The following is a 136,056-nucleotide window of genomic DNA, read 5'->3' as shown; positions in this document are numbered from 1 at the left end:
GTTAGGTAGCTTATTGTTGATATGCTCAATGTAGTGGAGTATACTATCATTGTCATGTGCAGATATGATATGCCAGTCATTTACTGTCATATAGCTAATCTTGTTACATAATGTAGCTGTTCAGTTTAAGGTCATGCTCAGTTTATGCAAACCAGTTAACTGGTACATATAGCTACCATTAAGTGCCTTGAAAATATTTTCCTGAATTAGAATGCATGTATGGTGATATTATACTTTGAGTTATAGTGAGGGAAGATCTGTTGTTGTACAGCTGTGTATGTTTTGTTTTTCTGTTCTAAATATAGTCACTGTACATGTATAGTGCTAACTACTGTAGTGAGAGTAATTGGATATCAATTAACATGCATGAAGCAAGGCACCCAGTATGTCAATATTATAGTGTTGTAATGTACAATTTTAGTAAAAAAAAAATTGCTATGCTTTGCATATTTGCTTAGTATGCAATTAAAAAACACATGGCTAAATTATAACAGGATTTATAAACAATACAAAAACAAACACAAAAAGGTAATTAAAAATTACATAGAGAATTGAGGTAAAAGTTCTTTACAGAGAATACAAAGGAATTACCATGGACTGGTATTTTTGATCAATACAGGTTGATGCAGAAGAATGGAAATACATTTTGCACGAATGGTAATTCAGTGAATTGGCAACACGTGCACCTTAACAACCTTGTGTTATAACCATGTTGGGCTCCAAACACAAAGGGAGGATCAACGTTGCTTATCATAATGTCATATAGTGGTGATACATAGCACAAACACATGATCTGGTTATTTTTAATCATATTTTCTCAAGAACATTGTTATATCAATAGCTAAAAGAGGCAGTCTCCATACAAGCAATGCATATACTGGGAAACCATAATCAAAGGCTCAGTTCAGAACTTCAAACAACTGCTATAGACTCACAGTGAACACTACACAGTGTTTCTGTCATACTATATGTTTCTACTTTAAGTAGATTGCAGAATTGAATTAGAGAAATGTCACCTGATGCTTTCTTTAGGTTTCTGAACATTTAATCTCATTTTATTACATGTCTGCAACCTGCAAATCAGAGTATTGAATTTTTGTCTAACATGATTTTCACCCCTGAACATACAGTACCACTGCTGCATCATCTGTAAATTGCAATGGTTATACTCAAATAGTAAATCATGTAGCTAACAAACTACCAGACAGCAAAATTAACAGTATTTATTGTACTAGCTACATACAAAACTTTATAATGATCTAGTTAACAATTAGCACATAACATATACTCAGTTTCGTGTACATGCTTGTGAAGTTCTGCATACAATACATGATGGTCCAATAAAGAATTTGCTCAGTGGATCTTCTGGTAGGCTCTCTGATTAGCTGCAGTGACTGTTTAAAGTATATACTAAGTTGAGATGCAACTAATTTCTCCAATATAGTAGCAATTCCAGCAGCTCTAGATATAAAGGGCTAAGCTATAGATCCAGACTTATGAACTGCTGTGACATTGCTCTGCTTACAGTCACTATAGGAATGGATCCAGATTGATTACATAACTTTGTTAGAGGTTTGGCACTCTCATAAAAAAAATGTACAAAATAGACCACCTGATCCAGTAGGTCATCAAGATAATATGAACCACAGAAGATATGTATAGATGAAGATGATGCTACAAGCTGTTCATTTGACCAGTGATCATCAGTGACTGCTAGCAACATTACAGAAAAATATAACCCAGAGAAATACTATAACACTTATTCCAGTTAGACCTTCCATTGGTATAACACTTCTCCATAATTGACTGCTTAAATTTACACTTGGACTGTTCCACCAGTTAAAGTACTTCATTGATAGATGTCTATTACTGCACGCATCCATCATCCTGTGTTAAAGTGCTGTATTTGTACCAGCTTTTACAAATATTAACCATTCTAATAGAACACTCACCACTTCAATACAATAATCAGTCAGTTAACTGAAAGTTCAGATAATTGATGTTTGGATAACTGAGACTCCACTGTATATGTAATTATCAAGATGACCAGTCTTATAATGACATTACTTTAAACCAGTACATTTGTATGATCATAAGCATCTTAGGAGCCGATGATTACACTCCAGCAGTGGTGATGTCTGTGTCGCCACACCTGGCAACATTACGCATTTTTCACGATCACAGCTAATTCTGTTAAACAGATGCATTGTTGTGATCATAATATCATGTAGAGTTTGTCATATAGCCAGGAATGGTACCTATAAAGCTGTATCATTAAAATAATTTACAGTAGTAGCTACAAGTGTACATACAGCATATATATAGCTAGTCCACACTAGCAGTATAGCTAAGGTATGCATATAAGTTTCAGTGCTATATAGTGTAGATCAATGCACCTTCCTAGTTCCTACCAGCTATTTTGTTTGCTAGTTCCTACTAGCAAACAAAACAAGTACAATGATTAATAAGTAACAATGTGAAGCAACCTGTGAATTCCTTAGAAAGCCACCAGATGAGGTAATTTCATGTTTGCAAGCAAGAAGGGGCCTGAAGGGTTACTAAACATCCCAGGCTACTGTGTGCAGATGGCAGCTATATAATTATGTGAACTAAATAGTAAGTATGTGTCATTCCATACCAAATCAGCAAAAAAAAAATCCGGACCCCTTTTGATTTTCATGAAATTTAGCACAAACATGGACTCTATCAAGAAACTTTCTCACATGAAAATTTGGCTCATTTCATTGGTCTCCCTTTAAGCTATGACCACTCAAAGTTTCTATTGAAAAATTTATTTTGCTTACATGTCTTCAATTAAATGGCTATAACTTATATATGATTGATGTAGCCACTTCTGGTTTAGATTTGTTGAAATGCTTATTACATTCTCTTTCAGGTGATATATAATGTTTTATAATTGCTCAAAGGAAAAGGTTAAACCACAAAAATGTAGACTTTTTTTTTGATATATTCTTTAATTAATTTTATTTTTGGTTTACATGTTGCTCTAATACCCATCATTCACCACTGCCGTGAGTTTAAAGTTGGGACCAATAGTAGATCATGAGTTATAAGTGTTAATGTGTAGCCTTGTAATCACTGCTGTTTGTATGGTTCAAGTATGCAAAGATGCAATACCAATTGCTAGTAACTATATTTAATACTATGTCACAATCATTTTGTACATTGTTAGTTTGTAAGTAATGTTAATTTGTTTATGTTTTGTAAGAAAATCCAGTAAAAGATTATACTTAAATACATATACTCAAGTAATTTACCCCTTATCAAGCTTGTATATATTGTTTCTGATTATGACACCAAGTCTATTATATAGTATTGAAATATTGAACTTGATGACATTTTCAATAGCTACAGTAACTGCTACTGTTAGCATTTAATGCTGATTGTTGATATGCAAGTACATAATTATTTTGATAGCTATAGTGGACACTGTCTAAGCCAGTCAGGGCCAAATTTTTTTGGCCTTAATATGCAGGTGGCTATTTATACAGTTCAATGTGTATAAATGTCTTACTAGAACAATTTAAAGTTGGCCCTTATTATATTAAAGGTGGCCTTTCGTTACAGGTGGCCGCTAAGACAAGTTCCATTGTAATTTGAAACACTTACAAATAAAACATGATGTTATGTAGCTGCATTCTTTGTTCTTAACACAGGCGTGAATTTTTCAAATATTGTAATCTACTAGAGCTTTTCTAACAAGTAGTAAAGAATGACTGATGTAGTAGAATGGCTCTAAAGTCTTTTCACATTCAAAGATTCAATTGTGTACTGATATCAATGCATCAGATTTCGTTGCATGTCAAAGTTACATGTGAATGATTACAGAGACCATCATGCAATATGCACCACTTTCAGTCTCAACTTTTACTACAGCACTCTTTATTATGTGAGGATCATTCCATGTCAAATCACCGAGAAATTGTAGGGTCACCTCTTGGATTTCAACAAAAGTTGGTGTGTTTGTAGTACCTATGGTGCTCATCATCCATACCAATTTGTAGCCTCATACACCACATAGTTTCTGATTTATGACCACAAATATTTTGAATATTTCATGAAAAATTAGTTTGTCTTGAGTTACAAAATCAACTGTAGCTCGATCACCACTGTGCTAATATTTTAAAATAAAATTTCAGCGATCAAAGACTGTTAATTGATCTTTCAAGTAATCCATAAACTATGGGATATCAATTTAATTAAGGTTCAAAAAGGCTCCATTAAAATTTTAATCCTTAATATTTCAAAAAGTGCTGCTTCAAATTCTTTGAATTTTTTTGTAAATAATAATTGGGTTATGGTTTATTGTTGGTAAAATTTTTGTGGTGGGGCCACAATGGGTTCAAGAGATATAATTAAATATGTTGTGGTACATAGTGGAATTTTGTAGTCTATTATTACTATATGGGAGTGTACACCTCTAATAACCACTGCTGATAAGGCCATGCCAACTTTGTCTCTCACAATGAAGGTGTCTAAGTACAGTGCAACCTGTATTAGTGACCACCTGTATTGAAAGACCACCTTTGTGCTGCAATTTATATAGTTGTATAGTTTTCAAATGCAGCCAGCTTATATAGCTTGCAACTGAGCATACAGCAACATACCTGCTGCTCACTTTGGGTATTGTAACAATGAAGATTGTTCAAGACAACAGGGACGTTGCTTTCAACTCTCACATATCTGTGGTACAAGAAAACTGCACTCTTTTGTGCCAATCTCAGATAGCAGAGTGGAAATAAAATTTTACTCATAATCTGATGTTTTCAGGAAAGAGAGAGTTGCTCTAGCAAAGAATGAAGCTTCATCAGAATTGATTGCTGGATTTGTCACTTGTTTACATGAAGAGAATCAGTGGTTAGCTTGTGTGCTTGAAGTTTGCGGTGACACTAAGGAAGTGAAGCTGACATTTCTGTATCCACACTCATTCAAGTACCCAGAGCCCCAGAATATCCACACTATACCAATGGATGACATTCTAACTTTCGTAGACCCAAGGACAAGTGGTTGTGTGTACTCTGGCAAAAAAGAAACGACTTTTGCTACCAACAGCATCACACTGTATAACCACAGTAACAAACTTGTATTACATGCCTTTGTTACAATTTGTTTATACATGCATACATTTAACTTGCAGTTGGATCAAAGAGTCTTGTGTGTCTGCAAACCTAAATCAGCAGAATGGGCTTCAAGATGTGCAATACTACATGGGATATCTACTATAATACCGCAAGCACTGTTAGCTACCTAACTCAGAATCCCATAGAGACCCCAAGCTGAAACTTTTGCAACTAATAGGTGAATGTTTGACAAATGTTCACACAAATTCTAATCAGCACTTTTTGATAAAGCAAAGGTCAAAAGGTTATGATGCTTTGAATGGTCACAAGTACAGCAATAATAGAATACTAAATAAACCATTTCTGGGAAGCCATACTAGCAATGGGTGAAGGGACACATGACCACTTTGGATACCCACACACCAAATTTCGTCCAATTCTGAGGGGGCCATGTGCAAAACTTTGTTGAACTGATATGGAATTACCAATACAGTAAATCGGACTAAATAAATTGCAGTGGTCTTTCAATACAGGTGGTCACTAATACAGGTTGCACTGTACTTGGACACCTTCATTGTGAGAGACAAAGTTGGCATGCATGGCCTTATCAGCAGTGGTTATTAGAGGTGTACACTCCCATATAGCAATAATAGACTATATACAAAATTCCACTATGTACCACAACATATTCAATTATATCTCTTGAACCCATTGTGGTCTCACCACAAAAATTATTTTATCAACTATAGACCATAAACTAATTATTATTTATTAAAAAATTCAAAGAATTTGAAGCAGCACTTTTTGAAGTATTAAGGATTAAAATGTTTAATGGAGCCTTTTTGAACCTTAATTAAATTGATATCCCATAGTTTATGGATTACTTGAAAGATCAATTAGCAGTCTTTAATCGCTGAAAATTTTATTTTAAAATATTAACACAGTGATGAGCTACAATTGATTTTGTAACTCAAGACGAACCAATTTTTCATGAAATATTCAAAATATTTGTAATCATAAATCAGAAACTATGTGGTGTATGAGGCTAAAAATTGGTATGGATGATGAGCACCATAGGTACTACAAACACACCAAGTTTCGTCAAAATCCGATAGGCGACCCTACAATTTCTTGGTGATTTGACATGGAATGACCCACCCATGATTTAACTTGCCTTGACCCTTTTATGGATTATTGATGTAGCTCACTTAAAGTTATAGATATGTATCAGTGTGCAATTACTGTAATGAATCTTTGTACAATGTTACACAATTTCTATGGAACATTTCTATGATTCTACAATTCTCAATTATAGAATCAAATTATGATCTCATTGCTATATCTAAGTAGTTTCATCATGATACAGTTGATGTATGGAGTTTAAGCTAGTTACCTTAGGGCCAAAATTTCTGGGCCATAATGTGCAGGTAGCTGCTACAGTTGCATAAGTGTATAGGCAGTTGCAATTTAAAATTGGCCCTTATGGAGTGGTGGCCTTTCTATACAGGTGGCCACTAAGATAGGTCATGTGTTCCACTCTATTCCATCAAATTTTTGACAAGTAAGACAATGCGTAGTGGTTTTAGAAGTGTACATTTTATAGGTACAAACATAAAAAGATGGCCTTTAAGTGGTCAGTAGTAGGCATGCCCTTTCAAAGTATATGATCCAAAAAGTGATATACAGTGGAACAAACATATCTTAGCGGCCGCCTTAAGGGCCACCTCTTTATAAAGGCCAACTTTAAATAGGACATTTCTACTCTAATGCAACTATATGAAGCACCACCTAGGTATTAAGACCAAGAAGTTTTGGATACCACTAAGAGACTAAGACATGGCATTTTGATTCAACAATTCCACATTACATGTACATACATATGAATAACTGCATTGTTTGTATCCTGCAGTTACTATAATTTATTATACACACATATAAGATTGGAAACTATCATCATAATCTGTGGCAGCGTATTATTATTATTATACAGTAAGATTGAAAGAATAGATTGGAATATCATTAGTTTTACAGTAAATCCCCTATAAATATAGCTACCTTTATAATAAGACCACCTTGTTATAGTGGCCACCTCTATTATATAGGACGCTGAACTTACAGCAAAAATATAATCAGTGATTCCTTTATCAGGCAGCCTTACTATTGCACCAACTTTCTTAGCTTTAAAAACGGCTTTGTTAGTATGGCTTCACTGTAGTGAGCCTTTGTCAATACAAACCCTAACTATTTCAATGCATAAAATGATTTGCTATATACACATAATTATTTATACCATACAAACAGCAGTGATTACAAGGCTACACATTAACACTTGTAATTCATGATCTACTATAGGTCCCAACTTTAAACTCACAGTGGTAAATGATGAGCCAAATGACTGAGTGAGTGTGAAACTCACAGTGGTAAATGATATCCACCAACGTTGAAACCGGGTCACTACCGCTGACCCGGATGACCCACTGACCCGGATTTGACCCGGATTAATTAGAGCCGAGACGTGTTTCGGCTAGTCTCGAGCGAGCGAACGAGTCTAAATTTTGAGCGTTCGATTCGTGTTGAGTAAATATTGCAACTTCAGGCTAGCTGTAGGTTGAAGACCAAAAAAAAAAAAAAAAAGGCCTTCACCTACTGACAATAGCCAGGGGCGGATCTAGGATTTATAAAAGGGGGGGGGGCTAACTCAAGGTACTAATCTCTTGGGTAGAGGTGTGCAAAGCACATTTCCCAGCATGCTTTGCATGCTGGAACTAGGGGGGTCTGGGGGCATGCCCCCCCAGGAAAATTTTGAAAAATAGATACTAAAATACTGCAATTTTGAGACATTTCCACATAAAATTCATAGGCCTGTAGATATTTTATATACTGCCTTTAGATTATAGGTATGGCTCTCTGAAGCATTTTGCTAATGGAAACGTTTGGGTAGGTACAGACAACCAAGTACATGATGCACCCCTCTCACAATTGCACAACACTGAATAGGTGCATGTTAGAATAATAATGTTGAAAGTGGAAAATTTTGAAATTTGAACAATACAAGATTGAATCTGAGAGCATTTTCAATGGAAATTGTGAACCTGAATTAAGTATTGCCATACATATTAACTACACAAGTAGATGAATGAAGCCCTTTAAACAGACCAATTCACTTCATTGCATGTATAGGTGCAGGCAGATTTGGAAAAATTCCATAACAGAACCAACTACATGTTTCCAGTGAATGTTCTATTAGAGTAGTTAGCTGACTGCTCTATTAGAGTATCTCGATCTTGTAAACCTCCAATGCTGATCCGGATCCTTGTTGCATAAATTTTAGCATAAATCCACTGATAATACCTTGGAAATACGTTTATAAGGTGGTTTTATGAGTATTTGTATTTAGTGATCATATAATTATGCTAAGACAAAATTTCATTATAATACTCAGCATATTGATCAAGTAAAGCCTAAATATGAAGGGGGGGCTTCAGCCCCCAAAGCCCCCCCCCCCCCCTGGATCCGCCCCTGATAGCTACCCCTTATGGGGTGCCATTTGTCTCAAAAACCCAAAAATTGAGATCTAAACCAAATATCGTCGATATTTACTAAACATCGACGACATTTAGCTAAATATCGACGACATTTGCTAAACATCGACGACATTTACTAAACATCGACAACATTAATTTTGCTAAACATCGACGACATTTGCTAAACATCGATGACATTTACTACACATCGACGACATTTAGCTAAATATCGACGACATTTACTAAACATCGACGACATTTGCTAAACATTGATGACATTTGCTAAACATCGACGATATTCAGCAACTCAGCTGCTTTCGCGTTTTAATTTTCTGCGGATCCTTTCATTATAGGCGCGTACAATACTAATAATTGCTGATTAGCTGCTTGCGACTGTAGATGAATCATCTGTGGTACTACGTGACTCATTAGGCATTCGGACCTCCTTTAATGCTGCGCATCTGTTAAGGTTAATGTTGCTGTGTTGGCGACGAGTTGGACTGAGAGGAAGGAACTCATCTGTGAGGATAAGAGGTATGGGGTTAGCCTCTAAAGCTGTAAATGTGACAGCATGTGCACTGCACGTTTTTCGCTTTTCAATGTTCCAGTGACAGAACTCAGTCTGGCAGAGACAGACTCTCACGTGAACGAGGGTCTAGAGACTCTATAGCATACAGGATTTGTGCACAATGACAGCTGTATACTTTAATTTGTACATGCGTGGTGTATGTTGGGTTGCCTTGTGTGGCCAGACCAATTCGGTAGGGAGAAGAAGGGATTTAGTACAGTTCAAATCTTGGTTTATACTGGTCTTGACACTACCCATTTACATGTAGTGTTATTACATGGCAATTAAATTAGTTGTTTCATGGGCTTGACTGACCCAAGTGAATAACCACCTAACATATATTCAAAACCTAGCTCCAAAATGCACTATATGTATATGGCTGTAAATGAGTTGCTGTCTCATTGATACCATACCCCATTCTTGTATTTTGTTTTTACACTTCTATATGTCAACTTTAAAATGTGTATGCATCACTTCGTGTACTTTACCTACACTGCTGTACCATACGCAAGGAAATTTTGATGCAAGAAAAATTTGACGAATTCACATTTCAGCAGATTTGATGAATAAAATGTTGTCGAAATCAAAAAATTATAGACAAAACCTGTATTTTTAAAGACATTTGACGAACTTGAGTTTGATGAATTTAATTGATTCGTCAATTTTGTTAAATTTTTCTATGTCAAAATTTCCTTGCGTACGGTATGCAAGATGACTAATGTACTGTGAATGCTAGCTAGCTATTGGCCTTCTTATTCCAAAGATACCTATCTGTACATGTCTTAATACGTTACAACAGACAATCATCTGCAAATTAGGTGACAAGTAGATTTAATACAGCTGGGAAAGTCATTTATAAAAACAAGAACAGTAAGGGGCCCAATACAGAGCACTGAGGTACTCCACTGGTAACGTTGACAGCTTCTGAAATAGAACCATCACAAAAAACTTACTATTTATGGTTGGCTAAAAAAGACCAAATACAGTTAATTGTCTCTCTGGTAATTCCATAGTACCTTAACTTTAACAGTAAGAGTTTGTGGGAAACCTTCTCAAATGCCTTGCTGAAATCCAGCAGTATGCAATCAGTTTGTGCTTTGTCATTTAAACTGGATGTTAAGTCATGGACAGTTAATAGTAGTTGAAGATCAGCAGAATGTTTTTGGTGGAAACCAAACTGATTGGTTGAGAGGATATTGTTACATTCTAAATGCCTTATCACATGCAATTAAATAATGTGCTTGAGAGCTGACTGTTTTATTAGAATTGTGACTGCTGTATTAGAGTAAGCGACTGCTCTATTAGGGTATATCAAATCAGCCAAAAACTGTAAAAATAAGAGTACTGTGCATTTGATATCAAATGCAGCATTATGCATAGTGTGTTCATGTTTTGCTGCACGTATTTCTTACATTTACATTGCTTTAAAATCTTGTATTATTTGCTGGCATAATACTTGATGCTTTTGCTAGCCTGTTAATATACAATCATGCCAGCATAATTGGCACAAGCACATTAATTTTTAAAAGATATTAGCGTTTATAAAATACAAGTGCACCTGTAGCTTATAGCAGTACCTTCCTATTGTAGTTACTACACAGTAAAAAGAAAGTGTTCGAGCACCCCTACATCTATTCTTAGATGGCCTTTTGTAATAAAGCACATCTTATCTGTGCTTGGAAACTACTGACTTACACATGTGTACAGTACTTATGTATTTTGTACTGATATTAAACATTAACATGTTTAATCTTTTATTAATTAAAATAGTATGAAGTATGCAACCATTGAAATCACTACAGCAGATCTTTGGTGACAATCAATTTCACCATTGCCAAAGTTTCTCAAGTAGTGGAACAAAGAATTAAGCATATTACTAAATGGTGCAGTGTCAGTGTAAGATTCTACTCCACTGTATTTGCTTCATATGTAGGTCTACCTAGTATGCAGTTGCTTATCAACTCGCTATGGATGATCCACAATCAGAGCTCAGAAATGTACTGTTTTGGGTTTCTTTTGTGATTTGTCAGAATGTCCACATCAAGTTTGTGAGTGTATACCAGGAGACAACTAAAAAGGAAAGAAAACAAAAAAACATAATATAGTGAGGCTAGACTTTAGTGCACATGTGTGTGTTTTCAGTTTGCTGTACAGATGTAAAAAAATGCACTATAGCTGTTTGAAATTACAGCTGTTGATTTACACACAATATGTCTCATGTTTGAAAATTGTTTACTCTTAAAACTGGGAAAAAACTGTGATGATTTATTGCCATTGACTTTGAAAATTGTAGCAGCCTGCTGCTGAGTACTGACAGGGTAGCAAAAGGTAGAAGCAGTACTTTCCAAGTATTAATTAAAAATTCTCATTCACTTTAAACTTTTCACACTGATACAGTAGATAGGCGTTCATTGACACAAACTGGAATCATTTTGCACTTTGTAATTCAACTGTACAGCCTCTGACTCAACACATTGCTCTACAGGACTAAGGGACCTGTGAAATAACTTTGAAATCTCCCTTATCTGGACCTCTTTTATCCAGGCCCAGACAGTCCAAATTAGTCACAAGCATGTGGCCTGTAGTCTATTGACAATAAGATGTTTACATGTTAGGTGGCTTGTTGATTCTAACTACCACTTGGTTGCTAGGTGATAAAAAAATTTACAACCCAGAGGAGTGACCACGAATGCTCTGTAGTGACTTCCCCTTCTGCCCACTAAAATGTATAGTAGCAATAGTAACATTGCAGAACAGTTAGCTTTACTATATTAGCTAGTTACGGATATTTCTGAGACAAGGACAGTATAGCAGAAAACCTGGATAAGAGAAGTTCCACTGTACCTGCTATAAAATAAATTACATGGATGACTCTATAGCAAATAAAATTCTTCAATTATCCCTGTTGCCTATTTATAATGTTGATGATTCTATCAGAGTAATTTAATATTGACTGCTCTACTAGAGTATCTTGATCTAAGTTACCAATATTAAAATTCCTTGAGGGTGAATTAAAAGCATGTAACCAATAATTCCAAACTGACAATCAAGCTTAACGAGTTGCTCTACCTTTGAGTTGGGAGACCAGGCAGCAAATTTCTAGAACTACCCTTGTGTGTAGCTAGTTGACAAGTTGAAATGATCTCAGAATTTCATCTTTGCAGGCAAGTCCATATTATATCGTTTGGTTGGGAAATTTGACTAAATAAAAAGTACCAGTCTGGCAAGAGTACTCAAATTGTGGCCTGCTGAGATTCATATGAATATTACAACAAGCTATTTTATTAGTTTAATTTTGTGTATTGATCTGTTATGCATCTATCAATGTAATCCCGACTACCACTAATACGGGCTGAGGTGGGGGAAGGTGGGGATTTGCATCACTGAAAATTACAATTCCCCACCTATTGGGGACGAACTGGCAATGCAAACCACGACCAAGTCTCGACTTGTAACCCCCGGGAATACTGGGCCTAGGAGGGGATTTGTACGGTTGTGTGGCGTTAGTCTAGAAATGAGTTAGTTCGAGTGGATTCTAGTACGAACGTAGTAGCTAGCACCCGAGACACTCCTTCCTAATTAAACTGAAAGCACACACCTTTGCTGTCTGAGTGAATTTCTTTAGTGAAGACAGATCCCCACTATGTCGGAGAAATTTAGCGATCAATTCCCCCACCATCCCCTACCCTCAGCCCATATCAGTGGTAGTTGGGCATTACATTGATAGGTGCATTACAGTAGTCTTGCGTGGCCAGACCGCTTTTTTATCTTTGTCATCGGGTAGGGAGAAAAAAAGAGTCTGGAACAGTTCGAATCCCACAATTGTCTTGACACGTCACAAGGCTACGTCACAGGAATGCAACCCATGCACTTAAACTCCATTGTAACAAGAATGCCACAGCATAACAATAAACAAAGACTTAGCTTACCTAAACAACTAACAATCAATTCAATATATTATCGCCTCAAAGACAGCTTTAGATGCTGATAGGTTTATAAATACGCGCTTGTAATTGATTGACGCAAGCGGCTACTATTTGAAAACGCATCACGTTTCTTTGGTTAACACCCCCAAATTAACCGGGGAGTGCCAAGATGAGTGTGAGATTCGAACTGTTCCAGACCCTTTTTTCCCCCTACCCAATGACAAAGAGAAAAGAGCGGTCTGACCACGCGAGACTAGCATTACAGTCCTGTAAAGTATTAATAAACAACTAAATAAAACAAAACTTGATTCATGCAACTAAATAATTATACTCAGCCGAATTATACTCCCAGTGACAGCGGACAGCATTATATTCAATAATATATGCTGTCACTGAGAGTATTGGCACCCAGGGATGAAAAGTGAAACACGTGCAGTTTACAAGTTGTCACATTTAGAACTGAAAAGCTAACTCCATACCTCACATCCTTAATTACAGATGAGATCAGTTCCTCTCGTCGCCGATGACAGCAACATTGATCTTAATAAACGCGCAGCAATTATTTCCATTAAAGGTCATGGACTCATCCGAATGAAAACAAGCCTAGTGAGTCACGCATAGCACCACAGATGGTTCATCTACCCGTTCATCTACCCGTTCATCTACCCGCTCATCTACAGTCACAAGCAGCCAATCAGCAATTAGTATTTACAAGTATAAGCGCCTATAATATTATTATACTGAAGGATTCGCAGAAAATTAAAACGCAAAAGCAGGTGAATTGTTAAATATCGTCGATGTTTAGCAGATGTCATCAATGTTTAGTAAATACCGTCGATGTTTAGTAAATATCATCGATGTTTAGCAAATGTCGTCGATGTTTAGCTAAATGTCGTCGATATTTAGTAAATATCGACGATATTTAGTTTAGATCTCAATTTTTGGGGTTTTGAGACAAATGGCACCCCATAACCCCTCACCATAGATACCCTCAGTTTCGTGCTACATACTACACTTACTAACAAATAGGCGTGGCTGAGCGTATGTTGGTAATGCGATAAGTGGGCGTGGCTCAAGAAAGAGCTACGCGATAGCGTTTATAAGTTTCCATGTCGTCAAACGAACAATTTTGTTTTTCACGTGATCCAATCCGGGTCAGACCCGGATAAATTGTAAACCGGGTCAGACCCGGAGAAAATGTGACCCGGATGACCCGACCCGGTTACAACGCTGATATCCACACTCACTCTTTGCCTGTTTATCGTATTCCAGCCAAAGTTGGTACCGAGATGCGCCTTTATACCCCCCCTTCTGTGTGCCAAATTTCAAGGCAATCGGATATGGCGTTCGCGTTTTATAGCAGTCTTTGTAAGTGTGCGACAAGAGGAAGAAACTAAGCCAATTTTTGAAGTCGCATATCTCGGGAACGCTTGAAGCGATTTCGCTCAAATTTGGAATGTGGAGTACTGAATTTGGAGGGCATGTCCACAGCAAAAATCGTCTTGTTTCATCAAGGCAGCACAGAGCTACGGAGGTGCGAAAATTGCGTTTTCTTTCTCAGTTCCTGTCAATATACTCACGGGTGTTGCGCGGCGGCTTCTTGGGCCGCACGACACACTACCGTGTGTCTTGATCTGTTATTGTACACATCCATTATCCTGTGGTAAAGTACTGTATGTTGATACAAACATTTGTACCAGCTTTTACAAATATTAACTATCCATTCTAATAGAACACTCACTACTTTAATACAATAATCAGTCAAATTCAGATAATTGGTGGCTGGATAACCGAGGCTCCATGTATCAAGATGACCGGTTGTATGCTATAATGACAGTGCTTTAAGCCAGTACACTTGTGCAATCATAACGTCTTAGTAGCTGATGATGACATTCCAGCAGTGGTGATGTCTGTGTTGCCATGGCAACATTACATATTTCATAATCACAACTGATTCTGCTAAAACAGATGCAATTTTGTGATCTGCATGTAGAATTTGTCATATGCTGTATCATTCAAATAAATTATAGTAATAGCTATACAGCATTAAAAAGCTAGTCCACATGTAGCAGTATAGCTAATGTAAGCATAAGTTTCAGTGCTATATAGTGTAGATCAATGGACCTTCCTACCAGGTGAAGCAGTAATAGCAAACAAAAAAGTACAATGATATTAAACCACATACATGTTTTATAAACTTTGTTGTATCATATACCAATGTATTGTCCCCAGCTTTAATCTCTATTTGCATGCTTCAGGTATTTTAGCTTGCTAAAAGCAATTAATACATTGTCTATATATGTTAAGTAACAATGTGAATCAACCTGTACCAGATGAGGTCATTTCATGTTTACAAGCAAGAAGGGCTACCAGGCTGTGTGTAGATGGCAGCTACATGAGAGGGGAATACTAACTTAATAGCGTTATTATAATTGTATTTATTGTCATTGTTCAGATATTGAATTGACTGCCAACTATGATGATGCCAAAATGTATGAGAGCTCCTCTTTTTCAATCAATGATATATCTTGGGAATTGAAGTTGGAAGTTGTGGAAGATTATGACAATGAAGGAGGAATTGTAGGCAGCAGTCTATTTTATCACCTACAGCCAGCTGTTTGCTGACAAGTATACGAAGCACACTCAAGTTGCTGCAGGCCCCATATATGAAGCTACCTCTACCTGACAATCATTTTGTTCAAGTGGACAGACAGTAATCCAGAGTCTCCTGATATTGAGCTGAATTTAGCTAGTTGAAGAGTGCAACAAGCTTCTTTCATCACGTACCATCAACCTTAGGTTGATCAAGTCACGATGGGTTGGCTTTTTTTCACCCCTTCTAGGTATTTGTCCCGTTTCACTTTAGGATATTTAGCTCAAAGATTTTCGCTTAGGCTCCTAGGCTATGGGTAAACACCTCGAACAGGCTCTGCCTTCTGTGTACACCCTCCAGTGCCTAACTAGTAAAGTAGATAATAACAATAATAACAATCATATCATTTGATATTAGCTAACTAGTTTGGTAATTTGTCAAACTGATTTCTTTGCGCCTTGATACAAATTAATGTTACTCAGTATTAGTGTTCTGCGATACAGTACATTTTGTGTATCGTGTATCACCATCAATAAACTGTTCGATACGATACTGTATCACGATACTATAATGAAGTGGTCATGACTAGTTATGACTGGCATGTTAGCTAATAGTTGTAACAATATCCAATTTATCTGAGCCAACACTGATTCTATACATTCACTGTGTATACAAATTTCTTAGTTTATTCAGTGAGTGATGATAAACTACAGTATAGCTAGTATAGCTATGTGTTTAGTATGAAAGCACATCTCTACCAGAAATACCTGCCTCTATTACACCACTCAGACAATTAACTACCACAAACATTTTAATGCATGCTCCCACAAAGGCTTGTCCGGATTACTCCGTATTTTGATGAGTTATCAAGATGGCTAGTATCAGCGGATTGTTTACTGCTTAGTGGTGCAGTTCTTTATACTTGAAGTGCAACCATTTAAAAGACCTGGGTAAGAACATTTTAGTCATAACAGGCATTAACAACAGCACGAATACACGCGCATTCGTATGGCTTCTGGTAACGTTGCATTTTAAAGCACAGGTAAATAGAGAGGATTTCTGTTTGAGTACCTAGATCACTGCTACAGTAATAGAGCAATCACTGACTGTTTCTACTAGAAAACTTCGATATATCGATATTTTCTAAGTACAATATCGTATCGTAATACATATCTAATCAAAAACAGCCAAGCTGTAAAAAAAGGTGCGGCCCCCAAAAAGGCCATGGTGAAAAAAGATGTGAAATCCAAGGTGGCGGCCAAGAAATGGCTGTGATGGTAGGTTAATGGTTACATTTTAATAACGACAATTCAGGTGAATTTTGTGCCGCTTGGTCTTGGCACAAAATTCACCTGAATTGTCGTTATTAAAATGTAACCATTAACCTACCATCACAGCCATTTCTTGGCCGCCACCTTGGATTTCACATCTTTTTTCACCATGGCCTTTTGGGGGGCCGCACCTTTTTTTACAGCTTGGCTGTTTTTGATTAGATATCACTTCTTTTTGTATTTGCATACTGCAAAGCTGGCCTATGGCTGGCTTTGGGGCTTTTTTTAACCCATGTGTTTTTTTCTTTACCACATGAAGAAGAAAAGAACTTAAAGAAGATTTGTAATACTTCAATTATTTTTGATTTTATTAGTAATTATACAAATTATATACATATATTTATTACATGCCCATTATTCCCCACAGGATATTTTTTTACAGCTGATCTCTCTACTGGGTGACTTGAAATGTAGCTGAACTATATACAGGATGGTTTCTTTGTAGCTGAACTCTCTACAAGGTGACCTCTTCTAGCTGGTCTCTCTACAGGGTGATTTGTTTGCATCTAAACTGTGGTTTCTTTGTAGCTGAACTCTCTACATGATGGTTTCTTTATAGCTGAACTCTCTATAAGGTGACTTCGTCTAGTTGAACTCTCTACAGGGTGATTTGTTTGCAGCTGAACTCTCTACATGATGGTTTCTTTGTAGCTGAACTCTCTACAAGGTAACTTCTTCTCTACAGGGTGATTTGTTGTAGTTGAATTCTCTACAAGGTGGTTTGTTTGAGGCTGAACTCTCTACATGGCGGTTTCTTTGTAGCTGAACTCTCTACAGAGTGATTTGTTTGCAGCTGAACTTTCTACATGATGGTTTCTTTGTAGCTCAACACTCTACAAGGTGACTTGTTCTAGCTGATCATTCTACAGGGTGGATTGTTTGTAGCTGAACTATCTACAAGGTAACTTCTTCTAGCTGATCTCTCTACAGGGTGATTTGTTTGTAACTGAACTCTCTACATGGTGGTTTCTTTGTTGCTGAACTCTCTACAAGGTGAATTCTTCTACCTGATCTCTCTACAGGGTGGTTTGTTTGTAACTGAACTCTCTACATGATGGTTTCTTTGTAGCTGAACTCTCTACAAGGTGACTTCTTCTAGCTGATCCCTCTACAGGGGGATTTATTTGTAGCTGAACTCTCTACAAGTGATGTATTTGCAGCTGAACTCTTTATGTGGTGGTTTCTTTGTAGCTGAACTCTCTACAAGGTGACCTCTTCTAGCTGATCTCTCTACAGGGTGATTTGTTTCTAGCTGAACTCTCTACAGGTGATTTTTTGCAGCTAAACACTCTACACGGTGGTTTCTTTGTAGCTGAACTCTGTACATGATGGTTTCTTTGTAGCTGAACCCTTTACAAGGTGACTTCTTCTAGCTGATCTTTCTACTGGGTGATTTGTTTGCAGCTGAACTCTCTACATGGTGGTTTCTTTGTTGCTGAACTCTCTACAAGGTGAATTCTTCTACCTGATCTCTCTACAGGGTAATTTGTTTGTAACTGAACTCTGTACAAGGTGCGTTTTTGTGAGTGATCTCACTGCAGGTTGATTTGTTTGTAGCTGAACTCACTAAAGGGTGATTTGCTTGTAGCTGAACTCCTTGCATTGTGTCTAGTTTCTAGCTGATCTCTCTACAGGGTGATTTGTTTGTAGCTGATCTCTCTACAAGTTGATTTGTGTGTAGCTGATCTCTCTGCAGGTTGATTAATTTGTAGCCGATCTCTCTACAGTGTAATTTGTTTGTAGCTGAACTGTCTATAAGGTGATTTGTTTGTAGCTGATCTCTCTGCAGGTTGATTTGTTTTAGCTGAACTCTCTACAGGGTGATTTACTTGTAGCTGAACTCCTTACATTGTGTCTAGTTCTAGCTGATCTCTCTACAGGTTGATTTGTTTGTAGCTGATCTCTCTACAAGTTGATTTCTGTGTAGCTGATCTTTCTACAGGTTGATTTGTTTGTAGCTGATCTCTCTACAGGGTAATTTGTTTGTAGCTGAACTCTGTACAAGGTGCTTTTTTGTAGGTGATCTCACTGCAGGTTGATTTGTTTGTAGCTGAACTCACTAAAGGGTGATTTGCTTGTAGCTGAACTGCTTACATTGTGTCTAGTTTCTAGCTGATCTCTCTACAGGGTGATTTGTTTGTAGCTAATCTCTCTACAAGTTGATTTGAGTGTAGCTGATCTCTCTGCAGGTTGATTAATTTGTAGCCGATCTCTCTACAGGGTAATTTGTTTGTATGTGAACTGTCTATAAGGTGATTTGTTTGTAGCTGATCTCTCTGCAGGTTGATTTGTTTTAGCTGAACTCTCTACAGGCTGATTTACTTGTAGCTGAACTCCTTACATTGTGTCTAGTTTCTAGCTGATCTCTCTACAGGTTGATTTGTTTGTAGCCGATCTCTCTACAGGGTAATTTGTTTGTAGCTGAACTCTCTATAAGGTGATTTGTTTGTAGCTGAACTCTCTACATGGTGGTTTCTTTGTTGCTGAACTCTCTACAGGGTGTTTTGCTTGTAACTGAACTCTCTGCAGGGTGATTTGTTTCTAGCTTATCTCTCTACAGGTTGATTTGTGTGTAACTGGTCTCTCTACAAGCTGATTTGTTTGTAGCTGATCTCTCTGCAGGTTGATTTGTTTGTAGCTGGCTGATCTCTCTACAAGTTGATTTGTTTGTTGCTGATCACGCTAAAAGTTGATTTGTTTGTAGCTGAACTCTCTGCAAAGTGTTTTGTTTGTAGTTGACCTCTCTTCAGGGTGATTTGTTTCTCTCTACAGGGTGATTTTTTGTAGCTGACCTCTCTTCAGGGTGATTTGTTTCAAGCTGATTGCTCTACAGGTTGATTTGTTTGTAGATGAACTCTCTACAAGGTAATTTGCTTGTAGCTGAACTCCTTACATTGTGTCTAGTTTGTAGCTGATCTCTCTACAGGGTGATTTGTTTGTAGCTGATCTCTATACAAGTTGATTTGTGTGTAGCTGATCTCTCTGCAGGGTAATTTGTTTGTAGCCGATCTCTCTACAAGGTAATTTGTTTGTAGCTGAACTATCTATAAGGTGATTTGTTTGTAGCTGATCTCTCTGCAGATTGATTTGTTTTTGCTGAACTCTCTACAGGGTGATTTGTTTCTAGCTTATCTCTCTACAGGTGATTTGTGTGTAACTGATCTCTCTACAAGCTGATTTGTTTGTAGCTGATCTCTCTGCAGGTTGATTTGTTTCTAGATGATCTCTCTACAGATTGATTTGTTTGTTGCCGATCGCTCTAAAGGTTGATTTGTTTGTAGCTGAACTCCTTACATTGTGTCTAGTTTCTAGCTGATCTCTCTACAGGGTAATTTGTTTGTAGCTGAACTCTCTATAAGGTGATTTGTTTGTAGCTGATCTCTCTGCAGGTTGATTTGTTTTAGCTGAACTCTCTACATGGTGATTGCTTGTAGCTGAACTCCTTACATTGTGTCTAGTTTCTAGTTGATGTCTCTACAGGTGATTTTTTTGTAGCTGAACTCTCTACAGGGTGATTTGTTTCTAGTTTATCTCTCTACAGGTAGATTTGTGTTGATTTGTTCATTGCTGATCGCTCTAAAGGTTGATTTGTTGTAGCTGAACAATCTGCAAAGTGTTTTATTTGTAGCTGATCTCTCTACAGGGTAATTTGTTTGTAGCTGAACTCTCTCCACAGTGACTTGTGTGTAGCTGAATTCTGTGTAGCTGAATTCTCTAGAGAGTGACTTAATTGTAGCTGAATTCTCTACAGGGTGCATGACTTGTTTATAGCTGAACTTTCTTCAGTGTGACTTGTAATGTTCTGAATCTCTATAGTGATATATTTGCTTACACTGCTTGAAGTTTCTTAGTTTACTAGAGTGGTATATCCCCAGTATATGGAACAGTTAATTGTTTGGAAATTTAGTAGCTTTTCAGTAAACCTGCATTCACTGATGTTTACTGAGAGTTTAAAACTTAGTAAAACAATTATGTTCCATATACTTAAAGTTACTGACATTTTACTATCAGTATAACTGGGCACAACTACAGTAAAGCAGCTTAACAAATTAGTAAACTAAGAACCTTCAAGCAGTGTTAACTCTCCACATGGTGACTTGCTTCTTGCTGAACTGTCTATAAGATTAACTGTTTGCAGCTGAACTCCCTACAGAATAACTTGTGATGTAATAAAATTCTATAATGGAGTAAATAAATTAGCTGAATGCTCTATTAGGGTGACTGTTCTATTAGAGTATCTCGATCTCGCATTTGCTACACGGAGTTGGCTTTAGAATCATAACTCAGTGGTTTGTAATCCGATTCTTCTGTACTACTGCAAGGACTTTCTATGAAGATTATTCCAACTATACACCGATTTTCAGCTCATTGCTCTAAGCGGTTTGCCTAGTAGGCGTGAAAACGAATACTTTTTTTATTCATAAAAATCGATAGCGTAATTGTGACACAGGTTGGATTTTGTGTCATATCTCCATGGTCTTTATCTCGATTCCTTTTAAACCACCAAAAGGCACGCCTACGATGGTTACTCCATCTACATAGCAATTTTGAACTCATTCCATGAAACGGTTTACCCTGTAGGCGTGACAACAAATCGATATTGTTTTACGCGAATAATCGGTCATAACTCCTGAACCATTCATCGGATTTGTACCAGATTTGATGCTAAGATTCGCCGTTGGACTCCCTTTCGGTGTGCCAAATTTCATGGCGATCGGAGTACGCGTTTGCTTGTTATAGCAATTTTTGCAAGTGTGCGAAAAGACGAAGAAGAAGAAAAAAAAAACGAAACTTTGGAAGCTCGTATCTCGGAAATGGCTGGAGCGATTTCCTTCAAATTTGGCATGTAGACTCCCCTGGCTGGCGGGCAACCGTGTAGCAAATTTGGTTCCAATCGGATAAGTGATCACTGAGATACAAAGGTGTGAAAATGACGTTTTCGTTCTTCCTGTCAATATACTCACGGGTGTGGCGCGCCGGCTTCTTGGGCCGCACGACCGTGTGTCTTGATTTGCTGTATCGATATATTTCCGTATCGATATGTATTGCAGATCCCTACTCAGTATCATAATCATCTGTTACACTTTTACATAGATCGTGATTGTGAGACAACTTATATACATGAATTCTATCACTGTGGTTGGGCCATCATGGGAAATCTTCATGGTTACTTGAGATGAAAGGTAGGGTACATCACTTTATCTCAGTTTGCAATTAATTATTTGATAAGGGAAGATAATACATAAAGTATATAGCTACAAATAATATAATCTACTCTAATAGAACAATCAGTTAGTTGCAAAGGGATCACCTTAGGATACATCCATGACCAGCCTGTAGAAACTTCATTTTAAAATCCTGGCTACACTATTAATCTTGATGACCATGTAAGTACTTCTTGTTCAGGCACACAGTTTGTTCATCCCCAATGTGCAACCCCCCTTAAGGTGCATATGGGAGTAGTTGATTAACGCAGTCATGTCAAGGGGAACATTACAGTGCATTTTATACATTCTAGATTGGACAAACAATTGGTGAATTATGAGTCTTTTTGTTTTGTTGTTACGCCCACTATAGTGAAACCACTTATACGTTAGTAATCTAACAAGGGGTCCTTAATCTATCAAGGGGTCCTTGTTAAAACCAAATGATCAAAAGTTTTGAATGTGAAATACATACAATTGAGGCACTCTATTGGACCAGTCACTGCAATGAAACATTCAACAAACAAAATAAAATATTTTACAGGATTAAAAAGGATTAGGTCTGTTGTATTTGCAGAACAAATGACAAGCTTTAAATTGAGGTGTAGGTGATCTTTGGAACTTGCATGTACCAACAGCACAAGTACTAAAATTGACCAAAATAACTAAGTGTACAGCATTGATTGTATGCATTATATTATGAAATAAACTCTTTTCATTATAGTTATACAAAATAGTTGACCCCAACCAGTTATATAGTCGGTGTACAGTGTTGCTAAACTAAACTGCAACTGACTGACAAAATCAGTGTGGTATGTTCTCCAGAGCCTACTCCATCTCTATAAACAGCTATCAGTTCACTGAGGAAAGCTATAATACAAGTTACTAAGGTGACTTACACCATTCCAACAATAAACGTAATCATTTTTAATAAAACACTTTTATCAATAAAATATCAGCTTGTGCAGATAATAGTTAGTTGTAAAATAGTATATAAACTGTTTATACAACACAGGGTCACTAACACGAAACACGCAGCTCTTTTTTTATTCCTTGAGTTCTTCGCTTTGTGTTGATATCTTGTACTATTGATCTAATCCTGTCCTCAATTGCTGGAGGGTAACTGGGAACATCTATTGATCGTATTGTATTGTTGCATGTCAGGGCTTGTAGTATACTCAGTATGGCTTCACCACTAATGGGGTTGCTATGCATCACCAGCGTTTTTAGTGACTTGGTGCTAGTCAGTGCCATGGTGATATCATCAGTCACATCATCAGTAATATTATTGCTGTTGATGATGAGGTGCTCCAACTTGTTATTACCCTTAATTGCAGTGAATAGTGTTCTTGCTGCAATGGCGGATAATGAGGTACTGTGCATGCCCAGAACTCTTAACATAGAGAAGGGATGGGTCAACATGGTGTAGAGCTCTTTATTCTCCCCAATTGTATGGTTACCACCAATATACAACACTTCCACTTTACAGCTGAGGACGACGTTACTGATGAGGGAGGAGGAGATTCTGGTGAGGCCATTTTTACTCAACCACAACTTGGTAATAGTGATGTTACTATGATTAAGATAATTGTGAATAATGTGCAAACCATGATCTTGGATGTAGGAAGCGCAAAAATTGAGGTTCACCCAGTGCTTGTGGGAAGAAGAGGTGAGGAAGAGTGACACACACCCAAGATTAGTAGCAGATAGAGTTGTGTCACGAAGTTTGATTTCTTTCTTACTGAAGATTGCTGCATCTTCAATCGATTTACACATTTTATAATCTTCTGCCTCCTTGAAGCAGTGATACAGATGGAAACACTTCAACTGATTACAAAGGAATTCATTGGAAATGGCAATCTTATCATCTCCACCAGACAGGAATTTCTTAAAGGCAGATCGTTGTCCCTTGGTAAGAGTAACATAAATGGTAAACATGTTGGCATGAAGATCACTCCAGAATTGGTCACGAAGGAGATGTAGTTCTTCATCTTGTTGGAAGTCAGTAATGATATAGTGAGCTGCTAGGTACTCTTGAATAGTTAGATGTAGAAAATTGAAAGTCATTGTTTTCCCTGTAAGGCCAAAATTCTGTACAGCTTGTAGTAAGCCAAAACCATTAATAGCCTCAGGAGAGGCTAAAATGTCTGGGCAAGCTGCTTCAATGTCTTCAGAAGTAAATACCAGTTTGTTATCATTAAGGGCCTCAAGTGATAGCCTGGCTAGTTGCTTAACTATCTTCTTGTAGGGCTCTGGCAGAGTTTTGAGATCAGCAATGGCATTGTTAAGTGGATGACCACACTTGGCAAGATGTCGACAAATAGTTTGACAAATAAAGTGATGATGTAATTCAGTAGAATTATTAGGAAGGGGAATTCCCAGTTGGTAGAGGAATAAGAGGATGGTAATATTTAATGGAGCAAAACAAATATTACTGATAGTTGGGTGATGGTGAAGATACTGGGTGAGCTCTTTGATTTGGTGGGGGTTTCCCTTAACTGACTGTTCAATGTAGCGTTGTCGTTCCTGTTCAGTAAAGCCTACAATGTCTATCCTGACAGATGCTTTTTTGCGAAGATGCACTGATGCATGGGGACGAGATGACACCACTAGTCCACAATGAGGAAGAACTCTTCTGTTTAAAATTTTAGCTATGAAACTACTCTTTCTGAGGTCTTCTGGAAATTCATCATAGCCATCAAAAAGGAAGATTGTTTCTTTGCCACCATTTGCAAGAAGGTAATCACTGCAAGCTGTTGAAATTTCTTTAGCCTTTGCACCTCCTTCACAGAAAAGTTGAAGAAGATCGCCAATTGATGTAATGTACCTCATGTTGGGATCACGCAGACAAACAAGCAATACTATTTTAAACTTTGGTAACAATACTTTTTGTCCCCATTGGAATGCAATGTGTTTCAGTAAAACAGATTTGCCTATGCCAGGTGCCCCTTCAATCAGTACGAATTTTAGGCCATCACTTCTCTCCAAAGGAGTTAAGATTTCTGCAACTTCCTTAGTCACAGTGCTGGTATTGAGGACATGTTGTATAGCCTTGTGACTCTCTTGCTTTTGACGTTTGCAAAGCAACTCACCAGTAGCTATTAAGTCAATGTCACCTGTTTGGATCAATTTGGCCATTTCATTATCTTGTTCTTTAGTACGCTGCTCTTGATGTTGGATGAGAAGTAGTGGTGTATATTCCTTCGGTTGATCTGGTGGCCATGTGTCTTCATCAACAGTGTCTTGTACATGCACATTCATCATGGCCATTCTACTGGATAATATGGAGACTGCTTCAACACCTACATGATAACAGCAAGAAATAGTAGCTAGTCTGAAATATACTAATATAGTCACCTTTCTCAGTAGTTTGATCACTGGACACAGCAGGTGACTGTATAACACTTAGTAGTTTATTCCAAGTGGCAGAGGGGTCCACTTCAAGCCACTCTTCCAACATTGCATCACAGCAAGGCCTGGCTTTATCATTATCATATTTTATGATGTCAAGTGTTCCACTGGATAGACCCAACAATGCTCCTATCACCCTCCAACGAGCGGCATAGTGTGGAGTGATGTGATTGTGGAGGTCCTTCAGTTGTGGAGTACTCGTAGCTGTAGGGAATATATAGCAGTAACAAGGAGGTGTAATGTAGATATGTACTGTACGTAGTTCTGCGACCAGTCCTAACCAGCTGAAATTTTGCTGTGACCCTTGACTAAAATTAAGAGCCTTTTTCAATTTCGGCCTGTGGCTTAGCAACGATATTTCAGTACCTTTCAATTGTGGGTAGGAATATTTTACCCTTGACTTGGCATGAATTGGGTGGCCTTGACCTTTGACTTAAGAGTTTGACCACGGTCACAGATCTACCTACTAAGTCACCCCCTTGAGGTAATGCACTTATGAATTTTATCTCCCACCTCCCAGAAAACAGTGGGAAAAAGGAGGGGATTTGATTTTTTTCAAAATTCAAATTCCCGACCTGTGGGGACACGATGAGCATCAAATCCCCACCCAGTGTACCTTGGGAAACAAGTTATTCTTGCAGGAGGTGCATAGCCTATAAATTTGGGTGGTCAAATTCCCCATTACTGGGGAAATTTAAAGGTCAATTCCCCCATGTACGTCCCTAGCCGGTGGGGTTTAATATTGATACAAGGGGATGTCACATCGGCTCATGCTGTAGCGACCACAGTCAAAGTCTTGACCGGGAAAATTTTCACCTTGACGCTTGACTTGCAACGTCTATCGTCTTTGACCTGTGACTTCAGTGTTTCTTGTCAAAATTTTGACCTCCACTTATTTCTCTATTTTCCAATACACACCTGCGGTTGTAACCTAGTATAATATTTTCTTAGTGCGTGCTACCAGCAGCTGGGAGAGAAAAATCATTATAGTTACAGCGAAATGCCTGCTGGAGCTTTAAAACATCTTCTTGGAGATCCTTACTTCTTGTGAGTCGCGTATAATTCCGTAAACTTGATAATAGCTACGTATAGTTTTCGATTGTGTGTTTCGAACCTTCTGTATCGTCTTGACCCTTGACCCACTGTAAGAGCTATTTTGTGGCCTTGACCATTGACTTAGAGTTTGACTGCGGTCAAAGATCGACCTACAGAAAGAGCCTGAGTGACACCCCCTTGTGATAGGTGCATAACCAACAACAAACTGATTGCCGCCCATTATTACCAATCCAACAAAGGAATGCTCGAAGTGAATTGTTTACTACACATACCATATTCTGTCGTTCTGAACTGTTCTAGGTTTATACTCTTGTCCATGTTTCAAAGATGTACACTGAGCAGGAGCAACCGCGACGCTGTAATCGCCCGGCTCACACAGAAAGCAGGTACTGAATGGAGCACATGTGTACATAAAAGATCATACTACACGTCAGATTATCTTACTCACCAGTATAGTAGGCGGATCACCAGAGGGATCACCTCACTATGGATTGTGGCGCGTGACTTTTGTGCCCCAGGAAGATTTAGAAATCTTGACCACATTTCCTTCAAAAATTTCAAGATTTCTAATTACCAAGGTTATATAGCCAGTCTGGCGTAGCTGACCCGCGCGCGGGTCGGCTACGCCAGACTAATATATAGCTGGGCCATAGGCGGTGGAGACGGGGGGCCAGGGGGCCATGGCCCCCCCCCCCCCCCCACTTTTTGGGACACTGTTTGCAAGATAAGATCGAGATACTCTAATAGAACAGTCAGGATCTGGATACTCTAATAGAGCAGTCACAGTATTCAGAGCAGTGTAGCAAATTCCTTAGCTATGTATGTGTAGTTATAAATAAGGAGATGGAGAGCAGCTATTGTCAGCAGGCTGTGACCTTTTTTTTTTTTGGTCTTCAACTTACAGCTGGCCTGGCCCCCTCACTCTTTGGCCTGCTCCACCGCCCCTGAGCTGGGCCTAGCCGGATTCAGCTATGACTTTCTCCTGTTATACTGGACTGAAAGGTGACCCAGGTGGTTACAAGCAAAATGATAGTTGTTATTGGTGGTGACCTTTTAGTTGAGTCAGAGCAGCTAATTCAAGGTGCCCTGCCATACAGCCTGTACAAACACACTGAGTAAAATTAGACTTTTGTAAGTTTTGATCCAATTAATACATGTACTGGTGGAAGGCAAGTGTTGATATGTGTTGAGATGGTGAAACCTTTGTACAAACCAAGGTGTTGATATTCTATCTTACTCAGTGGATTTGCTGGAATGTACTCCTGTTGGACACTCACTTTTACTACTTTATATTATGAACTCTTGCTAAAAGAAAGTAATAATAGCTGGAGCTCTGGCAAGACAAAATAAATAAAGAGGTACTGACTTTGCTAATAATAGTCCCGTGCCTAAGCCACAAAACTGTTCACTTTTTGATTAAAGCACCATGTTTCTTATAGGGTTTGTAGCACGTGTACTAAATGATTTTAGAAGGGGAGGCATGTAAAAAGTCCTTTGGAACACTACTTTTTGGACCTTGACAATGAAACTATTTGTATACATGGAAAACAATCAAGTTTAAAGGCTGGATCTATCAGACCAGTACAAAGCTGTGACATGATGAAATTGTTTTCTCAGCCTGGCAGTAAACAAAATGACTGAAAATGCTATTTTCAAGGGGTTTTGTTAATATTTTGCATTTCCAATGCACACAGTTCTGTAGTATCATATGCAAGGATCATCCTGATGTGTATCATTTCTTTATCTAAGGTGTATAACAAAAGTTATCGAATGATGAAATTTTAATTGGTTACAGGTGGACATAAAATTATTGAAATCCCTCTGTATATGCATAAATCAATCAATTATCCTTGCAATGTTGATCAAGTCTAATTAGTATTGTTGTTTGGTATATACTTTGATATTCCAATGATTTTATGTCCACCTGTAACCAATTAAAACTTCATCATTCGATAACTTTTGTTATACACCTTCGATAAAGAAATGATACACATCAGGATGATCCTTGTACATAATACTACAGAACTGTGTGCATTGGAAATGCAAACAATAATAAAACCCCTTGAAAATAGCGTTTCAGTCATTTTGTTTATGCTAGGCTGAGAGATCATGTGGAATTTTAATGGGCCATCATGTCACAGCTGCAGGCTTTGTACTGGTCTGATAGATCCAGCCTTTAAACTTGATTGTTTTCCATGTAACCAAATAGTTTCATTGTCAAGGTCCAAAAAGTAGTGTTCCAAAGGACTTTTTACATGCCTCCCCTTCTAAAATCATTTAGTGTACACATGCTACAAACCCCATAAGAAATTTGGTGCTTTTATCAAAAAGTGAACAATTATCTCAATTATAGGGTCTTAGGCGCTACACTATAAATAGCTAGCTAGCTACACTGTACATCCCACGATTCTGAAGCCCTTGAGTTGAATATCCTGTGCGAACAGAAGATGGCAACATGAGCTGCCTACTGAAGTATGCAATGTCTCTTCGGTAGATGGCACATATTGCTAAGTTTTTTAACGGTTACTGCATGACATGAATTGGCCTAGACAACTAACTTCAATTGTCACAAGATCAATTGAAAATCCAGCATCTTTCATATTAAGATTTCTGTCTACTATAGGGTAAGTAGCAAGATTTCATTTTTACAAGTACAAGTATAAGAAAAAATTAGGGATTTTAAATTAGAGTAGGGACAGTGTATAGTGCTGCAATAAAAAGCACTGAAACAAGCTGGATTGGAGTAGTACGTAATGTCCAAATACTGTAAAACAATAAGAAGTGAATATCCCTACTGTGCTACACTCAATGCACAGTAGGGATATTCACTTCTTATTGTTTTACAGTATTTGGACATTATGTACTACTCTGATCCAGCTTGTTTCAGTACTTTTTATTGCAGCACTATACACTGTCCCTACTCTAATTTAAAATTCCTAATTTATCTTATACTTGTTTGTGAAGTTTTTTGCAAGCTCATGACCACAACATTTCTGCAAAAGAATTAGGGCTGTAGCTGTAGCCAGTTTTCCACTACACTTGATTGAAGGCATCTGGGGGATGGGTAGGGGGAGCGGGGGTAGGGGGAGCGGGGGGCGGGCGGGAGGGCGGGCAGTAGAAAATTCCATTGACTAAATTAAAATAAAAAAAATCTGTAGCAACTTGACGGAAACGTTTTGGGTCGACCTGAAGACACTTTGTGCTTGGTTTTACCCAACCAATACTGTTATGTCGTTGTGAGGACAAACCACGGCAGGTTTTTGGGTTATATTATATCACGGATCGCCCCCACACCTTCGATGTCCCTACTGTACAGTACTGTATGATAAGGACTTTTAAGTTCAATTAGGGATCATAGAAAAAAGTAGGGATCGAAACAAGGGAGGTTACCTACATCTGCAGATATACTAGCGGACATTTAATCCCTATCAGGGGCGGATCTAGGATTTTTTGAAAGGGGGGGCTAAGCCAGACAGGGACATAGGTGACTAGGCAGACATAAGATGATACCAAGCCTTCTCACACGTCCCTAGAGGATAGTACTTTTAAATATAAGGGGTGTTTTAATGCAGAGATCAAGAGATAAAATTCATCTAGTATCCATATTTGAAATAAAGACTACATTAGGCATGCCAACCTAGGGGGTCTGGGGGCATGCCCCCCAGGAAATTTTTGAAAATTAGACTATATGCGAATCTAAGAGTGTTTTCAGCTGTTTCAGTGGAAAATAATAGTATTTTATATCATTTACTTTTCCATTGTATCAAGATTGATTGCAAATATGCACTGAGTATAATGCATAGCTAATAATAATGATCTTCATTTGTAACTACCAAAGCATTTAGCTAATGCTAAATACCTAATGGATCAGCTCCTCTTAACCATGTTCTAATCAGCTAAATCTGTGATATGGAAACAAGTATAGCTAAGTAGCAGTAGTGTTGAGCATAATGACACATTTAAAGATCACAATTAGTATGCATGCTCCTTAGCTTAGTGACACTTTGTTAGCCTTAAGCACCAAATAAAGTGTAAAAGCAGAAGAAGGCAGTCAGTGTGGCAGTCAGTGTGATAGTAGCTATTAGTCCACTATAGTAACCCTGTGCATGCAGCTTTACTTGAATTAATGATGATGAACTTTCTGAATAAATTTGCTATTGTGATAGTCACTGAACTTATTTCCAGGTTATGAAGATTGATCTAGCTAGTTACAAATGCCAGCACCACAATCCACAGCATGGCATATCAGAAGGTAACCAATGCAGATTTAACATTTGTAGACAAAAGTGGGTGAATATGCTATAGCTAGCCGCCTTATCAGACTCTCAATTACAAAGACTACAGTTTTGCTAAATGGCTGAGTTGCCGTAGCTATATACTGACTGTAACCAGTTAAACAAATTATTTACCAGTTAAACCAACTAACACTTTGAATTAAACCACACTTTGATTAAGGATCACCTCTTGTAGCCATAGTGGAAAACAATGGATAAAACAAAACCCACAATTACAACATTTGTAACTATGGAGATGCAACCCACAATCAAAACCTTTTCTTGAAGAACTCTTGAGGGAAAAAGAGCTATACTCTCCTGGTCAGAGTTGATCAATAGGTATAGTTATACAGACATCATTTGTGTTAATAGTGATGTATAGTTCCTGAAATAAGTCTGCTTTTGATGCACATAGAGGATTTAAAGTATTATTGGCCAAGTACTAACTTAAAAAGGAAAGAGGGGGCTACAGCCCAGTGGCGGATCCAGGATGGGGCATTTGGGGCAAATGCCCCCCCCCCCCCCCCCCCCCTTCAAGAAATTGCATACAAGATCGATATACTCTAATAGAGCAGTCAATTACTCTAATAAAGCAGTCACAATGTTCATGAGGCAGTGTAGCTTACCTATGAAGCTACAAATAGGATTTTATTTTACATAACAGACGTGATATAGTAGGTAAGGATAACTAGCTATTGTTGTGACCTTTTTTTTTTTTTTTTTTTTGGTCTTCAACTGGTTTTCAGCAAGTTTTTTTGGTCTTCAACTGTTTTTCAGAAAGGTGCCCCCCCCTCTTTCGAAACTCTGGATCCGCCCCTGCAGCCCCCCCAGCCCCCTCCCTAAATCCGCCCCTGCCTATATAGTTTACATGTCAGAATTAAATGTCAGTCTGCAGGTATAAGTGACCTCACTTGTTTTTCTACTTTTTCTCTATCAAACTTATTTTTCCTTATACTTGTTTGTTTACTTTTTGTAACATTATTATAACTGGTGCACCAGCATAAAGAGTGGAACCAGAGTTAATGTTTTCATTAGGACAAGTGCCCAACTATTACTGACTCAAAAGTGAAGTGGCCAATACTCTTCTCTTTCAGCTATGTTCAACCATCGTACCCTATCATGAATTGACACCAGCAAAAAGAAAAATGATGAAACACAGTAAAGGACAAATGTACTGCAGTATGCCAAAACTAACTGTCAGGCTGAAGCAACATTGAACAGTAAAAAATCAGGCCCATAGCCTTAGTCGTTATCAAGCTATGCTTGTCTGAAGGCATTGTTAGGCAGTCACTCAAGGTTGTATTCAATCACTGGACTGGACTAGTGGACTGTACTGGTGGACTGGACTACTGGACTAACAGTGTTGGGAGTAATGCGTTACTTATGTAATGCGTTACGTAATATTATTACTTTTGTGGTACCTAAGTAATATAACGAAATATGTTATAAACACAGGTAATATAACTCAAGTTACTTTACTTACAAATGTAACGCGTTACCTAAGTAATATAGTTACTGTAACGAGTCTAATATTACGTAATATGATTACTACAAGTAACGAAGTTACCAATCTCGTTAGTAATATCCACTGAGTAACGCCTAGCCACAATGAGGTATTGAAGCCTACTGAATGAAGCTTATTCACCAGCTTCTTACTTATAACCAAGATTTGCACATTGCCCAACAACGAAATCATGTCATGTGATAAGGTGGTAGTTTCACACGTGACAGCTTAAGGCTGTGGACACAAAGTAAGGTAATATTATTATAGTTACTTTATTTTATGGATAATATGTAACTGTAACTAAATAGTTCAGTTGCAAGTAATATGTAATATGTAACTAGTTACTTTTAAAAAGTAACTTGCCCAACACTGTGGACTAAGGTATTTTCCCTTTTTTACCAAATATTTGGGCAACTGGTTATAAGTATGCTAGTCTCATGTAGTTTGACCACTCCCCCACACATAAAGAAACCCACACACAAACAAAAGAAAGATGTGATCATGCCAGACTTGTCAACATTGCCCAGCTTCAGCTATGTACAGAGGTTCTAATAGTTCTTGCATGTCAGCAAATCTAAAACAGAAGTCACATGTGGTAATTGTAGTTTAAAGTTCAAAATAAATCAATTTGATTGGTTGAAATCTTGTGCACATAATTTTGCTTGTTATTGCTGTCATGCAAAAACTATAGAACCTTTGTATCACTATGGAATAACAAGACAGTTAACTGTCACCACTTAATTTAGCTGACTCCATGACTATAACTTGTAGGATAGATAGTTACTACAACACTTCATACACATGTACTGTATGTAGGATGCGGTGATTATACCGGCATAATTTCGGGCATAATAGGTATGTGTGGGAATCAGGAATTATGCTAGCATTTTGAGGTGATCGTAAAGCTTTAACAGTAGGAAAATCTGCAGATTACACAATTCCATTAAAAAAGATCGAGATACTCTAATAGAGCAGTCAGAAATTCTAATAGAGCAGTCATTGAATATTACTCTAATAAAGCGATAAAATACTCTAATACAGCAACCAGCTAAAGAATTCAAGGAGCTTAAACATCAATGAAAATGGCCTGATACAGCAATGGACTGGAATTATTAGCCAATCATGGTGGCATAATTTTGGGAATAATGGGTAATTCTCAAAAGCATAATAGGTGATTTTTTGAGCACTGCTCAAAAGCGTAATGCTCAATTTGTGGAGCATAATAGCCTCATGCCTAACTGTATGGTTTGTACTTCATGATGAGACAAATGGTAGTCATACAATAGAGATTATGCCAAGAGAGAGACTTCCATATAATGCTAAGAGAACAGACAGTGCCAAGTAGACAGGTTCACCTGCATATCTTATATTCAGTGTAACAATAGCTACAACCAGTTGCCTAAATATGTGCTAAAATGGAAAAAAAAAAACTGAGTCTAGTAGTCCAGTCCAGTGATTGCATACAACCGTCAGTCAATCAGAATAAATTCCATCAAACAATTTTTTAGCAACCTATTTGGATTGCACTGAAGGCACTTTTGGGCTCATCACCAATACTGCCAAGGCACTATGGAGGTATTGTGAGGCTAGTTTTGGGGTGATGTTTTTGGCCAGAAATCTTCATGACCTCTAATAAACACTGCATGGTACTATCATACAGTGTGATTATGAACTCTTGATAGTAGCCATGCTATCAAGTTCACTTAATTATAAACATATCCCATAGGGCATGAGGAAAGGTCTGGAAAATGGAATCGTAAATGGGTTGGCTGATACAAGCCAAGAACAAAAATAATTCACAGTATAGCATCCCAAAGTACAACAAATGTCTTGCACAAGCCTTTGAACATGATTATGAAGAGTGCTTAATCTGACATTAAGCACTGTGCTTAATCTGACATTAAGCACTGTGCTTAATCTGACATCAAGCACTGTGCTAGTCTTTGAGTAATGTGAGTGATAAGCCAACTATTCACTGTTATAGTGCTGTAAACAAGGCTATTATCGTAACATGAATTGTATTGTAGCAGTCAGCCTTAAACTTCGCCAGCAGATAAACTATAACATGGTATGAACCTTGCAGCCATACATCACCTGTTAAACTGATCATGAGAAGCAGATGAAACTAATTGTGGCAGTTAACCTGAATACTAACCATATAATGTCTCTACAACAAGTCTTGCATCTTACAATTGTAATACAAAGACTTTGCTTTTACAAAAATAATTAAGTTCAAGACCAGTTGCAGTGTTAGCACAGACCTTAGTAAGCAAGCTTCGAGACAATGTTCAGAGATTTATTCACTGTCAATATTATTTCTAAGAAACATAAGGAATTTACGTAAGTTTCTTCTAGCCTGTTCACGAGTCCATTTTCCAGTCCATTCTGCATTTTATCAGTCACATTCTCTCCCTAGAACCTAATTCGTGGACTGGGCTGGAAAAAGCTTGTTTGTTAGTATTAATCCAAATAGCTCTGGAGACACCATTATCGAGCTACAACTGCTGATGCTGCTCTTCATTATAAGCCACAAAGATCACTCGTGTAGCTACTAGTAGTGGTATAGATTTATTCCTTTGTTTCTCCAAAGCAATGCAGTGATCTGTTGTATGTGTCATCGTGTTTCTACATTAATTCTTTGGCCCACAAATGGTTATGGGTAGATTATAATTTGATTTCTTAAGCACATGTGACTCAATAACAAGTCTCAGAGTTTTGCCAATCTCCTGACTGAATCAACAAAAATAGTGACAGAATTTCTTTAAATAACAAGGCAGCATATAGGTAAGTGGCTAGAGCACCAGCCTGTTAATCAAGAAGTTCCAGCGGTTATGCCAAGCTGTAACATCAATGGATACTTTGTATTAACTGGGAAGCAATTGGCCAACTGTCCTTGTCTCACTTAGTGATGTTGGAAGTTGTAGTGAAGCTTCAGGTTCTCTGACCTCTCTCCATGAGATATTGACAGTTCTGCTGTGGGTTACTAGTCCTCCCGTAGGAGGATTTACCTGCACAAGACAGTGGTGCACAGGCATCCCAGTGCTGGTTAATTGTGCAACAATTAACCTAGAATAATACAGCTCTCAGTATTAAGTTCAATTTAATGGAATATTAATTGAGTGCCAATATAAATTCCAAACATGACCTCACAATTACATCCAATGGTGTAGTCCCCCCCTCCCAAATTAGCAAAATAATGTACTTTACATTGAAAGCATGAAACATAATAGTACCTCTCGTGACATGTATTTTTTCGATATATAGTGCCCATCGCTGATGTGACCTTTATGGCCAATTTTGGTGCAGAAAATTGATCATTTCTGTCTTTAACTCCCTAAGGCATTAATTAACTGGTTTAAAATGTAGTACCAAAATAAAGGTCTTTTTTGAAAGAAGCAACTTGGGTTTTAATAGGTGATTTCATTCCATAAACTATATGGTCACTTTTATTAGCTGCAAAATTCTTTGAGTTTATCTGCCCTTGGAATGCAAATTACCCATATGTAGTAGAGTGGCATAGTACAGAAGTTGCATCATTTGTGAGAAAAGCATGAAACTTATCGTATCAATTGTACTCCTAATGACATTCATTTTATTGATATAGTGCTTTGACCCATGTGCGGCCTTTAATTTACAGCAATTATTGTACTGAAATTTTGTCATCTCCCTGAGGCATTATTTCACACTGTTAAAACATGGTCCAAATTAAAGATATTAATCTAAGACACAACTTGATGTTTGTTATTTTATTATTCCCAACATTCTTTGAATTTATCCAAAAATGGCCTTGGTGCATCAATTATATATTACCAATGGGTAGGTAACTTTATAGAATTTCATGGCTAATATAAATGATCATAACTTTGGAATGAAGTTACCTATTGAATTCAAATAAAATCCAAGTTGTTTCTATCAACAACACCTTTAATTTGAAACCATGGTTAAATAATGCCTCAAACAAAATAATGAATTTTCAATGTAAAAATAACCATAAGGTCACATATGCGATGGCACTATATCCAAAAATAAATGTCATTGGAAACACAGTCTACTTGCCAGGTTTGATACTTTTCTCACAAGATGCACAAAATTACTATGCCGCTATATGCTTTGGTACCATGTTTTAGCATGTAATTTAGTGCCTCGGGAGTTAAAGAAAGGAACGATCAATTTTCTGTTTAAAAATTGCCATAAAGGTCACCAAAGATCAAAATAATTATTTACTTGGAAAGTTTCATGGATTTGTGAAAATGTCGACAATTTTAGTTGTGCCACTATACTATAATGTTCTTTAACTTATGGGTCCTGCCAATAATACAAGCCAAAAAATAATGTATTTGTACTTTCCCACAGTGTGCTAATAGACATAATGATGTGTACCTCATGTCACACACACTTGTAAACAAGAGACAACCAGAGGCATAGGCGGCGGAAAGGGGGGGGCTAGGGGGCTAAAGCCCCCCCTCGGTCTGCTGAGGGGGGGCTTAGCCCCCCCTCAGAATGCCGTGATAAAGATCGAGATACTCTAATAGAGCAGTCACTCTAATAAAGTAGTCAGTGTGTAACGAGCTATGAAAGGATTTTTATGTAGTTTATCAGCTAGAAATGGTAGCTGGTGAGGTGGAAAGCTCTTGTCAGTTGGTTGTGACCTTTTTTTTTTTTTTGTTTGTTTTTTTTTTTTGTTTTTTTTTTTTTGGTCTCACCTTACCAAACTATAGAAAATAAGTCTGGGTCAGCTCAGCGGAGCCCCCCCTCATATCAACTACTTCCTCCGCCGCTGACCAGAGGGAACATGTAGCAGGATATTGCAGCAAAAGATAAAGTTAACATTTATCATACCTTGTATTCATACATGAGCTTATCTGAACTTTCAGTTACCTGGATGCCAAAAGTAGTTGTCCTATTAGAGAGCATACAGTTCATGAAACCTGTTAATCAGGACACTGGAGAATATACACCTGCATAATCTGGACACTTAGTAATGGTCCCAAAGTATTCCTCAGCATGTAAACTGACCTTGATAATCTGGACACTTTTGGTAGGTCCCACTGTAATATTGTTTACAAAATATACAATCCACAAGTAAACAGCCAAGCTGTGAACAAAGGTGTAGCCTTAGATGACTATCCTATGTATGCACCAAATTTATCATTATTTCCATAAGCGGTTTAGCCTGTAGCCATGACAAAAGTTTGATCTTATTTGCGTGAATAAACACTGATAGCACCATGAATACTTATCAAATTCCCTACAAACTTAGTGCGTGAATTCACCTTTATACACTCAAACTATACATTTGCATTTTTGCAAAGAATATATTCTTGGCCTCTGTAGAGACTCCCTATAACACAAAGGAAAAAAATATATATCAAAACTTTGGCAGCCCATATCTCATGAATGAATGAAGCAAATTTAATCAAATTTGCTGTGTCGCCTACCCTACCTGGCAGACAGCTATAATGCAAACTGTTGTGCTTTGGAGAAGGGACCATGGAGTTATGCACTGTGTTTTCTTACTTTGTGTCAATATACACACAGTGTGTGTGTGATATGCTAGCTTTCTTGGCCACATAACACACTACCATGTGTCCTGATGTTTTAAGGTGATCTCACACAACTTCAGAGCTTTGTTATCTGAACACCAGGCGGTCCCCAAGGTTTGGGTAACTGTGAGGTTTCATTGTAAGTTATTAAATGACATTTGCAGTGGGAGATCATATATGTCAGTTAGGCCAAGACCAAACACTTAACTAAAATACTTGAAACACTTCCTCGATACAATTTGCACAGGTCACTCAGCTTGCTGTGCCTGATTGCAGAGGCGCTTCTCCTACTGTTCTTCATTTGTAGCTATGGGCTGAAACATAGCTGAAGGTGAAGCTTAATGGTCACTTTACTTTTGAGTCAGTAATTTTGATAGTGGGGTGTACGTTCAGTTGAAAATATTACCTCTGGCGCCATCCTTTCTTTTTATGCGGTATGTGTGGCTTCACCAGTCATAATAATGTTACAATAAATTAGTTAGGTTGCTTAAAGCCAAATTTAAAACTAATGTGGACACAAGTGACAAAAGCACCAAACTTTCTCCACATATGTAGCACAACCTTAACTTTAATTTTTTGATAGGATCCATCTTATTCTAAAAAGGGCCTTTCCATAAAAGCATTTTTAGTTATGTAACTATAGAATTTTCAAAATTGGCAAGCCATATAAGTGCTTGTTTTGCTCTATTTCATGCAAGAGCAGGGTTGAACATTAAACCAAACAGTAATATTACCCTCAGAAGCTTTATTTAATGCTGACAAGTAATTTTTTCATTCATACTGACTGTGACTGGATTTGCAAAAAGGTACTTTTCCACACACAAAATTTGACCCATTTTTTGAACTTTGAAGCTTCATAACTTTTTGATCATGGCATATAATAGCCTGAAATTTCCATGGGTGTAACTACAGTATCTGGCTGCATTCTGATACTAAGAGCAAGTTAATCAGTATAAGGAATCAAGTGTTACGTCATTTTGTTTTCTGGTATGTAGAATGTGTGGAAAAGGCACCTATAGTTTACAGTGTACACAGCTTGTATGATCCACAAACTGTATAGAGAAATTTCTCTATAGTTGATCACTGTGGAAATGAATATACACTGAAATATTTGCAGTAATTAGTTTGTGACAATATCATATAAATCTCTTACCTAATACCTTTTATTTTATTTTATTTTATTTATTTACAGCACAAGTGCTGAAGGTCTGTAGGACACCTGTTCCTACAGCCTGTTCAAGCGCTAATCAGATGGCTGCAGGTTTGAGGCTGCCCAGGTCCAGTCATGGATTTTTTCTCCTTTCTTCACCTTTTCAAACACACTTTATGTAACAACTTTAAACAGGCTGTAGCCTGTAGGACCAGGTGTCCTACAGAGCTTCAGCACTTGTGCTGTAAAGCCTAAATAAATAAATACTGTAGTCATTCAAATGTCACATCTTATACAAAATTCATTTTGTGCTTGTTTGCGAAGTAGGTATAGCTTGATAACTTACCAACGTATACTACACCAGCTCTTGTTATTTAGTATGTTATTGCTACATGCTTGATTTTGTGTTTATGCTGAAATCACATGCATGACCACAACAATAAGGCTCTTCATACCATTAATCCAGCAGTACAGCTGTAGATAAAATTCCTTTACTCAAGTCTCAAGCTGAATTAATGCTAAAAATGTGTATTTGTAGTAGTGGATATAATGTATAGGGTTTCACAGGGTTTGTGAGAGCAAAGTGTGGTTTAAGTACAGTATAACCATGGGATGCAGTCACCATGGATTTTTTCATGAATTCCAAACAGCTTTCATTAAGCAATGGTAGGGTATAAACGACTAACTACGTACACGTAAATATAATTGCCTTGCTACCAGATCTTGACTGGACATGCAGGTACGTATATATCAAATGCTACAGTTTTAAAGATGTTTCAGACATATGATGCAATCTGATGAAGTATTGCAACTTTAAAATCAAATTGTAGCAGTGAAAAATATCTTTTAGTATTGCATGTTTACATTCACCATTACTGTGAAACTTAGCAGCCAAAGACTACACATAGTTAGCTTTGACATGCTAGGTTAGGATGTAAAGAACACAGAATTGCAATATTTCATCGATCAGTTAATCAACAGTGTAGAATTTCAACTATGACATGTTTGGCACAATTGTATGCATACCATATTGGGTAAGATAGCTGTGCTGAAATCACAAGCAAAGAAGAGTTCAACTAGCACAGTGGTCATGGTAATTTTATTACTGTGTAGCAGAACTTTATAGATGACTGTTCTAGCAGTATTATTCTTTCGAATTCCCACATTCAATAAATCAGTCCTGCAAATATAATTTTGACCATGCAGCACTGATTAGTTTTCAGAAGAGCTCAGTTCTTTTCCTTGCTGTTTTTATCTTTCTGTTATGGTGCACTTGTTGTATCATAAGCAAACAATTGATGAAATGTACTCTACTAGCTTTTCCTATAAGCAAGTACATGGTTGAATTTCTGAGGGGGTAAACACTCTAGATCTGGGCCCCTAGGCTGGAAATTGTACACTTCAAAGCATGCCAAGCTAATCCAAAGATTCCATCTATCAAAATACTTATATTCATACTTGAGGAGAGTGCCTATGCACTGCACAACACAGCCTAGGTATACTTGTGGTGGAGGTATGCTTTAAGTGATTGTGGTCAGGGCCGGAGCCCACGGTCCAGCCGGTACGGCATTGGCCGGACCACTTTTCAGCTACAGAGCTACTTGAATCTGTAAAAAGATCGAGATACTCTAATAGAGCAGTCATCATAACATACTATAATATACTCTAATAGAACAGTCATCGCAATACTGTAATAGAGCATTCGGTATAGAATATAGCCACTGTTCTTCTTAGTCTAAGCCATTACATCTATGCTATTATTGTCCTCAAATCACTGAAAAGCTCCAGTGAGCTATCTGCATGGCACTGCATTGGCTAATTGATCATGCATGCCATACATGCATTTGCCACAATCCCAGTACACTGTATCTCAAAGAACTAAGCTTTCACTGAAATTTTGAAAATAAAAAAATTGAATTAATTGGTACTGTAGTACAAAATTGCCAGAATATATCCTTGATGTTAACAATTAAGGAGAAAGAGGCTTTGCATGTTAAATAGCTTCCAGATGTCACTTCAGAGCATCTATTTCAAAAATTTCCCTGGGGGAGCATGACCCCAGACCCCCCTAGCTTGGCATGCTATGTTTGCTTAGCACATGCAGTTGAGTATCACATGAAAGCAGATAATCTAAAAATTACATCAAATCAATAAAAAGTAGTGTGCATGACTATGACCTAGTCCATGGATGGCCGGACCACTCATCAAAATCTCTGGGCTCCTGCCCTGATTGTGGTACAAGTGAATGTAAAACACAGAGTGGATATGTGCTTATCTTTGTGCTACAGGACTGCCCGACTGCTCTAATAGAGTAATTGTGAATAAAACACAAAACATAGACATGTGTTGATAAATATTTAAATTTAATGACATAATTTATACTTTAATGACATACTTTATAATTTAATGTCACTTGAAATACTCTAAGTTATTCTAAAGTCTCAAATTACTATTTAAAAGACCAAAATTGCAAACAGGCATATTTCCGAGCCTTGGATGGCTTCCCAGCATGCATGCCTGAGGTGGATCCTATCAAAAATTTTAATCTTATGTGGTAAGGAACTCACAGAAAAAAAATGGTACTTTTGTCAGTTAGTTGTGTCCACATTTTTTTGCTACACCACCTAACTAAATAAAATCAAATCAAAGGCATAAGGAAAAATTAAGAATTTTAAGTTTGATTAGGGAAAAGTAGGGAACAATGGAGGTTGCCTACACCTGCAGATATATTAGTGGCAATTGCTAATTCAATCATGGGGAATAGACTGAATTAGGGATTAAATGTCCACTAGTATATCTGCAGGTGTAAGTGGCCTCCATTGTTTCCCTATGATCCCTAATCAAACTTAATATTTCCTTATACTCATAAAAATAATTTTTCATAGAACTTGTTGGAAGGGTTTGGAGTCGCTCTGAAGACATTTATGGGCTTGGTTTTATGCCTACCAATACTGCCAAGCTGTTATGAAGGAAAAGTGAGGCTGGCTTTTGTTGGGCAAGAAAACCCAAAATCACCATGATCCCTATTATACAGTACTACTGTATACTTCAGGTCATTTGGCTTGTTAACAGCAATAATAAACACACTGTCTATATAAATGTGTTGTAGTATAAGTTGGGTACAGCCATATGTATTAGTTAATAGGATTTGTCAGTGAATATTTAAAGTACTTGGCTGTGAGTAGCAGGGTGTATGGAACAAGTTACTACAACATGAAACAACCTGTGTATTCCTTACAGTCACCCGACAAGGTCATTTCATGTTTGCAAGCAAGGAGGGTTACTAAACATTCCAGCTGATGGAGCTACTGTGTGCAGATGGCAGCTATATGAGAGGTGAATGCTAACTTAATAGTGTTATTATAATTGTATTTATTGTCATTCTTCAGATATTGAATTGACTGCTGACTATGATGATGCCATATTATATGAGAGCTCCTCTTTTCAATCAATAATATTTCTTGGTAATTGAATTGGAAGTTGTGGAGGATTATGACGATGAAGGAGGCATTGTAGGCCATAGTCTATTTTATCAGCTACAACTGTTCACTGACAAATATGCGAAGCACTCTCAAGTTACAACCAGGTTTGTAGCTATTGCAGGCCCCATAAGTGAAGCTAATGCAGATATCCATAATCATTTGTTCAAGTTACAGCACAAGTTGCTGTCAGACCATCAGTGCTGGTCACTGTAAAGTGTTACTAATAATAGTAATAAAGTGGACAGATAGAGATTCTGAGTCTCCTGAATATGAACTGTATTAAATGCTGAAGAGTGCAATAAGCTTCTCTCATCACGTACCATTGATCATATTATTTGACATTAGCTAACTAGTTTGGTAATTAGTGAAGCTGATTTCTTTTCATTTCAAATCCAAGATTGTTGCTTGATTTTATCTCCTCCTTTACATATTCATTGTATGGTTGCCTTGCATAAAAATGTCAATGAAGTGATATGACTGCTATCATAGCAACACAGTGGTACTGTATATTAAAGATCACGTTTCTCAGAAAAAAAGTTAACACAAGTCTCAAATTACCCTAATGGTGTCTTGGTGATGTTGGTTAGTCTTCAGAGTAGCCAAAAACATTTCCTATAAGTGTTGCTATGGAATTTTAATATTTATGTAGTGGAATTTTCTGCTGATGATGCATTCAGGCAAGCGTAACTTGATAATGGTTATGGCTACAGGCATGATTTTTCACTGCTTCAGCCTAACAAAGTTCACATGCCTAATCGAACTTAAAACTTCCATTTTCCCATAATTCACATTCCATTTGCAGGTGGAATAAGGCAACTTTGATAAAAGTGACATCCATAGCTGCACTGAAGTTCTGCACTCTTGGACAGGTACCAATGTTACAGTAAATACAAATTCATGTCTTTTCTTGTCAGTGTAAATGGTGTTACATGTATAGCCTACCATGTACATCATTTGTACTTGTGTGGTAAACATATGATATATATATATTTAGGTATAGTTTTCTAATCTATTAGCATTATCACTAGATGAGTATAATAATGTCTAAACTAGGCTTGTAATTGATTTCTGATATTAGGATGGTTTGTTTGGTACGTAGATTTGTTGTTGTAGTGGTTTTTAACTTAAAACTGTTTTGTATGGTGTGGTTCATTTAAAGTTTTGTAATCATTTTGAATTTTCTCACTGTGATCAGTGTATGCATGCACACGCGTGTGTGTATGTGTGTACGTGTGTGTGTGTGTGTGGTAGTCATTTTGTTGTAATGAAAGTATATACTAAGTATTTACAAAGAATAATAAGGACATTTCACAACTTAACTTCTAGGCTTGTTGGATCATGTTTTCCAGTTTGGGTTTTGCAATCGACTGTAGAAACCATTCCCTAATGAAATGTGAAATTTTACATAGATGATTACATTATAATTATAATGCAGTGAAGGGTCACCATGGCCATAGCCAGCACTGAGCTGCCCCTTGTTTTCAGTAATATATTATATTCTGTGAATGCTATTCCACTAAGGACCTGTGAGAAGGCTAAAGCCTGTCAATACAGGGAGTCATAAACATGTAACTGAAATGTTGAAGAATGCAGAAAAAATCCCAGACCCAGTGGTGACTTGATCCCCAGCAACATGCAGTCTAGATATGTGCCAGAGGAGCCGGGACCTGAGATTTTCTCTGCATTCAAGCACTACTTAAACATTGACTTCTTGCCATCAAAGAGTTTTTTTTAAATCATACAGTACAAAAGGTATGGGCATGGCCACTCTTAATGGTAGATAGACTCTTTAGACTAAAGTGGTAGACTAAAGTTCAACTCTTAATGGTAGACTCCCCAGCAATGTGCTGTTAAATCTAGGCCTTTAGAAATGAAACTTAAGTCTTCAATAGTTGCTGTAATAGCTTTAGAAGATAAAGATATTTAGAGGCACCTATCACAGTATCACAGACAGCTAGCAGTTTTCAAGTAATATTTGAAGTATTACTCTTGGTATTACCGCTGTAAACAAAGGTAAAAGTAAGTGTACTTAGTGTCCTTGAAAATAACACACTATATATTATGGTAATGCATTACTGATGATAGTACAATCACACTGACATGCATGTTGTAACAAGTTTCATCCTGGTATGTGGTTGTTTCAGTTTCAAAATGCTGACTAATACTATACTGACACCTCAGATGCTGTCCAATAAACAAGTGTAGGCCAGTCAATACTGTTATCTACATACAAACATGAATCATTATTACTGTTAAGTTCATCTAGCTAACTGAGTGATTGTTCTATTAGAGTAGTATGTACTCTCTGACTGCATTCCAGTTTTGACCGCATTCCAGTTTTGACCACTTCATGATTGTCCCTCAATTCACAGTGTAACAGGCAAGTAGCTGTCCTGAAACATGAGTATCCAGTATCCTCAATGGTAGATTAGTTATTTGGACCATTACAAAGTGTAGCTGTGTAGCTACTGTACATGTGTTAAAGCTGCAGGACTCCTTGTCCTTTATGTCCACGCATTAATGTGTAATTAGGTGGGAGAGTTGTTATACCAGTCCACCACCAGTAGGATAATAAGTTGTGTTGTGTTGACTATTATCCACACAGCTGTTTGTGTGTGTGTATGTGTGTGTGCGTGTGTGTGTGTGTGTGTGTGTATGTCCGTGTGTGTGTGTGTATGTCCGTGTGCGTGCTGCATTAGTCCAAGTGTGGAATAAGAGGAATGTGTTTGCAATTTAAATGCGCTGAGTGCCAACTAACTGGGCTTGAAATATCTGATTTGTGCTGAGTTGGTGTGTAATCAGCATTTTAAGACTATAAAAGGAATGGATAGTAGCAAGAGTAAATAATAGAAGAGAGAGTATCCAACTGCCATATACTGCATCAAAAATGAGCAGGTCAAGTAGAGAAGTCATCCTGTAGTGCTATCAAAGTAAGTGTTGAATGAAGTAATAAACACCTTCTAGCTCAGACTGTTTGACTTCAAATCATGCCTGGGCACTTCAAACAGTCTGAGCTAGAAGGTGTTTATTACTTCATTCAATGCTTTCTTTGAAAGCACTACAGGATGGCTTCTCTACTTGATGTGCTCATTTTTGATGCAGTATATGGCAGTTGGATACTCTCTCTTCCATTATTTACTCTTGATAGTAGCCAGTTCTTCATTTGGTAACTGTATAAGGCTGAAGAAGCTGTACAGAGAAGGTTTGCTAATAACCAAAGTTATGGCTACAAGGAAGTGTTCTGAGCATGCAGGTATGTTTGCATTGCATCTGACAGTTCTATAGTTGATGTTCAGCTAGAAAACTTGTAGAGGAATTCATATATGCAGAGGCTAAATTGACCATGGAACAAGAGGATACCAATAGGTTGATAGGGGCAATATCCAGTACCTCACAGGTGGGTCAGTTCTGTTAACAAAAAAAGGGATCTATACACTTCAAATTTTTAGTTTGATGATCCAGATGTGTTAACCTGCAGTGGAAGTTTGTTTAGAGATGCTGATATGTGTGATCGTTTTCAGACATATTACAAGGTATGCATTTTCTGAACTTTTAGAATTTTGATCATAATAATAATAATCATTCTTTTTTAGGAAAAGTGCAGCCAGCAAGAATTAAACTCTCCACACAGTTTAGGTGTAGTGGATGCTATGATGGATCAAGTATGTGAACACAAGTCATGGTACATCATTTATGCATTACCTGTCATTGTAGGGCAGTAGCCAGATGTCTCCCCCTCAAAAGAAGATTAGATGTAAGTAGCATACCTTTATAGTATTTATACCTCACCTTTCAAATCATGGCTTTCTATGCAATAACTCACTTTGGTCTCAGATAAGTAATGTAATGAAGTTAAAGTATGTTACATGTGTGTGCCTGCATGGTAGGGCAGGTACCACATAATTTGCATTCTGTTTTGATAACTTTGCAGTAGTGCAGAATGAAATATGGCCACCTACTTTAATATGTGACATCATCATGTATGTTACATGTGTAGCTTTAATAAATCTACAAAAAAGTTTCTGAGATCACTCTGTTGAGCAAATAAAAGTCCCATTTTTAAAATCATGCTTCTATACCTGTTGTATGGACAGAAGGGTCTGGCAATGGAAGACTTGCTACTCCATTATTACACTTAATGCATTACGTTACAATATGTATGTGTGGATTAGGATGAACTGCAGGAGGTCAGAGAGATTAGCTAAGAAGAGTACTACTCATGAGAAATCTATGTTAGTTATTTTTGTCTTTACCGATATGTTTGTATAGTCACTATCACACCTGCTGTTTGAACTTGGCTCATTTGAAATTGGCCCTATATGGACACTTTATTTTCACTAAATATTGGCTTATACGTACTCCTTGCAAAGGACCATATGAAGGTAGTTCTTGGCCTTTTAGCTTCTTGCCAATATAATTTATTTGTGAATAATGTTATTGTTTTGTGTTTATGTTTCCAGGCTATTTGATGACAACTTACCAGTTAATACAATCATCGAACGATCCTCATATTCTACATTACTGGGCGGTTTGATGTATTACATTAGTATCATTCCCTCCTTCCAGGCATCACCTTTAATACTGTTTACCAATAGCTTCTGTGAAGTTAAAAGTGTAATGTCAGAACATAGATAAATTTGTTTAACTGGTCCCAAAGGATGCGGAAAATCATTTATTAGTTCAGTTATTATTCATTGTGATGAATAGGGAAAAACCGTGCCTCTTTCTAAGTCCAACATCGTTAGAATGCCATAACTACTTTTTGTACTTTATTGAGCAGCACAAATCATTCTTGGACAAAGAATATGACAAATTTGTACAACTGTTATCGAATTCTAAGACACTTGAAGAATTTACACATCAGCTTTTGGATTTGATCAGATTTTTTTTGAAAAAGGGTGCATTATACTTGTTTATTGATTTTGGTCCTATTTACTACTATAAAAAAGAAACAGTATCATTTATTTTTGTTAAATTGTGCAGATCTAAGCATAGTACCAAATGCTGTATTGATAATATCAGTTTCCAGTGGTGCTAACACAATCCTGAATAGACCAGATCTTTCACACGATCTCTGGAGCTGTGCCAAAAGACTTACCTCAATGTTAGCAGTGAATTGGATTACCTACACAGTCACAGGCTTTACTGATGAAGAAACACATACATATCTAAATCACATATTTAAAGATAAGAAAGGTGTCTCATTTGATGCAATAAAGGAACTTGTTGGAACCAATCCGTTGCTGCTGTCCTTGGTTCAACCTGGCCAAGATCATCTCCAGTTAGCTCACCAAGTGAATATTGAGATGGAAAGCTTTTTGAAATGTAATTTGCTTTTTGAAGATAGTGTGGAGTCTGTTTCACTTTCTCTGGCACGTGAATGCTGCAGCCTAGATTTGAAAGATTTCCTTAAAATGGTATACTCAAATGGAGAACTGTCCGATACAGAATATGATGAATATACCGAAACATGGTTGTATAGTAATCAGTTGATGATTGAAATTAAACCACATCAGATACTGGAATGATGAAATTGAGATTCAATTTTCCAGGTCTAGGAGAACTTCTAGGAAAAATATTCAGAAATTACGAGTGTCGCACTTTTACGCTAAAGTGAGTGTATTTATAGAAGCATTAATTATGAATAACTGAGAGTGGAATAATAGATTTACAATCATAAACATTTTTTTGAGGCATCCATGGTATACACATATTAATCCTACCATTTTATCACAGTGTACTTGAAGTCCTTTACACTTATGCTGTAACTATAGTGTATGTTATCATAAATAATTTGATTTGATTTATTGCTTTAGCTCTATACTATCAGCAAAGTTGTTCTTGCTTGCAGTAGTGGTAACACATACAATCACAAAACAAGACACACATCCAAAAAACAGAAAAGTACTTTGGTGAAGTATATATAGCTGGTCTTAACACATTCGTATGTGCATATGTATGTCATTGGTGTACTTTGTTACAAAATTTACTGAGTTACATCGGCTGGTTGCACAATAACAACTAATGGCTATATGTCTTCTGGGATGTGTTTGGTATCGATCATTTTACAACAGAGACTTGAGCAATCTGACTCATGCACTGGTATAATTATGTGAAGTATTATCTTGTTGTGTTGATTAAAGGAATTGTGTTTACTGGTCTGGTAGCTGGAGCATGAATCTCTCAGTGTATTTGTTCACAAATGCAGACCAGACATACATACAGTATATACACTAATTAGCTGTATGCTTAGCTAGTATCTAAACAGTATTGTACAAAAACACATATAAAAGTTGTAGCACATAGCTAGCTTTTCCATGATGCATCACATGATATAGCTAGCCCATATATGTTATTACCAGATCTGGTTGATCTTGCTTTACATGTGTGTATGATTTATGCATAACATGAAATTCTCTAAAGTCACAGCCATCACTATATGCCTGAATTGTGTTTATTTTTCCCATCAATCCTTCTGAAACTCAAAACATTGTTAACTGCAGCATGTACGAGCTATTGCGATCTAGTTAGTGTCAATACACCAACATGTTGTCTTCGAAATATGCACATTTTCAGAAATTGATAATTTACATGCCTTGTATTCATTGTGGTCTTCAAATCAGTATAATTCTTACAAAAAAAATTTTTTTCCAAGATTCTTCCAGCACTTTAGAGTAAGGCTATGATGTCTTAGTGCCTTGTACAGAAATTTGTTGTGAGTAAAGCCAGATTCTACAGTTGAAGAATCAAGAATTATTTTAGTCTTCCTAAAATGTAATACAAAGCATGTTTGATTGCTGAGTAAACAATTTTTGAAATGAAGCTTGCTTAATTCAGAATAGCCACATGTGTACAGGCTAAAAAATTACCCTGAATTCAGCTTAGGGAGAAAATAGTTTGCAGAGTTGGAGGTAACTAGTTACTTTGTAACTAAGTTACGTAACTAGTTACTTTAAAAAGTACAGTGAAACCTCATTAATAGGGTCTCCTATGGGACCCATGATAAGTGGCCCTATTACTGAGGTAGCCCTATTATCAAAAAGCTCATGAATGTGGCCATAAACAAAATGGCCTTATCAGGGCCGCTCAGAGAAATTAAGGGGCCCAGGGCAAAGAGTTAAAGTGGGGCCCAGAGGCAAGGAGGTTTTCATTCTGAATCACAACTTCACCCAAACTGTAAGTTGAAGACCAAAAAAAAAAAAAAAGTCATGACCTGCTCACAATGACAATAGCTACCCCTCACCAACCATATCTCCTTACCTATAAGCTTGCTACACTGCTTCTCTGAAGAATACTGTGACTGCTCTATTAGAGTATTTAGATTGGACTGCTCTATTAGAGTATATCAATCTTTTAAACAGGTATTCATGGGGCCCTTCATGGGGCCTCCTGGGGTCCATTCAGGCTGGGGCCCAGGGCAAAATTCCCCAGTTCCCCCCTCCCCCTGTGGGCGGCCCTGGGCCTAGGTTTTCAACAAACCAGCAACTGCCTAGTTGCTGTAACTGCAATACATTTACTATTGATCTAAACACACTATGTAGAGTTTATCACAGAGAAAGGTAGAAACATACAATGCACCAATTATTCCAACATTACTTGAGACATAATGGTTGGAAAAGCATGAAGTATACTGCCAGAAAAATGGGTACTGCTTTCAGTAGTTAAAATATACACTTTAAAAGCAGCAACTTTTGAAGTGATGCTATTATTCAACATACAGTGACAACTGCTAAAAATCACAATAGTCACCTGAACTCCCGCCAAATAAATGTAGTAGTAGGTAACTGCTCTATTAAAGTACGATGCTCTAAAAATTCCAGAATACAATGCTATTAGCCTGTGGGGTATATATGGCCAATCATATGATCAGGTCATGCATAGCTGAGTAATGGTCAGGGAATTATTTCCTGCAGCATCAGTGCACCCCAGACTACTCAGTTACAAGCCTTCAACACAGTGCTAACCAACCATGTATATATTATACCTTCCGGACATACTGCAGGGGTGGATCCAGGGTTTGGCAAGGGGCACCAGGTTAGTAGGTGTTTGGAGCAGAGGGTCTGGGGGCTGTGCCCCCCAGAAGCTAAAACTATTTCATATGTTTCAGGACTAGAAATTTTGATGTGTAGAGTAGCACATATTAATTATACTGCTTTCTAAGTGGACTACATTGATCAAGAGTTGTATAGGGATAAGTGACAGTGATGAGTAGTTCAGCTAGCTATAGATTATGAATTGATTGATTGATTGATTGATTACCCCAACAATTGGCTATAGCCATTCTTCTTTACAAGAGTTTTTCTTTTTTTTTAAAGTGGCTACAAAAACAACAAGCACTCACACTACACTAAAGCTCACAAAATACAAAAACACACATACGCAAAAAAATACAATGAAATTATCTAAAGAAAATAATAGAAAATACAAATAAGGAACATTACACTTTACCTAACATACACATTATAATAATCATTACAAAACTACTTATATTGGCTATTAACAATGTTGTCATTAAAGTGGGAAGGGAGGTGGTCCCACCATTGTGATGTCTGATAGTGGAAGAAACCAAATGCATGATTGGATTGACAAAGTACTGCATGCTTAACTCTTGTAAAGTAGGTACTTCTTATGGCTATTGCCTTTAGCTAATTGATGGCTCCAGGGGAATACCTTTACAGTGATGGTACTGACAATACATTTTACACATTGAATAAGATGGTAAAGTGGCAACCATTGCAACTGCTTAAAGTACATAGACAAAATAATGGTCTTGACTATAGTACGTTCGCGTTGAGCTGAATCCTCAAAAACAATTAATAACTCATGGATGCAATTACACACGATCTTGAAATTTGGCCCATTTGTAGTACTACTTGACCCGCTAAAAATATTTCAAAATCTTGTTGTTCAAATGTTTGACATAATATTTATGGCCAATCAAATTTTTCACAATACATTTCCTATGGAGAAGCCGCATAAGTACAGTGTCCATTAGAGCCCTTTCCCGAACTTGTAATGGAGCCAAACCATACGTGTCTGTTGTTGACACCTTTGCTGTTATCAATAATCATCTGGTTGGCAGAAATGTTAATTCTGTTGAGAAAAATCCACTTTTAATTTTTAGCTGTTTTTCAGGGTTCAGCTCAACGTGAATATACTATATAAGGAGGTAGATTGACCACATTACTTAAGCAGTTCAGTAATTAGATAAATTGTAATTTTCCTTATTTTTATTTTCTGTAGATATTTTCATTGTATTTTTTGTGTATGTGTGTTTTTGTATTTTGTGAGCTTTAGTGTAGTGTGAGTGTTTGTTGTTTTGTAGCTACTTTTTAAAAACTCCTGTAAGGAAGAACGGCTATAGCCGATTGTTGGAGTTTAAATAATCAATCAATCAATCAATCAGTCAATCAGTCAATCAATCAATCAATCAATCAATCAGTCAATCAACCAATCAATCAATCAATCAATCAATCAATCAATCAATCAGTCAATCAACCAATCAATCAATCAGTCAATCAATCAATCAATCAATCAATCAATCAATCAATTCATAATCTATAGCTAGCTGAACTACTCATGACTGTCACTTATCCCTATACAACTCTTGATCAATGTAGTCCACTTAGAAAGTAGTATGATTAATTTGTGCCACTCTATGCATCAAAATTTTTAGTCCTGAAACATATGAAATAGCTTTAGCTTCTGGGGGGCTGTCCCCCCGACCCCCTGCTCCAAATGGACCTAAAGGATGGCATACACAAGATCATGTGCATTTAGTTTGGCAAAATATTTTTAGTAGGAGAAGTGTGCCCATCAATGGGATAGTGCTTTTTTCATACTCAGCGACTATGCTCAATGGTGTTATATGTGGTGACTGTTCTATTAGGGTATTTGACTGACTGCTCTATTAGAGTATCTCGATCTTGTATAATGTTATACTTGGTATTAGTCTCACCCGATTCCAGGGCCGCCCACAGGGGGGGGGGGCAACTGGGGCATTTTTCCCTGGGCCCCATGAATACCTGTTTAAAAGATCGATATACTCTAATAGAGCAGTCAGATCTAAATACTCTAATAGAGCAGTCACAGTATTCTTCAGAGGAGCAGTGTAGCAAGCTTATAGATAAGGAGATATGGTTGGTGATGGGTAGTTATTGTCATTGCCAGCAGGTTGTGACCTTTTTTTTTTTTTGGTCTTCACCTATACAACTTGGATCAAGGGCCCCACTTTAACTTTTTGCCCTGGGCCCCTTAATTTCTCTGGGCGGCCCTGCCCGATTCCATCACATTATTAGAACTTTCTGTAGTTACTAATACCAAGCGCTACTTTTTAGCTGCTAGCCATAGAAAACAAGATCGCTATGGTCCACTGCTACAAGATCTTAAATTGTACATCTCTTTCCGTTGAGCTTAATTGCAAGCTTAATTGTGATGGTTGAACTTGGCTGCTTAGGCCATTTTACGCCAGCAACAGTAGCAAAATTGTCAGAAGTGTTCCATCAATCAAAATATTCTATTCGTGGCATCTTTCAGCAAGCAGCAAAAGTTGCTATATCTTGTTCGTATAAGATCTTCAATGCCAGATCCTCAACATCATGGGACGTTACTGATCTGTTGGACTAATTGTTGTACTGTACTGTGTCTTGGTGTTGTTGTAATGTGTGTGTGTGTGTGTTTTTATATTTATGCCTTGCCAGGGCCCTTGTTATTTCAACTTGGTACCCCCCGGCTGAATCTGGGTCCCCCGCATTTTCTCTTGGTGGTGTCATCGAGGGGTCCGCCACGATTCGGAATCACGTCGAAGACCTCAGGAATCACTGGAATCAATCAAGGAATCATGGGAATCTGAAGCGGAATCAACTTTGTAATTAGAAATATTTTGAAATAAATGTTATGAAAATTATATCGTAAATTACCGTTTAACACAGTATAACACACTCATAAGCTAAAGACGCTAACTCTCACTTGTTTTGCACCTGGTTTTACACTTTGTGTATACGCCTACGTGTATTACAGTGAGTGTTCCTGTGCGTTTCTATAGTGAGGTTTAAGTCTTCGCGAGTGAATGCGAGCCGTCGCAGAAGCAGCTAACTACAGCCACTATATCTAGCTAATTCATTCTCCGTCGGCTGGCTATTGGATCGAGGTTTTCCGGATTCCAGAACATCCTGTAATCTAACAATTTTCAATAACAGCTCCTACAAGTTCTCAGTGGGGCCCGGATCCGGTGTTCCCAACGAGACTTATACTATAACCCTTAGCTAACTAGCTTGTTAATGAGTTGCAATACATTCTTACTATAATTATTGCAGAACTCATATGGGTGAGTATATTACAATAAAGATGTAAAATCATGAGGCTACAAATATAAGCTATAAAAATAAATTACAATGTAATATGTTTCAGAAGTTCCTTAAAAGTATATTGCACAATTTATATCACTAGGTAGAGTGTTCCACAATCAAATTGAAGCAGGAAAGAAACTGTATCTATAAGAATCAATAGCTGTGTCTGGCTGTATAAATTTAAGTTCACTACTTCTGGTATACCTTGATCTATGAGCTATATAATCAGGAAGTGATACATCCGTAATGCTATGAATAATTTTATGGAACAACTGAAGCCTTAAATGTTTGAAATGAGTTTCAATGGTGCTCGAGTTAAGATGTGATAACATGTTTGATACACTGCTGGTTTGATATTAATCATTCATTACAAAGCGAGCTGCACATCTTTGCACAGACTCAAGTTTGTTTTTTGACCGTCTGCTGTAAGGAGCCCATGCTGCAGCTGCATATTCCATTGTGGGCTTGACATAAGTAAGAAACAGGTCGATTCTTTGATTTTACAGGAGCAGTTTGCAAAATTTCTCCTCACAAAACTTAATACAGACTTTTCCTTTTTGCACACATTGTCCACATGTTGGTTAAAAGATAATTTTGAATCAATTGAGACTCCCAGGTACTTGGCACACTGAACCACAGTAAGTTGTTCTCCATGAAGGTGGTAACTGGAGTATATAGGGTTTCGTTTAAGAGTTATAGATACAACCACGCATTTGTCAACATTGAAAGACATTTTCCACTTTTTCTCCCATAGCTCCAATATCTGTAAATCATCTTGCAAATCTTTAACATCTGTTAAACTATCAATTCTCCTATATAGAATGCAGTCATCAGCGTATAAGCGACAAATAGAACTTAATTCGTTAGTGATATCGATTTGATTGATTGATTGATTTGATTTTTAAATTAGCCTCAAGTCAGTCGGCAATGCTGTTCTTCCCTGACTGAGGAAGAAACACAAAAATAGCATACATATACACATATAAATTACAACTGCACACACACAAAGACTGAACAAAAAATTACAACACACACATAGCACATACAAAACAATTAAGCAAACAATTTACAAACATAAAAATCATCAACAAATTTTACACAAATAAGAAAATAAATCGTCCTGAAAAGTTGGAGATGTTAACGTGTCGTTAGGAACTGCATTCCACCAGTGGGCAGCTTGAGATCTAAAATGCTTTTGAGTAAAAGAAACTTTACATCTTGGTGGCTGTGCAAATAGCTGTGTAGTACGAGTAGCATATTGATATCATTTATGTATGTAAAAAATAGCAGAGGCCCTAGTACAGAACCTTGTGGGACACCACTCAAAACATCACAGGGGTGGAAGTGCAACCACCACACACAACACTCTGTGTACATCCAGTCAGGAAAGATGTTATTATTTTATTATTTATCTAATTTGCCAAAATGACAGGGTGGCACCAAAAGGCATAGCCTGTACAAGGGTGCTTCCCTAAACACATACATTACAAAAATAACACTACAAGGACAAAGAATAACAACACAAGTACACTACAAAGAAAAGAAACAATAGTTACAATAAGCAAAACACACACAGAGACTTAAAAAGCTACATACAATAAAGATGATAAATGGAGCGATGAAAATAATTTACAGATTTAATAATGAGTGTATCAAATGATACAGTGTTCCACAAAAATACAGTATTCACAAAAAAAAGAATAACGGTGACTGTTGATAGAAGATAGTAAAGGTACAATAGACAGTTCATGGGCTCTGGTGTAGGAAGTATTACAGCGATAGTAATCATGAAAGCTAAGAGATGTTCTGTTGTTGAGGATATCATACAGTGTTGACACAGACAGATAGTTACGACGATCAGTGAGACTAGGCCAGCGCAGTGAATTAAGACAATCATCAGATGACTTACTCCATTTCCTGGAAATAGGATCCCATTGGCTCCCACATGCCCACCTAGCAGCACGACATTGTATAGACTCTAGGCCAGATATATCACGAGCAGTATGTGGCCTCCACACTTGACAAGCATACTCAAGCAGTGGTCTAACTAAACATTTGTAAGCTACAGATTTTGCAGCTGTGGTAGCTCCCCATAAACTGTGACGCAGATGGTTTAGTGATCTCCTGGCCTTGGCAGAAACAACTTTACAATGATGAGACCAAGATAAGGTAGATTGAATGTGAACTCCAAGATATTTAACAATAGAATTCCATGAGATGGTGATGCTGTTGATGTTATACATTAGGGTGTGATCCAGTTTAAGGTCTTTCATCAGGGTTAGCTAGTGTTGTGATGGTATCCACTGACACTTTTGCCAGACGCAGAAATATAGAGCTGCCTGCCCAGTAATGATAAATAAAAATAGGCTATTGCCAGCGAATTTCTAGCGGCTCGAGTCCATGCCAGGTGGAACTTAACATGACTTCAATACTCACCAGTAGGTTCAACAGAGGTAGCTAAAGTGATACACTGTGATAGTCACTATTCTGGCTCGCCTATAGTACAGAATCCATTCTAGGGAATCGTGGAATCAACTTGGAATTACAGAATCAGCCTTGGAATCAGCCGGAATTATTAGAATCATATGGAATTATAGGAATCCCTTTTGGAATTAGACGGAATAAAGGAATCGCGAGGAATCGCTGGCAGAATCAGAGGAATCAGAGGAATCAGAGGATTCAACGTTCGGAATCTAGGAATCAACTGGAATTACGCGGTGATTCCGAATCACGTCGATCATAATCCTGAGTGGCGGACCCCTCGGGTGTCATACTTTCATGACGTTATCATCATTGGAAGGGGGTGGGGAATGGGAAGTACCCGTACCCCAATTGGGTCCGCCATTGTATACTATCTACGGGTATCTATGACACACCAGAGCTACATGAAGTTTTATTGATCACGTGGACATCTCAGATAGCGCGCCGCCCGCCTTTAATTGTTCATTTTTCACGAGCTAGGCGAGTACAGGATACTTACTAGGATGAGTGCGAAACGTAAAGCTACCAAAGATGTTAAAGCACCAGTCACGAAGAAACAAAATTCCTCACTGGAGACTAGACTTAACAGCATCCTTTGTTGTGTGGTGTGTCTCGACCTTCCCCCCTCGTCCATTGTACAAGTGAGAACAGTGTATTGGTGGGGTTGTGTCAAAAGGGTAGCGTAAGATCTATCTCGTTCGTTTAATAGTACACATATGTATGCATGTATGAACACGTACTCCTGTCATTAAACGATTATGCAGCACGTGGCATGTAGCAATATGCTCAACTGAAGTTGGCATAGTCAAGTGTGTATGTTATGTACCGTTGGTTTAGAGTACTTTAAGTAGACTCATGTGACCAGACTGCTTTTTCTCCTATGGCATTTATCGATTGGAAATTATAAACAGGGGCGGATTGGGGGGTAAAGGGAGGTCACTAAGATCGAGACACTTTAATAGAGCAGTCACTCTAATAAAGTAGTCACAGTATCAGAACAGTGTGTAGTGAGCTATTTAAGGATTTTTATGTACTTTATCAGTGATAAATGCGTAGTTGGTGGGGTGGGCAGCTATTGTCAGCTGGCTGTGACCTTTTTTGGTCTCACCTTACCAAACCAGAGACAATGTAGTGCCTCAGTTCATTTTGAACCCCCCCTTTCTATAAGTCTAGATCCACCCCTGATTATAAGCGCTGCTTGAAAAAGGGTCTGGTCCAGTTTGCATTAGCAAGTTATTCTTTCAGCCAGTATGGTGGTGTTGGGTGTTGATTTGGCATATTTTTTGTTCAAAGCCTGCTAAACGATATGAGAAACCTGCTTATGCTGACATACTTCACAAGGCCATTATTGACATGTGAGGTGTTGATAAATGTGCTGAGAACAACTTGCTGATGCAAACTGGACCAGACCTTTTTTTGAGCATACAGCAAACAAGACTATTATTAAAGCATCTGTGAATTGTACAAAAGTTCTGTATGCAGTAAGAGAGAAGGATCCATACCAGAATGGTCTGTTAAGAGTCATCAAAACATTTATTTGAAGCTATACCCCACTGTTCAAGCTATTAGTAGATACATTATAGTAGATACATTCCAATGATTGTTGAACAACAATGAAAAAACAAGAAGTCACAATTGTTAAGTATTGGCTGAATGCAGATGGATCCCAGGCTGTGTGGCTCCTCAGGAACTTTCCTAGACTACAAGTTGTCTGTGGATCAAGTCACCACCTGGTCTGGGACTTTTCTGTATTCAGCATAGTTTTCATGTTTCTTACTCCCTGTACCACGGGCTATCTTGTTGCCTCCCTGCAGGTCCCTAGAGGGCTATAGTTGAACAATGACTACTAGGATTATTCAAACATAGTTGCTAATGACACCAACCCAAGCACATCAAACATACTATAGTTTGAAGGTGAGTTTGTAGTATTATAAGTGCCAAAACGCCCTCGCCGCTTATAAGCTCCTGCGGCAAGGAAGGGCCAGAGGGTACAAGCTCTCCACTAACTCACTGCAAACTTACCTTCATACAGACAGTGAAAAGCATCATTATCCTTAACAAGCAAATCTTGGTTAGTACTATTACAGGGGCGGATCCAGGAGCTGGCAAGGGGAGGGGCACAAACAGGGTAAGTTGTATAGGTGGTTAAGGAGAACCAGATTCTCTGCATTTTTGAAGCAGCAAATAATCACCTCTTATTAGTGTCTCACTGTTAATTTTTGCCATTTTGGCCTTTTTCAGATGGTTGTGAAGTCTTAAAAGCTGTTTACAAGGCTTTGAATGTCTTAAACAATAGCAACACGACAATTATTTTTAGAGGCGCTTAGTATGCACGAAGGTGCTGGGTGACTATTTTACAACTAGTTTGACTTCGGTTTCAGGTGAATTTGTAATAAATGCTAGTAAAATGTGCATATTTTCATAAGTTGATAAACTGATCTTGGCCTGACAAATTTTAGGAGCTATATATTTTAATCAGAAGCATGGCTGGCTCCTCCACAGTGGGGGGGGGGGGGGGGGCATTTGCCCTAAATGCCCCATCCTGGATCCGCCATTGTATTAGTCATTTTTAGCTTTGTTTCATTGACTTCCTTCTTTACCAGGCGTGATTCTTTTCTTGAAAAGAAGAGAGGGTGGGTAGCAGCTGAGTGGTAAAGATGCAGTGCTGTTGGTGGTCCTGGGTCAGGAGTGTGCTTTGCTCCATCTTTTCTCTTTTTCATCTACACTTTTGATCAAGTTTTGTTAGGCTGGCTGATTGATCGATCACCTCAGACTTATTCAATACCCAAAGCTGATCGATTGCTGTGCAAAGATGTTTAAAAACTAGATATGAGTTGGTGGGCATGGGAGACTTAACTCATTACTTTAAAGTATTGAGTTCACCAATAAAATTGATTGTCTATATATAGTTTCTATTATTGCTATATATATGGCTTCAATTTGTTTTTGAGTTTGTCATCCCTACTTCTTTCAACTGAATATTCTGTTTTTAAGATTTCTGTCTATTGGGGTCTACTGGGCTCCATGTTTCAGATATTTGAATAAGTAGTAACAATACAAGTTTTAGAAATTTTGAATTTGATTAGGGATCACAGAAAAAAGGTAGGGAAACAAAGGAGTTTGCCTATACCTGCAGATATACTAGTGAACATTTAATCCCTAATTCAGTCTTTACCCAAGACCATGACTGAATTAGTAATTAAATGTTCACTAGTATATCTGCAGGTGTAGGCAACCTCCCTTGTTTCCCTACTTTTTTTCTATGATCCCTAATTGAACTTAAAATTTCTAATTTTTCCTTAAACTTGTTTGTTTACTTTTTTGTTACATTATTATGACTGGTGAGCAAAAGAAAGGGTGGCTAATGTTTTTGTCTGAACGTGTGTCACAGCTATTACAAACTGCTTTGAAAGTGCAGTGGCCATTATGCTTCGCTTTCAGCTATGTTCAGCTCATTACACAGTGCTACAGATGAAAAGTAGTAAAAGAAGTGCCACTGCAACAATCCTGTTACCACAAAATACGACAATTTGCACGCCACCAACCATAAATTACTGCCTTGTAAGTGCAGCGGCTATTACACTTCGCTTTCAGCGTTACACAGCGTTACAAATGAAGAACAGTGTTAGAATCATCTCTGCAATCAATCCAGTCACCACAGAAAATATGGATGATTCCTGTTTACAACCTTACTATAGGGAAGCCATGCATTGTGCGGCTCCCACGAATCGACACCTTTGGCTGTCAACATAAAGAAATGGGACACAAAGGAGGACAAGGTAAGTCCATGATGCATGCATTGTACGTACTGCGGTATGCCAAAAGGCACGTCTCGGGATGAAGCGATGTTGAACAGTGAACAAATCAAGCCTGTAAACTTAGCCCGTTATCGAGTTATACTTGCCTGAAGGTATCAAGCAGGCAGGCAGTTAGCCAGAAAATTCCATTGAATAATTTTTAAAAAATCCATTGCAATTTATTGGAAGCCTTTGGGATCATACTGAAGGCACTTTTGGGCTTGGTTATATCTAACCAATACTGCCAAGGTGCCAGGATGGTATTATGAAGCTGGTTTTTGGGTGAATTGTTGGCTAGGAAAACCTAAATCTCCATGATCTCTAATATACAGTACTACCGTAGTGTATGATAGTGATTTGTAGTGCAATGATGAATCCAGGATGGGGTATTTGTGGCATACTGCAAAATGTAAAAAGGAAGATGGAGATAACCTATTATGGAGAGTAAAATATAATTGGTATACCACTTTAGGGTGATTAATCAGCATGTCAGAGACATCTGAATCACACATCAAAGAGCGTCAGTGTTGGCTTCACAAAGAAGATCATTTAGAAGGTGTCAACGACATAAGAACATATTTTCAAAGACATACTTGTTTACAAACAATTATACAAAACCAAGTATTAGTCGTTAGTTACATGTTTAATTTGCTACACTAGATACACGAAGTAATGGCCATTCAGATAACTAAACTGGATATGCAGAGCAGTTTGAAAGTGTAATTTATAATCTTGCTTACATAGTGAGTGTGCTGGTATGTATAGCTATGAAGATCATAAATTATTATATTCATTAATACAACACAAACAAAGAAAGTTGTAAATTCTTCTACAGCCAATGAAAGTTTGTTTTTATCATACCAGTGAACAAGCAAAACATCTGGCTAATCTTCTCAGCAACAAACTAGGGGAAAATGTATACTTCTATAGTACCAATCATGGACTTGCCAGTAGCATGATAAGCCCAAAGGTTGTGTGCTAAACAACGTGATAATGCAGTGTACAGTGAAACCAAGAGTTCATAATATAGTAATGGGGGAGAGTGTCCTACTGTCAATATAGCCTGTACAAACACACTGGGTTAAGTTTCTCTTTGATTAAATCAATACTTCCACTGGTGATAGAGAACTGTTGATTAGCGTTAATTGGTGCTGATAAGGTCAAGTCTTTATTCTTTGAACAGACTCAGGTGTAATTTAACACAGTGTGTTCCATGGAAGTATTTCCTCCCTCCTCATACCCGAGATACTCACACGAACACATACTGGTGTGCAGCTGCATGGCTACTAGTTCATTTAATTTAACAAACACTTCATACACACTATGTACAAAACTTAAATGTTATAAACACTAACTATACATAACTTAAAACTACCTACTTGTGCCTAACCAGGGTGGGGCCTAACCAGGGTGGGGCCTAACCAGGGTGGGGCCTAACCAGGGTGGGGGCCTACGCAGTGCGCAGTTAATTTAAGACCCAAGTGAGCCTAAGGGAAAAAACCGATAGGGGCATATTTATTTATTTTTTAAAAAGTTTTAGCTACCCCTAACCGGAAAAAACCAAGCATATCCACCCTATTAAAAACAATGCGTGCTGTATGCAGTTAGTCCAATAGTCCAGAGAATTAGCAGCAACCTTTGCCATTATCTAAATCTGTTAAGGATATACACCAGCACAACTGGGAGGTGGGGTGGGCCAGTCAACCCTGTCGCACCTGTCAGCCTAGAATGAACATGTGTTCACACTTTAGTCATATAAATACTCACACATGGATCACATGCACTAACACACATGCGCAATGTATTACGGCGGGAGATTATTTTCTGTCTAATTTGCAAGCTCAACGGACATAAAATACATCTCCCTCCTCATACCCAAGATACTCACACAAACACATACTGGTATGCAGCTGCAGGCATGGCTACTAGTTCATTTAATTTAACAAACACTAAGAGTAACAAAGAAGGCCTAGTGTTGGTTCATACTCTGCAGCTTAGCACCAGATGATACCCTTCCATACACACCACCACAGGTATCCCCTTAATAAAGATACTGTTATATTCCTATACTCCTGGACGCTGTCAAGCGGTTCTCCACAGAGTCCTCAATATAGCCATCTTTAGCTGTCTCTGATCTCCATCTTCCATGCTGGTGGAGCAACCTGTCTGGGACCCCCGCCTAGGCTGCTGCTGAAGCACCCCCTGCCCTGAGACTGTGCAGACCATATCCTGAAACAGGGTAGCCCAATTCCAACATCTTGCTCCTAAACTGCTCTCTCACGGTAGTATAGCTGAGTGGACCTGTACCTCTTAGTCTCTCACCACCACTGGTTCTGGTAATCCCTCTAAACAGGAAAAGCTCACTTGTGGTGTCCAACCCCACCTTAGCCATATGCCGCTCCAACATTCCTACTGGGCAAGTTGGCATTCTTGTCCTGGAAATTAATACCTCACTTCCTTGCTTGAGTTGGTCAGTCTTGCTACGTGGGATCAGAAGTTTGGCCATTCCATCAGCAATTGTGACATCACTAGCCCTAATGTGAGTGACCTCATCAAACCTGAGGAAACCTGCGAAAGCCAGCAGGCTCAGGGTAGTGATCCTCATGTTTGCCAGAGTTGGATGAGAGTTCATGTTCTCAACCATGTCAGCCAGCATCAGAGTAGATTATAACGGTCGACCATCGGACATTTACCGACCAATTAGCTCGAAGACCGCCCAATTACCTACTGAACCGGTCAAGGATTACCGACTGATTTCCGCTAAAAAAGATCGATATACTCTAATAGAACAGTCAGCTACTCTAATAGAGCAGTCAAACAGCTTTTAAAAAGGTGTACCTGAAAGGCTCAAAAAAGCGAGAGAAAAAAATCATCTGACTGGGGGAATTGAACCTGCACCTTTCAATGAAGTGCAATCTGCACCATTCTACCACATGCTCACACACTGTTTTAGTGGTTTCTAAAGAGGTTTTAAATGTTCTGCAGTTAAAACATAGATACATGTCACAAAACATCACATTGGATAATTTTATACAAATCATCATAATGTTATTATTACAGATTTATATGTATGTGGTTTAACAATGTAACAATGCATAGCTGCTGAAGGAGTTTTGGGTATCAAAATACTCACATCCAAGCTTTGAAAATCCTTTTTTTCACGGGGTATGCCGCAACTTGGTATGCTTACGCATGCTGCTAAGCATTGCCATACAATGTTAGATCATGTCGGATCAACTTTGACTTTGATCTGACATAATGTCAGATCAACGAAGACTAGTTATATTCCTCTCTGGCCAGCATGTCTACGGTCACAGGTTTCTTCTTCTGCACAGGCTTGCAACACGATCTTCTTATTCCTTGCAGTGTAGCTTGTACAAATGCTGAATTTGCTGGAGATTCAAGCCCTGCTAGCATGTGAGCCCAGTTGATGGCATTGACAGCTTCTTCTGCAGCTGATTTGGGCTCAAGACGGTTGGCAATACTCTGTAGATACAAGGCAATGTGCTGCTCCTTAGCTGGAAATACTGGCAGGTTATGAGATAAGCCCAATAGCGCCAACGTTGAAAAGCTACCAAGTATTTCTTGGCAGATAAGTCTCCTCTGCTCTTGAGCATTGTGGATGGTAGCTGCAAAGCAAGCGTAGCCAGCTCAGGGTCCTCATACCTTTCAATGTGAGCCAGGTCCCTGTCATCTGGATATCTGTGGTAATAACACAAACATGTGATACATTATCCCACGCATAGGTAACCCAATTGTACTTATCATTCATGCTTACTAAGAGTCTGATAACTGTGTTTCCGTAATTATACAGTATACATTATAACAGTCTATGTACAACTAGCACCTAAGCTGGCACATTAAACATTAAGACACTTGCACCTGGGTCAGTACATTAAACATTAACATGTGATTACTCCAGCACCTAGGCTGGTACATTAAACCTTAAATTACTTGACTACCCCAGCACGTATGCTGGTACATTAAACATTAAAAACACTTGACTACCCCAGCACCTGGGCTGGTACATTAAAACACCTGACTACCTACAAAGACATTTGATTACCCCAGCAACTGGGCTGGTACCGTAAAACAATTGACAACCACAGCACCTAGGCTGGTACATTAAAAACACTTGACTACCCCAGCATGACTACCCCAGCACCTGGGCTGGTACATTAAACACTTGACTACCCCAGCACCTGGGCTGGTGCATTAAAAACACTTGACTACCCCAGCATGACTACCCCAGCACCTGGGCTGGTACATTAAACACTTGACTACCCCAGCACCTGGGCTGGTACATTAAAAACACTTGACTACCCCAGCATGACTACCCCAGCACCTGGGCTGGTACATTAAAAACACTTGACTACCCCAGCATGACTACCCCAGCACCTGGGCTGGTACATTAAACACTTGACTACCCTAGTACCTAGGCTGGTACATTACAACACTTGACTACCCCAGCATGACTACCCCAGCACCTAGGCTGGTACATTAAACACTTGACTACCCCAGCACCTAGGCTGGTACATTAAAACACTTGACTACCCCAGCACTTAGGCTGGTACATTAAAACACTTGACTACCCCAGCACCTGGGCTGGTACATTAAAATACTCAACTACCCCAGCACCTAGGCTGGTACGTTACATTAAAATACTTTACCTCTAAGCTGATTTTATTTTATTTTTTAAATTAATTAATTTTATCTCTCAAATTGATGATAATAACACATACATATGTCCTTACTGCATATATACATTAACAGTCCACAATGGCTGGCTAGCAAATCCTAGCTGTACAGTTACTGACCCACCACTATGGTATGCGCAGTGCCAATAAGTTAGTGTTGGGGTAACCTACAAACAAGCTGGAGCCTCTTCTTCCAGGTGTTATAGTGAAGGTAGATGGTGTCAGGGTACAGGTTTCCGCAATGAAGCTGGCTGGTTTGCTTCCTTCGGGGAATAACATAGGCCAGAATGGCGCTGATGGCCACTCTGGTAATATCAGAGTTGCTGCTGCCTTGCACTTCAAGAGGTGCCTGATAACACGTGGCACCAAGTTTACAGGTGGGCAAAGCCAGTTGTTGTCCATTTGCCAGTCACAAGTGAAAGCATCCACATCCTCTGTGCCTAGGTTCCAAAACCTAGAATTAAAACGCAGCAGCTGTGTATTGTAATAGCTTGCAAAGTGATCCACTGTGTGATGGCCCCACAGTCTGTCCAACTCCATGAAGGAAACATGATCCAGGCTCCAATCATCATAGTCAACAAGCCGACTGAGGTAATCAGCAACCTCGTTATCCCACCTTGGTATCCACTCTGGCTCAATGTGGACGCAGTGCACTAGTGAAGTCGAAAATATAGCAAGTGCTTCATCCTGCAGATCAGGTTTCTTACTCCCTACTGACAGTATGCACACCATATTCTGATTATCGGTGAACCACCTAACCTGCTCATTAGCCAACTTAGCTGGGTGTGTGTGTGTGTGTGTGTGTGTGTGTGTGTGTGTGTGTGTGTGTGTGTGTGCACGTGTGTGTGTGTGCACGTGTGTGTGTGTGCACGTGTGTGTGTGCACGTGTGTGTGTGCACGTGTGTGTGTGCACGTGTGTGTGTGCACGTGTGTGTGTGCACGTGTGTGTGTGCGTGCGTGCGTACGTGCGTGCGTGTAGTGTGTGTGTATGTGTGTGTGTGATGATTAAAAACATATTAATAGCTCTATTTTAATGGATTGTTAAATTTCACAAATTGATGACTTTCATATAACTTTAATATTTTGTACAAGCCAAGAAACCATATACAGTGGAACCTCAGTTATCCTGACCCCACTTATCCAGATTCTTGGTTAACCAAACCACGGAAATGACTGCTCTATTAGAGTAGTGACTGTTCTATTAGAGTAGTTGAAAATACAGATATTTCAAAAATTATCTTCATGCTATTTTATGGTTATTTATACACAGTTTCAGAGATACGGACTTTTCAGACTTATGGACCACCTCTGGTCCCAAGGGGTTCGGATAACTGAGGTTCCACTGTAATTACTATGCTTTATTGTAGTTTTCTTTTAACAGTGTGCTAATGGACATATGATGTGTACCTCCTGTCACACACGCTTGTTGGCTGATGCCAATATGGCTGATAGCAATCCTGAGTGTCCTGTTTGTAAGAAGGTTGTGATTCCTGGAAATTGCACACGAAATCTTGTGGCAGAGGCGACAGTGGCTGAACTTATGACACAGTGTTCAGCTTGTGAACAAGAGACAACCATAGGGAAGTTGGCAGAACATTTAGAAGGACATTGTAGTAAAAGGTAAACATGTAACAATTAAGGTTTTGCATTTCGTACAAGAGATGTGCTTACACTGAAACTTATCACTTTCAGTTAACTGGATGAGTGTGTAGTGGAACCTGTTAATCAGGACACTTGAAAATGAGGATACCTGTATAATACGGACACCTATCCCTTAGTACATAAACTGACCTGGAAAACCGTTGGTCCCAAGGTGTCTATATTACACTGGAACCTGTTAATGTGGATGCTTAAGGACACCAAACACTCAGTTAAGGTTCCAGAGTATCCCCTAACATGAAAAGTGGCCTGGACTCTTTGATAATCAGTAAACGTGGTCTGTCCCACTGTAGTAAAAATTAGTAAAAATTTTCATAGCTTGCAAAAATATTAAATACAATGCTCTTCAAAGACATGGACTTTGAAGTTATCATTAGTCCCCAAGGTTGGAGGTTCCGCTTGTGTGGAGATCATATATGTCACTTAGACTAGACATGGGTAGACACTTACTTACTTAAGAACAAGTGCAGATATGGGTAGTACATAGCAACAAAGTTTTACATTGGGGGGACCAAGAAGGGTAGTAAATAGTCGATACAATTTGCACAGTTTACCAAGTTCACTCAGATGTGAACCTTGAAAAATAGTATTTTAAAAAATTGTCAATCTAAAAAAATGAAGTAGGGATTTATGCAATAAAAAGTAATGAAACAAGAGATGAATGATGGTATTACAGCATAACTCGGTGGGAAAGTCCCTACTTTGGCACATTAGCTGTAACAATTATTTTATTCAGTGCCAAAGTAGGCCGAGTAATATGCTGTAATACCATCATTCATCTCTTGTTTCATTACTTTTTATTGCATAGATCCCTACTTCCTTTTTTTTAAATTAACAATTTTTAAAATACTGGTTTGTTTAGTTTTTTGTTGTAACCCAGGAACTGTTCCATTAGAATATCATAAATGTATGACTGTTGTATTAGAGTGACTGTTGTATTAGAGTGACTGTTGTATTAGAGTGACTGTTGTATTAGAGTGACTGTTGTATTAGAGTGACTGTTGTATTAGAGTGACTGTTGTATTAGAGTACCTCAAGTCAGACAAGGGGTGTACAGCTAACTACACCAACAAGGTCTTGTTCTCTGCTTAGTAAATAGCTAGATTGTGAAGAGGTATGGTTTCTGTACTCTATCACGATTAGTCAACTTAGATGGGTGTAGTTGCAAACCTATCGCAAATTAGTTTGCATGTGCGTATCCCAATAGCGAAGTTGCAGATATCTAGCTAGTGTACCTCTTATAGTAGTGCCGGGACTGAAACGCTTCAAAAATCCAGCTCTGAAATAATTCTGTGGCATGTAATTGTGCTACTGAAAGAAAGTGTTGATACAGAAAATTAACACCTTGATATGGTTTCATTGGATGAAGAAGACAAGCACCTTGATTGAAGATAAAAGGAAAGACAAGGTGCAGAGTACCTACACTCCTAGGAACCCCAAAAGGCACATCCCACTGGTGAGTTTGTTATTGTGGCATAAAATAGTGACTGTGTGCTGCTTTGTTTGGCTTCAAGCCTTGCGGTTGTGATCAGTCAGGCAGTGAGTCTAAAATTCAAGTTTTGGCGATTTTCTAAAAATTGTCTATCCGGCACCTGTTAACGTTTTGTTATGTATTATATATCATATGAACCTAGTACTATTTCGTAAAGGTGATTTTCATTGCGTAAAATGTTTCTAGGGTGCTTTTCAAAGGCAAAATTTTGGGCAGCATGTGAAATTTTCAGCCTGATCCGGTACTATTGTACCATTTGATTAATCTTCTAAAATTAAGTTTGGTAACACATGTTTTGTTTAAGTACGTGACTGCTCTATTAGAGTTGCTGACTGTTTTATTTGGGCTAAGTCCCCTCTAAAACAAAAGTGGAGCCTCCTCATTGCTACGCCTATGCACAAGTTTGGTAACACATGTTTAAGTATGTGACTGCTGTATTAGAGTTGCTGACTGCTTTATTTGGGCTAAGTCCCCTACAAAGCAAAAGTGGAGATTTCTTGTTGCTACACATATGCACAAGTACAATACATTTAAGTCCAATGTTATAAAGACTTGAAAATTTTTTATACATTTGAGCAAAATAACTTTTACAAGTTTACAGGTACATGTAATCCATTAAATAGCTAATACACGAGCTACATTTCACTTTTTGATGTTGCTTCAGCCGATCAGGTGTCTTTTTGGCATACCACAGTATGTACAATGCACACATCATGGACTTACTTTTGTCCTCCTTTGTGTCCCATTTCTTTATGCTGACAGCCCAAGGTGTTTATTCGTGGTAGCACAATGGCTTACCTACATTTGCAAATGAGAATCAGCCGTACTTCCATGGTGACTGGATTGATTGCAAAGGCACTTCTCCTACTATTCGTTGTTTGTAACACTGTAAAATGGGCTGGACATAGCTGAAAGCAAAGCATAATGGCCACTTCACTTTCGAGTCAGTTGATAGTTGGGTGTGTGTTCAGTCAAAAACATTACCTCTGGTGTATCCTTTCTTTTGATGTGACATGTGCTGGTTCACTAGCCATAATACTAAAAAGTAAATAATCAATTATAAGGAAAAATAATTAGGAATTTTAAGTTTGATTAGGGATCATAGAAAAAAAAAGGGAAACAAAGAAGATCACATACATCTACAGTGCTCATTTAATCCCTATTTGTATAAACTGAATCAGGCATTAAGTGTCCACTAGCATATCTGCAGGTGTAGGCAACCTCCTTTGTTTCCTACTCTTTTTCTATGATCCCTAATCAAACTTTAAACTCTTGTTATTTAATAGGATTTGTCAGTGTAAATTTAAGATACTTGGCTGTGAGTGGCAGGGTGTATGGAGCAAGTTACTGCAACATGAAGCAACCTGTGAATTCCTTACAAAGCCACCAGATAAGATAATTTCATGTTTACAAGCCAGAAGGGCTACTAAACATGCCAGGCTGATGGAGCTACTGTGTGCAGATGGCAGCTATATGAGAGGTGAATACTGATTGAATAGCATTTCTGTGTACAATATAATTATTGTCAGCTTTTCAGATATCAAGTTGACTGCTGGCTATGTTAATACCACAGTGTATGAGAGCTTATTTTCAATTAATAGTATATCTTGGAAATTGAAGTTGGAAGTTGTGGAGGATTATAATGATGAAGGAGGCGCTGTAGGCCGTAGTCTATTTTATCAGCTACAACTCACCAACACAAGTACCAAGTACACTCAAGTTGCAGCCAGGTTTGTAGCTATATCAGGCCCCATAAATGAAGGTAATGCAGATATCCACAATCATTTGTTCAAGTGGACAGACACTTATCGAGAGTCTCCTGATTACGAACTGTATTTAGCTAATGCTGAAGAATGCAACAAGCTTCTGTCATCGCGTACCATCAACCTTAGGTTGATCATATCATTTGATGTAAACTAGTTAGCTAGTTAGTTTGGCAATTTGTGAAACTGATTTCAATATTATTTCATAAATTACATTTTTAGATTCACTTGTACTATTGTAGTTGCTGTTATTCTTGAATAAATGAATGTATAGTAGTATAGCTACTTGCAATTGGGAAAAGTTGATTGACTTAAAGCTGCAACTGATTCTTAGAGCATCCTGTTAGGTAGATAGTTCTTGCCCTGAAAATCTAAAAATATGGGGTATTGATTAATTACTAGAAATTGTGGGTTCCATCAGATACATTAATTGGACTGCCCTACCCCTGTAATAGCTCAGTAAGGACACTGGCCCTACAGATTGCTGTATATATCAAAACTTTTCCTTGATTGGATCTGGGTGTAGCTATTGAAAACTGGTTGTGGTTCAAGTTCATTGGTGATTAAGTGATCAGGCAAAAGATCTAGACTGATTTAATGTATCTTCTCATTAATTTTGGAGTGGCACATAGTTTTCACTCAAGGCTTATGTTACAAAACAGCACCAGGCTTGTATGTGAGCTGTTTAACTGTACACGTGTGACTTTCTTTCAGGTATACGTAGACAGATAGAAGCTTATGTCTTAAGTTATAACCTTGTGTCAACATTTGGAGCTAGTAGAAATTATATTGTTGACAGTTCAAGGTAATTGGCCCAAATAAGGGTTTATGGACTCTACCATATGGCTGTATAGAAATTTTTGAAAGACAAAATTTTTCTTGTTTTGTAGTTTTGTTAAATTTATGTTAGAATAATATCAAACCTACAATCAGAAGTCATGTAGAACAGTGGAGATCTTGTGCCAGTACTGTTATTTGGTGACAACGTCTCCAATTAATGGTCACCAGTGAGTGTTCAGCTAACTCTGTCCATATTGTCTGATACTAACATGATTGTGAGACAAGACTTAGCAGTCTGTAAATCCAACTGTAAGTTTTCTTCTGTACAGATTAAGTGATTGAGGACAGATATAGAAGAGTATCATCTTAGACAGAAACGCTATAGGGGGAGGAGTACTACTAACTACCGGTATAAGCAATTCTGTTTCCAGCCAATTTGCAGATTGTCCTGATAACTTAGAACTAATCCTTGTACATGTTGGCCTAAACAATCCAATTCAAATTTGCTTATTATACAACCCTCCAAATTCCCCACTGACTATAGACAAAACCTAATGGCATATCTTGAAGCTTACTGCAGACCCAAGCAATATATTATATTGTAAAGCCAGCAGAAAGAATTTCATTACGTGCTATTGTAGAGTTTAACCATGTTTCAGTTATTTCTAATGAGAAGTTTAAATTAAGTTTTAAAATTTTGAAACTTATTTATGGCTTCTGTAACACAACTATGATCTTTTTAAAGTTAATTTGAATTACTAACAGATCTGTACAATCTCCATCCACAGACACATTCAGTGGACTAGCATATCCACAGGATGAAAGACTGAATACATAACCATGTTTCTTACCACTGTGTTTAATATGAATCCATATGCATCAAAGTGCTCACAGTCTATGCATAGGACAGTTATATCATAGCAGTATTTATAGTCATGTACATCAAAGTCTTTATAGTCTTTTACTCAGATATAAGCCAGTTGTATCACAGCAGTCGTAGAATAGCTTAGTTATTAACACTTGTCCTCAGCTTCACCTTGGACTTATGTCAATAGCTAAGATAATTATTATATAATGTGTTCAACGATATTCTACTCCTGCTGTGATATAACTATAACCATACAAGTGCATTAGTCTATTTAAAATGCCTTCATATCTCAGAGGTAATAAGACTCTGTTGATACAGTGATGTTGTCTTAAATGATATGATTATGCAGCATATTGATATATTGTTGCATTTCTACCAGTGACTTGTCTGCCAGTGTTCAGCTAACTCCATCCATTCTTTCCCATGCTAACATGATTGTGAGACAAGATTTAACAGTCTGTAACTCTGATTATAAATTTCTGCTGCACAGTCTTAGATATATAGAAACACCAGAGGTGGAGAAGCTATAGCTACCAGTAATTCTGTTTCCAGCCAACTTGAAGATTGTCCTGATAACTTAGAATTAGTCCTTGCACATGTTGGCCTAAACAATCCAATTCGAATTTGCTTATTATAACCGAATGCTCCTACTAACTACAGACAAAACCTAATGACATATCTTGAGAAGCTTCCTGCTGACCCGAGCAACATAATATTATTGTTAAAGCCAGCAGAAAGAACAGGGGCGGTTTTAGGGGGGTTTCTTTTTTTCTTTCTGGAGTTTCCAGAAACCCGCTATGAAATAGCGTGTACCCCTACGATTTGTCTGGGTGATAAAAATTACAAAGAGTTATACATAGTGTATTATATTATGGCTTTTCCTATTGGTTAAACTTCATACTTTTGGCCTTTGAAATCACCGCCTTCACAGCATTCAAAACCACGTAGTGACCTTTTTTTTTTGTCTTCAACTTGCAGCTAGGCTGAAGTTGCAATTCCAGAAAACCAGAAAACTCCTCTGAAAATTTCTAGATCTACCCCTGAAGAATTTAATTATTTGCTATTGTAGTATAACCATGTTTCAGTTATTATAATTAGAAGTGCACACAAAGCTTTTAAATTTTAACTACTTGTTTACTAGGCTTCTGTAACACAAATATAGCAGATATTTTTAGTCAATATAGATCTGCGTTCAGTGAACTAGCATCCGCATGATGAAAGACTGAATTAGAAACATAACCATGTTTCTTACTCTCAATGTCCAATCTGATTTTCACAGCAGCTTTGTTGACACAGTGACCATCTTTCTTTAAAGCTTCCTTTTGCTTTTCATCTGGGTTTAATGGAAATTGACTCAGTAAACCCCACAATCACCTTTTAATGTTGGGTGCTGGATGAAATCCCAATAAAAAAGTACCTGCCCTCCTGTGTGAAAAGTCAAGTTTTCATTGGGTGGCCCAATTTGTCCCATTTTTTTGTCCCATTTTTTGTTTCACCTTATTGTAGCTACTGTAGGTTAAGTAGATAAGTGACATTATCGACTAGCTAAGTGACAATATCACTTCCTGTGTATTGGGAAACTAGTATTTTAAAAAAAAATTGTTAATTTAAAAGTGAAGTAGGGATCTATGCAATAAAAAGTAGAGAAGCAAAAGATGAATGATAGTATTACAGCATAGCTTGGTGGGAAAGTCCCTACTTTGGCACATTAGCTATAATTTTGCTCAATAAAGTAGGGACTTTCCCACCGAACTATGCTGTAATACCATTATTTCACTACTTTTTATTGCATAGATCCCTACTTCATTTTTTAAATTAACAATTTTAAAAAATACTAGTTAAGTATGAGAATGCTGTTTTGTGGAGATTGGTTTTATTTTTTATTATTTTTATAAAAAAGTTTTTGTGAAGCATAATTATTAGAAACCGACCAAAATCAAACTTCATCTCAAAATGCTTTCCTTTTTCTAAAGCAGTTGACAAAGTCTTACATCAACGTTTGGTGTGCAAAATTATCTCACTATGGCACAAGAGGACCACTTTATAATTGGATAAGCAACTTTCTACAAGGCAGACAACAACAAGTATTACTGGATATTTAGTGGATAATGAGAATAGCTACACTTGCAGCATCGTCTTAGTGGTACCTCAAGGTTCAGTGCTGTATTCTTTTCTTTTTTTATAAATAACTTACCTAGCAAAGTACCCTCCATAATTAGGGTTTATGCTGATGATGTAATTCTGCGTAGAGGAATTAAGTCAGAAGATATTCTAATTTTACAAAAGGACTTAGCTATGTATTGTTGCTTGCTGGGCACAAGACTGGTTAATGCTTTGTAATAATATATATCAAAGTATGAACACCTTACTATTACTACCAAGAGAACTAAAACTAAGCTTATAATCTGAATGACCAAATGTTGCGTCAAGTAATTAATTAAAACAAAATAATTATACATTGGTCACAAAATTAAACCCACAATCTACATATCCTAGCTGTTACGTATCACAGGGAGAAAGCACAGTTTCATCAATGATTTCTAAGAATTCCTGGAATGCATTAAGAAGAAATGGAGGTAGTAGCTATATGTGACCAAATTTTTGAAAATTGTCAATCTATGTACACACCAGTGAAGTTCACTTTTCACCAGCCATGAATGGATAGCCACACCAATACTCTCTACACATTAACACCACTGCCTCTGGTTTGATCAGACTACTTTTCATGGGTGGATTTCTAGAGACTTGTGCCACCCGGCACTGGGAATGCCAGTAATGCCACTGGCTAGCTGAAACATGAGACTAGAGACATGAATAGCCATGGATACACAGCAAAATTTGGTGCTCTTGAAATAAGAGTATTGTACTCTTTGAAACTACTATAGATGATTTTATGGGGTAAGCACATTTTTCTTGATTATTTTAAGGATTGAGATGCTAATTTTAATAACAAGAGTGAATAATAAGAGAAGCACTAATAAGAGCAATGCTCTGAAAATAAGAGTATCTGGCATAATAAATAATTCTAATTTTTAGTTGAGTATACTTAGGATACTCTTGGATTTGGTTCCTTGTTGTGTGTCCCCATTATGCCCCTGGGTGTCCATATGATCACACTTTGGAATGCATACAACTACAGGAATGTTAAGACATGTAACATTTAACAGTATTTTTGGTATGAGATAATAACTTACAGTACTTGCATCTGTTCTAACTAAACAAATGTAACAGAGATGTATATCAAGCAGTGTTAGGTCTCATTGTGGGTTTCGGTTTATATTAAAGTTTTGCAGTAATGATTCAGTGACATTCGCATTGAATTAAAGTATACTGAGCACGTTACAAACTTAATCATTGACATCCTTAAAAGTTGGCACCCTGTGTGGGTGGTTTGTATCCCATAGGTGGACCCATTGCTGTGTGGACAGTGCCATCCAAAATGATTATTTTTGTCTAAATGCATTTCACAATAGATATTAAAGCTTATTGGAGAGACTGCTACAGAAAATATACTCAGGTCTCTTTTAAAGAGTGGAGAATGGGGGTGCATATAGGATCATGTTGTCTCACAGACTTTTGTGGCATAAGTCACTCTACTACCGTTTAGATGAACTGTTCTAATTTTTTAGAATGTATGAAAAATTAGGAATTTCAAGTTCGATCAGGGATCATAGAAATAAAAAGTAAGGAAACAAGGGAGGTTGCCTATACCTACAGGTATACAAGTGGACATTTACTCCCTAATTCACTCTGTATACCCACGGGATTAAATATCCACTTGTATACCTGCAGGTATAGGCAACCTCCCTTGTTTCCTTACTTTTTATTTTTATGATCCTTGATCAAACTTGAAATTCCTAATTTTTCATTGCACTTGTTTGTTTATTTTTATTGTAACATAATTATTGACTGGTGCACCTGTGCATACCACATCAAAAGAATGAATGGCACCTGACAGTATTAATAACATCTAGACGTGCGCCCCCAACTATCAATTTTGGTTAAGTAATGTAGTGTAGTTGTACTGTAGTTACTATAATTTAGTTAGGATAGCTAGTTGTAACTTCTAATTGTTTTTTTGATTATCTATAGTTTTTTATTCATAAAAAAAACTATCAATTAACGGAAAGTAAAGTAGCTGTTACACTTTCAAGGAAGCTTCTGTTGCATTATGTAAGGCCTTGGCCTCTGTTTCTCATCATCTTTGTGTATCTCTGGTAAGGGATCCTGCAGTCTTGATACCATTTATTGCCTGCAGATTGATTCCTATGGAGAAGTTCCCTGGTGTGTGTGACCCAGTATTTATTCTAGGATTTCTCCTTTGGGGGGTGAATCAGAAATTTGGGGGGTGACCAGGTGAACGTCTATATGGTTGATAACTGACTTACAAGCTCACAACTATGTATGTAAAACAGTTGAATAGTTCCAAACTACTTAGCTGTATCATGAGTGTTGATTTTTGTGATTAGTATCCTATGGTTGGTAGGACTTGATGCATGAGCGTAGAAATGATGATGTAATTTAATGGTGCAATATCTAGGACAACCATGTGAATCTCATGTGAATTATTAATATTAGTACTGTGTATGTTGAATCACAATCATTTTGTATTGGCTATAATTGTAATTGTATGACACCACGATTCTATAGCAAAACAAGGAATTTTTTCAAAATCAGGCTTTGTGAAATTAAATCTGGGGGTATTTTGCTGGCTGTAAACATACCATTTGAAAGTAAACTGACTTAGAAACTTTTGAAATGAGATTGAATTTAAGGACAATTTAGGAGCTAAACATACTATTTACTGTATAGAAAACAACTATAAGGAACTGGGTAAACTAGGGTCTCAGATATGGAATAGTCATAACTTTATGTAGATAGTTGTGTATGTACCTTTATTTAATCCTGAGAGCACGCATTGTAAGTTTCTAACTTGGGGAAAATGTACATATTAAACACTCTGAGATCTGAAGGTAGCTACTTTTGATAGTTTTGTGTTCTATTTTAAAAGAAGTTTAACCTAAGTATAGTGTAGTAGTCACAATTTTTAGGGGGTGAGTCTGAGATTTTAGGGGGGAAAGTCCCCCCTAACGGCCCTAGAATAAACACTGATCCCTTGCCCTTACCTGTTGCATTCAGGTAGCCACCCCAGTTTCTTTTATTTATATGGACAATGCAAGTGACAAGCGTAAAGTGTCCAACTATACTATTTCTCTAATGAGCTGCCTCACCCACTGCTGTCAGTTTTCCATGCAATGTGATGCAAAGTGTTTATTGTGTAATTCGGTTTCCGCACAACAAATGTTTTAAATGGTTGTCCCTTGTCTCTTAAAGTCAGCAGAGATACACTTACCATCATAATAAGGTGCAAATAATTTTCTTTTTAAATGGTTTTAAAGTTGTTTCCCCCTTCTATTGACTGTAGGGAATTTTACTTGAAGTATCCTCTCTTAAAGGTATAAGGTTGTGCTGCAAGGGAGCAAATGGCTAGTTTATTTAAAATATTTACAGTTATCATCCCAATTGGCTAACCGGTCCACCACGTCTACATACAACCTACACATGGCTGGGCTAAATCACTTGACAATCATCTAAGCTCTACACTGTTTTTATTGACTATGTGAGGTCCTTGTTTTGTTCATTCTGTATATCAATGACTTTCCCTCTGTAGTGAAGTCAAATATTAAGATATTCACTGATGATGTCATCCTGTACAGAAAGGTAGCAACACACAAGGACTGTGTATTGTTACAAGAAGATTTAAACTGTGTACCTGATTGGTGTATATAGGCTCTGGCAAATGAGCTTGAACTCACATCTCTAATAGCGATCACCTCCTAAATGCACGATCCATTAAATTGGTGCAATTCTGTTAAACATTTGGGGATTTCCTCAAATTTGTCTTGGTCTATATACAATGTGCAAATAAGGCAACATGAGTTTTGAACTTTCTTCGCCGATCAATGGGATGCAAACATAAAGCTTATCATGAATTGGTACAACTGACCTGGCCTGTATTGGAGAATGCCTATCAAGTATGGAATTATCACACCCAACAAAGTATTAATTAAGTAATTAGAATCTGTTCAACCATACAGATAGGATGGTAAAAAAATTGTGACAAGATATGAGGGAAGGCCAATGTATGTCATGGTAACATTAGGATGAGGATGGTGTCCAATGAAATGAAAGGTAGAACAATTAAATCAAGCACCACGTATATGTCTATGACATTTTGAACTACTATCATTGCTTAGATAAGTTAGATTTACTCTGCCTTCTGCCCTAGAATTATATTTAGCTGATAAAACTACAGAATTGTGGATATATACCCTGTAGCTATAGATCCTTGGTGTATATACGTAGATGCTATTGTGAATCATGTCATGCATGGCCCGTTAGCTACATTATTTTAAACTGGATTGATTGAGGTCTTAGCTGCATGTATGGTTAGTAGCTAAGTAAGTACATAGTTTGCTATGAATGCAGACCCTATACTACATTCATGGTGAAAATGTCAAACTCATAGCTTTTGTCCTTCTTAAGCTATACTGGATTGAAATGTTTAAAACTGTGTATCTCACAATCTATAGATGTGCATAGATCAACGGTTTTCCCAAATTAGGTCACATATCAAAAATATACTCCAGGGTTATTTTATACACTATAATTAATGCACTGATAGCAGTGCTATATGGCATTTATACACCTTCCCTTCCCTTTAAAGAGAAGTGCATAATATTATAACAAAATATAGTCATGCTTTGTAGTAGAATTTAGTTTCATAATAATTGTTCTAGATCCAAACATGCATCATTCATCAGTAAAATGATTTTATAATTCTTCAGCCCATAATCAAATATCACACTATTCAAGGCATTAGTGTGGAGCATATAAAATAATAAATATATAAGAAAACTACAAAACTATAAAATATGGAACAGCAATGTTAATTAATATTAGGGTATTTCTGAAGTAGTTCTTCTTGTAGTATCTCTGCTGGACGTATCATATCCAGTGAACACATTGCTTTATACATATTCTTCCAAGTTGGACTTTTAGAAGCATCAGCTTGATTCCTTTTTAGCCAGATAAGTAGCATTTGACGGCATTTATCTCCACTTGGATTTGTCAATTGCTTGATGGTACTTAAATCATCAGAATGAATTTTAAGATATAGGCCTACAGTTTCCCAAACAGTAGCTATCCTCCTAGTCACATTGGCTTTGAGGTATTCATCACTTAAGATATCCACTTTTTTTTCCACCTCTGTAAAACAAGATAGAAACACAACATAATGCGTAAGCATGGTACTGCAAAATGGTATACAGTAAGTGGTAATCTCAAATGAATACTATAGCTGAACCCAAATAATTTATTACTATTAGATGTGACCCTCATTATGGTCACAATACTAATGGACATTTTTCAGCATGATCTTTTTTTGGTTACACTACTTTCTTATCTTGGTTTTTTACTTTACAAGCACTGGTACCTGCCCTACGTGCAGGGACTACATTATAACAGAGCTCTCAACTTGCGCGAGTATCACGCATTGAAGCAAAATCTTACTCACAGCACCTCTTAACTTATGCATTAATCTCTCTGATTCAGAGTAATATTAATCTCGAACCAAAGCAGCCGTTTCTTAGCATCACGTGATCACTTGTAAGGGTGTGCTTAATTATATTGTAGCTTTACTGTACATGTATGTGATTATGACCAAAAATCATGAATCTTTCATCAAAATTGCATCTGAGGGTATCTTAACCAAACTTTTCCTTTGCCCCAGACTCCCCTAGAGGCAAAATCTTTCACATTTAGGAGTGTGATTCACACACTGCAGGTGAGTCTCCTGCCCCCTACAAAATCTCACTGATTTTTGTATCAATCTCACTCATTTTCACTTATGTTCTCACTCAAAGTGATTTCCACCAGTTGAGAGCTCTGTTATAATGACAACCAAGCATTATACATCAGTGTCATTCATGCCCTGCAGTACATTGAGATATCACTTTTAAAGTGCATGAACCTTATACCACCATCCTGCAAAGTATACCAAAATGATGAGAAGCATGCAAGTAAAATGGAATAGGTGTTTACTTACAGTTTCAGCGGAATTCGAATGAGTTTTGCTCTACACCCTCGCATTTAACACACTGTAAGCAATGAATGACAGCAGTTAAAAGCTTCATTTAAAAATGACATGATCCTTACAAGTGCTCTGTTTGGCACAAGCCTCACGTGCATCGGGTGGCAAAAAAATTGTTGGACATCAAGACGGTCAGACAGTATATAAATATTACATGTTCTATACCAGTGCATGGTATTTGGCAGTCACTTTTTAAAAGTAATAATATATTAATTAGAGCTATTATTCACTATTATAGCATGATGTAGCAGATGATAGTTACATATTACCATATTTCCTTGCATAAAAGCCCGGGCTTTTATTTCCTTCCCAGCATTTTTGACTCGGCCTGTAAACGAATAGGGCCTTTATTTGACACCGGGCGTTTATTTTCAATTGGTCCGACTGATGCTTGGCATGTAATCGAATTTGGGTGGTGGTATAACAGGATTGCTGTAATGGTAAGCATAAAAAACAGTGATACAGTGTGTTGACTATATAAACAAGTGTAGGCAAGTCTGGAAAATATACATGTCTGCATGTATGTGGACTCGCCCGGACTACTCACATGATTACTCGAGTACTTTCATCCCTCAGAAGGCTCTAAACTCAAGTATGAAGAAGCAGCAGCAACAAGGACAACAATTAAGAATTAACAGTAGACTCAAACAATAGCCCGGGCCTCTATTTAAGACCAGGCATTTATTTTCCGAAAGTGCTGGAAACCCCCTCCCCCTGGCTTATAATTGAGACAGACGTTTAATCGAATGCGGCTTTTATTACAAGTTTAACAGCAGGTTAAACAGGGTTAACTGGCAGGTCATCAGCACTAAACATCTATCCTTGCTAAGGTGCTTCCAACACAGCACATTCCCTTATGAGGTGTCTATTTGGTTGCTATGGCAGCATTCAACATTGTGCATTCCTTAAAGCTATTATCCCAGAGAGGGCAGTTTTGTTGGGGTAATTGGAAACAGTGGAAATGGAAAACAGAAATGGTCAAATCATATAAATGTACCCTAGAGTAAAACCCTTGTTTAGCGGCCACCTTTTAAAGACCATCTTCTTATAAAGACCACCTACAAACAAAGACCATATTGTAATTAGATTTCAAAGATGGCTAAGGAATACTGACCTTTTTAAGACTACTTTATGATCACCTTTTATAAAGACCATCTCTTCACATTGTAATAATAGCATTGCAAACATCTATTTCATGACTTTAGCAAAACAGCTTTCAAACAGTCCATGCAAATGAAATTTAGCTAGTACACTACAACCTAACTGTATCAAGGTCTCATAAGGAGATGATGACCTTAAAAGCCTGGGAGGAATTTGCCCCAAATGTCCCATGCTGGGGATCTGCCATTGCTTTATTATAGTTACTATATATGCTAGTATATGCAGGCAAGTGTGTATATACCAAGCAAAGCACTTGTGTCCGTGGTATAACTAATATGTGCCACGTGCCTACACGTTTGGGAAACTCCTGGCATGTTTCACGAGTGTATTTATATTGGGCCGTGTGAATTTCGATAGAACAACATAAGAATGACAAGGCGTTGCTGTGCTAAGAGTTCAAATGTACCTACAACGACACGAGCATACAAAAAGTTTGAGTGTGGGTTTATACAGTGACCAAGTAGACACAAACACGACTTGATAATGATGGTTTAATGCTGTTATAAGTGCTTCTAGGTAATTACTATAATAAATTATAGTCATGAATAAAATTAGTCACGCATGAATAGCTACCACTTGACCCTAATGGCTCATTCTACTTTGCAAACTTTACATAACACCAAGACAGGTGTCTAGAACTTATCAAAACAGTACTATAGAACTCACCTGTATTAAAAACAGCTCCATTTTAGCCAAAGGAACCTCTCAGCATACTTTGAGAATAGGACTAAGAAACTTAATCCACAATCAATCTCAAGATGTGTGAATATATAACAACATGAAGAGATAGCAAAGGACATCAAGGAAATCTGAGGATTTCTTGGAATGGATGAACGTGATACATGCACAACTAATTGTGCAATATCTTGAGTTTATGAGATATACGTGCTGTTTGCAGTGCATATTATCTAGTTACCTTTCCTGAACCAGTGCAATATGTGATACAATGATATTAATATATGCACTGGCTTTCCTTTGATCTGAGGTGTAAAAGTGGTATTACACACTTGATACAAATGATTATGGTTTTCTCATAAAAACATGATAACAAGAATTGAAGATGAGATTGGAGGTACTTGCCATGCATGAGTTTGTTATTAAGAAGCCTATGTTCTTTATATAGTATTACCTATGTTCTTTATATAGTATTACCAAGAAGCCTATGTTCTTTATATAGTACTACCATTGTATGATGCAGAAAACAGGCAACCAAGTATTGCATTATTATTGGTACTGATCGATAAAATTGTTAGGGGTATATGAAAGGAACTTATAGACTTATAGATTCTCTTCTTTCAGTGAAAGTCAGGAATTTCCTACTTAAAAATAGATAAGTATATAGTAAATTCCAATGTGATTTTAAATCCAAAAACAATTCAGTATGCTGGTAAGATGTGTAAATATAGTTATCTAATTGTTACTGGGCCCTTTTCCTATCACCCTTCATATTTTGGTAAGTCAGTATATCAAATTACTTAAGATTCAGCATAGCAGACTACGTATACCAAATCAGTTTGAATGTTATTTATTAGTACACCTCTAACTCGTAATCACAATTTCTGACCAATAAAATTATTTCATTAAGATGTCTGTGTTTAGTTTTGTGGCAGAACCTATTTATCACACTGCTATACATACAATACAGTACATGCAAAAGCACAACGTAATGTAGGTCTAACCTTTACGTAGCTCATCAGCATAAGCAGCATTTTCTGCCTCCTCAATAGCCTCAATTAGTGTATCAGCGCTAGCTTCCTTAGTTTGCTCCTTCCACTTGAGCAACATCTCCTTGCAGCATTCTTCTACACGTGTTGGCTTAATGTTTTTATCAATTTCATTAATCTGCTCCTTAGTAAAATGCAGTTGAGTAGCAATATCATCCCAACAAGATGAAATCTTGGGAACAACAAACTTTTGCAGCTCCAGTAGACTTTTTGGAACTCTTTTCATGATGTTCTCTATTGGTAGGATAAACTACAATGTACAGTGATAGCTGTGGCCTAATATAAATTGGTTACTTGTATGTATGTGTCATAAATTATACACTAAGTACATACTGCATAGCTACCATTCAATGTTATATCATTTCAGCATACAATTGTTCTTGCTATATGTCTGACTACTAAAGTCATGCATAGGATGCCTTGCTGTTAAAGAGATAGCTTATAGTGGATCGTGTATTTGAAAAGTTGCTTATTTAACATCTTAAATTTAAAACAAATTCAATTAACTGATTTATTTAGACAAACTACAGTATGATATATATATATTTTAATACCATACCTGTTTCACTGCCCATACAAAAGTCTCAATAGTAGCAGTGAAATTTATCCCGTATTTCACTGACAGCAGTGAAAAAGTTGTAATTGCAATTTCATTGGCTAGAATTTATGTTAACAATATAGCGCCAATTAGTGTCGACACGTGTTTAGTACATAGTGACAAATTGCGTACATAGCAATGCTAATGCACAGCATGCGTATATGCAGCGAGTATGGTATTAACTGGGAATAGCATGGGTAGCAGTGAAATTTGGGATAAATACCACTCTTGTTGTATTGGAAATGGTAAATTTCACTCGGCTTCGCCTCGTGAAATTTATCCCCATTTCCAATACAACACTCGTGATATTTATCCCAAATTTCACTGCTACCCATGCTATTACTAGTACGAATTTATGTTTTTAGTGCAGGGGTGGCTGCTATTGGAGTAGCTGGGAATAGAGCAAAATAGTAAAGTTTTTAGTTGTTATCAAGGCTTGTAAGAGAATGACAGAGATTTTATTGGCAGAATGGATTATAATGGTTGGCCATCGAACATTTACTGACCAATTAGCTCGAAGATCACCCAATTAACTACTGAACCGGTCAAGGATGGCTGACCGCTTTCTGTTTAAAAAATCTATATACTCTAATAGAACAGTCAGCAACTCTAATAGAGTAGTTGAAGTACTTCTAAAAGGTGTATCTAAAAGGTCCAAAAAAGCGAGAGAGAAAAGGTCTAACTTAGGGAATCGAACTTGCACCTTTCAACGAGGTGCAATCCACACCATTCTACCACATGTTCACACAGCATTCGTGCAGCAACAGTAATAGCATTCATACAGCAGCACCCTTAGTGCAACAGCAGCACATCATGCAGCAGCACCCTCAGTGCCATAGCAGCAGCAATAACATTCACACAGCAGCACTCTCAGGGTATATCATGCAGCAACACATGCATGTTGCGGGGATCAAGTCTTCACTGGATCTGGAATTTTTTCTGCATTCTTCAAATGTTTCAGTTCATGTTTCTGACTCCCTGTATCACAGGCTTTAAGCCTTCTCACATGTCTCTAGTGGGATAACATTTAATAAAAACACTCTTAATGCAATAATGTAATAGCAGCAGCACTCTTAGTGAATCATGAACTAGTATTCTCAGTACATCATGCGCAGCAGCCCTCATGCAATAGCGATGTTAATGTGCCACCAATAGCAGCGGCAATAACCTTCATGCAACAGTATTAAGCAGTAGCAACACACATAGCACATATTGTAAAACACAGTAGCATAACAGACTTGCAACAGCTGTTAATGAATTACATGCACATAAGCAGTGAGCCACCAGCCATCATTTGAGATTAAGCATACAAAGCTATTAGCCGTACATAGAACATGTTAACAGAGAAATCTTGTCCATTAAAAAGCTTGCTCAAATTTTTAGCCAAAATTACTCCAAAATTTGTCATTGATATTCTCTCAGTTACTACCTTACACATTAGCAAATACCCAAGTTGCTTTAGGATCTACCTTGCATTTACCATACACATAAGTGACTACCCCAGTAGCTTTGGCATCTACCAGACATATTAGCAAGTGTGAAGAATTACTAATCAATAGTGGCAAATAAAAAAAGGCAAAGCAGTAATTAAATAAGATACAAGTACTGAGAATGTCATGTCAATATTAGCTGCAGGGGTAGATTTAGGGAGGGGGCTGGGAAGGGGGAGGGGGTTGTAGCCCCCCCTCTTTCCCTTTTAAGTTAATACTTGGCCTAAATCCTCTATGTGTATCAAAAGCAGACTTATTTCAGGAACTGTACATCACTACCAACACAAATGATATCCATGTAACCACTATTGTTCAACTCTGTTCCAGGAGAGTATAGCTTCTTTTTCCTCAAGAGTTCTTCAAGAAAAGGTTTTGATCGTGGGTTGCATCTCCATAGTTACAAAAGTTTTAATTGTGGGTTTTGTTTTATCTAGTGTTTTCCACTATGGCTATAAGAGGTGATCCTTAATCAAAGTGTGGTTTGATTCAAAGTGTGAGTTGGTTACAGTCTATTATATCTATCAACTCAGCCATTTAGCAAAACTGTAGTCTTGGTAATTGACAATCTGATAAGGCAGCTAGCTATAGCATACTCACCCACTTTTGTCAACAAATGTTAAATCTGTATCAGTTACCTTCTGATATGACCCCATGCTGTGGATTATGGTGCTGGAATTTGTAGCTAGCTAGATTAGTCTTCATAACCTGGCAGAAATAGGTTGATTATCACAACAGCAAATTAATTCCGAAAGCTCATCATCATAAATGCAAGTATAGCTGCATGCACCTTGCTAAGGATTACTATAATGGACTAATAGTACTATAGTATGTTCGCGTTGAACTGAATCCTGGGTTGTTAATTAAGAAGCCATATAAGATTAAAGGTTTTAAACATGATGTTCATGACGCATTTATTCGTAAGCTCAGGTTACGGGCACGCACTTAATTGTTGAGAATATTTTTTATACAAATGAATGAATGCAAATACAAAGAGAAAAACAAGTACAAACACTATATGGCAGTCACCATTTAGAAAGCTGGCAATTTAGTCTCAACCTGGATAAGATCAATTGGTGCTGTTCCTAACAAATGACCAAAATGGCCCTTTAAGGATCTAGATCCCCTTAAACATCTGATTGCAGACTTCAGAAGTGAGAAGGACAGGCAGCATCGCACTCATCCCATTACAGCTGCAGAGTCAGCAAGTGCGGAGCGAAACCCTCTTGGAAAGAGGTTAAATAGCCAAATGAAGTATCTACTTATGAAACTATGGGAATACATTAAGCAAGAAGTGAAGAATGTAAATTTTTCGTCAACATCAAGGAGAGAATCTCGAAGACCACCAGTAATACCTTCTTTGCTGGGTTATGGCATAATTACGCCACGCAGGGATTTCAAAGATGTCCATTGTAAGAGTTAGAATGGAGTACTGCAAGAAAGGCGGTTTGTCTACGCCAAGAAAAGGTACAAAAAGCACTTTGCACAAGCCCGTCTGATTGTAATTGTCAGGTACGAACGTTCACAAGTCCATGTTGATACAGACAGCTTCGACTGAGATGCCATCAGATGGAAGATCCATTCATTGTACGGAAGGAAGGAAAATCTATCACTCTCAAAGATTTTGGTAAGTTAAATTTTGAACCCTGGAACTTTGTCACGTATTCCATCTTAAGCCAAGCTTAAGAATGATGGTGTTTTCTCTAGGGGTAGAACATACCTTTAAAGAGTGTTGAGTGATGTGGGATTTAAGTAAAAGACGATTAATAACAAGAGGTTAAAAACTGTTTGTACTTTAATGTCACTATACATATACGTAGGGAATACTATGAGCAACCCTGCATAGTCCATCAAATACGAACAAGGTACAACAGAACTGAAGGAAACACCAGTTGTGTACTTGGATGAGACTTGGGCAATAAAGAACTTCTAGAGCGATTCCTCATCCAAATCAGCAGTGATAGTGAAGATAGTAATGGTGGTGATGGTGGTATTAATGACTCTTCCACTAGCAGCAGCGGGTCCAAGTCTTCTGGGCTTATTTCATCTGATGTAAGATTGTTTGATATTTGCAGCATTGGTGTTACAACTTGCTGTTATTCCCCAGGAGTCATCGGGTAGCTGGGATTAAATTCTGTGAAGTACATGAAAATATAGATGAAGTGTAAATATGTACACTTTAATTATTGCTTTACTATGCTAGCAGAAGTTGAACATACCATCCTTTGTATATTTGATCAGTGCAGGAGTGTTTGGAAGTCACTACAGGTACTATCAGCCCAAATTCATACAAACAGTATTATTTCAGTTGTTGAAACGTTTAGAGTCTTGTGGGAATGTGACTTCAAAAACAAAATGCTGGCTGGAAAAGCTGTGTACATGTGTGGTGAAGTGATGAGAAAAGGATTAAAATGACAAATTGACTAAATGGAAGTAGAACACGATGGGCAGCTGTGTGGTAAATGTGAAGTATAATACATGTTGTTTGGCTCACTTGCAGGTACACCAATGCTGCGTAACAGATTTTGAGCTGTTATTATTTGGGATTTTCCTCTTTTTGAGGCTGGAGAAGTTTTTCCCCTGAACAAAAGTAGGCCACTTATCTTCTAAATACAATGCAAAAGTGGCTCCAGCTTTTCTACTCATACAACTCTATTTTACAGATAAAAAAACTGTTTTATTTTTCTTGCAAAAGTGTATTACAGCCTCTTACATAATGGATGGTGAAATCATGCGTGTTGAGGGCAGGAGTGTGACGTCTGGCTTCGCCACAAACATGTGTCAACATTAACATCAAAGGACCGTGCTTTAGAGGCTTTCCCATTGAAAACGTACGGCAAAACTTTACAGTGTCATAACTGGAGTGTCTTACATTCGAATGAAGCGCTTTTAATATATTTTTAGCGGATTGAGAAGTGCTATGTATCGAGCAATACAGGAGGCCCATGCGATGTAGCAATCGTAAGTTATTAATCGTTTTTGAGGATTCAGTTCAACACGAACGTACTATAGTACACTGAATGCCTTCTTCTGCTTTTACACTTTATTTGGTGCTTAAAGGTTCATGTTAGGAATAAGGCTCCTCCTAGCAAAGTCAAAAAAAAGGTGTTTGCATTTGTTGTACCCTTCGTGACTTCAGCAGCAACCAACCCATCTGTAGAAAGGGCAGCTATAGCAGATATCCTTTCACCATGGCAAAGTAGTTGACAACACCTTGGTCTTTCACCTTTAATTGCATACCCATACTTCTCAAATAGGCACGGTTATCTGAACCTGTTTCATCCAACCATAAAATTGTTCCCTTTTGTATAGCATAGTTGTAGCCATAAATTTGCCCCTTAAGTAAATCATGTTTCTCAATAATCTACAAATCGGAAACCTGTACTCCTGAAGCATCTTGGATTTTCCGACAGAAGTATATACCTTGATGCTCGAGCACATATCCTATCACATACAATTCTAACTGCACATCCATTTGTCTTGTATGAGGCCTTGGTTTGCAAAGTGACTTAGGGTAAACTGCATTTACTTCCTTGAAGAGTTTGTAAATTCTACATACAGTGCTGATGGACACATCTGATCTTTCTGCTACATATTTCCACGAACAACAATCCTTTTGAGAGGCATTGCCACACAATTCGCCAATGAAAATATCTTCACTATAAAGTGCTGTGCGTACACAGTTCACTGAAAGGGACATAGCTTGCTGATACCTATATTCAAATAGCTAATTGTGTTTTTTGACTTCACGTGACCTACAGAAATATTCACAGTACAGAATTAATTTCTCCAGAATTCTGCTATCGACCGTACTTAAAATGGTGCTACTGTACTGTTTGATTACGGTATACCGTACCATTTGATTATAATGAAATATGCTATAAAAACTAGTAATATAACTCAAGTTACCTTACTTACAAATGTAACGCATTACTCAAGTAATGAAGCTACTGTAATGACTCGAATATATTTATTACTACAAGTTACTAATCCACTGAGTAACGCATAGCCACAACAAAGTAACGAAGCCCACCTCAAAGTGTTACTGACTAGTTTCTCTTTCTCTTGAATAAAATTATAACCAAGACCTTATACATTGTCCAACAGCATGATCATGTCATGTGAACAACATGATCATGTCATGTGAACAACATGATCATGTCATGTGAACAACATGATCATGTCATGTGATAAGGTGGTAGTTGTGCACGTGACAGCTCAAGGCTGCACACAAAGTAGTACAATATGTAATATTATTATAGTTACTTTATTTTATGGGTAATATGTAACTGTAACTAAAATTAGTTGCAAGTAATAGTAATAAGTAACAATTTAATTTTACAAAGTAACTAACCCAACACTGTATACGTAACTTCTAGAGACCTACAGCTAACTATTTGGGCAACAAAACATCAGATATCGGTTATGTCTAAAAAGTGAGAATTGGTACAATACTAATTCATGTCCAAAGCCAAGGAGATAATCACCGAAACTGATTAACAACCAGAGGGGCAGTGAAGTGGAGAAGTAGGGGGATACACCAAGCCAGTACCGAAGACCTGAGCAGACACAGATAAGCACAAAGAATCACAGTGAATGACCTGAAACCATGAACTAGCTAGCTAGTACAGGAGTCAGCAGCAGTTGAATGAATTCTGTCTTGGTCTCAAACAGAGACCAAGTTAAGCAGAAGATCCTGATGAGCAACATCATTTTCATGTTGGAATACACACTGATAAGGTCAGGAAAGGAATCACCAATACTCAAAGGTAGCAGGCAACATCCTGACCTGGGATAAAAGGAACATCAGGGTCCCTACTATAAGATATAATTAAGCAAATAGAAATATAATTGTTGGGGAGTTCAAAAAGCTGCTTAGGAAACACTATTGACTTCATGCAAACTCCCATATAACATGATAACATAGTCTGAATTAGAAGACCTAAAAGTGCATGCTAAAACAGGACAGAGTTTGTATATAATCAAAGCTTTAAAGCTGTGGAACAATAGAATTTGGGAAAATAGAATGCATAGAAGATGCCGATTATGTTTACAAACACCCAAGCAACTTCTGAGGAGATGGAGTGCAATTTGATAGTTTCCCAAGGCGGTCCTGAAGAGAAACCACCGTGCCAGCAAATGATCAGAGAATCGTGAAGCCGGGTAATCAAGAAGGCTATATACTCCACCAACTTTGCAAAAAGGAAATAATTATGTGATCGGATCTGCAAGAACCCCCCCCCCACTGATATGTTAGCGCATTTTTCAAATTCCATTTTATTGCATTTTCTTTATCTAGGTAACAAAGGAATGGCCAACCGAAGCTTCAGCTCTAGAAGCCAAGAAATTTCGAAGTTACTACAGTGCTACAAAGTGGCAACAGCAGAAAAATATTGATTTGTACAGTGATGATATGGAAAATGAACTACAGGCACTTAAATAAATGGTAAAAAAAACACAGCTCTCGAATGCACAAGATGCAACTGTCGCCATTGGATTCTCCATTAACAGGCGAATCCATTGCTGGGTAGGTTTTGTCTTCCAGCCAGGCCTGTCCTACAAGCTGGGTGAAGACAAAAACTTGAGAAAAAAATAAAGACGAACCACCCGTACAATGTAACCATGAAACCGGAGACACAATTGTTGTCATCACAGAAATATTGTTTTTAGTATCTCGCGAGATGCAAAATTCATTTTTAAAATTTAGTGCTCCACATAAAGGACCCGATGAAACTTGCTACTTAGCCAGATCATATCCATAGCTGTTGTAGTTAAAAAGCACTCACAGTAATAAGCAAATGATTTGCTGGGTGCCCAGTACTGGGTTGTTTTCTTTGAAGAAACAGACGAAGAAATACGAATTTTCAATTTCAAACTGCCCTTACACCCACGGTAAGAGAAGCCAACTCTTTTTCAATACGGTTGGGTGTATAGTTTGTCTATGCTGTTAGTTTGGAAAAGATCTGAGACTTCTCGCCATCTGGGTGATGAATGTCAAAATTTTCTGCAGCATTAAAGAATTGTGTCACGCTTTCTAGCCATTTCCAGTGCTTCTGCAGCCACAACAATCATTAATATTGACTAAAACTATGGCAAAAGATGTCCCTGGACGTTTGGTGTCAGTGGTTGTCTATTATTATTTCATCCACAGCTTCTACGTCTCACTCTAAGCTATACACAGGGGCGGCGCAACCAGTCCGGTCGGTCCAGTTTTGGCCTTACCAATATTTGACAGAGCGGGTGGCGCAACCAGTCGGACTGTCCAGCTTGGTCTTACCCAAGCAAGAGCAGAACTTTACCACACAGCTGAACTATAATAAATCTGAATCGCTCACACAGCAGCTGTCGACGGTCCTGACTCCAGCCTCACTCGTTCCGAACTTTGGCTCCCACAATCGATTTTGTGTATAGCCAATTGATTGTGGGCTTGACACGTGCTGCCATGGCGATTGTTATTAGTTATTGTATATTAGTTACTGTGTACTTTGTAACATAGACAGCAGAACTCAAGCGGTGTATTGTGCAATATTAATGACGTGAAGTACAATAATGGGTACATTCATGCTATACATTTAAAGCTATATTTCAGTCAGAAATGCCCCAAAATTCAATCTTCAGGCACCTAATTTTCAAAATTTTCCTGGGGGGGCATGCCCCCAGACCCCCCTAGAAGGAGAGCATCATTCGCACACTATAAGTGTTTACCCACAACACCTCCACCTTTTAATCTTCCACCGAATAAATGGCCTGACCAATTATTGATTGCTTGTGCCACTTCTGATACATCACGGGAGACAGCTCAATTGTCCAAATTTGACTTCACCTTTCACGCTCCACAGCAGCTTAAAAAATCTTTACTAGATCCCCCTACATCACCATCAAGTTGCAAAATATCCCGAAACAAAGCAAAAAAGCACAAAATCTTTTTATTTTCAATTCGAGCTGAGTGGAGCTCCTGGTATATTGAAATCATGGAAACACCAACTGCTACTACTACTACTACTACTACCAAACGTTTTGGACCATCATTTATCATAATTCTAAACAAAATTAGGGTGACCGGTGAAGTACTGGAAAGGATTTTGGCACCATTGAGAGAATTCCTTGGAATGCTGATGTACGAAATTTTGACCCTCCTCACCCAGATAGTGAGAAGTCTCAGATTCTTTCCAGACTAACGGCATAGACAGATTATTTATCCAACCTTATCACATCACTATGAGGAAGAGTTGGCTTTTCTTGTCTTGGCTGCTAGGGCAGTTTGAATTCAAAAATTCGTGTTTCGTTTTCTGACTTTTGAAAGAAAGCACCCTGTGCCGGGAACCTAGTGAACCATTTGCTTACTACTGTGCACACTTTTAACTACAATAACTCTAGATAATATCAAGCTAAGTAGCAAGTTTTACCCTGTCCTTTGTGTGGAGCACGAAATTTTAATTTGCATCTCGCAAAATAATAAAATCGATATATCTATGAAGACGACAATCGTGCCTCCGGTTTCATGGTGGATCTAGCAATGGGATACTACAATGAACATCCCACAATGGTAGGGGAATCAATTTGTAAAAGTTGATATTTCGGATTGCGAAGGGGTGGGGTAGGGCTTTGCATTGTTAGGCGCCAAATACAGTGGATACGACCGGCTCTGATACATTCGAGGAGGGGGGAGGTAGGGGCCGGCATAGATACTATAGGAGTCTAGTATAATATTGATAAGTGCATTAATTTTACTTACCAATATATTTATCGTCGATTTTCTTCTGAGTTTGCTTCTTAGCAGCAGCCTCCGCCATTTTGCACGCGATTGGAATATGTACAAACTTGCTCAACCACAAAATTACGTAATAGGCCACCGGAAACAAAAGTAATATCACGTGATGATTGGAATAGTAGTAATGTGCTAGTTAGTCTCGTCCCCAGCCGCCCACGCGCCCGATCACGCGAAGGTCATCGAGCGCGTGGGCGGCTGTGGACGAGATTAGACAAAATAATACTAATGGATTCAGGAGTCATGGAGAGTTTAGTTGAACTTACCATTTCTTCGTGTTATGTGTTGTACTGTGAAGGTTGGCACACGTGGTGCTGATGACTGTTGTTGTTATTCTCTTAGTTATTGTGATTATATTATATTGGAAAAACAGCAATGTTCTGATATACATCCAATAATATAAGTTGACTTATAAATGTTGGTCCAGGAGTTTGTCATAACTAGATGGTGGCAGCTCATTCCATTCTCTAACAGTTCTGTAAAAAAAGCATTCTTGATAATGTTGAGTGTGTGTGTGATGTTGGTAATATAAAATGTAAATTGTTATTAGTGCTTTACAGTGACCAGCACTGGTGAGCTCTTCTACCATAGACAATAAGGAAGGTACAACTAGTCTGTTCTGTGTTCAGTGTCTAACTGGTAATAACAATAGTGCACACCTATATAGACTTTGGCATGAATCACTGGAGCAGTTTAACCATAGATAATGTACCCACCTTTAACCAACTATTTATGCACTTATCAGTGTTCAGTATGTAACAGTTTAACAGGTTGTACCAATAGGATTATAATTTCAAGCTTCTAGTATAGTTCTGTGGCCAGTGATAAACATGAACTGATATGTCACCCATCTGCCAAATGGATGGAGTGGTCAGGGTATAGTGAATGAATTCATTATATTAGAAATTACCTCTATTGAACAATTTAAGAATCAAATTAATCAATAATTGTAATTGCATAAATGTCCCGTGTAAAGTCTACTTGCGAAGTTGACACAGTAATAATAAATAAATATTAGTCACTTTTCATTAAATTAAATTCGGATTAACTATTTTTCCTCTAAGAAGGGCTGTGTATTTTGACTGTATATCAGTGGCCTTGTGAAGGTATCAATCACCTTACAGTGGTGTTGTGTGTGTATCAGGGGCCTTTGTTAAGGCCAATGGTGACATTGGTGGGATCACTACTGGCCTGGTGGGAGATGCTAGTAGTTGATTACAAGGTGGAGTACTTGTGTGCTGTGTCGTAGTCTTGTGCCATTTCCTACATCATCAGAGTGATGCCAATGGTAGAGAGCTGTACCTAATCTCACCAAGGACTGCTTGTAGTAGCCAAGCTGACTTGACAGAGCATTTTAATTGCTGGCACCAGTTTGGTTAATGCTTGCAGATCTTAATGTATATAGAGTGGTTGCATGTGATGTCACAGGCACGTCTTTTGACTGAAAAATGTGGCATTTGTACAGCTAGGTGCTGGGAAAATTCCATGCTTCATTGTCCTGTTATGGTAGAGTGGCTAACAGTGAAACTACGTCGGTGTTAATAATTGTCTGTTATCAGGTACTAACTACTACTAGACTAGAGTAGTGAGAGCATAGCCAGTCTGCTTTGTGGCTACGCGGCAAAAATAGCGTGTGTCCGCCCACGCATTTTCAAAACAGGTCCACCAGTACGTTGATATAGTGAGGCTAAACTGCTTTCTTTCTTCATAACTGTGTCAGAAAAACTCTTGTAACACATTGGTAAATATGAATAGGCATCTGGATTCTTAAGCGTGCTAGCAAAAAGCGGAGAGAAAACCATCAATTATGAAGTGATGAAAGTACATAAATTACAGAAAGTGTGATAGTCCTCAGTCACATGCGACCATATGTATGGTCCTACGGAAGAACCTGCGTGGGCATGGCAAGGGTGTGAATAAAAAAAAAAAAAAAAAGCTATATAAATTAGCTAATACTAGTCACATCCAGCCACTCTTTATTATTCCTAGCCAAAAATATCCTCTCAGAGGCTAGAATACTTTGGTAGGCAGCATCATCTAAACATTTCCTTACAGTAGATTTGGGGATAGTTATGGTAGGGTTGGAAAATTTGATGAAATTCAGGTAGTTTCCAATGGAGGCTGGTTGGTAATGAAATTTCGATAGTTTCATAATAACTGGAGACACTTAATCTGTCAAATTCTGCCAATAATTGTAAATATTCAACTTTCGATTGCTTTCTATTCCGTGCTGATTCCAGATGATGGGAAGAGTCTAGTGGACAGGTCAATTCCAACATAGCAACAGAATGGACTTGTGAATTGTACACAACAATATCAGGGTGATATGGAGTTATCAGAATCGAAGTTGGAATGGTAGCTTGAGGAGCTTCACAGGCTTGGTGGTTATTCAAGTCAGCAAATACTTGAATAGATGGACAGTCAGCAAAAGCATTAGTAAGCATAGTGGCTAGAGCAGAAAGCACCTGGTTATGACGATAGGTGTAACGCTGCTGATTTAAAGCAACAGGGCAACCATTCAAGATATGAGCTGTTGTGGGTCGGGAGGAATCGCATAATAAACACTTTGAATCACATTGTACTGACCAAATTTTATTGTAGATTCAGAAACCAGACCAGCTACGCTCTCGTCCTTCTAGTACATTAATACCTTATAATAATTGAATACAACACTGTAGTGTCTAAGCTATCCATACTTGCGTTGTGGCAGTAGAAAATCAAATACACAATTTTTATGCATTGTGGCAATGGATTCTTGTCACATGTTTTTCTAATGTAATCATTTGTGGAACTGCTCTATACCAGTACGTGGGCATGTACTTAATTATTAGACTAATCAATACATTGAGCATGAAGTCTAGGACAGACAGTAAATCATCCAATGTGGTATTCATTACATAGAGTAGAACTGATTGTTGTTAATGTTGGTTAGTCAATTGTTCCTTTCTTGCAGTAAGGATTGTAGTGAAGGTTCGCCAGGGTGGGTGCTAAGATGTGGAGTTCCATGGATGATACATTGAATGGAGAGAAAAAGCAAGATGATTAGAAGGTAAAACCTGGGGAAGTTGAACCCTTAACTATACGTGGCCATTTAATTAATAGGACCCCAGCCATGTTAATACGTCTCACACATAGTGTAGATTAGTGTTGTACCGATTCCCACTTTTTAGGGAAAACCGCTATCTGATATACTTTTACCCTGTTTTACCAATAGTTAACCAATACCTGATTGTAGGTTGCTCCACTAAAAGTAGAGCTAATAAAGCCATTGCTGTGAGATTGTACACTTAACTCAACTCAAACTTGCTACTGCGGTTTTCCAAGTTCTTGCAATGCAAAGTGTCATGCGCTATACAAGTATGTACGTGTGCAGTTGTTCAGCAGTGGATTTTCAGTGATGACTACTGACTCACGGGACTTCAAGCATGCCTACGCATACAAATCGACAGCCTCAGAACATTACAGGTGTATTTAAAGAACTGCATATACTGACACAATATTAACGCATGATGCTTTGCATTGCAAGAGCTTGGAAAACTGCAGTAGTCAGACAAGTGGGCTAGGGCCTGAACCATCACTGTTTATCTTAGTGGTTACCACAAGACATAAACGAATTACCTAAGTACATGCTAGAGTCTTTGACACCAGTCCTCCAGTGGTACTGTAGCTGCTGAAGCTGAAGCTGAATAGACTAATAATCTGCTGGCCACACCCCATTACAACTGATTACTGCTGCTGATTGGTAAAAACAGCTAATTATTGACACCTACCAATTATGATTATCTGTACACCTCTAATGTAGATGTATTTCATGACCTCATTAATAAGACCACCTCATTATAGCAAACATGTCGAGTAGGTCCCTAACATATAATTATCTGTTCCACACATTTTTTTATTTACAAACTCTTATGCTTACAGTTTTTCAGCACCTGCCTTACATCATAGAGACTCTAATAGCACTTTTGTGGTAGGGTAGGCGAATCACCAACATATTTGTCCATCTGTGTGTTTGTCCAGTGTGTTATTTAAAGTAGGTAAAAGCTTCTTTCACACTTGGTAGAAAATAAACAATTTGCATGATTGGGCAGGTATAACTGTGCATCTTGAAATGATATTACTGGCACCATGCAGATACTGTAGTTTACACTGAGGAACTGTGTGTGTAATTACTCAACTATTTCACTAATCCTGCTTACACAGGGGTGGATCCAGGGTTTGGCAGGGGGGGGTACACCAGGGCAGTAGGGATATGGATCATGCAACAGGGGGGGTCTGGCCCCCAGAAGCTAAAGCTATGTTAATATGTTCCGGGACTGAAAATTAAATGTATAGCGTGGTTTATGCACACAATTATCATACTGCTTTCTAAGTGGACTAAGAGTTGTGGATAAGTGACAGTCATGAGTAGTTCAGCTACCCACCTAACTATATATTAGCCTAAAGAATGGCATACACAAGATCATGTGCATTTCATTTACAAAATATTCTTAGCAGGCTAAACGTTCCCATGCATGGGATAGTGTTGCAGATGCTAGTTTTCATACTCAGCCACTATGGAGGATTCTTAATAGTGTTTTGTGTGGTGACTATTCTATTAGAGTATTTGACTGACTGCTCTATTAGAGTATCACAATATTGCTTTAATTTTTTTGTTGTTGAGGGAGCACGTGCCCCCTCTCCCCCTTGGATCTGCCGCTGTTATATCTTTTCACTCTAAAGGATCATTAAAGGTCATATGGGATATTAAAAAATTAATGATGATGTGTAAACACCTGCATGGGGTTTGCATGGCAAGAGATATATTTGTCTCATTACTACTTATTAAAACATTAAAAGTGCATAGCATAGGGTAAGTTCTGAACCTTCGTTTGCCATGCAGTAACTACAATTGCAAATTGTGTTGACATTAAATTATGATTATGATGTGATTTGGGTTGAGGCTTAGAAGCCTGTACACCCATTCAATTACATACATATACATACATAAATTAGATGCAATAAACAAAAATTAACTATAAATATAATTATTACATTAACATAAATCTAAAGTCATAAAAGTAATTATCTATAGCTGATTTAAAATTATGTAACGAAGAATTCTCCACAATATCACTTGTAAGATTGTTCCAGTCATTAATTACTCTAGTACCAAAGTAGTTGACTCTAGATCACTCCAACTTTTTCACTCTTTCTTACAACACACAAACTAGAGGTCACGCATACAAAGTACTTAAGCCCCCTACCCACCATTCATGTTGAGATTGAAGTAACCAGTTAACAGCTTGAAAAGAAATATTAGGTCACCACATCTGTGCTTATACAAAAGAGATGGTAAATTCATTGATGTCAGTCGATCTATGTAAGACCTGTCTCTCAAAGTCGATACAAGTTTTGTAGCACACTGTTGCACACCCTCAAGTTTACGTTGATCCAATACATAATAGGATCTCCATTTTACATTTCCGTATTCCAATATTGATCAAACCATTGACTTGTACAGTTGCGACAGTACAACTTCGTTCAAATCGATAAAGCATCTGTTCATACAAGCCAATACCCTGTTCACTTTCATAGCTACTTTAGAAGCATGTTGGTGGAACTTTACATTCACATCAAATATAATGCCCAAGTCCTTATGACAATTAATTGAGTCCAATAAGACACCATTAAGATAGTAGCTATGTGTGGCGATCAAAGTGAATCACTTTACATTAAGTAACAGAAATTCAGTTGCCACACATCACACTGTTTAGCTAGATCATCTAAATCAGTTTGAAGTTGTACATGGTCTGCCAATGAAGAAATAGTTCGTATTATCCATAGGTTCATTTCTTTTTGTTGACAATAAGGTAAACGTCATGTAGAGAATGAAACTGTGCTATGTGTACACCACTTGTCATGTAGGTATAATTGCCTTAGCTTGCATGTAGTTTAACCCTGCATGCATGTTCATTTTATTTCACTATATGTACTTAAAAGATGACATAAGGATCATGTACTTTAAACCACTGTCAACATGTATGCTACACAGCAATATAGAACAATATTGTTACCTTACATATACAGGAGGTACCAATGCTTTTGGTTGTTCTTTACAGCACGTTGAAGACACTGGTAGGGAGGTCTTACTGAATAATTGAACTAAATTCCTCGCAGACAAACAACTTTGGTGTTTTGCATCATTAATTTCAGTGTACTTGCAGGATGGCATAAGTTCTTTAAAAGTAACATCACTATGCATGTTACATAGTTACATGAGCGGTGCTGGTGTTTAATGCTTGGTCTCTCTTCCCAGCATTAAAATACGTGGAGATGGTCCTGCATGTAGGGCAGGTATACCAAGGTACCTTTTTTGTTTTATCTGGTCAGTCTTCATCCACAAACTCAGTTTTTCACTAGTCTGCCTTATATCATAGTGACTCTAACAACACTTTTGTGGTAGGGCAGGCAGATTGCCAACATATTTGTCCATGCATCTGTGTGTGTTGGTCTAGTGTGTTGTATTATAGTAGGTAAAAGCTTTGTCATACTTACAGAATATCTACATCTATGTTTTAAGCACATAGGTGTGCACTGACATGCAAAACTGTATGAGGCTTTGTTCAAATTTACCTCATTACTGCTTCAGTAAATAAGCAACTTGCATGATTGGACAGAAACTACTGTGCATATGAAAAATGAATACTGGAACCATCATGCCAATATCGTAGTTATGTGTGTGACCTTGCACAACTGTTTCACTAATGGCCAATTATTTTTAAAACTGGGTTTTTGTATGGCAAGAAGTATATGTGTCACCACAACCGATTAGAACTGAAAGTGCATAGCATAGGACAAGTTCCAAACCTTTGTTTGCCATGCAGTAACTATAATCGCAAAAGTGCATGTGTTTGCTTTAAATTATGCACAAGTTCATTTCTCTTCTTTATTGACATTAAGGTAGAAACTGAAACTGTACCACGTGTATACCACCTGTCATGTAGGTATAATTACCTTAGCTCCCATGCAACTTAACTATAATTAGCCATGCATGTTCATCATTTCACTATATACTTAAAAGATGGCATAAGGATCGTGTACTTTAAAGTACTATCGACATAGCAATATAAGACACTAATGGTTGGTTCCCATTGTATTAATTATTATGTTGCATTAGTTGTCCTGCATGTAAAGCAGGTACTGCTTTTGTTTGTTCTATACAGCATGTTGAAGTCACTGGTAGGGAAGACTCACTGAATAATTGAACTACATTCCTGTCAAAACCACAAACAACTTTGGTGTTTTGCATCATTGATTTCAGCAGGAAACCTCATGCTCTTTAAAAAAAAGTGACATCACCATGTACGCTACATGATGTTTAATGCTTGGTCCCTGTTCCCGGCCTTTAAATGTTTAATGTGGAGATGGTCCTGCACGTAGGGCAGGTACTAGTTCAAGTCAAGCATGCAGCATTCCATATCATGAAGAAAAGTGGTATACATGGTTGATACAATTTGTAGCTACATTGAGTCTATCAGTGGTGACTAAATGTTTTTGGGACTTTTTTGATGTACCTTTATATTCTATCTGTTCCATTCAAATTTTTATCTACAAACTCAGATAGACAACCTTACATATAGGGACTCATACAGTGCTTTCGTGATAGGGCAGGTATTATCATGGAAAGGGCTTGTGTGCAGTAAAAAGAAAATCTGTATACTAGTAGGGTCTGGGGCATACTCAGAAAATTTTGGAATGTTAGTGTGCCAAGATTGAACCCGGAAGCAATTTTAGAGAAATGAAATTGAGGTCTGGAAGTAATTTAAGAAAACAGAGACAAACTTTAAAAATAAGAACTACATGATATATACTTACATACATGCAAATCTTATTTATTGGATTCTATTTATGGAAGAGAATTAAAACTAATTGGATTTTAAGGCAATTTTTAACCAAAGAGTAGTAGACCACGAAAAGGAAATTTTTGAAACTGAAGTCCCTGTAGTAAATTGTGAAGATGTACAACACATAAGTATGCATACATAACTTAGAGTTTATTATACTTTCTGTGGTACAGCTGGTTATTTCATAACTAGCCCAATCATCAAATGTGACCGGGCCTGCGATAATAGGGCATGTGGGCACATGATTTTTGCCTACTTTTTCACACTTTCATCACTCATAACATTTTGTACCATTATGCTATGGCATTGCAATTTTCAGCTCTTAGTAGGCATTTAATTGGCATCATGATGCAAGTTACAGAATGGAAATATACATTTCCAATACTGAGATATGACCTATAGAGTGATGGGGTGTAGTTTGTGCCCACATGCCCTGTTTTCGCAGGCCCGGTCACAAATAGCCACAAGTCATTTACAACTAGTGCAACTATAGCCCCTGGCACTAGCCACTTGGCTATGCAGCCAGCCACACACACACACACACACACACACACACACACACACACACACACACACACACACACACACACACACACACACACACACACACACACACACACACACACACACACACACACACACACACACACACACACACACACACACACACACACACACACACACATGCTACTATCACACGCACACAATGGCTGATTGTACGTAATGACCACAACTGTTAAATACCTGTATATTATAGATACTGGAAATTAAATTGCTGCAATATAAATTTTAACTGATCACTATGCATGCATGATTATGGCTAACAATGTTAACAGTAAAAGCATTGAATGGCTTAACTGCTTCCAGTAGACTCTCAACTTCTTCATCCAAAATGGAAATGACTGCTCTATTACAGTATTTCAAGTACAGATGTATGTTCTATTAGAGTATTTAAACTTTAGTCACTAAACAATTCACAAAAAAAAATGCTTTTTGTGGCAGAGGAGAGTGATTGGTGGTTACATGTAGCTATTTAGCAACTTCATAGTTAGTAACTAGCTAAGGCCACTCCAAGAAAATTCCTTGTTTCCCATTTCATTTACCTCAAAATACATGCGGGCGGGCGGTTCATTATCCATTATTCATTGTAGATACTTATTTTCGAAATTCATAACTAACTTACAGGTAAGAATACAGTAGAAATATTTAAACTAAGAACCTGAACAGTGAAAAGCTAGCTAAATGGGCTTTCTGAATGCTGAACTAGTTCTATACAATCACAGGATAAATAATGAATAAAATGTTCAGTTGACAGCAATAATGAATGACCATGCGGGAAGAGAATGTGCATGCGGGTGGGGAATGGGAAATAATGAATTTTCTTGGAGTGACCTAAAATAGAACTGCATTTAGAGTCATGTGAGCTTAATAAAAACCATCCTCCTGCATTGCTATTTTGAGCATTGGAGAAATCAATAATTAAATTCATGTGGCCTTATGACTGGAATATCTACATAAAGGTGTTAGAGAGAATATAACTGAGTCCAGCAGTGCAACAATATAATTGTACAGTAGAACCTCAGGGCTATCTGAAATTCAGTGTTTGGTTAGCTAACTTTAAATTTAAGTTGGATAACTGCTCATATGAGGCTTAACCATACATCAAGTGATATAGCCACCTTATCTTGGAGTATATTTGTTTTATGTTTTGTTGAGCCACTCTGTACACTGACATCCAAAATCGCAGCACATTTTGTTGGTCTATCATAATAGTAAACTATATGTATCCTACATCACTTTCAGTACATCTGTTGGAAGGCATACCATGACATAGTACATATGCCTTCCAGCAGAGGCACATGTATAGGCATATGTATCCATGACACTTCCTCTCAGAGGTTTCTTAATTAGGGGCACAATAGCTTCATAAGATTTTGTAACCAAATAGGTATAGCTCTATAATTTGTAGCAAAAATGAGCCAAAAGATCTTGTCATTCTTGTGTAGAGTATACCCCAGTTTGTCACAATCTTTAGTAAAACCATACGGGCAATGCCAAAATAGTATAGCGAGATATCATGACAAAATCACATGAAATAACCTAGTTTATGTCTTGACATGTAACCAGTTTATGTCGTGACAGAAATTGCATACAAAGATAATTTCGTTATGGTATCAATGATTACGATTCTGTAAAAATTCAATGCCCAAGATTTTATAAAGGTGACTTATAATATGTACTCTCATAAGAATTAAAACTATTGGTGAATTACGTAAACAAGAGTATTTTACCAGGACAAGTTGTTGTGGTATACAACATAAATACCCATATATGGCAAAAGAATCCTGTGTAGCTATATGATTGTGGACTTGTGGTATCCCCATACTGTAGATGATCACAGAGTACAGTAGTTTACTTGGTAAAACTCATACATTTGTAAAAATCACCACTGTATTTTCATAGACAGAACTCCAAGGTACCACTACCAACTGTTTTGTAGGTGCAGGCCATTTCTCATTGGCAAGCTGGGTGGTGGTCCAAAGTATCTAATGTAGTACAGGGACTTCGCACATAATAATCAAATAATGTCCCTTCCAAAAATCAAGTGGATCCATTGCCCATTTTTTGTACACAGTTTTCAGTTAAAATACAACTAAGCAGCATAACACACGCAACTGTACCAAAGTGAACTAAATCCACTATTAGCTGATTTTAAGGATCGGAGTAATATATAATTAATACACTACACAATATTACACTGTAACTAGTAGACCAGACCATTATAGGTAGCTAGGTAGTTTATACTCGTGTATGCAAAATGAGCAGCTATATATAGTTAGCTATCTGTTTGTTACTGGTTTGACACCATTAATAACATTGGCTAAGTGAGGATCAAGTTCTCTAACACTATCTTCAATAACATCCAAAAGTGATACCATGACAGTGATGGAACAAAAAAAATGAATTAAATCTATACACCTCACTTTGGCATCAGCACTATTGTCCTCTATGGCTTGTATCACATCACTAGTAAAGTTGAATGCTTCACATATAACCCTCCACATATCAGGTCGTTGTTTGGTCACAGACATAGCATTTATGCACCATTGAAACACTCTCGGCATGCACTGGAGAAATTAGGTGTGCATTCAGAAGCCAAGACTACTCCACGATCGGCTGATTCTCCACCGATTATGTGAGAGGTTGAGTAAGACGAAAGGTTGAACGAACGATCAACTGTCTTTGCCCCGGACTTTGCCGTCATTCTTTTAGCTTATCGCACATCCATCCTGTGCCCAACTGAGTGATTTTCTATCACCGCAAAACTAAAACCAAGTTCTGACCATTGATTTACAAACCTCAGTTCCTGGGGTTTATAAAATTAATCTATGTTCTGACCATTTTCGAAGTCATTCGGTCTCGTTCTGTTAGGCTTCCTCCTCTACTTCCTTTTACGTCATGGCAAAGTGTTCCATTTATGGCCAACACTGAGAACAAGGTCTTGTCTTCCGTTCTCGTCTTGATCGCTGCCACAGTATAATTACGTGCGCATGCGTATAGACTATCTTCACAGGGTATTTGTAACTAAGAGGCATTAAATAGAATATTTAAATTTTTTTGAATCACAACTACTATCGTGGTGACACATGGATCCCATATTCGAGGGTCGGTTAAGGAACACACTAGGAATGGTTAGTAATTTTTCTTATAACAGTGTAGTTAGGTCTTGTGATGTAGGGTTTAGAAAAAGTGAGAAATTTGTCACGTTTTCTTTCAGTCTTCCCCGAAGAAGACACCACAAGTTCAAGTATACGGCTCGCCCATTCGTTCACCAGCTTGTATAAAAGAAAATGGAGACAGGTTAGTTTGAACAAAGCTCGGAAAGAACGCAATTATGTGTTCTAATATTTTCGTTTTGTGTTTGCGTCTTTTAGATACATACCAAGCCGCTCGTCTCCTGCCTTCCGTAGACAATTGTTTACTGGAGATGGTAATGATGAAGAGAAAGAACAGTAAGTGCATGTGATGTAGAAGTAAATGTTTAATTGTGCTGTGCTAAATTTTTGTGTAATGTGTAAACAACATGGTGTGTATGTGCTAACATTATCTGAGTAAATTGTTTATCTTGTTTTTCTCCTGGAAATGAGACTCTTACATGTGTAGTGACTAAATGTGATTTGTTTTTATGAATTTCAGTCATTGATTAGTCTGTAAAGATAAAAATAAGTTGCCTCATTTGTAAAATCAATTTTATTAACTGTTTGTGTTATGTATTTGTTATATGTGTTGTCTTTTTTTCTGAATATTAGGAATCCAGAGCCTATCAAAGGTGAGGATGGACTCTTTTATGGCCACACACATGCACACCCACATGTATGCACTCGAATGTTACCAAGTTCTTATTACCAACACCTCTCTGCCACAGCTGAGAGTATGGCCTACCAGTTGGCCCTACAGAATGAGATATTAGGAGAGAGTCATGTTGAGCTACCTGATCCTAACAGTCGTGTACCACTGGCCCAAACCTCCAAGTCCAATCTCCTTCACTATCAGTCACCAAAGAAGATGCTCAGCACAATGGCTCCTTATAGTGTCTCCCCCATCAGCAAAACCACGTGAGTGATTTGTATGGTGGAACCTCTATATGTCAGACATGTACACTTTTGGCCTTTAAAAAGGTTATCCCTTTTCACTATTATAAGAGGTTTTTCATAGGAACTAGACCAAAGTCTTTGTCCTTATATGGGGGCTCTGTATTGTGTCCTAGTTTGTTAAGAGAGGTTTAACTACATATGGGATATATGGTAAAGCTGATGTGGTAGTGATTTTGCTGTCTGGATATTGTAAACGTAGTCTATATGGACAATGATGTCGTCACTTGCTTTAACTACAAGTTATATTGTGTCATGGGCATTGTTATTTAGCTCTATAAGCATTCATGTAACAGTAAGGTATGGTTATTGTGGAAGTTCTGAGGAAAACATGATAGCGCTTGAAATTATCCATAGGCTGGTGGTTTATTGATGTTGCCATTTATCACTGGTGAATCTACAAATTTGACGACAAATTTGGCAACACTTAAAGAATTATGTTTTTTTTAACACTGGCAACATGAGATGAAAAAGTTTATTTTATAATGGTGATTACAAAACAGCAAATCACTTGTTTGTGATGTACAGTAGTTCTACATGTGGAGTTTATGACTGTGAACATGTAATCATTAGTGTCGTTACTAGGGAATATTTGCTGTTGTTTCTATTGTAGGCAAAAGCTCTTGCTGTCACCACGAAGGGTAAGTAACTCAAGTGTAGTGTATTGTTTAAAATTGTAGTAATATGTATTAAAACGTGTCAATCAGTACATCACGTGCACAATCTAAAAATAGCCTAGTGTTACAAATATGGTGTGTGCATGTGCAAGTTCTGTCCAAGTCTATCACTACATCTCCCCTCCTTTAAGGTTCAAAACCGTAGTCGGTCGGGTGGACGTGTAACCGTTCCAGTCATTGATCTGGTAACAGGTCTTGAAGAGTTGCCACTAGGTTGTTGTGTGTCCGGGTTTACTGTGACCACAGGGTTGGTGCTATCAGGCTGTACAGTGTTAGTACTACTACTGTTTGGAACCACACGGAGATGGCAGCGGTTACGTCTGATTGGCCCCTGAGGTGTGTTCACAATATAAGAGCGAGGGGCGTCGGCTTGAGATCTGACTTGGCCTGATGTTGTTGACTGGCCAGTTGTTATCCACACCTCCTCCTCATCAGGGATAGGAGAAAGAGAGTGAGCTCAATGACGTTGATCATAAGCCATCTTCTGTTTGAGTTTAAATTCGGCATTTAGCTCTTTAAATGTTTCAAGGTATTCCCAGTGTGGTATGTATTGGTCTTGTACCTGAGGTAAAGTAGTGCGCAGGGATCGTCCCTGTAGTGTATATGGACTAACTATCATGCACACATACGTGATTGTATGTATAGGCACGTGAGCACATTGTAATTGATTGAGCACGTTGTATTCTATTGTTTTCAAATCAAATCTAATACATGGTGTCAGAAGTGTCTCCCGGCGTTTGAAGATCACGAACAGTAAAGAAACGATGGCTACAATGAACATAGATCCTCCTAAGCCATTTAACTTCAGTGATCCAGACGACTGGCCACGATGGAAGAAACGTTTCCTACAATTTCGTGATGCCTCCAATCTTTCTGCAGCTGCGGAGCCACGTCAGGTCAGCACATTACTCTACTGCCTAGGCGAAGATGCTGACGATGTTCTAACATCCACCAACGCCACACAGGATGAACGAAAGAAATTTGACTATGTTTTAGCAAAATTTGATGCCTTTTTTAGAGTCTGCCAAAACGTAATATTCGAACGTGCAAAGTTCAATAAGAGAGTCCAGCTGGCAGGCGAAAGTGCTGAACAGTTCATCACTTCTCTTTACCATCTCGCAGAAACGTGCAATTACCAAGGTTTAAAGGAAGAAATGATACGAGATAGACTGGTGGTCGGTATTAGAGACCAACACCTTTCCCAACAGCTGCAAATGGACCCAGATCTCACCCTGGAAAAGGCCAAAATAAGAATTCGCCAGAAGGAAGCTATTGGCAGACAACAAGATCTCCTGAACGATCGGCCAGAAGGGGTCATTTCAAGTGACTTAGAGAATATCCGACTTCCACGTAGACCCCCTAATGTTTCCAAGGCCTATGGATATATTCCCTTGAGACAGGATTCTCCTGCTAGAAACTGTGGACGCTGCGGAAAAGGGAAACACACACGAGATCGATGCCCAGCTCGAGATATCACTTGCTTTAGATGTGCTAAAAGAGGACACTACAGTAGCATGTGCCTCTCAAAAAAATCAGCTACAGACACAGTACAACATGCAGAAGACCTAAATGAAGAAGAAACAGAAGATGATAATTTCTTAGGAGCAATCACGGCCCAACAGACCACCCAATGGTTGACTGAAGTATCAGTAAACAAAGTACCTTTGACCTTTAAAATTGACACAGGTGCTGAAGTTTCTGCCATTAGTGAAGCTGCTTTTGACCAATTGCCAAATGTCAATTTAGAGAAGTGCTCAAGGAAGTTGTACGGTCCGGCAATGTCACCATTATGTGTGTTAGGACAGTTTACAGCAACCCTTACTCATAAGCAGGCTACAAGCCAACAAAATGTGTTTGTTGTTCAGCACCTCAAACGTAACCTGCTTGGATTACCGGCACTCATCTCGTTAAACCTAGTGTCAATGCTTGATTCAGTTGAGTGCACTAAAACTGATGTGGAGAAACGGTACCCTCAGCTTTTCAATGGTCTGGGTCAATTTGGAGAAGAATATGAGGTATCATTGAAGGAAGGTGCCAAGCCATTCGCCCTTTATACTGCCAGAAACATACCTCTGCCTTTAAGAAGTAAAGTTCAAAACGAACTGAAGCGTATGGAATCATTGGGGGTCATCTCTCCTGTAAGCAGTCCATCACCATGGTGTGCCGGCATGGTTGTGGTCCCCAAATCATCAGGCAAAGTCAGAATATGTGTCGACCTAAAGCGCCTAAATGAGAGTGTTCAAAGAGAATATCATCCCCTGCCACGTGTGGAAGAAACACTAGCCCAGCTCTCAGGTGCACAAGTGTTCACAAAGCTGGATGCCAATAGTGGGTTCTGGCAGATCCCTCTTGCCAGAAGCTCACGTTTATTGACCACCTTCATCACACCATTTGGAAGGTATTGTTTCAATGTCTTACCATTTGGAATTACTAGTGCTCCGGAATTATTTCAACGGCGTATGAGTTTATTATTGAATGGCATGCCTGGAGTCGTCTGCCTGATGGATGATGTTCTCATATTTGGGAAATCTCAAGTCGAGCATGATGCTCGTTTAGAGGCTGTGCTAAAATGCCTTGTATCAGCAGGTGTGACCCTCAACCCTGACAAATGCGAATTTTCAAAATCAGAGCTGAAATTCCTTGGCCACATCGTTAACTCCCATGGTGTTCAAGTAGATCCAGCCAAGACGGATGCAATTCTTCAAATGGGTCCTCCAAAGAATGTGTCAGAGCTGCGCCGTTTTATTGGTATGACTAACCATTTGTCAAAGTTTATCCCATGCAGTGCTGAGTTGACGAAACCATTAACTGAGCTACTCAGCTCCAAGCGTACCTTCTGTTGGGAAGTAGCTCAAAGTGAAGCTTTTAAGAAAGTCAAAGAAGCGTTGACAAATGCTCCTCTACTTGCATTGTATGACCCTGGTGCTGAAACAATGGTGTCTGCTGATGCATCATCATTTGGATTAGGAGCAGTCATAATGCAGCGGCCAGATGCAAGTTCTCAGTGGAGAGCAGTGGCTTTTGCTTCCCGTACTATGACTGAAACAGAGGTGCGTTATGCACAAATAGAGAAGGAGGCTCTGGCCCTCACATGGGCTTGTGAGAAGTTCTCAATGTATCTAATTGGAAGATCATTTACCCTGGAGACAGATCACAAACCTTTGCTGTCTCTATTGGGGCAGAAGAACCTAGACAGCTTACCACCACGTGTGTTACGATTCCGCTTACGTATGATGAGATATGATTTTACAATTGTTCATGTTGCTGGTAAATCTTTGCTTACAGCTGACACTCTCTCAAGAGCCCCTTTGGTTGTTAAAGCTACAGAGATCAGTGAACTACAAAGTTTAGTAGAAAGTTTTGTTGCTACAGTTGTTAACTCACTTCCAGCTAGTTCAGACCAAATGGAGAGGATTCGTGTAGCACAGATGGAAGATTCAGTGTTGTCCCAAGTGATAAAATTTTGTCAAGATGGCTGGCCTGCCAAACATACTATAAAAGGTACATTAAAATTTTATTGGAATGTACGTTGTGAGTTGTCCCTTTACAATCACCTCCTGTTGCGTAATAATAGAATTTTAATCCCTGTAGGCTTGCAACAGGAAATCCTCAACCGTATCCATCAGGGGCACCAGGGAATCACCAAATGCCGGTTGCGTGCATCCACAACAGTCTGGTGGCCAGGAGTGTCACAGCAGATTATAAGTATGGTACAGAAATGTAAAGAATGTTGTCAGACATTTCTTCACAAGAGTGAGCCAATGATTCCATCCAAACTGCCACAACGTCCTTGGCAGAAGATAGGAACTGACTTGTTTGAATTTAAAGGTGTCATGTACCTATTGCTAGTAGACTATTACTCTAGGTTCATTGAAGTAGCTAAGTTGTCATCGACTACCACAAGGAGTGTTGTATCTGCTATGAAATCCATATTCGGAAGATATGGAATCCCAGAAGTGCTTATCTCAGACAATGGTCCACAATATTCATCTCATGAATTTATGGAATTTGCCTCAAGCTACGATTTCAAGCACATCACAAGCAGCCCCTATCACCCGCAGGGAAATGGAGAAGCAGAGCGAGCTGTAAAAACAGTCAAGAAATTATTGAAGAACTCCAACGACCCTAACATAGCTCTCCTGGCATACCGCTCTACACCACTTTCATGGTGCCATTTATCCCCATCACAATTGCTGATGGGCAGACAGCTTCGCTCTACCGTTCCTATGTCTGATACTTCTTTAGCTCCGAAGTGGCCAAATCTGGACAAGTTTCGCAAGATTGATGAACAATTTAAGCTAAAACAGAAGAGAAACTTTGATCGTCGACATAGGGTAGTGGAATTACCTAGTTTTGGAGCTGATGACCCAGTCTTTGTAGCCACTAGGGATGGCACTGATCCAGTACCTGGTAGAATAGTACAGGAAACTAGACACAGGTCCTACGAAGTACAGACACCGACGAGTGTAGTCAGACGAAACCGAAGTCACCTCCATTCTCGACCAGATGAGTCAAGTGCTAGAGAGGAAGAGTCACGGTCGAGTGTAGCAGAGCCAAGAATAGAGTTTTCCAGAAGCCCTGTTGTGACTCGATCCAGGACTGGTACTGTTGTTAGACCCCCAGATAAATTAAACCTTTAACCTTTGAGAAAGGGGGATGTAGTGTATATGGACTAACTATCATGCACACATACGTGATTGTATGTATAGGCACGTGAGCACATTGTAATTGATTGAGCACATTGTATTCTATTGTTTTCAAATCAAATCTAATACAGTCCCATCAGTAGTTGTGCTGGGGACAAGTTGCACCAGGGCAGGGGGGTAGTGCGGTAAGTTAGCAAAGCAGTGTATGGATCATCAGAGCTTTTAAGCAGCCTTTTTACAGTTTGAACAGCACGTTCAGCTTGTCCATTGCTTTGCGGGTAATAAGGGCTGCTGGTAATGTGGTGAAATTTATATGATGAAGCAAACTCAGCAAACTCGTGAGAAGAGTACTGTGGACCATTGTCACTGATGATCTTTTCTGGAATGCCATGTCGTGAAAACATGGACTTGAGTCCCTCAATAATGCTTCGTGCTGTTGTGGTTTTAAGTTTGATAGCCTCGATGTACCTGGAAAAGTAGTCAACAGCAACCAAATAGTTGGCTCCATTCAGGAAAAATAGATCTGTTCCGATCTTCTGCCAGGGGTAGTCGGGGAGATATGATGGCAAAAGAGGTTCTCTCCTTGGTGTCGAAACTCTCACACATGTTGGACACCTTTCTACCATGTCTTTGATGTGCTTTGTAATACCAGGCCACCATACTGATATGTTAGCTCTAAGGCGGCACTTCTGTATGCCCTGGTGACCTTCATGGAGCTTGGATAGAACCTCTCTTTGCAGCAACTTAGGGATCACTATTCTTGGCCCGTACAGCAATAGGTTATTGTGCAGTGTAAGATGGCCCCTGGCTTGCCAGTAGGGTTTGAGTTCGAGTGGTATGTCCCATTTGGATGGCCAGCCATGCTTGCAATAGTCAATCAGACTAGAACAAACTGGATCACTGGCTTGGGCTTCACAAAATTCATTAAGCCGGTGGCTGCTGGCTGGTAGCATAGTAACACAGGTCTCTAATAAGTATTCTGCTTCTTCCTGTAGGGGACAAACAGCTGCTGAGGCTGTGGAACCCAGTGGAGAGCGAGACAGTGCATCTGCAGTGACCAACTGCTTGCCTGGTGTATGTGAGATACTGTATTCAAAATGTCCCAGTCTCAATCTAAATCTCATTATTCTTGGTGGAAGGCTATGCAAGCTTTTGTTTCCTAACAGAGGTAACAGTGGCTTGTGGTCTGTTTCAATCTGAAACTTCTTGCCCAGAATGTAGCTGGAGAATTTTTCACAAGCCCAGGTGATGGCAAGGGCTTCCTTTTCTATTTGTGCATAACGACGTTCTGTGTCTGTCATGGCACGGGACGTGTAGACTACTGGGAGCCACCCCTGGTCACTGTGCTGCAGCAACACTGCCCCCAAGCCATAAGAGGAGGCGTCAGCAGAGACTTTAAGTCTGCATTTACATTGTAGAGGGCAAGAACTGTAGGCTTTGTTAACTCCTCTTTGATTTGGTTATAGGCATATGCTTGTGCATTGTCCCAGGTCCATGCATTGTTCTTGCTAAGCAACTCACGAAGTGGTTGGCTAAGGCTTGCAAGACGGCTAGAAAATTTGCCCAAGTGATTAGCCATTCCCATAAATCGTTTTAATTCTGAGACATTTGTTGGGGCAGGCATCTTGGCAATAGCAGCAGTTTTCTCGGGGTCTGGCATGATCCCTTGCTGAGTGATTAGGTGACCCAAAAACCTGAGTTCTGTCTTAGCAAACCTACATTTGTCTGCGTTAAGTGTAACACCCGCAGATTGAAGTCGCTGAAGGACACACTCTAATCGGGTATCATGTTCATCTTTGTTGGCACCGAAAACAATTACGTCGTCCATGTGACAAAGTACGCCTTCTATTCCCACTAAGGTTTTGTCCATCTGGTGCTGGAAATGTTCCGGGGCACTACAGATCCCAAATGGCAGCTTGTTAAAGCAGTACCGTCCGTACGGGGTTAAAAAGGTTGTCAGCAACCTTGATGGCTGTGCTAAGGGGACCTGCCAAAAGCCACTATTGGCATCAAGTGTGCTAAAAATTTTGGCGCCAGCCAACTGTGCCAGTGTGTCATCTACAGACGGTAGAGGGTGGACCTTACGCTGTACATTTTCGTTAAACGGCTTGAGGTCTACACAGATTCGAATAGCACCTGTTTTCTTGGGCACGACAACCATCCCTGCGCACCAAGGTGATGGTTCTTCTACTTTAGAGATGACATTCAGTGACTCCATTCTATCCAGCTCATCTTTCACCTTGGAGCGAAGTGGCATGGGGACATGACGTGGTGTGAATATAGCATAGGGTTTGGCTCCCTCTTGCAGTGCAATTGTGTATGCATCCCCAAAGCTCCCTAGCCCCTGAAAAATGGATTGAAATTTCTGTACTACTTTATACTGGGTGTTGTCACTTAGGGAATCTACTTTAACCACAAGGTTCAAGGCCTCAATTGCAGGTAAGCCTAGCAGGTTTTTTTTTCAGGTTTTCTATCACATACGCTGATTGTATGGTTTGCTTACCCTGGTGGTCAAGTTTTCCCTTGAATTGTCCTTTCACTGTCAGGGTGGCCTGTGATGGTCCGTAGAGGGTCTTCTGTGGCTTTTCTAGCTTAACACGTAGCTTTTGGTAGGTTTCAACTGTGATGGCAGAGACTTCTGCCCCAGTATCCAGCTTAATTAGTACATCCACATTGTTCAGTGTCACTGTGGCTGTCCACGTAGTGGCTCGTGTGTCCTCAATGGCATCCAAAAAGGCAGAGTCTAGGCTAAGGCCCTGTGTGGTTGGGATTGTGTCCGTATTCTTACCGCCACAGGCACAGCAATGATCTGTAGCTACCTCGTCAATTTTTGTAAGGCAGCAGGCTCCATAATGCCCTTTTTTCTGGCAGCGATGGCAGACAGCATCCTTAGCAGGACATTTCTCCCTTGAGTGTTGTCCCTTTCCACAACGTAAACAAGATTTGCTGTCCGACTGTCTCTGTTTGAAATACTTTGGATTCTGCTGTTGTGGTCGTCTTGTGTCATAGCTAGGTGTTCTACGGTAGCCTCGTTGCAGTTCATCCAGGTCACCCGACGTTGCTCCTTTGAGCATTTGCTGCTGCTCCTGTACTGCCTCGCGCTGACGGACAAGCTTCTTCGCCTTCTCTAGGGTCAGCTCGGGATCTAACTGGAGTCGCTGCGACAATGAAGCATCTTGTATGCCAACAACGAGTCTATCACGGATCATTTCGGATGTGAGAGTACCGTAGTTGCAGTGTTCAACTAAGTTGTATAGCTCCACGATATACTGCTCTGCTGATTCGCCAGGTAGTTGGCATCGGCGGTTGAACCGTGCTCTCTCGAAGATAACGTTTCTCCGAACCTGAAAGAACCCATCGAACTTCGCCAGAACTGCTGCGTAGTCTTTCCGGTCATCTTCACTAATGTTCGTAGAATTTAAGACGGACTCCGCCTCCTCTCCTAAACAGTAAAGAAGTGTGTTCACTTGCTTGGGTGCAGAAGCGTCTTGAAGGCCAGCAGCAGAACGAAATTGTTCAAATCTCCGTTTCCATCTTGGCCAATCATCGGGCGTCTTGAAATCAAAGGGATCGGGAGGCTGGAGATGGATTTGTGCCATGAGTCGCGAAGCACGCTGCCACCATGTAGTAATATGTATTAAAACGTGTCAATCAGTACATCACGTGCACAATCTAAAAATAGCCTAGTGTTACAAATATGGTGTGTGCAATGTGCAAGTTCTGTCTAAGTCTATCACTACAAAAATAATGATGCAAATATATGCTTAAATGTTTGTTGCTTAAGTAAATCCCCCAAATTAATCTTACATGCTATAGTTCCTGCCTGGACATTGCTTCACAAAGACGTGCTGTATGACTTTGGTATATTGTCCTAGTGATAATTTTTACCAACACATTAGTTACAATGTCTATAAGGTGTTTGTGAGCTGAGTGGTATTGAAAATTTGTGACCCACTGAACGAAACTCAAATAGTATCAATTATTATTATCTTAAGAGTGTAACAGGCTATGGAGTTGAGACTTGTCTCTGTGTTTACCATGAACTAGGGAATACATCAATGTACAGTTGTTGGCCTACATCCACCCATGCTTGTGAGTAAGAAGGCTATTAAAGCTGTGAAACGAAGTTGCACTGTACATTTTAAATAACACATACATGACATTTGCTCAGTGGTACAGAAATGAAACTTGATACTCTCCATGAGCAGGCGATGGTGTATATATAAGTTTGACAATGGAAGAACAGCATGACTCATCCTTTAGGACAAGAATCAATAGGTGCATTATGTGGCTATGTTGTTTCAACATGTATACATTTTCATTGGTTCATTAATATTGTGGTATTACAATATACGTAAGTTATCATCCACCTCTATTCAAAATAATTATCTCATTTTCTTTGCAATGTATGTCGATGATCTCATATTCTTAGGCGGAATTCTGACATTCTGTATACTACATTGTTTAATTAACATGTTGTCATAGGCAACACGGAAGATCTCCAAGACTCCATTTAAAGTACTGGATGCCCCAGACCTTCAAGATGATTACTACCTCAATCTGCTGGACTGGTCATCAGCTAATGTGCTCAGTGTAGGACTAGGGACTGCTGTCTATCTGTGGAGTGCTGTCAGCCATCAGGTACTATGTTATTACATGCCTCATCTCCATTCCCAATTCTCCACCTAAATTCCATCATGTATGGTATACATGTTTTCTGTATCTGGTATGAAGTTTTTTAGAACTGTAGTATTCCGTGTTACCTTCTAATTAGCATGTACCATACTCCATAAATTCCATACCCCAAATTACATCCATACCATAATGAAAAATGTGTAATTCATGTACAGTGGAACCTGTCTAAAGCAGTCTAAGTCCCAGCTCCTAGCAATGTGAATGCCACCAGACCCATTAAAGAAATAGCAGTATGACTACTTGCTTGGTGTTCAGTTGTTTGTAGTGTTAACTGCACTCTATCCTGTTGTTACAGGTGACCAAGTTGTGTGATCTACAAAGTGAAGGAGACACTATCACATCTGTGTGCTGGTCTGAAGATGTAAGTGTGTGTTGTGATGTAATGTTATGTCATGGGTGATGATGTAATGTTATGTAACGCTGTTGTAGGGTCACTTATTAGCAGTAGGGACACACTTAGGCTATGTTCAGATCTGGGATGCTGCAGCCAGCAAAAAAGTCTCTACATTGACTGGCCACAATGGAAGAGCCAGTAAGTGTATGTTTGTGTTGAACTGTAAGTTGAATAACGCATGAATGGAGTACCACGGGGGCCCACTTGCAGTCCTACCAAAAATATCATAGGCACTTAAATTTGAAAGATTTAGCTCTTCATAATTTTAGCCCTGGGAAACCGTATATGTTTAGGGTTGTTCTCAATTTGAACCAAGTAAACCAACTCTGTTCTTCACTCTTCATGGTCATCATTATTTTTGTAACTTGACCGTGTCATGTTGTGTGTCTCATGGCATGTCTTCCCCATACATGTAGCCTCGTTGTCATGGAACAGCACTAGTGTGGCTTCAGGTAGTCGTGACCGCACCATACTACAGTGGGACCACCGTATGACTGCTGGCAACCGTTACCTGCGCAAGCTGACTGGTCACTCCCAAGAGGTGTGTGGTCTCCGATGGTCGCCTGACAGCCAACTGCTAGCTTCAGGCGGGAATGATAACAAAGTGAGCTCATACATAACTGTTTTGTCATACGTGTAGAGTCTAGTTGTTAGGCACATACGCCTAATAAAGTTCGCAAAAAAAAAGAGTGATAACATATAAGCGCCTAATAAATAAACCTTGTCATGATGATTATTTTGGATTCACTCTCTTGGGGTGGTATGAATTGCATTCATTACATGTACCAATACTTTGAGTCCAGTTTTTTGTGCACTAAATCCTTCATGTGAAGTATACTACAGAAGACTGCTTCGCTTGGTAAGTACGTATGGTAAACGCACGTATTTTGGCTTTGTACTTTGTGAAATACGCTTTTAGCAAACCCTTAACACTTCTTCTCTTGTATAGCTTCGTCTCATGTTGGAGCTTTGTGTTCATCCACATGCGCTTGTCACCATGATTTAAGTACGAAAAACGGGTATGCGCTTAACAGGTAATGTGCACTTAATATATACGTGCACTTAACAACCAGACGCTAGTAATGATATGACACACTTAGTTTCATAAACCAGTTTTTAGTTTTTTACATGATGTGACTTTTTCACATAAAGGAAACATGCATGTTTTAGTTGTTCATGTATGTTGTGTGCTTTGATTAGTTCTACCAGAAATCTTGCAACTTGTTACTAAAATGTGAAAAATCTACCTTAGCCATGAGACTAGAAAGTTATTGTTATAAGCCAAGCACTTGTGTATAGGTACAAGTTGTTAAAGCAGTGGAGTCTGCAGCTGTGTACAGTTAGCCAACAAATTGTGGAGATGTGTCTCAAGGTCATACGTGGCTGTGCACTAATGCCAACTGTTTATTAAGTTGTGCACTTTTCCAATAGTACCGTGATGTCAAAAATGGCTATACTATATATAGTGCATTTATATCTACGTTCTTAGTGTGCATACATCATTTTGTTGTTATACTCCTGTAGTTGTTCATATGGGACAACCACTCATCCACTCCACTCTACCGGTTCTCACAGCACAATGCTGCAGTGAAGGCACTGGCATGGTCACCACATCAGGTATAATTTTAGTGGTGTGTGGTCCACAGTATGTGTGTGATGTAAGGTTACATTCAGTCAGGGGAGGTTGGGTTCACTCTAAGCGCTATCTAAATATATGTTACTGGATTTGCAAAAACCCGACACAATGGTACATTTTTTGAATTCCAGTTTATTAAATATTTATAGTCTACTTAGCTAAGTGCACCTTCTGGCAAAGTTTCAGCCTCATATATTGATAACTTTTGTAGTTACAGCCCTACAAACTAGCAACAACAGAAAGATAATTTGTACAGCAAGTATAAAGAAAGTAAATTACAGGCACTTACTAGAACAGTTGTAACTTACGAACGGATTGCCGTACGGAATTGAAATTTGCACCATTGTGTTTGCCATTAATTGTGTGAAATCGGCTACTGGGTAAGTGTGTCCTTTCTTCGCTGCATACAAAGGCGAAATTTGTGAAGAAAGATTAATGACTTATGATCGCTTCGACGTAATGTAAAAACACCCATAACTTGTGTGTCCTTGGGTCTATGGCAATGAAACAGATCTTCCAACTCTTCTTGTGTGGGCGAATAAGATGATATCCAGGTTTTTATTGTCAGTCCCTTCCTTCACAAAAAATTTACAGAATGTTTTCCATAATAAGCAAATATTTTACCCATTGTATTCAATGCTTTTTACTATAAAGTTAGGCTTGCACAATTGTGTTGGGTTTTTGCAGTACTGGTCACATACACTCTTAATTGCTTTGTTTTATTTGGTATTTTATGTGACCCTCAATGCAGTAGTCACCGTACAAAACTGAAAAATGATGGAGTTTGCTGGGGATCATTAGATAGTCAGAACATGCTTGACAATGTGCTTTGTTTGGTAAAAAGCGCTTGAATTCTGGGTGAAATTAATAAGTTGTAGTTTGGTGTATACATCTTCACACCAGAATTGTCATCTACATATTCTATAACAAAACAATGATGATTCACTGCATTACACTGAGATTGGCTTATTACCCTCCTCAATAAAATGATTTTTGTGTGATTTATTTTAGTGGCGCTTAGATCGTTTCCAACCTCCTATGACATTCAGCAGTGAGGAGCTGGTGTTGACTGGGTGTAGTCTACCCAGCTATGTATATTGACTCTACTTGTGTTGTATTACTTGCAGTCTGTGTCCCAAGTACTGTGTGTTCTTATGTGCGTGTCTGCGTGTGTGTGCATGTGTGTGTACCATAACTGTGTGTGTTTGCTGTAGCATGGGTTGCTGGTGTCAGGAGGAGGGACAGTAGACCGTACCATTCGTTTCTGGAACATGTTAATGGGTCAGCCACTTCATCATGTAGACACCGGCTCACAAGTGTGCAACCTGGCATGGTCACGTAATGGCATGGAGCTGGTCAGTACTCACGGCTATTCTCAGAACCAAATCCTACTATGGCGATATCCCAGTATGACCCAGATTGCCAAACTTACTGGCCATACCACTAGAGTACTTTACTTGGTGAGTGTTGCTTTTGAAATTTACCTCTCTGTCTAGTTTAGCTACAGTATTGCCAGGTTTAGTTGTGGTTGGCTTATAGTGGGTGGTAATTTAATTAGAGTGTTTTGTCACCTTTAAGTGGTTATTAATACACACCATGCTACAGGCAATGTCACCAGATGGCCAGACCATAGTAACTGGAGCAGGCGATGAGACACTTCGTTTCTGGAATGTGTTCAGTAAAGCAAGATCACACAAGGTGTGAGTGTGTGTTAGTTTCTTTTGTATTGACTTGAAGTTGTATCATATAATCATTCAGAGAGGTTTATATTGGCCGTATTGTTCTGTTCTCACAGGAGCCCAATTCTCCACTCAACATTGTCTCATATCTGAGATAGCAGCAGTGGTCTGACTAGCTGCTGCTGTTTTTTAAAAAAATCTAACATCACTACATGTGTATAAACGAGGCATCTTCAAATCATCTAACTAAATTGGACTTGTAAATTATTTCAATTGATTTCTGATAGTAGGATTTGTTTTGTTTTGATTGGTTGGATTAGTTGTTGTAGTGGTTTTTAATTTTTAACTGTTTTGTATGGTATGGTTTGTTGGAATTTTAGTTTGTTTTCTTTCTAATTTGAACTGACTTGATTTTCTCAATGTGATCAGTGTGGTTGTACTCTGTGTGTGGTAATCATTTTGTTATATACTGATTTACAAACTAGTATCTTTGTAATCTTCTATGCAACACAGGATGCAACTGGAATGTGTGATTGTGCACCTTTTCAAAAGTATACAAATCATGTTTTCCCGTTTGGTTCTGTTGCAAAATGTTATGCAGTGATCTGAAGAAACCACTAACGTGGTAATGTAAGTCAGAAATCTGAAAGTTTACGTTAATGATACAGAACTACACTAACAATTATCATTACTTGACTGCTACTGTAAGGTCACTAATTACATGTAATGATTGGGAGTCATTTTATCCCTGCTGACACTATCAACCCCGGCCCTCACATACTGATGAACCATGCAGATTGTTCAAGCCATATCAACCTGTGAATACAACAGTGGACTAGTATGTAATAACTCATTCACACAATCTTGAAATTTGACTCCTTTGTAGCACTGCTTGACCTGCCAAAAATATTTCAAAATTATTTCGTTCAAATGCCCAACACAATATTTATAGCCAATCAAAATTTTCACTACAGTTCTTGTGAAGAAGCAATAAAAGTGCAATATCCATTACATCCCTTTAATTTCCAAACTTGTATTGGAGCCAAACCACACATGTCTGTTGTTGACAATTGCTGTCAGCACTAATCATCTAGTTGGCTGAAACAATGATTTTCTTGAGAAAAATTCACTTTATTATTAGCTGTTTTTCAGGATCCAGCTCAACTTGTACATACTAAAATACAGATATGGTAGTCTGTGTCAAGTTTGATGCTTTTCTTGCAAAGTCTTGCCTGAGTAATTGTTCATTGACATGCCAAGTAGTTACTAATTACTGTATTAACACATGGCAATCTCATGGGATAAGATTTAATACAAGTACATTGCCTACTGCAGACTACATATGCTCACAGGTACCTGTCCTCTCAAATATCAGCTGGTGCCTAGTATGCAAGATATTCAAGCAGACAACACAATTTGCAAACTATGTAACTAGTTACGAACAAGTTTAAAATTGGTAACTAGATAGTTGAAATTTCCTCTCGGAATAACAAAAAATTTTTTTAGGGGTATGGACGGTCTATTCTCAAATCTCAGGTTGCCTTTGTCACACGCCTAGGTAGTGACCACTGCTTGGTATTATGTCTTGGTATTATTAATTTGTTGTTACACTTTAAAAGTTATATGTATGTGGTGACCTCACCGAACATTATTGTACTTCCTCCACTTTTACAGCACCTCAGATTGAACACATTGTTTACCAATGGGTAAATAGTAGAAAATAAGTTAGTCAACTGTTAGAATTACAAAATTACAAAAAAAAGAAACACTATACTATATTGTACAGTATTGTTCATTGCATGTACTTTTGTCTAATTGTATTTGCTAATCCATTATGTCTCACAGCTCTAGAGTCTAGTGCCTCCACCACACACTCCCAAGTCCGTTCTTCTCTTAACGTTTGTTGCCACCAAGTGTCCAGCACTCGACGGAACCTATCTTGTGTGTCACCACTGCCCCCATACTGATGGTCAATGACGTTCAGTTGATCGTCATCTATACCCAGTGCCTGGCCTAGTTCATACCAGTGTGAAGCCATTGCTGGGACCACATCATTACTAGTCTCTTTAGCCATAGGAACTGAGTCCAATTTATCTAAAATGACAAAACAGAAGAGGCACAACATGTGCATAGAGTTTCTACAAATCTAGAGATTATATTCCCAAGTAAAAACACATTTCAATTAAAACAATTCAATAAATTGTGCTACTTTCGTTGATGTTAAGGCTGTGAGAAGGCTAAACCTGTCAGGAGTGAGAATCTTGTAACTAAAACTGTGTGGAATGTAGATGGGCTCCTGGGTCTCATATAGCTATACCACGTGCTCTTTTCCTTTTGTCTGTAGGCAGAGAAAAAAGGATTTGTTGAACAAGTGGGCAGATTCTGGGGGTTCTATTCCATGCTCCAGCAAAGAGGTTCATTTATTAACAAGAATCTACACCCATGCATAGCTGTTAATTAGCTATAGCTAATGTGTGTAGTTTTCCAATTAATCAACATACAACAGCTTAACTGCAATTAGGAACTGCACATCAGAATCTTCAAAATCTGAGGGCCACAGAATGAAGTGCTTACTGGACCCGACTGGACTCTCTTAAATTTATAACAGTTCAGTATCCAGTGCCAATATATAAACAAGAAGTGGTCTAGGTACACAAGACAGGGACAGTGACTACTCCCTTCAGTGTCTTAGCACTGGGGGAGGGGTGGGGGCATGTACAAAGAAGGAGAGACAATACTGCCACGCAACTCACTGCGATATTTTTCTCTCAGCTGCTCCGCTAAGTTAACATTTGTCTTGGTACTGTCAATTGCATCAATTAGGATCCTCCACGACTGCGCCATCTGCTGTGCCCAACGCGTCAGAACCTCTGTGATACACTCTTCGGGGTTGCTGCCCCCACTGGCCGCTATAGTTCTTATAATGTAGTCTGGTAACCCAAGTTGTTCCGCGAACGACTTCCACTGGGCAGTCACTGGCTCTAACTCGATGTGCAAATCCCTCTGATTTTGGATCACGTGTGTACTGCTCGCCATTTTACCTACAGAAAGAAAGGTTGACTCGCAATGGAGTGGAAACATCACCGATTACCTCGTACCTTGTTTTAAGCTACCAACAAAATCGAGCTAAGCCCCGCCCCTCGTATTCCAATTGATTTGACTCATTGAGGGTTAAATGTATTCAAATTATTTCGTTCGCCACAGTTTGAGAACCTCGTTGATAACAGCTTTATCTTATTACAATGGCTCATGAAGCCACTTCTCAGGAAGGAGGATGGGGGGAAATAGAAGAAGAAATCACGTGTGCTATCTGCGAAGAGATATTTACTCAGCCCAAGACTATTCCGTGTTTACACACGTTTTGTGAACAATGTATCAAGTCAACCATTGAAGCTAGCAAGCTAACAGGCAACGAGTTGTGTTGTCCAATATGTCGAGCTGAAATGCCACAAGACGTGACAAACATTCCTACCAATTTTTCCACTAAACGTTTCATAGAAATTTTCAGGAAGCGCCACACTGCTACAGTGAAACAGGAACTGAAATGTGGAGAGTGTGATGACGAGGATGCTACAGTGACAATGTGGTGTGTAGATTGTGAGAGTCCATTGTGTGGAGAATGTTACAAACAACACAGCAGGATGAGGAAGTTCAAGTCACACAAAACTGTGACGGTGGAAAACTTCACACAAAGTCCCAAGACCATATTGTCCACACATGTAGCAGCACAACCAACTGAATATTGTAAAGATCACAAGACACAACCACTAGACCTGTACTGTATGACTTGTAGTAGTTTGATCTGTCGAGATTGTACCTACATTGATCATCGAGAACATCAATACAACTTTGTGGATAAACTAGCTGATGTTGAACGTGAGAAGATCAAAGTGATAGCTGCACCACTGAAGAAGATGTTGGAGCTAGTGAGAGGTGGTTTGGAGAAGGTGGAGGAAAGTGATAACAAAATAGATGGGAAGTGTGAAGCTGAAATTATCAAGCCGATACGAGATGTGTACCAGAGATTGCATGAAATACTGCAACAGCAAGAAGCAACTAATCTACAAAAAGTTGAAAACATTAAGAGCACATTACATCGCTCTCTTGCTAGTCAGATTAAGGAGATAAAATTGCTTGAAGACTGGTTGGTAAGCTGTGATGAGTTTGTTACCAAGGCTACCACAACACAAATATCTAGTGAGTTACTAACCTATAGCAAATACATTAGCAATAGAGTGGTGGAGTTGACAAGTCAAGTAGAACGAACTAACCTTGAACCAGTTTGTGGAGTAGATGATTTGATATTATCCACTAGTAATCCTGATGACTATGTCAGTCAGTTAACATGTGTTTGTAGTGTGTCTACCTTACCTCATGTTCCTAACTGTAGTGTGAAGGGTCCAGCTGCAATGAGCAAATATGGTCCAGTGAAACTGACTGTTACACTAAAAGATAAAGATGGCCTACTTGTACCAAATCAGAGTGAACACTTGAGAGTTGATTTCAAGAGAGAAAGTTTTACAGGCAGTGTTAAGATAGAAGAAACTCCTTCAGGTATTTACACACTTTCATACAGACCTAAGAGAAGAGAGGCGCACAGTGTATCAGTGTCATGGAAAGAAACTGTCTTGAGGGAAGTCTCAATGTCCCCAAACATTCGCAACTATTCCACCATTCAGCAAGATGTGCGGATAATTGACAAATATGGTAGTTACGGAAAAAGTTTAACCCACCCTTACATGTTTGCTACTGGACTAAACAATGAGCTGATTGTCAGAGACTATTCGGCTAAGCGTTTAGTAGTGTTTGATGAGCGGTTACAATACTCACACAGCATCAGTGAGGGAACATTAGAATGTCCAACTGGACTAGCAGTGAACAAGAAAGGGTACCTGTATGTTGCCGAGTACAAGCTACATTGTATTAATAAACTGACTATGAGTGGTAAGCTTGTTTCTCGTATTGGTGGCTGTGGTAGTGGAGATGGCCAGTTTCATCATCCTCGTAGTTTGTTGTTATCCCAATCTGAACTTCTGTTTGTCTGTGACAGTTACAACCACAGGATTCAGGTGTTTCAAAATGACAGCTTCTTCTACTCTTTTGGGAAACAAGGAGAAGATCCAGGCTCGTTCATCTTCCCTTTTGGTCTTGCACTGAGTGGTAATGAAGACCGTCTGTTTGTAACCGATCATGGCAATCATAGAGTCCAAATTTTCACTCCCAGTGGCCAATTTCTTGCGTTATTTGGTAACTTCACCAATAATCCATACAAACTGAGCCGTCCAACTGGTATCTTCTACACTCCTGATGGTCACGTGCTAGTCAGCTCAATGAGCACACACTGTGTACTAATATTTGATGAGGATGGCAATTATGTGTCCTCCATTCAGGGTGCTTATGGGAACAAGAAGAGATTTTCAAAGCCAATTGGAGTGGTGATGAGGAGTAATGGACAAGTTGTTATTGCTAGTGATGGCTCTTGTAATTTGACGTTGTATTGAGTTTTGTATATTCACGTAGTTCCCTCTTGATCTACTTTTTTTTATAATTTATATAATTAACTGATAGTACACATATGTACGTATGTATAATATATAATACATACAGTATGTACAGTATAGCAGCTTATTGTACAAGCACAGGTGGAATTTCCCCTATATTTTGGGACCCAAAACATACCTTATCACTAGTACGGATCATAAATGATATATATAGTACAAAGATGTGCACATGGAGTCATAGAGTGACATGTACAGGTGTCATTTGTGAGAAAACTCAGAAAAGCAAAATTGTACTCCTAATTCAATTTTGCATTGTGCCATTGCAGATTTGGCTTTTTCAGCCATATAGTTTGTCGTTTTTATTTCCCTGTGGCATTATGTTATGTAAACATGGTCCAAATTAGATGTTAGTCTAAGAAACAACTTGACTTGTTAGTTATGAATACATAGATTTGATCATAACTTTGGAGTGAAACTACTTATTGACTTCAAATAAAAGCCGAGTTGTTTTATTCAACAAGAGGTTTACTTGGAAACCCACAGGTTTTTAACAATATAAAAATAAAATTGCCTCGGGGAGATCATTAAGACAAAAAAAAATTATGAGTTTTTCAATGCATACAAAAATGACCATAAAGGCCACCAAAACAATAGTACTAGCCATACCCAAAAATGAATGCCATTGAAAGCACAGTCTGTGTGCCATGTTTGATGCTTTTTTTCACAAGTGTACAAAATCATCATACATACTGATACTGCTCTACTAAAAACTCTGCATCCTGACCAATTGGCAGATACCAGCCACCACGTCATTCCATTTTCTGGATAGAGCGTAGCAGCCAGTTAAATCTAACACAACTATACCACAGTTTGTGCAAAATCAACGATGGAATTATTTGCCAATTGTAATCTGATTATGAGATATAATAGGATATAGGCACATGCTCCAGATGTCATGACTTAATCGTGTACAGATGGACAATTTGGTTGCTTTAATTTTTCATTGCTCTATACAGAATTACAAGATGGTGGGGTACAAAAACAATAAGACAATATAAGATCTGAAGGGCAAATGGCAATCACTGCCAAAGCCTGTTTAATCTAGAATAAACTATGTGTAGGTGACCTCCCTTGTTCCCTACTTTTTTATGATTCCTAATTTCCTAATCAATTTCTACTTTTTCCTTATACTTGTAGTAGTACGTAGTAGCAGCAGCTTTACAGAGATATAGACAAGCAAAAACAGAAAATGGGCTAAAGAAAGTTGACTTAGAACTACAGGCCACCCGATTTCTGGTCAAGTGCCTCACTTAGTGGAGGACTATCATCCCTATCATTGGGATTTTCTATATAATATATATTATGTAAATTCTCTTGACAAAAATAGATGCAATGTGCATGTACTAAAACAACAGTAGATTTCAAAACTAAAGCATTTTTAAAGTTTGTACTTTGTCTTAATATCATACGCTAATCGATTTTGCTTCATGCCATTTGACTCTAGGGCCTCTACAATGCTTTTCCATGTACAATGTTGTTTTGGTGTGCTAGTCCACCAGGTCTCCAGTACATTACGAAACCGAGCCTTTGTATCACCAGCACCACCAAACTGATGGTCCATATTCTGCCACTCATCTTCATCAATCAACTTCATTCCAAGCTCATTGTAGAATCTTGCTACCTTTGGAGCTACATCATTGTTGAGTTCAAACTGTTCAGGGGCACTGTCCATTTTGTCTACATGAGAATTAATACATGAATATCATTCCATATTAATTTTGGTCATGGCTTGTGTTCACAAGTACATTATTATTACTATACATGTTCAAATGACCTGATATTATACAGTGGAATCCCTAAAAGACATTTGAGAATTATATATTTTGTTTGAAGTGTCCTAAGTTAAGAGATGTATAAACTACTAGTACTGTTGATAAGTCGTCTTTTATAAAGAGTTCAAGGTTGTTCAAATTTATAGGGGCCAGGTGTCCTTTAAGAGGGATTATATCCTGTAAAACGTTTTAGCTCAATAGGTTGCATGACAGGATTGCAGGGGAGGTAAGTAAAATTCTAAAATTAATGGAAAATAGATGTCAGGCCAGCCAATAGCTGATTCAAGCATACTAATTATTTCTTGCAAGCTAACAGATTTCAGGAGATAGCAAATAGAATTGAAATCTTATGATGATAAACCATGCATGATCCAGCTGATAGACACGTTAGCTATACTTTCTCATGTAATCATAATTTGCAACCTTTGTGGGCTTTGTTAACGGTTTGCCGCATAGAAAAGAAAAGTTGGCAATAGAATTAGTTGTAGGTACTGTCAGCCGGTTAATTTGTAAGGTTGTAATCTTTGTTGAAATATTTAGGTACATTGAATGTTTCAAACTCTCAGCATTCAGTATAGACAGACTTTGCTAATAATATATGACTACAACCCATCAAAACAATGACTGCTCTATTAGAGTGTTTAACAGAATATCCATCCCTCTTTCTGTTCGCATCTTCGTAAGAATTCTATTTCCCTTGAAAGTGATAACTTTGCAAATTTTAATTTAAATAGATTGTAACTATCATGCTGTGTTTTTTCTTAGTCTATATAGTAATATGATAGGCTATGGGCTGACTAATTCGGTAACTGAAGTGTAGATAATATACGGTGCTACAATTAGGTGCATGGATAAATGTAGTGTAGAATTTTCTGTGTGTAATTATTTTGCTAGCTAATTCCTGATAAACTCCAGTGTGTAACTGGGTATTTACACCTTATGGTTCATCATACAGTACAGTAGTATTGTTTAATTATTAGAGATCACAAAGGTGTGGGTTTTCCTGGCCAAAAATCAATGTGACCAAAAAACTTACTTCACAATACCTTCCTGGCACCTTGGCAGTATGGGCCCAAAAGTGCTTCCAGCACAACCCTAAATGCTTCTAATAGATTGCTACAAAATTTCTACTGATTGACTGACTGACTTACTTCAGACAAGCGTAGCATACATGTAATAATGGCTAAGGTTACAGGCTTGATTTTTTCACTGTGTTGAGTCAGTAATTGATAGTTAGGGTGCATGTTCAGATGAAAACATTACTATTTTTAGTTTGGTGCTATTCTTTATTTTGATATGGTATAATATGGTTTAATCTGGTTCACCAGTAATAATAATGTTACAAAAAAGCAAATTAGGAATTTTTAAGTTTGATTCAGGGGACACAGAAAAAAGTAGGGAAACAAGGGACCTACATATATATTAGTAGACATTTAATCCCTAATTCAGTCATGGGTATAGACTGAATTAGGGATCAACTGTCCAAATGTATACCTACAGGTGCACGTGACCTCCCTTGTTTCTCTAATTGTTTTTCTGTGATTCCTGAGTCAAACTTAAAATTCATTATGCTTGTCATAACTTGTACTTTTACCTTTATACTTTCCTTGTAATTCCTTTACCAAATTGGGATCTTTTCTTGTAGTTTCAATAACATTTATCAATGTCCTCCATGAAGGCTGTGGATCCTGTTCTAGCCAACTTGATAGCATGTTACTAGCTCGATCTCCTAGGCTTATACTATTTGATTCGAATTTCATAGCTGTGTCAGGCACTTTCAGTTGTTGGCCTAACTGCTTATACTTGTATGAGACAGGCTCCAGTTCAGTGTACAAGTCATTGAATGATTGGATACTATGGGCATACTGTGTAATAGCTGTGTAAAGAAATTCAGCACGAACAAATAGTTACATACATGCAAATTTCAATCTATATTTATTCATTATTAAGGAAATTTTAGCATGTCCTGTAGCTAATAGTACACATGTATATACACAAACATTAATTTTTCTCACTATCTATAAGCTAGAGTTCATAATATTTATACTGAAGAGAGTGTCCTACTCTCTCTCTACCATATATTCATATACTGAGGAGAGTGCCCTACTCTCATAGAGAACATGAAAGCTCATGTTAGCTCTCATAACTGTCATGCACTAGAAGAAGGCAAACCAACAAAACTATGGGAGTAACACAGGACCAACTAAGTGATACTTTTGGGCTGTATATCAAATTTGGAAACAGCATTGCAGTTGTTAAAACTCTTCATAAATGCATGTGCAAATAATCTATTAAGATACTTTCAAATATTTGTATTATAATGTTACTGGCATAGACTTACCATCAATGTCATCATCAGGTGATGAAGCAGTAGCAGTACGATAATCATTAGTATCCTCCTCTCTGCTACTGTCCTCCTCTGTGCCATTGTCCTCCTCTGTGCTATTGTCCTCCTCTGTGCTATTGTCCTCCTCTGTGCCATGCTCCTCTGCTGTGCCATTGTTCTCCTCTGTGCTATTGTCCTCCTCTGTGCCACGCTCCTCTGCTGTGCCATTGTTCTCCTCTGTGCTATTGTCCTCCTCTGTGCCATTATTCATTTCTTCTGTATTGGAAAGATTGCATGTTTCATGTGTATACAGGGTATGCAGTGCACATTATTTTTGGTGTATGGTCATCCAGCCAAGACTGTATATTGGTCAATATCTTACAAGCATGCAGATACTGCCTCAACAACGTCCACCACATGCATGATGAGCGATGACACTAGACTACAAAAACAACTACATTGAGGATGGAAGCTATAGTAATGAAGTCAGTAGAGCTGTGCCTTATACTCTTGAAATCTATATCTCAACCAGTTTATCTCGATAATGATGTGACAACATAGGACTGTTTTGTGAACACAATTTAACATATTGTCGACACAAAGCAACATTGTTAAGTCAGAAATTTTATCACTTCCCCAACTAGTTTTACACGTTTCCACAAGACTTAGTTTCCATCTGACTGTGATTGATTTACAATAGATTACAAATATCTCGATAAGCAAATTCGTTCTTATTTACTGAGATAATTATCTCTCAGCCCTATATAGAATGCCACCATCTTTCATTACCCATGTCAGTACAGGAGTATTGTACTGGGACTATAATACATATTCAAGGTGAGGCACACTAGCTAAGTGCACAGAAGCTATAAGATCACTGACAGTTACAAACTTTCTCAAATAGCTTTGGCCACACATGTCAATACGGATACTACTTAAATGAAAGAAAGACCAAAAAAGCTCATTCATCATGCAATTTTAATCTCATCAGTCAGTACACATGTAGCAACCTTAAAATACAAATAGTGTACATACCATCTTTCTTCCAAAAATATATCTTTTCTGTCAAACCATGAACACATAGTGGCCGCTGATAGCGCCCAGCACCTGGCACTTCTTCCTTTTCCATTTCATTATTTACAGCTATCAGTACCTCCAGAATATGCTCATCTCTCCTTTTGTATAGCTGTTTAACAAGTTTCTGGGTCCAAAAACCACCGTAGTCAAGGTTATAAGCAGGATGACCTTCTGTTGTAGCATAGACCACTAGTTCATTACTATCATTTGCACATTTGATCTGTTCATCACGGCGAGTTATTAAGCACCAAAGATGGGACCAGAAACGACACCACAGATTACGCAACTTTGCTAAACCAGTTAACGGGACACGACATGCATCAATGAGAAGAATTTTAGCTGCCTGTTTGTCATTCTCTTTTGGACGAAACATACGAAGCAACTCTTGCACATCCTTTATCCTTATAGTTTCTCCATCTTGCATGATGATATTTCCATTGCCTCCATGGCCTGAAAAGTATACAATAATTCTTGTGCAGGATGGAGGGTACATTGGATAAGCTGCTAGGTATTCACAAGTATCCATGAATTGTCCATAAGTTAAATCCTTCCCAGGAACAACTTTGTAATTTACCTCCTCAAAAAATTTATCTATTTCTCTTGCATCCTTGATAGTTTCCTTCAATGATTTTTGTTTACCATTGGCATATGTATTACAGACAATAAATACAATTCCTTCCCAATTTTGATTGGGTGCATCACTAGGTAGCCATTTAATACAATTAGCACCAGATCTGTAATTCTGTAATTGAATAAATACAAAATATTACTAAAGCATTAGCATCATTCATATATTGTTTCACCACTTTTATTCCTGGGAACTTCAATTCTGATTGCTTTTTTTGTCAACTTTGTTATGATATGCAAGACAAGTGTGGCTGTTCTATTAGAATGAATGGCTGTGAGTAGAATGTATGGTTGTGACTAATTTATTAGAGCATTTTGACGTGAACATATTCTAAGAAATCATAATTTTGAGGTAAAGTGCTGGAAGGAATTTTACACTTGTGTAGGAAGCATGGTTCCTACACGTGTAGTGCTTTATTGAGAATTTTTGCAGAATTTTGTAGGAAATATTCCCACACAGTTGAATTTTGTAAGAAAGATTCCTACACTTGGCACAAAGTGTAAGACTCTTCTTGCAGTGTAGGAATAATTCTTACAAGTGTAGGAATTGTTCCTACAAGTGTAGGAATAATTCCTACACTTGTGTGAATTATTCCTACACATTATGTCACGTGTAGGAATCTTTCTTACAAAACTCAACAGTGCAGGAATATTTCCTACAAAATTTCTTAATGCTGCCCTACACGTGTAGGAACTAGTGTTGTTCCAGTTCTCAGTACTGGAACTAAAATAATTCCAGTTTCTTCCCTTTTTATTCCAGTTCCAGAACTAGAACTGGAACAATAATTTTGCTTTTCTTAAGACTGGAACTAGAACTATAATTTTACTTTCTTCAAGACTGGAACTAGAACTAGAACTATAAAGAAATTTTATCAAGCACTGGAACTAATACTGCATGGAACTGGAATTGGTCATAACCATACAGCTTTTGCCAATGAGATTTTATGTTCTTATAAGACCAGAATTTATCTGCAGACAAAAGCACTTAAACCCAGGCCCGTAGCCAGGAATTTTGAAAGGGGGGTTCTTTTTGACCAAAAGTGGACCTTTACTTGCACGATGATTAATAAAGGTACTGAGACTGGGTGTGCGAAGCACACCCAATCTATGGGGGTCTGGGGGCATGCCCCCCCCAGAAAAGTTTTTGAAAACAGATACTAAAAGGTTGAATTTAGTGGCATTTCAGTCAATAAAAATAACAATTTTTTTAGGTAAGCTGAAGACCAGCTGTATGAATGATATCTGGAAAAATATCTCTACTGCTACTGTAATTATACCATCTGCACATGTATGTGTCTAAATATAATATATTGGAATGTCACAATGAATAAGAATGGGAAAGATTGAGCACCCTGCCATGATCAACAGGGGCAGTGTAGCAGAACAAAGGGTGTCTTAAACAATGAAATTTACACATTGCATGGAGTTGAAGCATGGATGCTATTCGTGAACTCTGCATGGAGGGGCTTGTCCACCAAAATCTTATATTTTAATGAAAGCTCGGTTTAGACAATCTACATGTAAATTAAGTAGCTTTTAAAAGAAAATGTAATTGTGACTGTTCTATTAGAGTGATTGTTCTATTAGAGTGGTTGACTGCTCTATTAGAGTATCTCGATCTTGCATTGCATTTAATGCAAGCACTGAATGAGTTACTCGGAGCACTTATTTTAGCCTCTTATTATAGTGGTATCTAGTAAACTGTAGCTAATGGACTTTTGCTCCTGAAAATTTGGACTTGTATACTAAAATTGTGGACCTTTTTGCTAAAATTGTGGACCTTTTACTGAAATTGTGGACCTTTTTTCCAAGAGGGCGGTTCTTCAGAACCCCCCGAACCCCCCCTGGCTACGGGCCTGAAACCCCAGTGCGTGGGAGTATCAAAGCGCCGCGCTGGGTTATAACTACCATACAGCTAGACAGAGCGGCGCTGCTACTGTACGATATATTAGTTATCACCCAGTGATAACTAACTTATCACCCTGTTGCGGAGCCACTCAGTCTCTTTCGTGACATCATAATAACCGCGAATGGCATTGTTTACCGATGGAACAAAGAGCCAAATAAGGAAATATTGATACAAAACACACCAATACAGCACTTAAAACTACCTAAATCTTACAAGAAAACTGTGAATCCTCTACACAATAACACTACAAGTTACCAATACGATAGTTTAACAAATGTCAAGAACAGTACGTGACGATTTTCGCTCCAGCAATTACTCCCAACGGTCACTATGGTGAAGAACTAACTTCCTCTAGCTTCATCGTTCTATCTTGGACTATGGTCACAGTAGCCACTTGTTGGTCTTGATTTTTCTCTTGCACACCACGCGACACCACTATACCAATTTCTGACGAAGGCGAATCGTACCTGGAACCGCTACTTCATAACACCGCCCTTCGCTACAGTTTGTAGGCAGTATGTAAGGTCTCTCTTGTGGCTACGAAGTAGAATCTCCACACAATTCGGACGAAATCTTGAGCACAGTGACAGGAACTCAAACCGGAACTTAATTTACTATCCGTAAACTTCTGCGCACTCCCGCGCACTGGGATATAAAACAGTTATATCCCGTATACTCGGATGATATCATTGTTATTACACTCGTCCTCGGCTCCGCCTCGGACTCGTGTAATAACAATGATATCACCCTCGTACCGGGATATAACTATAACTTAATGTAGTATATAACATCAGAAAAGATGTATGTATTACAACCATGTATACATCAATGTGCTAAAAACTGCTTGAAACAACTGATTAGCTATAATATCAGAACAGAATGCAAAATGCTGGCTCAGTCACATGTTATGTCTGGTTCAGTGTTTGATAATTACATGTAGCTACAAGTCTTTTAGTACCACCCTATAGAGTGTTAGAGGTATAGTTGTTAGTGTAATAATGCTGATAACTACTATACAGTATTGGCTACATACTATACAGTATTAGCTACATATATGAAACAAGTAAACCTGTAGCATATTAGCTTATATAACTTAATAGTGAGTCTCCATATTTCATTATGGGCTTTTGGTAATACTTAAGTTAAAATAAGTGTTGTTCTAGAATATCAAGTAAATGTCATGGCTCCTGAACTGGAACTAGAACTGTAATTCTAAAAATTATGGTTCCAGAACTGGAACTAGAACCGTAATTCTAAAGATTATGGTTCCAGAACTGGAACTGTAATTCTAAAGGTTATGGTTCCAGAACTAGAACTAGAACTGTAATTTTAAAGATTATGGTTCCAAAACTGGAACTAGAACTGTAATAACTAGCTGATACTGGAACAACACTAGTAGGAACCATGCTTCTTACACGAGGGTAAAATTTGGTACATCACAGAAAATTTGCTGTGTTTTTGAGAAAAAAATGCCACAACTTAAAGTTTTGGTTTCTTATTTAGTTTGGAATATGTTCGTTGTTAATTAAGGGATATGGCTGCCTGTCTTGTTTAACTTTAGCTAATTACAACTAGACCATTAAGAGGCATAGCTACCATATTCTGACTGTTAAAAGGTGTAATCACTGTACAATCATTTTAAAAGTAGCTACAACTTCACAACAGTAAGGAAAGTGTTGGTACAGAAAACTTCTACCACAACCATGAAATTGAAAATAAAGGAAAGGCAAAGGGCAGAAGGTAGATACTTGTCAGAACCAGAAAAACACATGCTGGAGTACAATGGTGGCCTTCATTAATTTTAGAATGTGGTTGGTCAGGCAGGCAGGCAGACTAAAATTTGGGTTTGGGCTAATATTTAAATTAAATATTCAGCCTTCTGTAAATGTTTTTAGCTGAATTTTAGTGATAGATGCACTAAGACCCTCCCATAAAAGTGCTATTCATCACGCGTGATATTTCTATACTGACAGCATGCCGTCAAAGCTACAATATGCTGGAATTGGCAAAATAATATAGCATCAAACAGTATGGTAGTACAGTTTAATAGGGTTCCGCCCTAAAGTGATGAGTGCTGCTAAAAATGCCCCATCTAAAAAACCATTGTAGAAATATCATCAATCAAAAATAACCTTTACAGAATAAATAGTCTTACCCCAAATTAAAATAAGAAAACACTCACAGGAGGCCAGATATACAATTCATCAAAATCCGTATTTTGGTCTGCCTACCGCACTGCATTACTACCCCGCTGAACACAGTCGCAAAGTGTGTTCAGTGGAGGCCAAATGAAGTAGCACATGAGCACCATTTTCTGCAACAACACCAAACTCATTAGTTGGATGTGCCTTTTGTGGTTCCGACAATTGCCTGCCTTCTGTGCTTTGCCATTCCTTTAATCTTTTATTAAATGGCGTCTTCATGCCAGCAAGGTATTACAGATGGACATTGCTGAATACTCCTAGCCGCTGTGTGTGTGGCTCAACTTTTACTACTGATTATGCAATGATATGCCATCCTGGTGGTGTGACTTTTGTCCATCATAATGATGTGTTGTCAAATGTTTGTAATGATGTTGCTATTGAGCCACCTCTTCAATCTCTCAGTGGAGAAGTACTTACTAACCAACTAGATGACACCAGAGCTGACATTCATCATTCATGTCCATGGATTTTGGGGGTGGCAGCAAACTGTCTTTTTTGATATAATCCAAAAGCACAGAGCTACCACAATGTATCGACACCATCTGTGTATAGATGGCACAAGATGCAGAAGAAGAGGGAGTATGTGAGGTGGGGTTAGCTTATTTTACTCCATTAGTATTTATAACAACTGGGGGCATGGGAAAAGAAGCAATCACTTTTATTGCTGGTTTGCTGAGTTTCTCAGTGCTTTATCCTATAGCAGCACTTTGGAGTGGCTTCACTGCACCCTATCTTTTCCTATATTGAGGTCAGCGACCAGTGGAATATCTTACAGGTCATCAGATGCTTCCTCAGAAATGGGCTACGGACACTTGGTTGTCCCTTTTTTTAGAAAGTGTATATGTTGATATTGTACGTAACATTCAAAACTAATGTACATGTACTATTAATATATACAAGTATAAGAAAAAATTAGGAATTTTATAAGCTTGATTAGGGATCATAGAAAAAAGTAGGGAAACAAGGGAGGTTGCCTGCACCTGCAGATACACTAGTGGACATTTAATCCCTAGTTCAGTCATGGGTATAATAGCTAGACTAAATTAGGGATTAAATGTCCACTAGTATATCTGTAGGTGTAGGTGACCTCCCTTGTTCCCTACTTTTTTCTATGATCCCTAATTTAGCTTAAAATTCCTAATTTTTCCTTATACTTGTTTGTTTACTTTTTTGTAACATTACTATGACTGGTGAACCCATGCATACCACATCAAAAAAATTAGAGCACCAGAGTCAATGTTTTTGCCTGAACACACCTTCAACTATCTATCGTAGTGTATAGTAGGGACCACAAAGGAGTAGGCGTGGCCCACGAAATAGCATCACCCAAAAAACAGCCTCAATTTTCCCAGGTGGTGATGAGGCAGTATTGGTTAAGTAAAACTAAGCCCAAACAAGCTTTCAGATTGACTCGAAACACTTTCAACAAGTTGCTATGGAATTTTAAACATTTTTATTCAACGGAATTTTCAACTGACTGACTGACTGCTTGATGCCTTCAGACAAGCATAACTCGATAACGGCTAAGGCTACGGGCTTGATTTTTTCACTGTTCGACGTCACTTCAGCCTGAGAGGTACCTTTTGGCATACCGCAGTACATACAATGCATTCTTCATGGACTTACCAGTGTCCTCCTTTGTGTCCCATTCATCTTTGCTGACAGCAAAAAGTGTCAATTTGGTGGTAGCACGTGATGGCTTCCCTTCGTAGCGAAAATCGTCCATATTTTTCATAGTGGCTACTTCGATTGCAGAGGTGTTTTAAAGCAGTTTTTGATTCGTACTGCTGTGTAACGGGTTGAACATAGCCAACAACGAAGCGTAATGGATACTTCACCTTTCAGACGATATAGTTGGGGCGCGCGGTGCCATTTCAAATGCAGAATGCATCA

General features: G+C 38.3%; 7 protein-coding genes across 7 annotated transcripts; 4 read left to right on the top strand and 3 right to left on the bottom strand.

Moving 5' to 3' along the window:
* Nucleotides 1–23,130: 23,130 nt before the first annotated feature.
* LOC136256407 (protein NLRC5-like) lies at nucleotides 23,131–27,223 on the bottom strand. Its single transcript, XM_066049360.1, has 4 exons — nucleotides 27,143–27,223; nucleotides 26,967–27,083; nucleotides 25,585–25,842; nucleotides 23,131–25,529 (listed from the first exon to the last, which is right to left on the bottom strand). Exons 2-4 carry the CDS (start codon nucleotides 27,010–27,012, stop codon nucleotides 23,248–23,250), a joined length of 2,586 nt encoding a protein of 861 aa, XP_065905432.1. The 5' UTR covers nucleotides 27,013–27,083; nucleotides 27,143–27,223; the 3' UTR covers nucleotides 23,131–23,247.
* An 18,570-nt stretch (nucleotides 27,224–45,793) lies between these two features.
* LOC136255248 (uncharacterized) lies at nucleotides 45,794–46,409 on the top strand. The gene is made up of 5 exons (XM_066047975.1): nucleotides 45,794–45,900; nucleotides 45,944–46,044; nucleotides 46,097–46,180; nucleotides 46,241–46,309; nucleotides 46,362–46,409. The coding sequence occupies exons 1-5, from the start codon at nucleotides 45,870–45,872 to the stop codon at nucleotides 46,407–46,409; spliced, it is 333 nt and encodes a 110-aa protein (XP_065904047.1). The 5' UTR covers nucleotides 45,794–45,869.
* Nucleotides 46,410–56,929: 10,520 nt separating this feature from the next.
* LOC136256646 (zinc finger TRAF-type-containing protein 1-like) lies at nucleotides 56,930–70,118 on the top strand. The gene is made up of 4 exons (XM_066049621.1): nucleotides 56,930–57,117; nucleotides 66,352–66,590; nucleotides 69,408–69,601; nucleotides 69,659–70,118. The coding sequence occupies exons 1-4, from the start codon at nucleotides 56,980–56,982 to the stop codon at nucleotides 70,039–70,041; spliced, it is 954 nt and encodes a 317-aa protein (XP_065905693.1). The 5' UTR covers nucleotides 56,930–56,979; the 3' UTR covers nucleotides 70,042–70,118.
* Nucleotides 70,119–78,387: 8,269 nt separating this feature from the next.
* LOC136256647 (uncharacterized) lies at nucleotides 78,388–92,497 on the bottom strand. Its single transcript, XM_066049622.1, has 3 exons — nucleotides 92,390–92,497; nucleotides 82,525–82,803; nucleotides 78,388–78,801 (listed from the first exon to the last, which is right to left on the bottom strand). The coding sequence occupies exons 1-3, from the start codon at nucleotides 92,445–92,447 to the stop codon at nucleotides 78,482–78,484; spliced, it is 657 nt and encodes a 218-aa protein (XP_065905694.1). The 5' UTR covers nucleotides 92,448–92,497; the 3' UTR covers nucleotides 78,388–78,481.
* An 11,371-nt stretch (nucleotides 92,498–103,868) lies between these two features.
* On the top strand, nucleotides 103,869–119,195 carry LOC136255572 (fizzy-related protein homolog). The gene is made up of 14 exons (XM_066048365.1): nucleotides 103,869–104,000; nucleotides 104,087–104,169; nucleotides 104,244–104,321; nucleotides 104,619–104,638; nucleotides 104,735–104,924; nucleotides 105,574–105,601; nucleotides 114,769–114,924; nucleotides 115,274–115,339; nucleotides 115,408–115,510; nucleotides 115,789–115,976; nucleotides 116,897–116,989; nucleotides 118,223–118,468; nucleotides 118,614–118,706; nucleotides 118,804–119,195. Exons 1-14 carry the CDS (start codon nucleotides 103,956–103,958, stop codon nucleotides 118,843–118,845), a joined length of 1,431 nt encoding a protein of 476 aa, XP_065904437.1. The 5' UTR covers nucleotides 103,869–103,955; the 3' UTR covers nucleotides 118,846–119,195.
* A 1,199-nt stretch (nucleotides 119,196–120,394) lies between these two features.
* Nucleotides 120,395–121,881, bottom strand: LOC136256034 (uncharacterized). The gene is made up of 3 exons (XM_066048952.1): nucleotides 121,786–121,881; nucleotides 121,441–121,728; nucleotides 120,395–120,781 (listed from the first exon to the last, which is right to left on the bottom strand). Exons 2-3 carry the CDS (start codon nucleotides 121,721–121,723, stop codon nucleotides 120,480–120,482), a joined length of 585 nt encoding a protein of 194 aa, XP_065905024.1. The 5' UTR covers nucleotides 121,724–121,728; nucleotides 121,786–121,881; the 3' UTR covers nucleotides 120,395–120,479.
* Nucleotides 121,882–121,929: 48 nt separating this feature from the next.
* On the top strand, nucleotides 121,930–124,188 carry LOC136255247 (tripartite motif-containing protein 3-like). The gene has a single exon (XM_066047974.1). The coding sequence runs from the start codon at nucleotides 121,930–121,932 to the stop codon at nucleotides 124,186–124,188; it is 2,259 nt and encodes a 752-aa protein (XP_065904046.1).
* The last annotated feature ends 11,868 nt before the right edge of the window (nucleotides 124,189–136,056 follow it).

This window comes from Dysidea avara, chromosome 5, assembly GCF_963678975.1.
Source record: "Dysidea avara chromosome 5, odDysAvar1.4, whole genome shotgun sequence".
NCBI classification, from domain to species: Eukaryota; Metazoa; Porifera; class Demospongiae; order Dictyoceratida; family Dysideidae; genus Dysidea; species Dysidea avara.
Note: the sequence above shows the minus strand (reverse complement) of the source record. Positions and strands in the feature narration are given on the sequence as shown.

What these genes read in the sequence shown, in the direction of transcription:
- LOC136255572 (XM_066048365.1), top strand. Translation starts at nt 103,956, where the DNA reads ATGGATCCCATATTCGAGGGTCGGTTAAGGAACACACTAGGAATG. An exon ending in TAAGGAACACACTAGGAATG is followed by an intron (nt 104,001 to 104,086) that starts GTTAGTAATTTT and finishes GTTTTCTTTCAG; the next exon opens with TCTTCCCCGAAGAAGACACC. An exon ending in GAATCCAGAGCCTATCAAAG is followed by an intron (nt 104,639 to 104,734) that starts GTGAGGATGGAC and finishes TCTCTGCCACAG; the next exon opens with CTGAGAGTATGGCCTACCAG.
- LOC136255247 (XM_066047974.1), top strand. Translation starts at nt 121,930, where the DNA reads ATGGCTCATGAAGCCACTTCTCAGGAAGGAGGATGGGGGGAAATAGAA.
- LOC136256646 (XM_066049621.1), top strand. Translation starts at nt 56,980, where the DNA reads ATGAGTGCGAAACGTAAAGCTACCAAAGATGTTAAAGCACCAGTCACG. An exon ending in CCCCCTCGTCCATTGTACAA is followed by an intron (nt 57,118 to 66,351) that starts GTGAGAACAGTG and finishes TTCTTTTAACAG; the next exon opens with TGTGCTAATGGACATATGAT. An exon ending in GAAGGACATTGTAGTAAAAG is followed by an intron (nt 66,591 to 69,407) that starts GTAAACATGTAA and finishes GTTATTTAATAG; the next exon opens with GATTTGTCAGTGTAAATTTA.
- LOC136256407 (XM_066049360.1), bottom strand. Translation starts at nt 27,012, where the DNA reads ATGGACAAGAGTATAAACCTAGAACAGTTCAGAACGACAGAATATG. An exon ending in GTTCAGAACGACAGAATATG is followed by an intron (nt 25,843 to 26,966) that starts GTATGTGTAGTA and finishes TATTCCCTACAG; the next exon opens with CTACGAGTACTCCACAACTG. An exon ending in TGATCAAACTACTGAGAAAG is followed by an intron (nt 25,530 to 25,584) that starts GTGACTATATTA and finishes GTTATCATGTAG; the next exon opens with GTGTTGAAGCAGTCTCCATA.
- LOC136256647 (XM_066049622.1), bottom strand. Translation starts at nt 92,447, where the DNA reads ATGGCGGAGGCTGCTGCTAAGAAGCAAACTCAGAAGAAAATCGACGAT. An exon ending in AATCGACGATAAATATATTG is followed by an intron (nt 82,804 to 92,389) that starts GTAAGTAAAATT and finishes TCCTACCAATAG; the next exon opens with AGAACATCATGAAAAGAGTT. An exon ending in TGCTGATGAGCTACGTAAAG is followed by an intron (nt 78,802 to 82,524) that starts GTTAGACCTACA and finishes CTTGTTTTACAG; the next exon opens with AGGTGGAAAAAAAAGTGGAT.
- LOC136255248 (XM_066047975.1), top strand. Translation starts at nt 45,870, where the DNA reads ATGGCTACAAGGAAGTGTTCTGAGCATGCAG. An exon ending in GAAGTGTTCTGAGCATGCAG is followed by an intron (nt 45,901 to 45,943) that starts GTATGTTTGCAT and finishes GTTGATGTTCAG; the next exon opens with CTAGAAAACTTGTAGAGGAA. An exon ending in CAATATCCAGTACCTCACAG is followed by an intron (nt 46,045 to 46,096) that starts GTGGGTCAGTTC and finishes TCAAATTTTTAG; the next exon opens with TTTGATGATCCAGATGTGTT.
- LOC136256034 (XM_066048952.1), bottom strand. Translation starts at nt 121,723, where the DNA reads ATGGCGAGCAGTACACACGTGATCCAAAATCAGAGGGATTTGCACATC. An exon ending in GCTGAGAGAAAAATATCGCA is followed by an intron (nt 120,782 to 121,440) that starts GTGAGTTGCGTG and finishes TTGTCATTTTAG; the next exon opens with ATAAATTGGACTCAGTTCCT.